The sequence below is a fragment of the Lycium ferocissimum genome, chromosome 12, assembly GCF_029784015.1.
Source record: "Lycium ferocissimum isolate CSIRO_LF1 chromosome 12, AGI_CSIRO_Lferr_CH_V1, whole genome shotgun sequence".
In the NCBI taxonomy this organism is placed as follows: Eukaryota; Viridiplantae; Streptophyta; class Magnoliopsida; order Solanales; family Solanaceae; genus Lycium; species Lycium ferocissimum.
This window is the reverse complement of record NC_081353.1, coordinates 38958409-39078719: the sequence shown is the minus strand read 5'-3', so window position 1 is coordinate 39078719 and position 120311 is coordinate 38958409. Positions and strand designations below refer to the sequence as shown.

At 34.2% G+C, this 120311-nt stretch overlaps 10 protein-coding genes, 3 non-coding genes and 1 pseudogene across 17 annotated transcripts; 7 read left to right on the top strand and 7 right to left on the bottom strand.

Moving 5' to 3' along the window:
- Positions 1-3938: 3938 nt before the first annotated feature.
- LOC132039299 (large ribosomal subunit protein uL18c-like) lies at positions 3939-10579 on the bottom strand. The gene is made up of 4 exons (XM_059429810.1): positions 10575-10579; positions 8618-8867; positions 5705-5866; positions 3939-4308 (listed from the first exon to the last, which is right to left on the bottom strand). Exons 1-4 carry the CDS (start codon positions 10577-10579, stop codon positions 4162-4164), a joined length of 564 nt encoding a protein of 187 aa, XP_059285793.1. The 3' UTR covers positions 3939-4161.
- Positions 10580-10769: 190 nt separating this feature from the next.
- LOC132039298 (uncharacterized) lies at positions 10770-15503 on the top strand (annotated as a pseudogene).
- An 8497-nt stretch (positions 15504-24000) lies between these two features.
- LOC132039713 (protein BREVIS RADIX-like) lies at positions 24001-35843 on the top strand. Of its 2 annotated transcripts, none has more exons than XM_059430229.1 (7): positions 24001-24252; positions 24833-24922; positions 28450-28606; positions 32757-33106; positions 33577-33706; positions 34234-34496; positions 35210-35843. In XM_059430229.1, the coding sequence occupies exons 3-7, from the start codon at positions 28511-28513 to the stop codon at positions 35286-35288; spliced, it is 918 nt and encodes a 305-aa protein (XP_059286212.1). In that variant the 5' UTR covers positions 24001-24252; positions 24833-24922; positions 28450-28510; the 3' UTR covers positions 35289-35843. The 2 variants fall into 2 exon arrangements, with proteins under 2 accessions (XP_059286212.1, XP_059286213.1); XM_059430230.1 differs by having other exon boundaries at positions 24830-24922.
- Positions 32028-32112, top strand: TRNAM-CAU (transfer RNA methionine (anticodon CAU)). Its single transcript is given in 2 exon segments — positions 32028-32065; positions 32077-32112. It is a non-coding gene; the product is annotated as a tRNA-Met (tRNA).
- Positions 35844-36355: 512 nt separating the features above from the next.
- Positions 36356-40572, bottom strand: LOC132039714 (ubiquitin-fold modifier 1-like). The gene is made up of 4 exons (XM_059430231.1): positions 40480-40572; positions 39635-39732; positions 38676-38708; positions 36356-36598 (listed from the first exon to the last, which is right to left on the bottom strand). The coding sequence occupies exons 1-4, from the start codon at positions 40548-40550 to the stop codon at positions 36519-36521; spliced, it is 282 nt and encodes a 93-aa protein (XP_059286214.1). The 5' UTR covers positions 40551-40572; the 3' UTR covers positions 36356-36518.
- Positions 40573-43071: 2499 nt separating this feature from the next.
- LOC132041311 (small nucleolar RNA snoR143) lies at positions 43072-43241 on the top strand. Its single transcript, XR_009411006.1, has one exon. It is a non-coding gene; the product is annotated as a small nucleolar RNA snoR143 (small nucleolar RNA).
- Positions 43242-44118: 877 nt separating this feature from the next.
- Positions 44119-44210, top strand: LOC132041277 (small nucleolar RNA SNORD96 family). The gene has a single exon (XR_009410975.1). It is a non-coding gene; the product is annotated as a small nucleolar RNA SNORD96 family (small nucleolar RNA).
- A 4259-nt stretch (positions 44211-48469) lies between these two features.
- On the bottom strand, positions 48470-52476 carry LOC132039698 (pentatricopeptide repeat-containing protein At4g38150). 4 transcript variants are annotated; one of them, XM_059430202.1, is made up of 2 exons: positions 52330-52476; positions 48470-49810 (listed from the first exon to the last, which is right to left on the bottom strand). In XM_059430202.1, the coding sequence occupies exon 2, from the start codon at positions 49713-49715 to the stop codon at positions 48687-48689; it is 1029 nt and encodes a 342-aa protein (XP_059286185.1). In that variant the 5' UTR covers positions 49716-49810; positions 52330-52476; the 3' UTR covers positions 48470-48686. The 4 variants fall into 4 exon arrangements, with proteins under 4 accessions (XP_059286185.1, XP_059286186.1, XP_059286188.1 ...); XM_059430203.1 differs by lacking the exon at positions 52330-52476 and adding an exon at positions 52215-52296; XM_059430205.1 differs by lacking the exon at positions 52330-52476 and adding an exon at positions 52211-52229.
- A 1736-nt stretch (positions 52477-54212) lies between these two features.
- Positions 54213-57495, top strand: LOC132040188 (large ribosomal subunit protein eL13y). The gene is made up of 5 exons (XM_059430810.1): positions 54213-54326; positions 55839-55951; positions 56055-56188; positions 56774-56932; positions 57054-57495. The coding sequence occupies exons 2-5, from the start codon at positions 55846-55848 to the stop codon at positions 57273-57275; spliced, it is 621 nt and encodes a 206-aa protein (XP_059286793.1). The 5' UTR covers positions 54213-54326; positions 55839-55845; the 3' UTR covers positions 57276-57495.
- An 8297-nt stretch (positions 57496-65792) lies between these two features.
- Positions 65793-69143, top strand: LOC132039297 (uncharacterized). The gene is given in 11 exon segments (XM_059429809.1): positions 65793-65797; positions 66145-66292; positions 66519-66623; positions 66969-67314; positions 67455-67585; positions 68033-68197; positions 68267-68376; positions 68506-68560; positions 68562-68599; positions 68810-68817; positions 68820-69143. Coding segments are annotated over 11 exon segments (1260 nt in total). The 3' UTR covers positions 68969-69143.
- Positions 69144-75914: 6771 nt separating this feature from the next.
- Positions 75915-82625, bottom strand: LOC132040382 (WAT1-related protein At4g19185). The gene is made up of 7 exons (XM_059431016.1): positions 82194-82625; positions 80034-80096; positions 79809-79925; positions 78732-79017; positions 78401-78556; positions 76791-76942; positions 75915-76220 (listed from the first exon to the last, which is right to left on the bottom strand). Exons 1-7 carry the CDS (start codon positions 82400-82402, stop codon positions 76037-76039), a joined length of 1167 nt encoding a protein of 388 aa, XP_059286999.1. The 5' UTR covers positions 82403-82625; the 3' UTR covers positions 75915-76036.
- A 2089-nt stretch (positions 82626-84714) lies between these two features.
- LOC132040454 (uncharacterized) lies at positions 84715-89784 on the bottom strand. Its single transcript, XM_059431093.1, has 8 exons — positions 89615-89784; positions 89420-89488; positions 89106-89135; positions 87906-87938; positions 86217-86287; positions 85477-85558; positions 85239-85337; positions 84715-85123 (listed from the first exon to the last, which is right to left on the bottom strand). Exons 1-8 carry the CDS (start codon positions 89702-89704, stop codon positions 85094-85096), a joined length of 504 nt encoding a protein of 167 aa, XP_059287076.1. The 5' UTR covers positions 89705-89784; the 3' UTR covers positions 84715-85093.
- Positions 89785-96861: 7077 nt separating this feature from the next.
- On the bottom strand, positions 96862-98731 carry LOC132040488 (protein MODIFYING WALL LIGNIN-1-like). The gene is made up of 3 exons (XM_059431135.1): positions 98437-98731; positions 97903-98126; positions 96862-97193 (listed from the first exon to the last, which is right to left on the bottom strand). The coding sequence occupies exons 1-3, from the start codon at positions 98542-98544 to the stop codon at positions 96962-96964; spliced, it is 564 nt and encodes a 187-aa protein (XP_059287118.1). The 5' UTR covers positions 98545-98731; the 3' UTR covers positions 96862-96961.
- An 808-nt stretch (positions 98732-99539) lies between these two features.
- Positions 99540-104235, bottom strand: LOC132040486 (uncharacterized). Its single transcript, XM_059431134.1, has 5 exons — positions 103914-104235; positions 102390-102467; positions 101562-101643; positions 100268-100410; positions 99540-99930 (listed from the first exon to the last, which is right to left on the bottom strand). Exons 1-5 carry the CDS (start codon positions 104166-104168, stop codon positions 99721-99723), a joined length of 768 nt encoding a protein of 255 aa, XP_059287117.1. The 5' UTR covers positions 104169-104235; the 3' UTR covers positions 99540-99720.
- Between the last annotated feature and the right edge of the window lie 16076 nt (positions 104236-120311).

The following is a 120311-nucleotide window of genomic DNA, read 5'->3' as shown; positions in this document are numbered from 1 at the left end:
TCATTTTCCATAATTTGACACTTATAAAACACTTTTAAAAGATATTGGTCAAACACAAACTACTAATAAAAACACTTCCCGAAAGATTTAGCCAAATATAGATTGCTACTCTCTCAAAATACTTTTTATATATACGAAGTACTTCTCAAAATAAATTGATTTCAACAACTTGGCCTAATAAGCATTTAACCTGTTATAACAAGTTATTTGTTATTTAATTTAAGTCACCAAATACTAATATTTTTTAATAAAATTGCCTATAAATCATCTTAGAAGTAATCTAACGGTTTAAAAATGTTTAAACCGTTCGTACATAAAACTTAGGACCCGTTTGGCCATAAGAATTATTCACTTTTTTTCACGTACTTTTTTCAAAAATTAGTGTTTGGCCATGAAAATTCCAAATACAACTTGAAGTTGTATTTGGAATTTGAAAAACAAGAAAAACTTCACAATCAAAACAAGTACATTTCAACAAAAAAAAATTATATTTGTAAAAACTATGACCAAACACAACTCTAACTCCAAACTTCCAAAAAAAATAAATTGAATTTTTGTTTGGTTTCTATGGCCAAGGCCTACTTAAACTTAAGAGATGATGGTTAGGAAAAAGAGTATGGCACCTGGTCTCTTCTTTTAACAGCAAGCATTCTTTATAAAACTGGAAGAAAAGCAACAGAGAAGCCAAGTATAAGATAAAAATAATCAAAGAAACATTGGGAAATGGGGAAAGATTGAGACTTGAGAGACCACAATAATTTCAAACACTTGCTACTTTTATGGAAATAACTCAAGGGCTTTTCAGCAAATCAGTACTTCCCCAAACTTTTGCATTATTATGTTGTGTTGTGTTGTGTTTAAGATTTTTTTTTTTTTTTTTTTTTTTTTGGCTTACAGAAGGAACATTCTTAACGTTAGAACAAAATCTAATCTCGACAGTTGCTTTTCATGCATGCTCCCTCCATCTTAACACCTTTATACATTTCTATTTAGATAGTATAATTTAAGTTAGATATAGTGACGGTATAGAAAGTTTTACCTTATTGATGATTAAAAAAAAAGGGGCGATTTTCAATTTTTATAAAAAAAAAAAAAAAAAAAAAAAAAAAAAAGGGTTCAACATATCCACGTTTTACAAAATATATTTGTATAAGGATAGTCTAAAATGCAAAACTTTAGTGTGCATATTTTGATCTCGTGTGTATTCATGTAGAGATACGGGGAAGGGATATAATATGTAAATACCTATGGTTGTGAAAGTATCAATTGCGTACTATAATGTATTGATCATTTCACCGCTTAAACTAGTGATCCATAGGGAACACATGAGAGGCAACTTTTATTATTCTTTCGAGATCAGGACAAAGAGGCAACTTTTCCCTTCTCAACATGTACTTTGTTGTTAAAATTATATGTACTGTTGATTTTCCAAAGAAAGGGCCGGGACCCCTCCGAACTCCCTAACTCCACCCTTGCCGACGATGGCATGTTAGTTATTTCCATTTATGCTATCAATAATATTTATCGTAAAAAGTTCTATATAATTACTTTATAAATGATTCAATTGTACAACCTTTTTTTTTACATCAACAATGCATATTAGATAAGATCATTTAGATTTGGCTTTGTTGGCTTGGATGTGGTGTCTTGAGAAAAAGACTTCAGCTGCTTCATAATCACGATTGTCCAAAAAAAAAAAAAAAAGATTTGCATTTTTTATGATGGATGGAGAATAAAGAGAAAAATGAGAGAGAGAATTGATGTAAAGCTAAATCAAAGTGTTGATTCAAAGCTCAAATATGATTATATTATTCATTTACTGTCTTATATATGAAGATTATTTGATAGGAAAAAGTGTTTTCCCTTTCTTTAATAGCATAAGGCAAGCTTTCCTAGCTCTTTATTTTCGGGTGGGGTGAAGGCCACAAGAGAAGATTTCCATATCGATAAGGACGAAGGAAAAAAGTGTTCTCGTTTATCTCGATATGTTTTTCGAGGTATTAGAAATTCAGACCAGCTCAGAGAGTCACTCTCGTTATTTGACCCTTCTTCCACCAACAAAGAAGCCATCCTTGACGATTTTCTCTGCGAGCAATTAATCCATAATATCATTCATTGTTCTTATTGTTGAAAATAAATTACTCAACTATTATTTAAAACCATTCATACACTTCAACTGCTTCCTCTTGAACTAGTCAAGCATGCGTCGAACACGAATTAAGACCTTTCCTCCACTTTTAGAGCAATTCCTTCAATTGATCCCCATCTTCTCGAGGAATTTATAGAAATTGACAAGATAAAAAACAGAAAAATGAGTAGAAAAAATTATACATTAATCACCAAAAAAACGTTATTTTAAATTACTAATACTAAAAGGAGAACTTCATCAACACAAATTTGTTGCGGAGTATTAGAAAAAGTTCACATCATTGCTTAATGATGGTGCTAAACTACAATTAGCCAAACCAAAGTTTGAAGTAAAAGACATTGCACATGTTGGCAAGGGCATATGACAGAATTTTGTTAGGTCCCTTTGCCACAAGGCAAAGACAACATTGTACGACTAATGCAGTGTGTTTTTGCTTTCGCTCACATTATTGGTCACACTTAATGTGGGCAAAGATCTGCATAAGGCAATAAAGAGAATATAGAGTTGACACAATTGAGAAGTTTTCCCGTACTTCGATTAATTTGGATTCGTGTCAGGAAGCTCATTAATACAGCAATGAAGAAACTTGTTCCGTGGACAAACAGTTTTGTTTAATGTCGTCTATCGAAATTAAATTTTGATTTTTATCTACCTGTTTTCTTAATCAGAGAATAAACTGGCGAAGTTTTTATATCTTCAAACCGAATAATCTCTAACACAAACAAATTTAATAAAATGGTGAAGTTTTTATCTTCTTCAAACCGAATAAACAACCAACGAAGATTTTATATTTCCAACTTCAAGCCAATTAAAAGTTACTAAATCGGTAAAGTTTTTATATTCTTTAAATTGAATAGTAACTTGGAGTAGAAAATCACATAGATTTTAATCTCCAAATTGGGGACTGAAAACCACAAAAGTTTTAGTCTCCAAAAAGAATACATTTTTATATTATGAAAATAGTACTTTTTTTAATCTCTGAAAAGTATTTTTTTTTCTTCTTAAAAGAGTATTTTTTTACTCTTTTGAAAAGAGTAATTTTCTTCTTCCTGAAAGGAGTAACTTTCTTCTCCAATCTTATCAAGGTTTAGTCTCTAAAAAGGGGTAGAAATCACTCAAAAAGTACTTTTATTTCTGAAAGAATACTTTTATAACTCAGAAAAGAGTACATTTATTTCTAAAAAAAAATACTTTCTTCTTTGTCAAAAGAGTAAGATTCTAGTAGATTAACTTAATACAGAATATATTATATAAAATTAGTAATTTCCTTAAGATTGTTATAAATCTATATTCGGAAAAATACTTAAACCAAAAATTGAAAAATAAACAAAGCAGAATCTGGAACTTAGAAGAACAATATTTTAAAATATATAAGGAATTAAATCGAGCCCACTGAATGCACAGTGTGTCCTTAAGGATATTATTCCTCTCAATGTATCCAAGATGTTGGAATATATCCTCCCATGATAGAACGATTTACTCACCGTTGTAGCGGTACAACAAACTCCGGTGACAGCGAACTCACTCGACGACTGTCAATCACACGAATATTTTATGAAGTGCAAGAAGAAGAAGAGAAGAGAAGATCAGAAAATTCATTCAACTGGAAAATCTGATGGAAATGAAGTATTTATAGCTAACAAAATAAAGGAATGAAAAGATGTGAAGCCTTTTCCATGAAAAGGTGCAAAGGACCATTCACCATTCACACCTATTCATAAAATCCCAATAATCTCCAAATAAATATAACTGAGGTATGTATTAACATATTAGCCATGATTACTTTAGTTAAGTTTCTCTAAATCAGACAGCAACAACTAAAGCCAAAGTTGAAGTACAAAGGAATCCAAGTTCTGATTCTAAGGAGCCATAAAGCCAAAAGAATTGCAGATCTCATACACTTAAAGCTCCAGATTATCTATTCTTAGACATGAGTTTTACAAACTGGAACAAATAGGAAGATTAAGAAAGGTCATTTGCACAGCAAAAAATAAGAACAAAGAAACCACTTTCTAAAAATGAAGGCCATTTTCTCGTGCAGCTTCAGCGAGAGCTTCAATCCGTCCATGGTAAGGATAACCTCCGCGATCAAAGGCTACTTTAGTATTCCCTTTCTCTAGACAGGCCTTAGCTATAACTTCTACTTTCTTTGCCACTTCCTGCTAACAAAAAAACTTGTTAAATAGAGCCTTCTGTTTACAAACAGCATAACAAGTATTCAAACAACTAAAGAGAAAGTTTAGGAATTTTCTCTTCTAAGGGGCAGGTTATCTAAAATTACACTTAAGGTCCTCTTCTGAAGGCAGGTTTTTGTAATTCCACCTCCACCACAAAAATATAAACTGAATAGTTTCCATGCAACCATATTGTAGAGAGAGCAACATTTCTGGATGGTATTTGTCGTACAATCTGACGCTTTCTATCACAACAGACAATTGAAGAACTTCAAATAATCATAGGTATATTCTTTCTTCTTCTATACTGCAAAACCAGGAATGAAGTGAAAAAACTTGGGTTGAACTTTTCTTGCCAAGTTGTGCCAGTTCTCTAATTTTTCTGCTCCAATCTCCAAAATAGCAAGTTATTTAGTTTTCTAGCTGAAGAAAGTATATTTTTTTCTCATCATATTAACAGTAAAGCATTCAACTGTTGCGACTCTATATTTCTTACCCATGTTCTTTAAGTTGCTATGATCAGTTAGTCATTCTACATTTTTTACAGTTATTTACTCTCATTCTGTAGCTTACTTCTATTTACATCAGGTTCTAATCAAATAGACAGAGAACTCGCGACTGCTGCCAATTACTAAAGATGTTGATTGTGTTCATTTTCCCACTTCATATTCTTTCTGCCCTTTTCACTTAAGAGAGGTTTGCTCATATGTCCTCCTCTTATTTCTAGTTTACATTTTCTAATTGTGATCATTATATTGATCCTGTACTTTTTGTTAAATAATTTGTATATCGTAATCTATGACCAATCCTAATTCCTTAAGTCTTCCTGTACTTACATCTATGCAAGTAAACTGCTCTCGCTTTCTCTTGCTGATGATAAACTTAGCTTGAGGACATTGAATTTCAACTCAACTCTCTACTTCTCTTTTGGATGATAAAAGTAGCTTGAGATCATTGAACTACAGGTCAAACTATTTTAGCATATTAAAGGAAATACTCAGTGTCAAACTATTTCAGAATCTATTTGCATATTTCGTTTCTCAGAACCTCGATCTAACAAAACATTTTTATGTATTTTTCAAATTTAATGCTAAATGAATCAGGAATTTAGGCACTTATCAGTTCTCAGTTCAAGAGATTTTACTCATTCAAGTTTTTGTATAGAACACAGAAGATCAAAAAATATGTACTCCAGAGCACAAAGGGAAAAGTTCCCTTGAATTCTAGGAACACAACTCAAATCCAACTGATTCAGGAGACCTCTCCATAGTTGTTTTTTTCCATAATTTCGTCTCTTGCTACGCCTCACTCTCTCAGATATACTTCCCTTAAAAGATAATGTTTTTTAACCGTTTTTAGAAAAATGTAATTGAGAACTTACTGCAGTGGGACCAGCAGAGTAGTCGAATTCCTCAGAGATTGGTTTCTGCATCGTTGAAGCTGAAGCCAGTGTGTGCATCTTGGAGTCATCAATGACTTGAACATAAATATGCTTGTTGGAACGGAAAACACATAATCTTGGTCTTTCGGGTGTCCCTTCAACCTGAAAGTCAAAAGACTTTTGATGAATAATGCACCTTTAAGATTCATGCGATGGAACTCATGAATTTACATAAACCAAAAATGAATCTGAACAAATAGGACCAAGAAAGGGAAACCGGATCATGACCACAAGTGGCATATCAATCACAAATCGATGTTTACAAGTAACATATTCTATTCAATACATTAATTTTAAGGAAATGGCCCCTGCCTACGACAGCAGGAGATTTGTCTTCTGGGTCGAGCTCGTCGCACGGGGCTTGCCTAGTGTGGGTTATCTCTCTTGTGTGATTTGCGAGCTATTGCACACCAGCAGGGTTTACCCTGTGCGCACCCGAAATCGGGTAAGGCTGCGGATTGCCATGTCATCAAAAAGAAGAAAAAAGTTCAAGAAATGGAAACAAAGAGAGGTGATAGAGGGTTCATAACTATATGAAGTATAAAAGCACGTGCAAAATAATCCTATGTAAGTGTGGATGCATCCACTACAAGAAAGTAGAGATATGATGACATTATATAAATGTCATATTAAGCTGTTTAAATGTCACAAATTCATTGACCGATATTTAATTTACATTTGCATCAAATGTCGTAAATTTCAGTGTTGGGAATTTCCTGACATTTAGGTAAATGCCGGTAAGAAATAAACGACATTTATTTACGACATATATAAAATGTCACTTAAATTTTCCGACATTTAGGTAAATGTTGGTAAAAAAAAAAACATTTATTTACCACATATATTAACAAAACAACTCCAATTGAAAAAGGTGTTTCTTTTTAATTTGCTCAGCTAGTTAAATAGCTCCATTATACCACTTAATTATTAAAGACTTCGAATTTGTACAACCTAGAGTGCTTAAAGCTCAAATTCAAGACCCCAAGAAGAGATTGCCTTGCCACATATTGATAAAAACAAGATAAACCTATGTTCTTTAGGACTTTCCAAAAATGTTCTTGCGCACCCGTGTCGGAGCCTTAAAAAATACACTACTTTTGGTGGATTCGATAGGCACCCATTAATATTTTTGAAGAGTATAAGCAACATAGAGATTAACCTTCCTCCCAAAAAGAACCAATTGACATAGCTACATTGTACCACAAATTCACAACCCATTATGCTCAAAGCTCAAATTCAAGACCCCCCTCCCCCCTGACAAGAGGGGTTGCACAGATAGTAAGCGCCCTTCATTTTCCACCCGAAAGTTGGGAGTTCGAGTCACCAGGGAGCAAAGGAGAGCTCTTGGGGAGAGGGGTTAAAAAAAAATAATCAAGACCCCACAAAGAGATTGCATTGCCACATATTGGTAAGAAAACAAGATTAACCTTTACCCAAAAAACGAAAGAAAAGAAAAACAACCCAATTGACATAAGCTACATTATACCACAAATTCACAACCCATAATGCTTAAGCTCAAATTCAAGACCCCAAGAAGAGATTGTAGTGCTACACAGAAGCGAATCTAGGATTTCTAAAAGATGAGTTCACTACTAAAAAAAGGAGAAAAAAATGCTTCAAGTGGGGATTGATCCTTGAACCTCAAGCTAAATAACTTATCTTTCAACCAAGTGCACCGCCAAGCCTTTTGTAGTTGTGTTCCAAAATGTAATATTAGATATATTTTAAGAATTATACACATAATATACCAAATTTAATTAAGTGACCATGTGTCCACGTGACCCATTTTTACCCCCTAAATTCACCACTGGTGCCACATATCAGTAAAAACAAGATTAACCTTTACCAAAAAAACAATTGACATAACTAAATTATACCACAAATTCAAAATTCTCAATGCATAGAGCACACATTCAAGAACCCAAAAGAGATTGCATTGCCCCATGTTGATTAAAAACCCAATTGAAAAAGGTGGCTAGTTAAATACCTCCATTATACCGCAAATTCATTATTTGAACTTGTGATTTGTACAACCCTTAATGCACAAAGCACACATTCAAGAACCCACGAAGAGATTGCATCACCCCATGTTGGTAAAAACAAGATTTAACCTTACAAAAGAAAAACTCAATTGGCAAAGTTGATTTTTTTTTTCTTTATTTGGGTCCTATGTACAACTTCTAATGCATAAGGGACAAATTCAAAACCCCAAGAAGAGATTGCATTGCCCCATATTGTAAAAACAAGCTAATTCTTTTTGGCACTCTTAGGACATGCAATCCAACAGCTTTACTTGTTGCTTTCTGATGCTCGATGTAAGCGCATGATTGACACTTGGGCAGTTACTGGTATCCAGAGTCAATGACAGCAGCCCGTAATAACTAAGATTTTACAACTCATTTCATTGATTATTATTACTCTCTTAGATGGAATATTTTCAAGATCACAAAATTCTAACATGTCTTATATTCACTTGTAGTTTAAGATCTCTAGATTTAGTTTTTTGAAAAAACAAATTGAACTTCTAATTTGGTGAACTTCTAATTGACATGAAGTTTAAGAAAAAAATGTTTAATTTTTAAAAATGTTGTCTAAGACATATAGTATAGTATTTGTGTGGGTATGGATCTTTTGAAATTTGCGACTTTTTCAATTATCTTATAATTTTGGTGTAGTTATAAAATCGAAATAATGTTGAATGTCTAAACTATTATGGAGTGATGGAAACATCTATCCCACAGTCTCACTTTTGGTACTTAACTGACATTTGTCTTTCACACTCTTCATGCCCCCTTTTTAGATAGTTGATTGAAAATCTTGAATTGCGTCTTTATCGGATAGTATACATATAACCACTGCCATCTTGAAACACGAAATTGCTTTTTCTGTGGGTTCTATGTGCTGGTAAGGATCTGGTGACAGAGCAGACTGCTCGTAGGATGATTGCTCTGTTGACGCAGTTTCAGCAAGGACTGCCACCAGCCACCCTGGCTTCAATATGGTCATCCATGCAGCCTCAACAGCAGTCAACACTGCAATTAACGCTATCATCATATACTGTGGAAGCTTACGGCTTTCCTCCAGTGCAATGAGCCTGCTGGACCTGTAGATATGTTGAATCAGATACTATTTGATACTCTCAGTAATGTCATTCATTTTGATTTTATGTCTATGTGCCGGCCTGCTGTTGGTTTTGGCAAAATATGCGAGCAAAGGTGGGAACCATTTTGTTTTGTCCGTAGAATGTGCATATCAAAAGTTTTGCGGTCGAGTCTTGCTTCAGTAAGGATAGGAGTACCGATGATCATGGTTTGCAAGAGGTTTTGTGGGTCAAATCTGTAAGGTTATGAAAGCCAACACGAATAACAAAACATTCTTTTTATTCCCCTCACGTTTAAAAAAAACCCACCACATATAATGATGCATCTCATTTGTCCAACAATTAAATAAAGGGGTAATTCAAATTCATAGAAATCACAAGGTACTGTATTGCTAACGTTACATTAAATTTTGTGTCCACCATAACGCCTTTGCCTTTGCTGAAACGAACATAAAGTTGCTACAAAATCATCTTCATCAAATTCAGGAAAATCACAAAGTAGAATTAACTATAAGCCAATTGCCACAACATGTAGTTGCTAATTCTCAGCTCCCCACTTGTTGTAATGAGTAAATCAGGATTAGGATATTCCTAACACTTTACTCCTATTCTTGGTCAATTAATTTGTCATCAAATATCCTCTAATTGAATAACTCCATCCTCTAATTGTTGGTCAATTGATTTTTAGTTGCTTGTGTATATGTCCTATCTTTCACCATAGTTAAGTGCTGCCATAAAGTGAAGTCCTGCTGTATTGTTCTTCGATGTTTCTTCAGAGAATTTAATCCTTACAATAATTTAAGACATATATCCCTGACCGTGATAAACTTAAATTAATAATGTATGACTAGTTGGACTCGGCATCGCAGACGCACACTAGTGGCAATTATTTTTTATTTTTGCATAATGTATATTTAGTATAATTTTTTACCAAGCCGTGTCACCGATAGCCTAATGAAGCCATGTTATGGTATTTTGGAGAGAGAAGCAAGCAGCAAGGTAAAAAACTGAATTTAATTAATCATAAATCTTTATATATACACATAAACAAAGTAGACTCCTCCCACAACTAAAGTATTAGACTCTCACGAAAACTAAAAAACTGAATATTCTACTAAATCAATTATTAAACTCCTTCTATTCATGAACTAATTATTAGAAAAGCTTTAGCGATTAACATATGCAACATCTAACAAGCTTCATCCCTGATAGAAAGACGCCAACAATGCTACAATATAAAATTCCGTTGCACCATGTACAAAGAACTAGCTTTAAGCCAGAAGCAAAGGGTGTGGGGCTTGACTGTTCATAAAGCATAAAGTTAAATACTATATAGTAACGGGTCCATCTTAAAAGACATATTTTGGATTACTCTTCTTCCCTTTCAACTTGAATTAATGTTCTGCTTCCTTTTTAACCTTCACCGAGAATCCTTGGTTTTGATCATGGAGGATGTGATGGTCTTCACGTAGACACCAATACTCTCAATGAAATTATTATAATCGGTGCCATGAAATCCACCAAATGTACGATCATCTCATATTTCAAAGTTGAAGTACTCATTTAAACTGGGATTAACAGAGGTCTTCATGCCATATAATGCCGTTACAGAAGACCTCCAAATTTCCTCTAGTCTTTATTATTCTTTATTGTCTTTTATTGCAACATTAATTTTGATAATTGTGGGGACACGATTCATGGAATCTGTACCCCATAGGTCTAGTATAAATAAAGGTACTCATTCTATTGTAAGACATTTGAAACATTATACAATAATACAAAGTATTCATATTATTCTTAGCATTTGCTCTTTTTAAGTCTTTGCAAGTTATTTTATAAATAATCAGTTACATATTTGCTTACACCATATGCACTTAGCTATTTCGACCCCTATGGCTTGAGGGAATGATCAAGTCTTCTCCACCTTATTCTAATCATTCACATGGGATTAGAGATAGGCCCATCCCAATTCTTGGTTTACCCGATGTTGGGGCCCTGTATTATACTATCCATGCTTCAGTTGTCAGGCCTCGACCCTCGTGGGGGGTGGGGGTTGAGTTCCATCATCGGCTATTTGTGGATGTGAAGGTCTTTTTATATTGTCTTATCAATACTCACCTCATGAGATAGCATTAGGCACTGAGTTAGGCCCAAGGTCAGTCGGTTATCGCCACGCTCCCGTATTTCTTTCATTGCTGGTCCGTAATAATGAAATTTGACAAATTCAATCTCGTTTAGTTACTGTGCTCACTGTCATTTTTTGGAATATTTTCTTTTGTTTCTAAAGCTAGATTTTGGCTGCTTAATTGCTAAAATTAATATAGTTTTCGAAAGTTTTAACCCCTATACTGTGCTTGTTGGGCTGCAGATTTACACTGCCTCTGGCGAGGCCAATATTCCAGCAGTTTTGGATTACCTAGGAACCATGGTTGAGGTATAATGACTTTTGTTTCTTCTCAGGGGCGGAGCTACACCCATCCAAGGGTGGTAAGATGAACACCCTTCATCGGATAAATTTTCCGGGTATATAGATTAAATATAGTTAGTTTTGGATATATACTAACTGCTGAACACCCTTGGCAAAGTAGAGGAAGATAGTTCAGCGGCCAAGGGTGTGCAAACTGTCCTTAAAGGCGCGGGTTCGAACCCGAGAACCTGCATTTTGCTTACTTTTTTTCTGTTTAGACTTTAATGTTTGACTTTGCCTGGCTGGCCTAAAAGTATTTTTCTGTTTAGACTTTAATGTTTGACTTTGCCTGGCTGGCCTAAAAGTGCGCATCTTCTCCGATAAACTTCTTGCTTGTTCATATAAGCTTCGATATTCTTGTTATGCTTCTACGTGGTTTTTTCCTAGATATTCAGAATACGAAGTACAAAGTGAAAGCATCTCCAACTGCTCTATGGGAATGTTCTTTCTTTACCTCTTTCATCATGTTAGATTAAAAGATTATAACATCTGTAAGGGAGAAAGAGTGCAAAAGGAAAGGCTAATATACTGTAAGGGAGAGAGAGTGCAAAAGGAAAGGCTAATATACTGTTCTCATGTTGAAGAGCAATAGAGGAAGATGACATCAGCAAATGTTGGCTTTAAAATTTCTTTGGTAATTAGAAAGATATTGCCATTGCATTAGATAGGAGAAAGGAAGCTACAGTATCAGATACATAACATACAGATAGATAAGGATATTGGGAGCATCATTGAAACTCCATGAGTTTACTCGAAGCAACCAAATCGCAACTTGAGTTCTAGGTGTCTGAGACCTGGGCTAATGCTAACATAGGTGAACTAAAACTTGTCTAACGTACAAATTTACTATTATAAACTACTTCTCAATTCAAGTGCTAGTTTCAAGTTGTTAAGTGATGCTTGGAAGGTCCTCATTCAGTTCCATGACTTCCATCATTTAATCAAAAAGTGCTATGTCATGCAAAATTTAACTGTCCTTTTATCTGACAATGATTTATGTTCTGTCTACGGAACAGTTGCGCATCTTCTCCGATATGCCAACTTCTTGGTTGTTCATATAAGCTTCGATATTCTTGTTATGCTTCTTGGTGTAGTAACTGTGGTTTTTTCAAACATGCGGGCAAACTGCAAGTTCCTGATATTTGTGCATCATCAATCAATGATTGATTCAATACATGAGTATTTACTTGTAAGATTTGCATATTTTAGTAGATTTCGAGAATTATAGACTACTTGAACATTCCCTTGTTTTGCAGAAGAAGAAGGTTGGTTGTATTAGGATTGATGGCAGCACTCCGTCAGCATTACGACAAGCTTTGGTAACAGATTTTCAGGAAAAAGAAACAATTAAAGCTGCAGTGGTAATGTCATGGATCTGTTAGAACTTATAATTGGTCAAACTAACAGTTGCAACATGAGATTATGTACAATGGAAAATAATATTGTTATAACTGTTGTATTCCAGCTTTCCATCAGAGCTGCGGGTGTAGGGTTAACATTAACAGCAGCAAGCACAGTGATATTTGCAGAATTATCATGGACACCAGGTGACCTTATTCAAGCCGAGGACAGAGCTCACAGAATTGGACAGGTGAGCAATAATGTTAGTTAAGGGTTTAAGGATGTTTTTGGTTCCTAAATTATTTTCCAGGGAAGACTATTTCGGTAAGTTTATCATCAAATTTGAATTATGTTCTTAGGGGTCATTTGGTAGTTGGTTAAGAGTAAGTTATTCATGTATTAAAATCATGCAAGTAATCCTGTGTTTGGAAGCTAGTTATGAGGTAAGTTGTTCACGTATAAAATAGTACGGTGTTTGGTTTGCAATTTAGAAACCCGCACAACTAATACATGTACTATAAGTTATGAGGGAATCTATGTATTATTTTATGTAGAGTAAAAGATGGAATAGCTAATACATCAATAACTAAACTTGTATAAAATAATGCACAGATTTCCTCAGAACTAATCCATGTAATACTAATACCTGCATAACATCTAACGAACTACGAAACGACCCCTTAACTGTTTGTTTGTTGTGAATCAACTTTGGCAATTTATCAATCTATCTGTGGATGCTCTGGTTCTAGCAAATATTCGTATTTGCACCAGGTCTAGACTAGTTTTGCACACATGTTACTCTGTATCAGAGTTTCATGTGTAATTGATAGCAACTTGTAGTTATAGAAATTGGCTATTGATGGAATTGAAGTGGGACATTGGATTATTGTGTAGTGCTTTGTCTATATTGTATAGAATAACAGAGGTGGAGCTGGGATATAAAGCTTATGAGTTCGGGATTCTAGTCTATTTAAGTAATAACTCGGTTCTAAATTAATAATTTTACACAGAGGTGAATCTAGGATTTTAGAACATGGGTTCACCAAAAAAAAAAAAAAAAGGGAAAAAAGTGTGTTTAGTGGGAATTGATCACTAGTCCTCTTGGTAAATAACTCAATTCAATCAATTGCACCATTTAGCCTTCTTGTAGTATGTGTTCCAGCTGGTAATATTATACCAATTTTAAAAAATATATACATAAAATACCTAGTTTTACCAACAGAGAGACCATGTGTTCACGTGTCCCAGATTTAGTTACTAAATTCGCCCCTGTTTGTACATATTCAATAGATTTCCAAAGACAAATAAAGGGATTAGATCAAAGCTATTGGTTTGTCCAAACCTGTAAGCTTATTCTAGGGACGCCCCAGATATAGATACTAGATAGGCGATAACTGTTACGGATGATTTTCTTGACCATAGTTCAATTCGATGTGTGCAACAGCATATTCTGGTTGATACCTGTTGCTTCGGGTTGAACTTATTGATTGGCTGTTAACCCTTTCCCATGTGATTGATCTGCTAAGTTTACTTGTCTAGTTGTTACAACTCGTCCAGTTGCCTTATTTGAATTGTTCGGAGAATGCAAAGTCTGATATATAAATAGAAGATGGACAATGTAATATATTCCCAATTCAGTCAGATAGGGGTTTTGGAGTCCCAAAAATGATATGTAGAAAGCAGGGCAAGAAATCCATGTGAATGCTTCAACGAAATACAATTCCATTCCGCGCAATCAATACCGTTGTAGTTTCATAATATTAGGTTCAAACTAGTTAATTGGCACAGACAATTGCATGCATGAGTTAGATGAAAGTGTGAATAGATAAGCCAGATGATTAACCACCTATTACTGCAAGTTCTTTCAATTGGCTGTTTTTTGTTGCTAGTAGGCTAGTTATAACTGTATTGGATATTGCTCTTCTGGTTTATTTATGTTGCGTTTCTCTCTATCCAGGAAGCAGCAGATCTATTGCTAGGACAACTTCAACAGCTAAAGGCAGAGGAGAAAGAGTTGAAGAGGAAAAGAAAACAAGAAAAAGCACTCATGAAGATGAAAGGAACAACTCAAGTTAACAACTCAAGTACAAGGCACAAGGAAATGTGAAATGTCATCATCTTCAACCTCTTTTTCCGAATTGAGTGAATCAAGTGACGACGAATGTCAAAATTTGGTCGACATGAAAAGCCTGAAAATCGAATCTCTTGCCCAAACAATTCCAGAAGCATGTGACCGAGCACTTGAGAATGCAACATTAAGTCCTGGCATTTCAACAATAGTCGAGCCACTAAATCCCAAAGTGGATACGTCTATAGAGTTCTCAACCACATCAACTTCAAGTTTTGAAGTTCCGGTCCCTGAGAAAAAAGGCGAATGCTGCTTGGAAGCTAGTGATTGTCACATTGGCAATGTAGGCAGCAGCAGCACTAATGCATCTGTATTAGCTACAACAACAGTGGGGACGAAGAAAATCGAAGTATGTATGGGTGGAAAATGCAAGAGATCAGGCGCTGGAGCGATATTAGAGAAATTTCAGCAGGTGGTTGGGATTGAAGCTGCGGTCTCAGGGTGCAAATGCATGGGGAAATGTAAAGTTGGTCCTAATGTTAAGGTTTCAGGGTGTAGTAGCAACAGCCCGGACCTGTTCCAAGCCGGTGATTCCGTCGCCGTTAGCTCTGCTCCTACTAGTAGTAATTCTCTTTGTATTGGGGTTGGTTTAGAGGATGAGAGTCTGGTTGCAGCAAATTTACTTGGTAGATATCAAGAAGTAGGGCTGGCCAATGCTGTGCCTTGGATGTTCATTTCTTTCATTATTTTGGTACCACTATAGAATAAGAAGTTGAGTTTTGGGATTTTGGCAATGTGTTTGAGTTGCTTTTTGTTAATGTAAATATCATCAATATAGACTATGTTTGCTATTTTAATTTGTAAATATTACTATCATTATATAGTGAGACTTTTGATGATGTTCTTTTCTTTCATTATTTTGGTACCACTACAGGATAAGAAGTTGAGTTTTGCGATTTTGGCAATGGGTTTGACTTGCTTTTTGTCAATGTAAATGTCATCAATATGGACTACGTTTGCTATTTTACTTTGTAAATATTACTATCACTATATAGTGAAACTGTTTTGATGATTGTTCTTTAATGAGCGCACATATGCACATGTGTTTTATTGAACTTCATCATAACATATTTATTTTGATTTTCAGTGACACTTTTATAAGAATTAACATGACTTGTTGAAATTATATTATGTAAGTTTAGTTTATATGACGAGGTCTTTCTTTTTTGGCCTAATAGACACTCGTACTTGTACCATTTTGATGTTAGGTCCCCCAACTTCACAGGTTTTCATCCAAATACCTCAACTTAATTAAAGCATATCTTTTAAACGCCACTGAACACTGTCACCTAAATTTATAAAAGGAATACATCGTGCTCTCCCTCACCTCTCTCTGTCTCTCTCCGGCCAAATACCTTTCTCTCTCTCCGGCCAAATCTAGTCAGATCTAGCTCCGCCTGTTCCTCCTCCACGGCGACACCACCGGATCTGAGAAACGCCACTGCCTCTGCCTCTTCCTCCGTCGCAGCGACACCACGGCTCACTGTTGCCAGTCAGAGCACCACCAGATCACCATAGCCGTCACTCCTAAAGAGCTTCAGCGCTTGTGTTCCTTCGTCGTCAGAAGACGAATTGGAATTTGTTGAAGTTGGAGAAAGAAATTTTTTGTAAAGAACACGAAAGAAAAAAGGAAGCCATTACGCTTCTCACATCTGACGGATACCATAATCCATGGTTTCTTCTCCTTGTTGTATCTTAGATCTGAGTATATTTGAGTATATTCATTATTTTTTTTAAGTGTAAATATAAGTTATGTGTATTTGGCTTATTGTATTTTGGGGGCAAACTAGATGTATTTGACTGTATGTGTTGTTTGAATGATCTATAAACATATTTTTGTATACAATTTTTCAACTTTGCGACGCTGGTGGTCACATTGTTGATCGGAGCTCGAATACATTCAAATACAACCAAAACAAGAGGATTTATCAATATATAAATACAATAAAATACACAGCTCCGTCGTGTATTTAAATGCACTGAAATACAATCATTTTGAATACACATGTATTCAGAGAAATTAAGGTTGCATGTATTCAAATACAGTCAAATACATGCAAAATCAGATTAGGTTGGATACAACTGAACAGTGTACTGAAATTCACTCAAATACAGCGAATTTGCTATAAACTAGCTACGAATTGTGAATTGATAAAAGATAGCTACTAATTGCTAACATCCCTTAAAAAGTAGTTATTCCGGTAAGCTGGCCAATAAACTATATAGAACAACCAAATCATGAATACTGGTGGCCAAATCCGCCAACAAATAGCACACATAATTGGACTGGGCCTAGCTCATTTTGAGTGGATAGTGTCCATCTATAATGTGCAGAATAAGCCCATTAGTTGACTTGGAGACAACAAAGAAAATAAAGGGGAAAAAACATAATTAAGCAAGTAACCTACCTTGTGGTTTAATTTGAGAGACCTTCTCCGATTCGTCACACTAACCACCCTTATGATTTGAGATATTATGTGTATCTTCTTTATTTTGATATTTCAGGACAAGATATCCGTATTAAAAATTTATCTTTACCAAAATTAATTAGTAGTAACCTCATTTTCCATAATTTGACACTTAGGGGTCGTTTGGTAGAATAGATGCAATTGGGTGGGATAAGATGGAATAACTTATCACACTCTCTATATGAGATAACTTATCCCACATTTTACCCCATATAGATGGAATTGGGTAGGATACCAAAGGAGTTATCCCACTAACCAAATTAAATATTGGATAATTCCAATCCCATGAGACTAATAATCTCATCACATCCCTCCTGCCAACCGACTCCTTATAAGAACTTTTAAAAGATATTGGTCAAACACAAACTACTAGCAAAAACACTTCTCAAAAGATTTAGCCAAATATAGACCGCTACTCTCTCAGGGGTCGTTTGGTTTGAAAAGAAGTTATCTTTGAGATTAGTTATGTTGGGATTAGTTATACTGGGATTATTTATGTTGGGATTAGTTATTCTGGTATTATTTCTTATTGATTGTTTGGTTTATTGTATTAAAAGTAACATGCATTGCAAAATTTCTAAGAAAAAATTATTTGTTTACAAAAATACCCTCCACCTTATTTAGTAAAAAAAGGGTTTGAGGGACCTTAGGGCTATTTTTGTCATTTTTATTCTTTTATCCCGGGATAACTAATCCTGGGATTGTTATTCCACCCTCTCCCAGGAATAACTTATCTTGATACTATTTTTAATCCTGAAATAACTTATCCCGGGATTAGTAACCAACCAAGGGATAAAACAATACTAAATTTTTATCCCATGACTATTTTCCTTTATCCATCATACCAAATGACCCCTCAAAATACTTTTTATATATACAAAGTACTTCTCAAAATAAATTGATTTCAACAACTTGGCATGTTATAACAAGTTATTTATTATTTAATTTAGGTTACCAAATACTAATAATTTTTAATAAAATTGCCTATAAATTATCTTAGAAGTGATCTAATGGTTTAAAAATGCTTAAACCGTTCGTACATAAAACTTAAGAGATGATGGTTAGGAAAAGAGTATGGCACCTGGTCTCTTCTTTTAACAGCAAGCATTCTTTATAAAACTGAAAGAAAAGCAACAGAGAAGCCAAGTATAAGATAAAAATAATCAAAGAAGCATTGGGAAATGGGGAAAGATTGAGACTTGAGAGACCATAATAATTTCAAACACTTGCTACTTTTATGAAAATAACTCATGGGCTTTAATTTTCAGCAAATCAGTACTTCCCCAAACTTTTGCATTATTATGTTGTGTTGTGTTTACGTCTTTTTTTTTTTGGCTTACAGAAGGAACATTCTTAACGTTAGAACAAAGTCTAATCTCGACAGTTGCTTTTCATGCATGTTCCCTCCATCTTAACACCTTTGTACATTTCTATTTAGATAGTATAATTTAAGTTAGATATAGTGACAGTAAAGAAAGTTTTATCTTATTGATGATTAGTGGAAGAGGCAGAATTTTTATCAATGGGCTTCAACATCTACTGTACTATATATAAGGATAGTCTAATGCACGAAGCATCTCGTATTCATGCCGAGTACAGGGAAGGGATCGATATAATATGTAGAAAGCCTATCCTAACGGAAGTATCCATTGCAGCTGATCATTTCACGGCTTAAACTCGTGATCCATAGGGAACACATGAGAGGCAACTTTTATTGTTGCTTCAAGACTCCCCTTCTCAACATGTACTTTGTTGTTAAAATTTAACCTTGTATGTACTGTTGATTTTTCCGAAGAAAGGGCTGGGACCCCTCCGAACTTCGTTTCCACTCTAACTCCGCCCTTGCCGATGATAGCATGTTAGTTATTTCTATTTATGCTATCAATAATATTTATCATAAAAAGTTATATATAATTACTTTATAAATCATTCAATTGTACAATTTTTTTTTTACATCAACAATGCATATTAGATGAGATCATTTAGATTTGGCTTTGTTGGCGTGGATGTGACCTCGTCTCTTGAGAAAAAAACTTCAGCTGCTTCATAATCACGATTGTCCTTTTTTTCTTTTTCTTTTTAAAAAAAAACTTGATTTGTTTGTTTGTGATGGATGGAGAATAAAGAGGAAAATGAAAGAGAGAATTGATGTAAAGCTAAATCAAAGTGTTGATTCAAAGCTCAAATATGATTATATTATTCATTTACTGTCTTATATATGAAGATTATTTGCTAGGAAAAAGTGTTTTCCCTTTCTTTAATAGTATAAGGCAAGCTTTCCTAACTCTTTATTTTCGGGCGGGGTGAAGGCCACGAGAGAAGATTTCCCTATTGATAAGGAAGAAAAAGTGCTCTGATTTATCTCGATCTGTTTTTTGAGGTATTAGAAATTCAGACCAGCTCAAAGAGTCACTCTATCTCATTATTTGACCCTTCGTTCCACCAACAAAGAAGTCATCTTTGACAATTTTCTCGACGAACAATTAATACATAATATCATTCATTGTTCTTATTGTTGAAAATAAATTACTCGACTATTATTTAAAACCATTCATACACTTCAACTGCTTCCTCTTGAACTAGTCAAGCATGCGTTGAACACGAATTAAGACCTTTCCTCCACTTTTAGAGCAATTCCTGCAATTGATCCCTACCTTCTCGAGGAATTTATAGAAATTGACAAGATAAAAAACAGTAAAATGAATAGAAAAAATTATACATTAATCACCAAAAAAAACGTTATTTTAAATTACTAAAAGGAGAACTTCATCAACACAAATTTTTTTATTAGAAAAAGTTCACATCATTGCTTAATGATGGTGCTAAACTACAATTAGCCAAACCAAAGTTTGAAGTGAAAGACACTGCACATGTTGGCAAGGGCACATGACAGTATTTTGTTAGGTCCCTTTGGCACAAGGCAAAGACAACATAGTAAGACTAACGCAGTGTGTTTTTGCTTTCGCTCACATTATTGGTCACACTTAATGTGGGCAAAGATCTGCATAAGTAAATAAAAGAAAGTATGAAGTTGACATAATTGAAAAGCTTTTTTTGTAGTTCGATTAATTTGATTCGTGTCAGGAAACTCATTAAGGAATAAAATGCTTCTTACCAAGAAATTATTTAATATTCTCAAGGTTCGAATTCAAAAATTTTAGTTTTTTTTTTTTAAGAGTGGGGTCGTCGTTACAGTTATGGGTACGACAAAATCTACTAATTTTGATCCAAATATGTGTTAAATTTTTTTTAATATGTATAAATAATTTAAAAATGAGCTAAAATGCGTAAATTGATATTTTAATATGCATCTCTCAGTGGTCCTCAATTCTTAGAGTGTTGGATTAGGAGCAAACAAAGAAACAAATGACAGTTTGCCACCCCCAAAATGGCATTGGACAACATGGGGTATTTGCCAGACAAGGAGTTAAGGAAGCATAGAAAGAAAACTTTGGAACCTTCATTATGCTTTTCTTGCCTAACAAGATCTAGCTCTCTTTAGACAATTTGCTCTCTCTTTTAGCTCCTTGCCACGAGTTTGGCAAATCTCATTTAGTAGATATAAATAATTTATTCAGAATTAAGAAAGTAAAATAAAATAAAGTTACAACACATAATCCATAAACAGAAAGTTCTAACTCCTCCTTTATATATACAATAACAATAAATCCAGTATAATTTCACAAGTGGGGTCTAGAGAGGATAATGTATAATATATAATCATAGAAAATTAATACAGGATTTAATATAAACACACGTTCTTTTATCATTAATAACTATTAGAGGCGTGTCTATGTGGAGCGGTGTGGTGCACTCATGATGCTTCTCTCTGTGTGCCATGCATGTATAGGCGATGCTATATTTTTTAAGACTACTTAAATATGAGTGTCAGCATTGAAACTCAAAGAATTCTATGGTACAGTGATTATTGAGTGTACATATACAAGTGAAGTTGGGGGATTCAAATCTCACGTTTATTTATTGGTTTTCCATTCTTCTTCGTTTTTTCTTGAAGTGAACCGGCTTTTAAATCTCATGTTGGCAGGCATGTCTAGTGCCCCTTCTTGTGTTTTAAAAATCGATGGGGTCTGACACACTAAAATCTCTATTCTTCTTTTTTTTTTTTTTTTTTTTTTTTTTTTTTTTTTGTTTCATTGCAATTTTTTGTATAATTGAACTTAATGTCTATATTAAAATTAGTAGGACTGAGGATGTAGCATATAGTCAACGGTTTCAACTGATCCCAACAATTTTGACACATAAATTAAAATTCACTGAAATTGCAAAAGAATATTAATTATAAATTTGTTTTTAAAAATATAACAAGTTCATGATAAAAACCTAAAAATTAAACCCGTCAAATATAAATCTTAGATCCACCCCTTCATCGTGTTCAGTGGCGCGGATCTAGAATTTATGAGTTGGTGCTTCACTAATTTTGGTATAAGTTTTACAATGATCATAAACCAAACATGGATGCTCATGGTCATTGACATTTTTAAATATATTTATGCATACATAATACAATTTGGCTAATTGATCACAATGGATGCTTGCTTCAGCACCCATAACTCCAAACATAGGTCCGCCAATTATGATAGTACACTAATCTTATTGAAATTTTGAATCGGTCTCTAACGTATATTACTACTCCTATCACATGAGAATAAAACAATAGCATGTTAATTAGCATATCTATATTATAAAGGATAGTTAACAAGATTACCTACGTTAAAATGAAAAGGATATAATTAGCTAAAACAATAAAATACGTTGCAGCAGACATGGGTAACAATAATCAATTTATGACAATAAAAAAAAAATTGTTATCAAATATATTTTTTATGTTATGTCATTCAAACTCTTAATGAAATACAATAAAGAATTTTAAAAATTGCGAAAAGGAAACATCATCTTGATACGTTGTGATTAGATACAACCAACCACCATCTCGATTTTTTTTATGACAAAGCACTAAGCAAAAGAAAACAAAGAGAAACATAATGATTTGATTATTATCTGATCTAGTACGGGATCATTTGCTTAAACAAACTCAGCATTTATCATACCTCCCCACCAAATATTTAATGAGTTTACGTAGTGTAAAGAATTTTTAATTATGTCAGTACAACTTAATTGGATATATTTTTATATTCTATGTTTACATATAAAACTTGCTATGAGTATAAAAACTTACTTGTTAATACAAATCAACTTATAATTTGTTTTGGTCAAGCTTCTAAAAAACTAAACAAAATTATTTTCTTAATTTTTATTTTTTATTTTTTTGTAAGGAGATTTGAGGTATTTGGTAGAAAATGAAATGTGCTTTTGAGGAGAAATTGCAAATTTTTTACGTTTCTAGCAGGAGTAAAAAATTATTTCTTCCAAAACAAAAATATCCTTATGTAAACATTACACTCACCACTATCTATCACTAAGTTAACCTATATATCTCTCAAATATAAATACTACCCCCACCTCCTCTTCCCTTAGTCTTTATTTGGTTAACTATATTTATATTGCTTAAAATTATTAATTTTTATGTTTTAAATTTAAGTTAAAGTCTTTTATAAATGATATTTTAATATCATTTCTCTATTAAATAGAGGTTTTCGTAACTTGACGGTCAAAAATAATTCTTGAAAAGATTCATCAAGCATAATTCATTCATTAAATATGAAAAAAAATTGGCCAAACACAACCGCTTATCTCCAACAAATGTTTTTAAAAAAAAAATCATTTTAATATATTTTTTAACATAAACAGTTTTTAGAAGTCTGAGCAAATAAGCTCTTAATTTGATGTTTGTAAAAAAACTCATGTAAGGCCGGTGCCCAATGCATAGCTCTCAAAATCAATATAATTAAGTTTGAATATCGTTTTCTAAATACGCCACATAAAAAGTGAAAGGGAGAAGTACTAAATCCTAAAATATTACTTCCTCCGTCCTAAAAAGATTATCTTATTTTTTCAAGTTTTAAAAAATAAAAATCAATCAAAAATATAATGTGAATCTCATAAAAGTTAAATCAATTATCAAGACTTTTTGAAATGTGTGATCCAAAATTCATTAGATTTGTGTTTGTAAATCATCTCATAAAGTTAAATCAATATAATTACTCTCTTCGTCTCAAAATAAGTGTCATCTTAGCAAAAATCACACTAAAAATCAATAAATATAATGTGAAATTTATCAAACTAGCCATATTCATTAGATGTTTTTTGACTACTTCTTTAATGCTAAGGACATAGTTAGAAACACTTACTAGCTTTTGTCTTGAATTCTTAATATGACACTTATTTCGCGATAATTTTTTTTTTTTGTTTTACTAAAGTACATAAATATCCAACCCTAATTAAAAAGGCAAAAAAGGTTGACCCCACCCTAATGGTTCTAATCCACTAAAATCTTGTCACATAATACTTTCCCAAACCACCCAAATTAGTACACCATTTATATAAAACTAATAAACTAGACAGCTGGGACCATCCATGTCTACCATGAACAAGACCACATATAACCCAATAGGTCCAACAATTAATCCCACAAAAAAGCCCAACCTGTAATGCAGAACGTACAACTCACCCAATGCAACACTTGCTCTTTTTGTTCACTGTTTATATACACGTTTTCCGTTGGAAAACGACACAATAAATGTCGACGGCGTCACATCCTTCTATAAATTCCTTCATCACTTCCCACGAGTTGTTTACTTGTTTTATCTTCCTTTTGTCTCTATTTTTTTTTTTGTTTCCTTCTTAAAATAAAATAAAAATATATTTTCAGGCCATTCATTGTCGGAAAATATTTAATTTGATTTGATTTAACATCTCAACGACTTGTTTAAGGATTTTCCTTTGCATTTTCTCTCGTTTCTGAATATGTGAGAAAAACAGAGCAAAAAAGATTATATTACTCTAAACGTCATTATTACCGGTGGATTTTAGATGATTAATAGCTCCGGTTAATAGTCATTTGAGGTATGGATTTTCCTACGCCGTTTATTTAATGTTGGGTTTTTAAAAGGTGTTAATGAGAAATGAATAAGTGTTTTTCCGAAAAGATAAGGAGAAATGATGCTATTTGAATGACACTTGTTCACCCTGTTAACATTACCTTTTGTTGGCTATAAATATATGTTCATTTCCTCGGATTTTACATACCGAAAGTCTGAAATACTCTTCTTCTTTCTGCAATAAATAGTAAGTTAAGTGTGATTCGGTCGATCTTTGAATTTCTTTGAAACTGGTGTTTGAAGTACTGCTACACCGTAATCAGTTTTATTATAGAAGGAAATAATTTTAAACCTCGGGTACTAGGAGTCTAGGAGGGGATTAAGTTTTTAAGGAAACACTGTGAATTCAGTGAACTCGAATTTATTCTGCTTCTTCTGCATTATGGTTTTGTTTGTTTAATTTTCAAAAAATTTAATTTATGAATATAGAAAGATTACATTTAACTCCACTTTATGTGATACTATTGCTATTTAGAGAGCGCCAACTTTTTTTTTTTTTTTTTTTTACCGCTGATTTTTTCTCTCGTTTCTGAATATGTAAGAAGAACAGAGCACAGCAGATTATAGCTCTGAACGCCATTTTTACCGGTGAGTTTTAGATGATTATTAACTCCGGCGAGTAGCGGCCATTTGAGGTATGAATTTTCGCACTCCATTTATTTCACTTTATGTCACTGTTGTATTGCTATTTAGAGAAACAGAGACTGCTTTATTCCTGCGCTTTTTTATTTTCCATGTGTAACTTAAGTACTTCTTACTTTAGTATTTAGTTTTTGAATATCTAAATTTATTTGAAAAAGTTTGAAGAATCTTATGTTTGAATTCACGTTAAAGGGCAAAAATTGCGTAGTTTGAATATCGTATTCTAAATACAGCCACATAAAAAGTGAAAGGGAGGAGTACTAAATCCTAAAATATTACTTCCTCCGTCCCAAAAAGATTATCTTAGTTTAGCTTGACACAAAATTTAAAAAATAAAAAAAGACTTTTGAAATGTGTGGTCCAAAATAAGCTTTAGATATTTATGTGGTTGTAAATCATCTCGTAAAGTTAAATTATTTTTAAATATAGAAAAGTGTCAATCTTTTTGAAACAGACTAAAAAGGAAAAGAAGACAATCTTTTTGGGATGAAGGGAGTACTGCTATTACGTACTCCTTCTATTTCAATTTATGTGGCATTTTTTGCTTTTTGAGATTTAAACTGCATGAATTTTGATCAATATTTTAAGATGTATTTTTTCACCAAATTGATATGCAAAAAGTTGCAACTTATAGTACTTTTCATGTAGTTTTTAAATATATAAATTTTTATCTTAAAAAATTGAGTTAATCTAATTCAATTTAGCTTCAAAATTTGGTCAAATTGACTCAAGAAAAATAAAAAGTGCCACATAAATTGAAACGGAGGGAGTAATTCTTTTTCACCATTTTATGAGATAATGGTCTCTCTTTTTCTTTTCTTTTTTGATTTTTCATTCGGTGTCCGGTACCTCTCATTGGAGCCTGACTATATCCGGATTTGATACGCATAGGGCCCCCTTTGGAAGGAAGCGCTCGCTATCAAGAATTTTTTTATACTCAGGGCTCGAACCCAAAACCTCTGGTTAAGGGAGAAACAGCCCATCCGCTGCACTACATCCTTTGGTGATGAGATAATGGTCTAAAACAGCTTACATGCATTAATCTATTGAGTTTTTACTACCTCAGGTTAGCGCAACACATATAAATTGCATCACGCAGAAGTCAGGATTATTTACTAAGAAAATTTAAAATATAAAAAAATAAGATAAATTATTCGATAAAGAAGGTTTGAATAAACCTCCTTATGCCCCTGGCTCCGTCCCTCTCGTATACTATCAATAGAAAAGTTCACCTGCTAGATTTGAGTATTACGAACTTTTAAAGTTCATCTTAGGCCTCGTTTGGACATGGTTTAAAATGAAGTTTGAAACCATGGGTTCAAATCATGGTTTTAAATCATGTTTGGACATGCAATTTGGATATTTTAAGTTGTATTTTCTCTTATAGACATAAAAATCCTACAAATTGTGAAAACTATCAAAACATTCTCAATTCTTATATGATCTTACCAAATGAAATGTGTCATAGTTCATAACAAAATTAAGACACTCTTAGAAGGCCTTTCTAAAAATACAACATCAATTAATCAAACTTTAATTCAATAAAAACGAAAATTTAACATGAATAGTCTTGTAACTACTCTTTAATATAATCCTCCCACATAAATTAAAGATTGGTAGATATAAATAAAGGTTGGTAAAAGTTAATAAAATTGGTAAATGATTGATTGGGATAATTGTTAAAAATATATATTCAACTTATAAAATTTTTTTTAATAAAATATAAATTTATAAGTTAAATTTTATATTTAAAAAAGTTAAAATCATGATTTTAAACCACGGTTTGAAAACACGTGGCCAATCGCCTACTAAATCTTTTGTGCTTGTTTTGGTTTGATGGTATTGTTACGTGTTAGTATTTAGTTTTGTGGTTAGGTTAGTCACTGTCGACAGAGTACGGAATTGTTAAATACAGAAGTTATTGTCTGTTTGTCTATTCAGTGGCCGCTTTCAATGGTCGACAATTACTGTTTATTCATTTGTAAAGCGATTGGTATTCTCCAAACCAGATTCCACGTCTCTTCTTCTACTTTGCTGTTAGTGCTGCTACTGCATGCCACTGCTACTTAATTCCTTTTTCCCTCTCTCTCTCTCTCTCTCTCTTGCCTCTACTTGCTTTAGTTTCTCTCTCGACAGTGCCATGTTGTAGCCTGTAGGTAGGGTAAAACGTGTGTAATCGTTAAAAGACGGTGTATGACTAAATTTATAAGTTGATAAAACTAGTTTATACAAATGTATTATAATCCTGGGATTATAGTCCCAAGGCTAATTTATTCCATCTCGAAAGTGAGATGAATTAATTTCATGTTTGATGGGATAAAGTGGGATGTTTTAGAATTAAGTTTGGACTTCATTTAATATTTTGTTTGGTAGAAGATATAAATTTATTTTGCCAAACTTGATTCTGAAATATCTACCTTATCCCGTGTACCAAATGACCTAGTGCTTATAAGTTAAGTATTTATATGCTATAATTGTGGATCGATTAGAAAAAAATTTGGGGATCACTTATAAGATAATTAAGAATAAATTTCTAGATTATGCATTAGGATTTAACTTGATAAACACAGTAACTACTAATTTGCTATCATCGAGATATTAAACTGGTTTGTTTACTTTGTTTTCGTTGAAACTTTTAAACGTTTTTAATTTTTTTAAACATGTGTGAATGAAAAAAATTCAGACTTTTCGATTTGGAAGATAATTTCAGGAAACTTTCCTTTTAATATATGTTGTCCAATATATGTTGTCCTTTTCTCTAGTTTCCTATTTTCTTGACCTGCTATCTTCTTGAACAAGTGAGCATAGTGGTCCGAACTATTACAAATGTCCTTGCACCCAATCATGGTAAAAACTTATTTACATGAAACCAATGATAGCATGATATATATCTATCTTCTGCATATGTTTTTATCACTTGATTATAATTAATTAATGTGCAATTTCACCTTACGTATTTTGTTAATTTTAAACGTTTTTAGATTTTTTTAAACATGTGTGAATGAAAAATTCAGTTTTTACCACCAATTATATTAAAGAGTGTAACTTAATTGTCAATGAAGTGAGATAGTACGTTAATAACTAACTTGTTGAATACTTGAATTATTTATTTTAGTTAATTTTTAAATACATTTTTTCACGGGATTAATTTAGATTTCATTCCTTTCAAATCCGTCCTTAAATGTCTAAGCGTGGACGGAGTTGCATAAAATCTGGATAGTTTTCACACACCTGAATTTACAAATCTAAAGTTTATCCAACGTTTCTGTTTTAAATAATATTTATTGCTATATAATGTTTTTACCTTAAAAGATTGTGAGTGGAAATAAATGCATATTCTCTCAATATCTCCTAATAAATATTCAGTCTCACAGCTCTACATTGTCATGAAAGGAAAGTTATATTTTTGTAATTTGAATTTGAAATGGAAGATCTAAATTGATCCTCTCAGCAAAACACACAAAATGAATATCATAGTTTTATATGATTTTTTATTGTTTATTTTATTTTTCATTTGCAGTTAGAAAGAAAGGAAAATATATACAGAGTAGAAAAGAGGAACAAAAGAGAAGGGAATTAAAATGTTGACATGTATCACATGTAAGCAAAAAGTAGAAGATGATGGTGGAGAAGGTACTCCCAATACTAAAGATTCTGTCAAACGCCTGACGGCACAGGTTCTCTGCTCCTACACCCTCCCCTACTCTATTCCTGCTAGCACTATTTATCTTCTGTTTTTTATTGTAATTGTCTAATGGGAAAAGCTTCAAATATACCCTTGTACTATCAGAAAACGATTAAATATACCTTTTATTATATTTTGGATCCAAATATATCCTTTTTCGTTATACTTTGAGTTCAAATATACTCTTCCTCCGTTAAAATTGTCAAAAATGAAATGAGATCTGACGTGACACTGACAACTCGGTGAGGTGGATACCACATGGCATGCCACCTCACCGCCCAACCCATTTACCCCACTCTTCCCCTTCCTCTTCCACCACTACCATCTCCAGCCCCTCCATAGCTTTCCCACCATTAGCACCACCATCTCCATTATCCAACAACCAAGATAATAATATGTTTGAATTGTCATAACCAGTACTATGTATGACATAGTAATGGACACATACCACACAATCTTCTGCCTTTATCAGTAGGAAAACAGGGGTCCTCTTTTCCTAATAAATTAATGTCAGATTTTACATGACATTAAAAAAAAAAAACATTAAAAAAAAAAAGTTTTACTTCGATATCGATATATTATTATTTATGACAGCTTACTTCGATATCGATCTAAGATTATTTATGATAGCCTAATACGAAGGCAAACAGTGAAATGTACATATATCTAGTTGGATTTTACAATTACTTGTCCTTTAGAAGTCACAGACAGAGCTATCTGATTAGAAATTTGAAAAAAGAATTATAGGTGTGGTAGACCCACTAGATCTCATCAATTAAAATCAGCAACTTTTAATTTGTTGCAGTAATGATTAAGTTTATCACATGAAATGATGGACATGGCCCCTTGAAATGATGGACATGGCCCCTCTAATTAAGTGAAGATTTTGGTATAGGGGGAGGTGATCTAGTCCCTTACATTTATGGTTATCAGCAAGTATGGTGGTGCTAATGGTTGTGTGGTGGTGATGGTGGGAAAGGTTGTAAAGGAGGAGGAGATGGTAGTGGTGGAAAAAGAAGAGGAAGAGAGGGGTAAATGAGTTAGGCGGTAAGGTGGGCATGTCATGTGGTGTCTACCTCATCGAGTTGTTAATGCCACGTCAGATCTCATGTCCACCTTGAATAATTTTAACGGAGAAATGATATATTTGGACTCAAAGTATCACAGAGTGGTACATTTGGACTCAAAGTATAACGGAAAGGGTATATTTGGACCCAAAGTATAACGAAGGGTATATTTAACACCTTTCTGATAGTACAGGGGTATAACTCTTTTCTGATAGTACAGGGGTATATTTGACCCTTTTCCGTTGTTTAATTATACATAGATAACCCTTAAACTTGTCAAGATATTACATTTAGGCATTCGAACTAAGCCCTGTTCCAATTGAATATCTCAACTCCTAATAAAGTGTTTCAGTTAGACACTTTCGATTCAAATTTTGAAAAAAAAAATTGCATGTGTTTTCATTCGTCAATTAGGTAGTTAAGTTATCAGATAAAATATGTCATCTCTTTTAATTGAACACATCAACCTTAAGTAGGAAATGCTTGGGGTTTTACGACTTATTGAGGTGAATTGTGTTTAATTAATTGAGATGACATTTTTTATTTAGTTAACTTAACTACCTAGCAAACAAATGAAAACACATTTCAAAATTTGAACCGAAAGTGTTTAATTGGAATACTTTATTTGAAGTTGAGGTGTTCAATAGAAGAGGTAAGGTCTATCGAAAATTCTTTACCTCATAAAGGTAGAGTTGGTCTGCATATATCCTATCCTCCCCAGACTCACTTGTGAGATTACACTGGGTATGTTGTTGTTATTGTATTCAATTGGAACAAATCTTAGTTCAGGTGTCTAAATGGAATATTTTGGCAAATTTAAAGAGCTACCTATGCATTAAACCTTGTTAATTGATGTCCGGTTAGCTTGGTACCTTGACTATTTTATTGGGCAAATTGTATTCGACAAGATTTAGACGAATGAATAGAATTTATATTTTTGTAAACCTTCACAGTAATTTAAACCATGGTCTCTATTGATTTCACCACCTTTAGTGACACTAGGTGGTAGAGTTTTTCTCGGCCTAAAATCTGGTACGAGTTTGATGTGTTCTCTCCCTTATTCTCTTGCCTAATAAGAAATCTGTTTTTATATCCAGTGGATCCGCATAAGTCATGTGAATAAAGGTAAAATGAGAATGCACAGATTAAGAGCCCGTTTGGCTTAGCTTATAAGTTCTTTGAAAACAAATTTATAAGCCATTTTGTCTTTAAAATAATGTTTCTAAAAAATAAGTTTGTTTGGCTTATTTTTTAAAAAAGAACTTATAAGCCCAAAAAAAATAGGTTGGAGCTGTTTTCTTTTTTTTTGCGCGGATTGCCCTTCATTTGGGGTGGTCTTTAATTTTTGCCCTTCAAATTGGTGGTCTTTAAGTATTGCCCTTCGCCTAACACCCTGAGGTTGTGGGTTCAAACCCCGTCTCGTTAAAAAAAAAAAAAAATCGTAAGCCAAAATTTCGCTAGGCGAGTAATTTTTGCAAAAATTACATGTAAATTCCCGCTTAAAAAAAAAGGCGAATTTGGGCTCGCGAGAATTTGCATGGGCACGGTGCACTTCTGCCTGAAGAGCAAATTTTAAAGACCACCATTTTGAGGGGTAAAAATTAAAGACCACCTCCAGCGAAGGGCAATCCTGCAAATTGCCCAGCTGTTTTCAGCTTATAAGCTATTTTTTTTAAGTCCATCCAAATAGGCTCTAAATAGATATTGAATATAAAAATGTCATTATTCCTTTTTAGATAGATTTAAAAGTTCAAAGTGTAGCATAAAATGAGTATGTTTGCAGGGATTAACTTAATTAGTTGTTGCAACTTGATGTATTATTTAAATGTAAAGTTCCGTTCTCACAAAAACTCTTATCTCCCCTAACTTAAGATTTGAAATCCTACTGAAGAAAATGTATAGTCCACTTCTGTTGGAATACAAATCAAAAAAAAAAATATAATAATAAGATGACGGTATGTGATACAATATGACTACATTGCTTCATTGGTATTCTCAGTTTGACAGGGAAATGCTGTTAGCTATTTCCTCCGTCCCAATTTATGTGATATAATTTGACTATGCACAAAGTTTAACAAAGAAAGGAAGAATTTTGAAACTTGTGATCTAAAACAAGCCATAGATATTTGTGGCTGTAAATCATTTCATTAAGGTAAAATGGAATGTTTTAAGTAAAATTATTTCTAAATATAGAAATGTATTCTTCTTTTTGGGACAGACAAAAAGGAAAGTTATCACATAAATTTAGACGGAGGGAGTATAAGCTTTTTGTTGGTTAATTTGATGGCATGTGCAGCAAGTGTCTATTGACATATAAATATTGATATACCTGAAAGTAAACAACAAGGGGTGGTGGCGCAGTTGGCTAGCGCGTAGGTCTCATAGCTTCTGAGTTATCCTGAGGTCGAGAGTTCGAGCCTCTCTCACCCCATAGAACATTGTCTTTTTCTTATTTTTAATACTGTTTATTTTTTTCTTCATTAGCCATTGTTATTGAATTCAGGATTACTTCTGTAATGTTGAAAATATATTCTACTTCGATCACAACATCTTTGTTTCTCATTCGAGTTCATGGCATAAGTATAAGGTACAATTTTCTTGTGACATTAGTGTAATCTAAGTTTAAGTAGATGCTTATAAGAGATATTGTTCAACTGTGTGATTCAAGTACCTTTTTCCTACATGGATTTGACCAAATTTTGGCCATGGGATTTGCTACCTGTCCCTTATTGTCACAAGAACCTTAGGATATGATATCTCTAGTTCATCATCTTATCAAGACCCATCTTCCTAATTATTTAATAATTGTAGTATCCTGATCAGCTTGAGCACAATTTGATTATTCCATCGAGTACGTTACTTATACTAGCATAAGGACCGAGAAAATCTGCACCAAGGTTTAAGTAGATGAAAAGAAATCATTTGTTTCTTATTTCTGTTAGAATTTGACCTTTGAACTTTCACTCACTTCATTCTGGCACACCCTTCTGGCACCCATTTTCCTCCTTTGACTGTTAGACCTACTGCTCAGTACTCTATATGTTATTATGAAACTTCTGTTTTAATCATTTGCAGATAAAGGACATAGCATTGAAGGTCTCTGGTGCTTCTAGGTGCAAGCCAAGTAATGCCAACAACAGTTACAAGAAAGGGCATGGACCATATCCATATCCAGATTTTGGTGCTATCTCAGGGGGAGTTTTATACAATTACCAAACAGGAAGTTCAAATTCTACTCCAGGTTGGGATTTTACGAGTACTGGTAATCTCCAAACACCAGCTACAACTGATTCTAGATTAAGTGATGTGATGCTGGAAGATGAAGAGGAGACAAAAGAATGGACAGCACAAGTGGAGCCTGGAATTCAGATTTCTTTTGGTTCTCTCCCTCATGGTGGAAATGATCTTAAAAGAATCAGATTTAGGTATCCATTCATCGTCTCTTACTCCCCCGCTTTCATTTTATATGGCAGTGTTTGACAAGGTGCGGAATTTAAGAAAAAACGGAGGATCTTAAGCACATATCTGAAGTAACCTTAGAACTTGTGGTCTTCAATAAGCTATGACATTTCTATAGCTATAAGAACACGTCCTTAAGAGTAAAATTGAAAGTTTAGAGTTGGACAACTTTCAAATACTGAAAAGCATAGATCAAAAATTAAATAGTGTCCTATAAGATGGAACAGACAGAATATCATTTTATATTAGTAAACTAAAGAACATGGGAAACATGATACGGAAGGAAACAATCTTCCCTGAATAATGTTGATAAATGGGTAACAGAGATTCATATTATCAAATCCCAACTAGCTTCGAATAGAAGTGTAGTTGTTGTTCTTTGTTGAAACAATACGTTATTGTTTGACATTAATTTGACTTGTATTTTAATTTGAAGTCGGGACGTGTTCAACAAATGGCAAGCTCAAAGATGGTGGGGTGAGAATTATGACAGAATTATGGAGCTTTACAATGTTCAGAGATTCAATAAGCAAGCTCTTCACACACCCTCACAGTCTGAGGATGGGGTATGGCTGCTTCACCTTCTTGTAATTTATCTGTTTTGCTAAAACTATACTCATGAACAGCCATAGTTTATCGGTGCATCTACTTTTCGTAGAAAGTAGGTGTTAGTTTTACTTAAGTCTTAGTTTAATTGTTAAAAGTGGACTGTTAAAGAAGAAGGTCATATTAAAAGCCATCAACTTACTAAGTGAATTTTATCATTGACTGCTGTGTTCCTTCTACCTTAAACCCACTTTAACTGAATACAACTCGAGTTGTTAAACTTGTAGTGAAGGTTCTTGGCACTGGACTCGTTGCTTAAAGTCTATTGGTTTTGTTGAGTATATATCTATGTTCTATATCGAAGATACTTGGTTCAATTGAGCTCCTTGAGTAATGACTACATTCGCCTCCGGCAGTACCTCCATCACTTTCTCAATTAGCTACTGAAACTTGGAATATTCAACAAAGATCCAATACACATAGTTATACTTGTAATATAACTTATCATAACGCGCAAGTAACTGAAATTTAAGGTATTTTTCTGCAGAGAGATTCAAATTATTCTTCAAGGCCTGGATCTGCAAGGGATTTCCAACAATATAATGCTGGCTTAGGTGCTCATGCACCTGGTTTCCCAAAGGGTAGTGAGGCATCAAGAACGACAACCTCCTCCAGAGACGAGACTTCAGTTTCTGTAAGTAATGCAAGTGACATGGAGTCAGAATGGATAGAGCAAGATGAACCTGGAGTGTGTATAACCATCAGACAATTAGCTGATGGCACTAGAGAGCTACGCCGCGTCAGATTCAGGTATTTCAAGTTCTGCTCTTTTTCATTCTAACGTGCCACATTAGTTCAACTGAACATGAGATTTAGCATAGGAAACCTGGAGTAAACATTTCTTTGCTCAGTCCTTTCTACTGCCAAATATTAAAAAAAAAAAAAAACAAGAATTATTTTTGTGATTCATCTCTATCATATCTATGTTAGTTTTTTGTAATCTGTTTCTAAGCTTTTCCTGAGTTTATTGCTTAAACGGATACTGGACTTTTGGAATAGGGGGTTACTGGACTTTTGGAATAGGTGAACAGAGTTAATTCTCTTTCCTTTTTATCAGAAAAGTTACTTATCTTTTGCTATTTCACTCATAAGGTCACTTTAGCCGGATGGTGATATATCCAGCCACCTTATACTGACGTCTTCTATAATCTGTTTCAAGTTTTCCCTATACTATGTTTTACTATGGACCAACTCGGTTAAGTCAGTTTCTGCCTGCTTTTCCTTTAACTTCCATTTTTTAAAGTGAATAATAGGATGCACAATTCACCTCTTTTTCATTTTTATGTGTGGTATGATGGAAGTCATTTTGGCCACTTTGTTTCAGAGAGTCTGGACAAGTTTACGTGTTAATAGTGCAAGTTTTGGGATTTCTTCAAAGATGCTTACTCAAATTTGTGTAGAAGCTTCATCTAAGCCATTGCAATTTCGACTGGTATTTCTCTAACTTTTCTTTGTTTATTCAGCCGTGAAAAATTTGGGGAGGCGAACGCGAAACAGTGGTGGGAGCAGAACTGGGAGAGAATACAAGAACAATATCTTTAGATCATGTATTCCATATTAAATTATCAGTATTTTCCACAACATATCAGGATATTTAAACTGGAATATTTTGCCATCCTCGAGGCAAAGTTAAAATCACCTTGGATGATATGACAGGCGATAGGCTGACAAAGGTGGACTTGAGATTTGAACTTTGTGAGTTCGGAATTTTAGAATAGCAACATCAGGTGTTAGTAATTGGGTTCGGAGCTAAATTTTGGTACACATTTAGTGGATTTACGTAACTTTCTAGCTCCGCCCATGCAAGGTGAGTTCAGTGGTAAAAGAGATGAACATGTTTAATGTACATAGTCTTCAGTGGGGAATGGTTCCATTCCACGGAAAAACCCAGTTTTTTCAAGGCATTTTTTGATCTCTAATTATGCGTCTTTGCCAAATCCTTTTGGGGCTTATCTCAGTTTCTTACTTTTATGCCTTCATGGATCTCATAATTTCAAATTTTCTAAGGTATTGATACGAAACGAATCTACATAGAATGAAATAAATGTTTGAGGATTCATGTAAAATTATAGATGACCTTAACTAATTTGGAATTAAGGCATAGTTGTTCCCTTTTTCCTAAGTGCCAAAGTATGCTGCACTTTGGATGATTTCAGTTACGATTCTTGCCACCCCAGAGCCAAATGTCTTAATGGAATGAAGCAACAACCCAATGTTGCACGTTGATACTTTGCAATTATGGTGAACAATACAATATATCGGTGTCGCAGTGCTAAAACTCGATGGATAATGGGCTCGTCCCTCTATCATTCTCCAAATAAATGCGAGGCTTTTGTCTGCAACCGGAAGCCTTGGAGGGGACATATTTTAGTATTAATCTTTTACTGGTTTAATATACTGTGAGTCTGCAACTTGCACCACTTTTCTTACTTGAACCAGCGGAGCTTCAAGCTAAAAAGTGCAATTACAAGCATGTAAACTCCATGCGCTAAGCATCAAAACTATCTAAACGATAGACTAACTACAACCAATACATCAAATTATTAGTGAAACTGTCGATGGCACATCATATTGCAGATTAACACCAATTAAAATTTTCAACAAAAATGTAATCCAAAATATATTTATTAGTCCATGGCGGAAAAGCAGTATTCATTTCGTTTGACATTCAACTATACTCGATATTACAACATCGAAAGTTGCAGCACATATCAACATAAAGTGCTACTCAACAGGGCAAAGAAGCCTATGTAAATACACGGGCATATATACTCAGTTTGACATCCAGCGAGCACCAACCCTATCGCGAGGAATCAGTCGCAGTTCAGAGCCATGTTTAAGAAAGACATTACCTGAAAAGCCATTTGAGTGGATATAAAATTAGAAAACCAGATACTCAAACTGGATAACAGAAAGGGTTAGCAGCATCTCAGCACCCGTCAGAATTAAAATCAATTTCCGGGTTAATGCAGTAAAGAGATGGAATTTAAGTTCTACTTCACAAGTGCATGCACTTGTAGTTATAGGTGACATGCACTGCACTGTTAGAAACATGTAAAGATAAAGTCACCCGAGTAAGCAAATGAGAACCTTGGTCTGAGAACGTAAGGTTCATAGGCCTTTTTAAGCAAGATTACTTGGTAACTAGGCAGGACGACTGTTGGAAGTAGAGTTTTTCTCTTCAATAGTCAATTAAACTTGTCTCCACTTACCAGTAACTCATAAGACTGGTGTGGTCCACGTTTTGACTTCACGGACAATCAAGATACTTTTTTTTTTTCTTTTTTTTTTTTGGAGGTAAGACAATCAAAATACATCATAGTAGAAATACGCAAAGGGGGGAAAGGAAAAGCAAAAACAGAACCTACCAAGTCTTAAAGTAAATGCAAACACAAAACATGACTAGACCTAAACAACTCAGGCATAGAACTCTTCCAAATGACTATTTGGACTTTTAAATTCAGATTCCCCTTGCACTCGTAATATTCCACAAAACTCCTATACAGAATATCTGCATGTTACACAAATCAACCTCAGAATTTATATGCATTTTTTGTGTACTTCTCAACCTCTGTAGGTGTGTCAAGTATGACTAGGCAACCTAAGAGTAAAGGTTGTTCAGTTGGCAAAGACTGGCAAATCGTCACCAATATTTCCAAAAAGTAAAACAACATTCTGGAGGTGTAGAGAGGCAAGATGTAGAGCCCGTAGATGGGAAAGGACTAGAAATAGAAAGATCTGATTTTGCCTTCTGAAAGTTTCTAAAAGAAGGCGGTTGATGTCAGATTCCTGACTTGGTGGAGAGAAAACTGGAGGACTGCACAACTGGAATGGACATCAATTGTTCTGCAAAGATTTGCATAACTTGAGGCTGTTAGATTGATGGAGAAAGAAGAATCTTTTCCACCAATTTATGCACTGTGGAAGTCAAAATGACAAACTTCCCCAAGTGGATCAAGGTGCTATCAATCGTCAATCAACAGGAAAAGTAATGTCGTTGCAATTTAATGATGGAGCCTCTTGATAAATATTACTATAAAGAGAAAACAGGCAAAAAGAATAGGTACCACACATATCCGTTCATAAGCTCAGATCCAGAAAGTAACTACAGAACTTGAAGAAACAAGAACTAAGATCTTGGGCAGATAAACACCAAACAGTGGCAAAGAGGGAGTAGTAGATTTTTATCTGGGAAACCTGGAACGTAATCTGGGTTCTCACACTAGCCTTAAAAAAGTCATGTCATGAATCAAAGCCACCCTTTTCTAGCTGTGAAGTGTTAAATTTAAGGTCTAGTATGCATCTGCATGCATCCTTCACAGATCAGAATCCTTTCTTTCTGATCTTATATATCTTAAGGTCACACTCATACCAGACATTGAATTAAGTATAAATTCAAGTCAGAAGGCACGAAGCTCACTTAGATAACTACCCATAGAACAGTTAAAGAGTGTGCAAAAAACTTGGGAAACAAACAGATCATAATCTAAGAAAGGGGTTCAAGAAGACAACTTCATAATGAGAAGCTTACTTTAGCACTTCACATTATAAACATAGATTATTCGAATTGACTATTGATTCTTGACTATTTTCTACTCTCTGTCACTTTCATCAACACTCTGAAAATTAACTCAGTAACGACTCATTGATTGTCTAAACTTCTTATATATATATATTTATTTTTTTTTTTATTTTTTTTTGAGGAAGAAATTAGCTAAACTTCTTATATATATTCGGTCAATAATATACTATAGAGCTCAATCCATGAGTATATGACATTATTTAATGCACTAAATTTCGCTCACACATAGGAGAATATATTAACTCCCAATTCACAGATTGTTTATCATCCATAAAACAAATAAACCATCACAGGCCAAGTGCATAAAGGAAGTAACTTTAAAAAGTTCATGTAAAGTGTAAAGTTACCAGCACTTTGTTGAGGATTAATCCCCACTCCATCTGCAAATAAGGTAAAAAGGAAAGAGAATTAGTGTCAAAACATGACATACATTTAGTAAAAGCCCATGCTTTTTTTTTTCTAATTATACTGGCAATAAGTAAGAAAATAAATTCCAAATTGCTTTTGAATCCTATTTCTCATTAGACTAATAAATAGAAAACCATAGTAAAAAATAAACCCCATATACTATTATCTTCACAGCACATAAGGAGGATATCTTTATTTTCCCAATCGAAATAATCAATCTTCTAAACATGAACTCTTTGCTTTCTCTGAGGTGATTAACAAACTCACAATAATCCTCTACAGGGTTATAGGTGAAACTACCAGGCGCCTGGATAAAAATACAAGTTTTACAAGTTTTGTTACTGTTCTTGATTTGATTCAAGCAACAACAACATCTACATATATATATTCGAAGTTAGTAGGTAGATGAGTGGTCTCCTTATTAGTAGTATTAGTTAGTAACCGCGTAGTTTCTTTTCTTCAAGGTGTATTACTATTTGTTGTCACATTTGCTTTTTATCTTTCTATTTCGTTGTCATATTTTTCGTGATACCATGCTTCACATCCTTGTCTTTTCTTTCGAGCTGAGGGTCTATCGGAAACAACCTCTTTACCCTACAAAGGCAGGGGTAAGGTCTATGTACATCCTACCTCCCCAGACCTCACTTGTGGGACTACACTGGGTATGTTGCTGTTGTTTGTATATATTTGAAGTTTTCTAACAAGTCTAAAACCTATCCTCAATTAGTAGCTATCACCTATATGGATTTGTTTTCGTATGTGTCGTATCTTTAGCTAAGTTTGCATTAATACAAGCAAATTCTTATCATTCTTTCTTAACCTAAACAAACAAAATAACTAATTCAATAGATAAAGAAGTTAACCACAAGTAATCAAGGGTTTAAAACTGTAAATATACCATTAGTGATAATGGCACTAGTTTGTGGAGGCACTTTGAATTCCTCTGCAGCAAATTTGAGAACAGCCGTAAACGGAGCAGCTTCCGGAACACTAAAACTGATTTAAAAAAACACACAAATAATAAGGTGTAAATACAAAGACAAACAAGAATTTAAGAAATCAAAATAACAGTTTCGATTTCGAGAGTCAAACTTCTTTATTTTGACCGTGAATTCAGACCTACGATCTTTTAAGTTTATCAAAAATATTACATACTGAGAAGCTACTATAAGTCACAATAATTAACAATTTAAAATATTTAAAGGACATACGAACAAATAAGGTCAAAGATTTTCCTGTTTGACTCTCTAAATCCAAGTTGTATCACATAAATTGGGACAGTAGAACTTAGGAGCTACATAAAAAATTACAAGAAATCACAATAATTAACAATTTAGAATATTTAAAGTGCATATAAATAAATCGCAATCAAAAATTTCTTTGTTTTGACTCTCGAAATCCAAATTGTATCACATAAATTGGAACAGAAGAAGCTACATAAAAATTACTATTAAGTCAAAATAATTAACAATTTAAAATATTCAAATGGTATACAAATAAATCACGATCAAAGATTTTCTTGTTGGACTCTCGAAATCCAAACTGTATCACATAAATTGGGCAATCCAAACTGTATCACATAAATTGAGACATTTGGCCAGAGAGAGCTACATTAAAAAATACTATCAGTCACAATAATTAACAATTTAAAATATTTAAAGGGCATATAAATAATCGGATCGAAAATATTAAATTCGTAGTTGTATCACATAAATTGAGATAAGTTGGATAAGTAATACATACACTTTGAATGGCAATTTTGGATCGGAAGTAAGAGTGACTTTGAACGAAACTTTTCCTCCACCGGTCGCCATTTTTTATTTGGATTTGGATTTATAGGCGTAAACAGTAAGCAAAGTACAGCACAGCGTACCACGTTGTTCTTATTGTGTTTTTAAATTCTAATCTAACTAGCAAAAGGATAATTTTTTTTTTTTTTTTAATCTCAGAGTTGGACCTGGTAAGGCAGGCCTAACAGATATTTATAAACTCTGTGCAATTTACGTGGGACTTTTCGGATTTTGAGAGTCAAATAATTTAATTTTGAGCGTAAAATCGAGTATGAAATTTTTAAGTTTTTGAAATTTAAATATTTGAAAACTATGTAAAAAGTTTTATATAATTGACAATTCAAAATATTTAAAGATATATGAAAATAAGGTCAAAGAAAGATTTGTTTGAATTTCGAAATCTAAAAGGTACCACATAATTGGGACGGAGGGAGTATATATTAGTATCTGGACACGTGTATCCTTTATTAATAATTACTGCATCTGTCTCAATTTATGTCATACTTTTCACTTCTTGGGATTCAAACTAATTGAACTTTGACAAACATTTTAAGATGTAGTTTTTTCACCAAATTGATACGAGAAAAGTTAGCAACCTATCACACTTTTCATGTAGTTTTTAAATTTATAAATTTTAATCGTAAAATATTGAATTAATCTAATTCAATTTAGCTTTAAAGTTTAATCAAATTGAATTTTGGAAAACGATAAAGGAATCACAAAAATTGGGATTTTGGAGGGAGTATAAATTGATAATATTTAAAAATAATATATTGTTAACCTTGTATATATTTTAATAATGTTTTCTTGAATTATGAATTAAATATTAATGTTTAGACAAAGTTAAAATCGCCTTATATTCCTAACACCTCTTAGAATAATATCTCGTTGCCTTATATATAGAGATAATTGTCAAAAACACATCTGAATTATCATTTTTTGTGAGGTTTCTATCTGAATTATCAGTTATGCGAGTTTTATATACCTGAACTATCATCAACTATATATCAAAGCACGCCTCAACTATTAGTTGTTAAGTTTTCTTGCCTGTACTATTATCAACTATTTATCAAACATATATTTTTCTCTTGAAGAGCTTGTTGAATTCTTGAAATATACGGTGAAATATCCTCAGGATAGTATTATAGACACACCTCAAGCTAGAAGAATATCCATAATTTCCAACAATTAGGCATTTGTATGCTTTTAGCTTATCACTCGTGATTTTCATTTTACACGACTCTCTGATGGTCTTTATGGATTTTATGGAATTTTCTAATTACAAAGATACGATCCTACACTCCAAATGATTTCCTCTCAACTTTGAAAACCATAATTTGTGTCAACATTCTGGCCATTACAAATACATAAAACAACTCTATATCTTAGTCTTTTTCCATCACTGTCGTTACTTATTGTGGTATACTAGCTAAAATATTCCTTCTTCCACCTATCAAATCCCAATTGCCTTCTTAGATTAAAATAATGTCTTTCGTTTTAAACAAATTATGAAATGCCCTATAACTGATCCATCTGAATTTATTTATCCGATAATTGTTGGGGCTAAATTTTAAGAATCCACCATTGTTAAAGGAAATAAGTTGACTTGAACCAAGATCTCGTATGATTTGTGAGCAATCCAATATGATAGTTAAGTTAAATATAGCATATCATCCTATTGATTTATCATAATTTGCATGCGACCAATATCAGCCGACTTTACATCCTCATAGCCAACTTTTTTTAGGAACTATATTTATACATTCGATATACAACATACGCTTATCATAGACAACGTATCTCTTGTGTGCAAATCACTCTCAAATCTTTGTGAATTTTTTTGAGCAAAAGATCAAAAATACCCCCTCTACTTTGGGAGAAGGGCTAAAAATATTCTCCGTTACTAATTTGGGTAAAAAATATCCCTCCCGCCATTAAAGTTTTCAAATATACCCATCTCTTAACGGAAATTCTCTAATCTCCCAAAATAACCCGATTTCATTTTTAAACCCGCTCCATTAGTTAACCCGACCCAACTAAATAATAACCCATACTATCCCCTTAATCCCCTCCAATTCTCTCAAAACAAATGAAATCGGGTTATTATTTAGTTGGATCGGGTTAAATAATGGAACGGATTTAAAAAATAAAATCGGCTTATTTTGGGAATTTGGAAATTTTCGTTAAGAGAGGGGTATATTTGAAAACCTCAATGGCGGAAGAAATATTTTTGACCCCAATTGATAACGGAAGATTTTTTTTATCCTTTTCCCAAAGTAGAAGGGTATTTTTGACTCTTTTCCCTATTTTTTCCGAGTTTCCTATGCTAAAATTGAAAAAACCCGGCCCACATTAAGTTCAGCAGAGAACAAAAAAGTAAGCCCAGTTTAAAGACCTAAATCACCGAACCCCATCTATAAAACCTCGTCTTCACTCTTCTCCATTTCGACCTAGGGTTTTTCTTCATAAGCTAATTCTGTTCCTGCTACTTCAATGGCCGCTCTTTTTATTATCTATAAAGCATCAATTTATTCACATTATTTCTTTGCACATGCATTTATTTAGGCTTCGCTAAATTATCAAAATAGTGCAGTCTTTTTAGTGATTAGTGCATAAATAAAAAGCTGAGTTAATCAGCGGCGGCCAGACAACCGTTGAGATGAATCCACAGATTGGTTCCAATTTGTTCCTGTCTACTAATTTCATCTCACACTAATCCTTTTTTCTTTATGTTTATATATTACATTAATCAGTTTTTCTTTCTGTTTATATATTACACTATTTTCTTTTTTTTAATACACCCTTTGTCTCAATTTGCTTGACACTTTTCGTTTTTCAAGAGTTGAATGAGTTGTTGTTTGACCGTAATTGTTTCATATGCCTTTCAAAATATTTTAAGTTATTAATTATAGTGACTTGTACTTTTTACCTAGTTTTTCAAGTATGTAAATTTTATTTTGAAAAAATTAAAAATTCTATGTTCAAACATATGGTCAAAATTAATAAGTTTAGCTTTGAAAAAATCAAAGTGTTAAATAAATTGGGACAAAGTACCTTTCTATATTTTGTACTCCTTCTGTCATAATTTTTGTGATATTTTTCTTTTTTAATTACTCTAAGGTAATTATTGTGATTTACACTACTCTTCATGTAGTGTTTAAATTCGAATTGTGTCACGTAAAATTGGGACAGGGAGAGTAACAAAACAATTTAGTCTTAAACTTTGTATTTTATACTTGTGAAATGATTTATAGCCTCAATGTTTTGTTTTATTTTGATGGTACACGTTAATTGGGGCGAGTTTATTCAGTATTCGCATAACCCAAAGTGTGTTAATATCATCATATAAAAAGCCCTTTTTGTTGAGATTTTAGCAGTTGATGATTCTTTTTTTTTTTCTTATGAAAAAAGGAAAAATCATGTTATTTAATCCGAAGAGTGTGTTCTCATATCCTATCGCCTTGTAGAGCAGAATCTCTGCAATTACTATTTGGGACAGACCATGAGAAATACATATACATTTAATCCATATTTATTTTTTTAGTTTAGTATTAATTGTTTGTTGATTTTAGTTGTATGTATATAATGTTTTTGGCCTATGATGAAATCTATTATAAAGAACACCATCTTTCGGGACTGAATGGCCCTCAAGGCCTTGTTGTCAATTCTGCAATTCTGAGGGCATTTATTAATTTGTTTCCCTTTTATTTTTAGCTAAGTGTTTGGACATACAAATTTGGTATTTGAAAAAAAGTAATACTATGTGATGCGCTTTTTTTTTTTTAGTCTCTTTCAAAAAAGAAAAATGCATTTCTATATAAAAATAATTTAACTTGAAACTTTCGCTTTTACTCATAAGGTGATGGTTTACAGCCACAAATAAAGTTTGTGTTTTAACATGCATTTAACTTGAAAATTTGAACTTTTCTGTGAGTGCAAAGGATTTATCACTTGAACTAATAAGATGTGAAAGTTGAAACATTTTGTGTGTTGAAAAGATTTTTCACTTGAACTAAGATGTAAACTTTTTAAATAATTTAGTGTCTTAGATTTTTCTTTTATGATTGTTGAAAACATAGTTATTAACTTATTATCACAAGAATGTGGTTTTTGTCACTTCATGTCCGTCAAGTATTTTCTTGATTTTTTTTGGTACTGCTTTGTAATACCATGTTGTGCCTGTTTATTTCAGTTTTGTGGACAATTTTTGATGATTTACATTGAATTGGGGCAAGTTATTGTTGTACTTGTATAACCCAAAGTGGAAAAATCATCACAAAGCAAGCTCCTTTTGTTGATTCTTAAGGCATTTGAGTCTTTTTTTCTCTTTATGAGAAGAAAGAATCTAAGTTTTAATTATCCGAAAGGGGCAGTCTCATATTCCATTGCCTTGGTTAGCAGAGTCTCTGCAATTACCACATTGGCTGGCCATGAGAATAACATTTTCTTCATATCTTTTTTTCACTTCATGGATCATGAAGAACTTACACAGGACTGGAAAATTGCATGGATCTTAAGTACTTATGGAGGACTGGAACAATACAAGATTACTTGAAATCCAAAACTAACTTTTTATATAAGCTAAGGGAACAAGGAACCTCTAAAATTGTGGGAATAAAAGGAAAAAACACAACTTTTAGTAAATATTTTTATTGGGTAAGCTATGAATTAGGCAATAGCAAAAACACAATCATTGGAATCTATCAAAATGCTTTTTAATTTTATAATTTTAAATATAACACGTGGAAAATTGGAATTAAGAAGTAAAAATGAAAAGATGTATTTTTTTTTCAACGGACTAAAAAGAAAAGTGTGATAAATAAATTGAAATGAAGAGAGTAACAATGGATCAAAAATGAAAGTTAGACAAACAAATTGAAAAAGTAACATTTATCAATTAAATTGAAATTTGTACACCCCTATTGCTGAATGGCGCTATCACTTGCCTATTCACATTCACTTCTCTAATATATTTCAACCATTGTAACTGTTAAGGAAAAAGATAGACAAAAGACATCAATTGGTCAACGAGAGTACCTAAAATTCACTTGAAAGATCAATGGTAATTAAACTTAAGTTGTATTTATATATCCCTTTAACAACTTTCATTTCAATTATTTTTCACCCTAAAAAAATAATATCACTCTCACAATGTGAGGTGTATTATACTCGCGCCACATCGTTGTCACGTCAAAAATTACCAACACTTCATTTTTTGTTTTTCTTTTATTATTTTTTCTCTTTCTTCTTCTTCTCCCTTTTCTCTTTCTTCTTCTTTCTCCTCATCCTCACCCTACTTTAGCAACCACTGGAAGATATTCTTCGCCGTTGCCGATCATTATCCGCATAACTTGCAAATTTAGGACCACCTTAGCCGCCACCGCCAAAAAAAGATATTATTATTATCAGTCCAAATTGAACAAACTGCCCTTTAAAAAAAAAAAATGATCACCATCATCTTTAACTCACACCCACCATCACCACCATCATCTCTCCACCAAATTTCATCCAATTCCTTCTCAAATTAGTCCACTTACGCTCAAATTCATCCAAATTAATTATTTTGGTTGTTATTGTTGGCCATTATTAGTTTGGACTAATTGCCCTTAAAAAGGATGCTAAAAAAAAATCACCACCACCATCTTTAACCCACACCCATAACCACCACCATTATCACCCCCAACAAATTTCATCCAACTCCTTCTCAAATTAGTTCCACTTACACTCAAATTCGTCCAAATTGGTTGTTTTGGTTGTTATTGTTGGCCATTATGATTATTATTAGCAACCCCATTTCTTCCATAACCATTATTCCATAACTTTATTTTTGAAAGAAAACAAAAATCAAAATCAAGAAATCAAAAAATGGTGAAAATGAAAAGAAAGAATGATGAGAATATAGAGAGAAAGAGGGATTCCAAGGATTAGGTGGTGGGCGTGGCCGAGGAGGGGGGGGCGGGGTGTAGGCGTGGCAATGGGGGGGAAGATTGGGGGGGGGCGGTGGTTGTGAAGAATGGGGAAAACGGAGAGGAGGGTGGGTTAGAAGAAAGGAGAAAAGCTGAAAAGGTTAGGATTATGGAGCCCATTTTTATTTTATTTTTTAATTGTATATTATTTTTATTTTATTTTTTAATTGTATATTATTTATATATATATATATATATATATATATATATATTAGCGGGTCCACTTTTTGTGTTGTTTACTCTCTTAATTTTTTTATTTTTTTATTTTGGCCACGAGATTTGGGGTGGAAAATAATTGAAATAAAAGTTGTTAAATGATATAAATACAACTTAAGTTTAGTTACTAAAGTGAGTTGTTAATGAATCTCTTCGGGGACAAAAGATGATGTCTTTTAAGATAATTTAACCAATGTAAACTCAATTGGTCAACGAGAGTTGTCGAAACTAGCACATTGAAAGATCAATGGTCAAAATAACCATGAACGAAAGTTTCTTCCTTTTTGACCGAATCTACTATAGTCATGCTTATGTTGTTTGAACTATCTCCATCTAATGATCTTATAATAAATGCACTAGTTGACAAAAGGTTGTGGAAATAAGGCAGATAGAGTAGTTATGTGCTACTAAAGCAAAGCAAATACAATACAATTAGTAATATAAAAGACTTTGCGTCCAACACGATAAATAGTGAAAATTGTTCAAGAGAGAACAAACAACAATTTTTCAAGAGAAGTACATTGAACTATTATTCAACCAATTCAACTTGTAAGTTGTAAGGAGTAAAATATTTAAGCAATGTAAACCCAATTTCGCAACTAGCGTGGAAGATATTCTTCGTGTTGCTCAAGATCATTATCCTCTTTAACTTGCAAATTTAGGACTCACCTTAGTACCATCATTTCGCCATTAACAATAATGTTGATTGGTAGTTTAAGGCCCATGAGATAAATATATTAGTTGAGGAAGAAGCTATGAAAATTCGACATGAAAGACCTGGGTCCAACACGACAAACTATTGTAAGAGAAATTGTTTAAGATGGAGCAAATAGAAAATCGTGAATATTGCAAGATAAGTACATTGAATTATCATTCAACCAATGTTACTTGTCAGGAGTAAGATATTTTAAGCAATGTAAACCCAATTTCTCAACCACAATTGCGCATGCTATATTTGTATAACTACCTCCATTCAATAATCATGGAATAAATCTTCCCCTTTACTTGACACCTAGTGCGGAAGAAATTCTCCATATTGCACAAGATCCATCATCATCCTTTACTTGCAATTTGCAAACTCAGGGGTACCCTTAGTACCATCACTTCACCATGACAATAACGTTGATAGGCAGTCGAAGGCGCATGAGTTAAATACACTATTTGAGTAAAAAGCTATGAAGATAAGGTAGATGCAAAAGTAATGCCGAACTAAAATAAGGTAGATACAAGCCATTTGACATGAAAAACTTGGGTCCAACAATTATTGGATGTGAGATTGTTGTCGATAGAGCAAACAGAAAATCGTGAATACTGCCCGAGAAGTACATTGAATGTGTATTAAAGCACTTCAATATGAAGATTGGTAAGCCAACACGAATGGTATTAAACAAGATGTGTCCTACAACAAAAGGGAGAAAGAAAGCTTGCCCACCTTAGGAGGCAAAATACCAAATTTATAATAATTTTTATCTGAAATGTAGAAACAAAAGCAAGATGTAAGATGTTGATAAAGAAAACTCCAAGTTTTATCTCTGCATACCTGACTTCACTCCCTTAATGATAATTTTATTTGTAAGTTCTCTGTTCGAAGGAACACAAGTATTAGACCATCTAATTAAATGATATACAGAAATGCTAACATTCTTTGACCCATTCACTCTCAGTAACTCTCTGTGCTTCCTGCATCTCTATAGAGGAACAAAAACTGCATCTCTCAAGCTCAACCTCTGAGTTTGATCATGTAGAAGACATCAAAGCCACTAATGCAAACCATGCGAACATGGCACAAACTTGAACCAATATTGAAAACCAAACAAGTTCTTGAAATGACCTGTTTTATACAAAGCTCTTAGACTTGGCAACAGTCTACATAGTCACTACAAAACTAAATATTTGAAAAACATGATAATAATTCATAGCTACTACATATGTTGATTAGCCTGTAGAAAATTTCAAATGGAAAAAAGAAAAACAAAACTTAGAAAATAGATTGCCTCTGTTGAGCTTTCCTTCCCAAGATTGCCTCCCAAACCAATGGCAAGAACGGCCCTTTCTTGTCCAAATATTCCCTAACAGCCTTATCATCAAGGATAAATCCCTTCTGCCTCACCATTTTAATCATGTTTTGGGCATCTTCAAGACTTTTCTCCTTGCAATATTCATCAACCAAACCCACAAAAGTCGCTAAGTTGGGGGAATGTCCAGCTTCCAACATTTCTAAGCAAAACTCAAGGGCATCATCTAATCTATTACCTTGACTGAGCCCACGGATTAAGACACCGTAACTAAAAGCATTAGGAATAATGCCATTGCCTTGCATTTTCCGGAAAATCCTCACAGCATCATCAAATTTCTGGGCTTTACAAAAGCCTTCTACTACAGCAGTGTAGATAACAACTTCAGGTATTGTACCCTTTTCACGCATCAGGCCAAAGAGCTTCATGGCCTCCTGGACCAACCCGTCCTTGCAAAGCCCATCAAGCATTGCTACAGCGTTCGGTATTAGGCCCGTTTCTTTCATTTTCTTGAATATCTCATCTGCATCTTCTGGTGGAGCTGGAGGTGCCTCAGAGGCAGGAGCATCACTCCTTTCACCTTTTGTGTTAGTGTTTGGATTTTCCTCTTTACGATCAAATCCAAGCTGAAACCTTTTAAGAAAATCTTCGCTATCCGCGGACTTCATTTGATTTTCATTGTTCTCACCAGGTCTTCTAAAAGTTGTAGAATGGGTGGGGTTGCTGCTGATGGGAGGCCGCTGTCTTTGGGATGGATTAAAGGGCCTTCTGGAATCAGCTCTTAAGGGCCTATTCGGTATAGGTTCAGGAGGAGGAGGATAGTTGGATTGAGTAGATTCATCAGAGTAATTGTTGAATTTGTTGGAGCTGCTAAACAGGCGTAATTTTGTTGAAGGAAGTGTCTCATTTACATCCAACTTAGGACAACAGAGACTGCTGTAATATTTCCAATAATTGCTAACACCCTTCTGCCTCACTAATGTTGTTCTCATAATGCTTATTTACGCGCTCCAAAATAACGCCCAGCGTTACCTAGATTTTCAAGGCAGCAAAAGATGGCTTTATCCTGCAATTCCGGACAAGACAGCTGTAAAGCAAAGAACGAACTTCAGTTGAAATAAACATTCATACCATGCAATCAAAGACATTAAACTATTAAAGCACTCTTATGCACTTTCTTTTACTCTTCACCTACAAAGGGCATTGTTTAAAAAATGGATAAAGGATTAACTACCTGTAATGATAGTATAAAAATGATGATGTTGAAGATAACAAGAAAGGAAAAATGAGCAAAATAGCATATCAAAAAAACATCAATCAACTATGTGCCAAGAGCATATAAGTCCAGCAAAATCATGGAAATACCAATATAATCTCTTGAAAACTGTTGGACAAAGCAATTTACTTCTATTTCCATTGTTTACGCTACAAGTGACTTGTCTCCACTTAAATTAATCAATCAACTACACTTCAATTCAAAACCAATAGCGGTCGGCTACACAAATTGTATGTTTCCATTCTACTCTATTTGGATTCATTCAATTCCAATACTAAAGAATTCGTCCTTTTAAGCCAAATTAAGATATATCTAAAAATAAATGTTTTGTCAATACCCCGCTTATATCCAGTGATAATGACAACATTAATCCAACAACTCAAAATAAACATCATCGAGATGTAACTTCAAAAAGGCCACAAAAAGATAACTTCAATCAACAAATCAGTTATAATAGTTTTACATTGGTGGGGAGAATATTACATTGTACTCACTGATAACTACACTCTTAGTCCCAATTTGTTCGGCACTTTTGCTTATCGAGAGTCAAAATTGACAAGTTTTCAGATTATATGACATATAAACTTGCTAGCATTCATGTTAACCATTGTGTAAAGCAACGGCAGAATAAGAGTATAATTCAAAATCGATTACACATTCATGAAGTGAAAAGAGGATCATGATTTCCACTTATACATATCTCGACTAAAATTGCATTTAATAGATTTGAACGGAAGAGGGATCTAGACCTTGGTTTATTGTTCTACAAATAAACCATAAAAAAGGATCTTGATTCCTTCTATTTTCTGGTATTTAGTTTGATAATAACACACTGTCGGAAAGACATACGTATCTATTTGGTCACACATTTGTTTTGTAATTCACATCATACTTTGCAGCACTGGAGAGTCATAATCTCTAGATTCGAGTGTTACATAAATTATTTGTAAAAGAGCCAAAAATACCCCTAATGTATGAAAAATGACTCACAAATACCCTCCAACACCTTTGGGTCTAAAAATACCCCAACGTTTGTTTTTTGGTCAAGACTACCCCTCAAACAAACGGCCTAAACCTGATGGCTTTTCGCAATTCACTTACCTCCTTACCAAAGGGGGAAAAGTCTCCTTTTTTCCTTTTTCTTTCTAAAACTTATTTGCCTATCTATCCAAACTTTTGTCTTTGTAAACTAAAGAGCCTATTTGGATGGGCTTTTGGCTTATGACTTTATAAGCCAAAAGACATAAGGTGCGAATCCTAACTTATGGCTTTTGGCTTAGTTTTGTTATTTTGGCTTAAAAACAAATGCTAAGAAAACCTTTTTTTAATCTTATCCAAACACTACAAAAGTGCCTAAAAGCTATTTTGGCTTAAAAACACCTAAAATAAATATGTCAGAATCGCCCAAGTATACAGAGGGACATATACCTCTATTCATTTCCTCTATTCAGAATCGCCCATGTATACACAAAGGGTTGTCATATACCTCTATTCATTTCCTCTAAAATAAACTCAAATTAGTGAAGAGCAAGAGCGTCAAACCCACAATACCCAAATGTAGAAAAATCACAACTTTAACTCCAATGAATCATCAAGAACTCAAAACACCATTTAAACTAAAAAAAAAAACAGATATAAGAATCCAACAGATACACATAAAATCGACCCAACAAAGGTAATATGAAGAGGAGATTTTACCTGATAGTTGATATAAAGTGTGTTAAAAGGGAGATCTGAAAGATTTGAGAATTAGGGTTTTGTAAACTATTAGAATTAGGAGAGGAAATGGCAAAAATAATCTCTTATCTTTGGTGACAGGTTTAAAATAGTCCCTTAAATATTACTTGATCAGTTTTGATATTTTTAAATTTGTCAAAAAAGTGAACATCTCTAATGTCCATTAAGGATCGCCTCTGTGTTATTTCAAAATCGTCCATATATACAAAGGGTCATATACGGATATACCTCTATTCATTTTTATAACTAATTTCCTCCTAAAATAAGCCAATCCAAACAGGCTCTAATTTGTAACAAAGAGACAAACAGAAGCTTGAGTTGCAATTATACACAATATCCAACAACAAATTCAAGTAGGTCAAATAATTTAAACTCATCTGCAGAATTTTATGCTTAGTAATCTGTGATAAAATACAAAACACAAAACTAAATAATCAGAAACTGCAATTCGTTGTTGGATTTGGCAAAAATGACCTACTAATTCTATCTTTCTTCCAAAAAAGACGAGAAATTTATCATTGCCATAAAATAATATCTCTTCACAAATTACTGTTTTTTTGCAAAGAAAGCATAAAATAAAGAAGTGAACTTACAGTTTCAGATGAAATTTGCAGAAAGAGGTTACGAGGAGTTAGCACATTACGAAAAGTTCTAGTAGTGTTGGATTTGGGCTAGCATGTGTTAGTTAGTCCAATTAGTTATGGGCCTTTACTGAATCATAGCCCAGATTCTCTTAATTCCGGGTTAAACTAGAAAAATAGCCAGGTTCCAACAGGAAATGACGTGTGGTGTCCCAAAGTGTGCGGTCTTGAATTTTTGTTGCATAAGTTTTAACTTTTGCCGCCTATAAACATAACTTGAAGTAAATTCGTAAATTAGCAAAGAATGCCCTTCTTTTGGGGTGGTCTTTAAATTTTGCCCTCATCAAATTTGAAATCTTTAAAATTTGCTCTTCGCCTAACAACCATGTTCGTGTTCGAACCCACGCGTAAGTCAAAATTTTAAAAAAAAAAATTCGCAAGGCAAGTTTAAATTTGCTAATCTAGATAACAAGATATTTTTGTTAAAATTATCAAATTATCAGAAACTGCAAGATATCACGCCTTGCAAATGGCGACTCCTAAAAGTGTTTAAATTACTTTCGGTCGAAGAACCTTTATAATTAAGCAAAGTTATTGCTTCGGAAAAATAAAAGTCAACCAGGTAAAATATATCTTCTCACTTTTAATTATCACTATTGAATAAGACAAGGCTTTTTTCCTATTCCCTGTCAAGCACTTTCAGTAGAAAAAAATTGTCTCTTAATCAAAAGAAGAAGACTCCGCATACACGCCACTCAAACCTTGTCTTGCAGATTTTTTTTTTTAATTTTTGACTAAAAATTGGGGTTCGAATTCAATTTGAGCGCGCAAAAAGCTCAAAGTTTCAAATGCGAAGGGCAAAAATAAATTTATAAGCGAAGGACAAAATTTAAAAAACCTACAAATATGAAACAAAATTTAAAGACTAGTGCAATTTGAAGGACTCTCCGCACAAAAAAAAGAGAAATTTTTCCTTTCTTGAAATATTTTATAAATATTTTCAAAGCAAAAGTCACATTACTATTTTTTTGGGCAACAAAAGTAGCAGCTTCATATATATTCCATTAGCTATAAGTTCTAATTATTGCTTATAAGGCATAAATCAAGGGATTTGTTTCAATGTTCATTAAATTAATTTATGTCCACAAGTCACAATTTATGTTGGATGAGAATAAAAACTTTGTCTAGAGAATTTTCTGAACTATTTTTAAAAAAAAGGGTTAAGCGGGATCAAAAAATCAAGATGTACATGAAAATTATTTGTGGACTTAACCCATTTTTCAAACTTGCAATTAATTAAGAAAATAATCATAGATTCAAAAGTCATTGAAGTAGCTACTTTTCATGACAGTGTTATTGTTTTCACACATTAAATATTGAAACTCTATCTTGATATCCTGGGTGAAATCCTAGACAATATCATAGAGTTTCACATTTTTAAAGTTGAAATTCATGACAGGGACATGGGTTTAAAAACCATAATAATATCTTACATGAAAAAGCCTCTTAAATTTGTGAAAATATTCTATTTAGTACATTTTGAACAACATCTATTTCTTGTGAAAATATCATATATATTATTGGGCAGTTTTATTTTATTAGATATATACACAAATTTTTTTATTCTTTTCGCTTGTATATGAAAAATACATCATAGTTAATTCAATCACAAAAATATATATCATCTGTTTTAATTATACACATTCACCAAAAAAAAGGAACAGTTTCTTTTGGGACTAGTCCTCACACATAATAAAGTTTTTCGATCCTGTCATGATTTTTCGCATAAAAAATGGCTCTTTTTAACAAAATTTTCAAATTCTGACTATTTCTCTGGCTAGCCCATCAATTATTTACCTTAAGTCATCCTAACAAATACTGGGCCTGGGCCTATAGAAGCCCAAAAAATGTCTCTAATCTAGGGTTTCTCAAATAAAAAGCAAACCTTTACTCTCACCTTATTGTTCCAAATCCCGAAAGAAGAATTTTAGCAGTTTTTTTCCTTCTAAGTACGTAAGATTTACTGATTTATTATTTCTTTGTTATCTTTAAGGTTATGTAAATTTTGTTCGTTCAATATGAATTTATATTGCATCAACTTGCTTTAATAAACTTTGTTACATGACTCCATGTTACTTCGAGTAGATATTTCTATTGTTTCTGTCTGATTTGGAAATAAAATGTAAACTGAAATAATGGAATATATTGATATGTGATTTTTATTTCTGTTTGTTATTAATGAGCTACATATTTTTTTTTGAGATGTTATTTTAGTTAAATTAGACTCCCTTTGTTCACTTTTATTTGTCACGTTTCACTTCTCGAACAGTTTCACTAATCATCGGAGCTAAATTGAATTAGAACTTAGATATTCAGAAACTATACGAAAAAATACTATAAGTTGTAATTCTTTCTCATGTTAATATGATGAAAAAAAATGCATCTTCATGTGGTTTGATGACTCTCAGGAAGCGAAACTTGAGAAGTAAAAGTGAGTGGTGGGAGTATAAGATTTGTTAGCAAATTAATGTGCTTGTAAGTAATGGTGGATGTTTAAACTAGGCTATTTATGAAACTTGAGTTCAGTTGGATGGAGGAAAAGAGACCGGGGGGGGGGGGGGGGGGGGGGATCTAGGATATTTTCTAAGGGGGTTCGAAAAATAAAAATGTAGTGCCTGAGGCTTGAACTTGGGACCTCACGGTGAATTTTGACCCCCCTAAACCATTGAACCAACCCAACTCTTGTGTTCAGGGTGTTCGAAATATATATATGTGCTTAAAACATATAGAAATACCATATATATACAGTGTAATTTTTTGCCGAGGGTGTTTGGGTGAACACCATCGATGCGCTTTAAATCTGCCCCTGCCTATAGCATAAGTCTTTTAGATCCGCTCTTTCGGATCCTCTCAATAAATCTACCATAGTTCTATGCTATCTTGGTTCATTTTGCTCCAGGAAATGCCATCTTTTTATTGATATAGTTTCTTTTGTATGGTGAGGGATGATGTCATATTGGTGTGTGGATAGAGATAAAGGAAAATGTTTTTTACTGTCACGGTGCAATTTTTGTTTTGCTTGTGCTTTTTGTTCTATAAAATAAAATGGCCTGGTATTCAGCGTCTTTGAAGCCTGCTGTAAGTGCGTCTTGTTCTGTATGGATAGAATGTAGGACAAGAAATGCTCAGGATTCAATGTCTTGAAATCACACAGCTCTCAAACTAAAAAAGATATTTCTTGTTTGAATCATAACTATTGCTAATGCTTCTTGTTGTTTCTTTTAAATAATGTTAAACTAGTCTGCTAAGCTTTTACCTTTTCAATATTAGCTTCTTAAAATGTTTATCCTATTATAGCTGAGTAGTTTCTTGTTGTTTGAATCATAATGTTTTCATATCGCCTCCTAAGGCAGCCTCTAATCACATAGACCTACTTCTTGCATTGGTGCTTCTTTGGACTCATTATAAATTTGTCAAGTTTTTTTTTCCTTCCATTATTTACCCGTCTCTCGTGTATACAGGTAAACCATGAAGCATAATAATGTTATCCCCAACGGTCACTATAAGAAGCACTGGCAAAACTATGTAAAGACTTGGTTTAACCAACCTGCTCGCAAAACAAGGAGACGCAATGGTGAGTTTTCCATTTTTTTGCTGGCTTCAAGTCTCAAATTCAACTTTGGCTTAAGAATAGAATACCTACACTTCCTGACCTCTCTTGCTTTTGCTAATTCCAGCTAGGCAGAATAAAGCTGCAACAATCTTCCCTAGGCCAACAGCGGGATCCCTCCGACCTATTGTTCATGGACAAACACTAAAATACAACATGAAAGTCAGAGCTGGCAGGGGATTTTCTCTAGAAGAGCTGAAAGTAAGATTCATTCTATCTAATCTTAGAGCCTGTTTGGATGGGCTTAAAAAAAGCAGCTTATAAGCTGCTTTAGATAAGCTAAGCCAAACGGACCCAATTAATTTTTTGGGCTTATTTTAAGCACAAAATGGCTTTAAGCTGGCCATCCAAACACTCAAAAAAGCTGAAAACAGCTTATAGGCAACTTATAAGCCAATCCAAATGGGCTCTTACTCTAGATTGTTGCTCCCCCCCCCCCCCCCCCCCCCAAAAAAAAAAAAAAAAAAAAGAACCTGCCTGCCTGAAATGGGAAAAATGTATGTGTGCCTGGTACAATTGAACTTGTTTCCTTGTTGGGATCTATGTTTCATGCTGAGCTTATATTAGAGTTTGGCATGTCGAGCTTACATAGAATTTGGTTCTCGTGCAATCAAGTTCATGGGTCAATAAGCTTTTTTACTTATCTATCCTTTTGAGTGGGGCAGGTTCCATTTTATACCTCTCTTCTTAAGTTGCAACTATGACTTTTGAAGTCGTTCCGTATTCATATCCTTCATTTTTTATCTAAAGATTTTTATCATATATTAAGCACATTGTTGTTTTCAGGCTGCTGGTATTCCCAAGAAACTTGCTCCAACTATAGGCATTGCTGTGGATCACAGGCGCAGGAACAGATCCCTAGAAGGTCTTCAGACCAATGTCCAGAGGCTCAAGACATACAAAGCTAAGCTTGTCATCTTCCCAAGGCACTCTAAGAAAGTCAAGGTAAACCTGAAACTATTGTAATCCTACCAGTCTGCTATTGACAATGAAAAACTTATTGTTTGCTTATTGTTATTTTCTTGGATTATCTTTGAACTTACATCTTTTCAACACGATTGCACAGGCTGGTGATTCTAGTGCTGAGGAACTTGCCAATGCCACTCAAGTCCAGGGTCCTTACTTGCCTATTGTTAGAGAGCAGCCAGCTGTTGAGCTTGTTAAGGTCACAGATGAAATGAAATCATTCAATGCTTATGGCAAGCTGCGTATTGAGCGTACTAATGCTCGTCATGTCGGCGTGAGGTTGAAGAGAGCGGCTGAAGCACAGAAGGAAGAGAAGAAATAAGACATTATAGTCTTATAGCATTTGCTATTTTTTGGTTGAGTCTATTGTTTCAAGAATTTACTTTTTTTGTACTTGTTGGAAGTCTGTTATGCTCTAGTCAGGCTATAACTCCCATAGTAGTATCCTTAAAGCGTAAGTTGTGGTTATTTTATTGCTCTTGATGTTTTTTGTTCTAGCTCTGCACTGATAATTATCCAAATAGAGGTATGTTTTATACGTTGGATGGCCATCTTGGATGATTTGTGTTTGATTAAACATTCAGCTTCATGTTTTTTTACTCTAGTTAGTACTGCTTCATACAGATCAAGGCTCTTTTTAGTTTTGTGGCATATATTGATGGTTGTGTGGTTGTACATTGGAGTTTATCTACATTTGTGGTTAAAATATTGACAGTCGAATTGTCATAAGGTGAACATTTTATGAATTCGAATCGATTAAATACTTGACCAGAAGTCATAAGACTAAGTACATTTACCTCTTGCTGATTGCTCTAAGAGGCTGAAATAAATCAGATGTAGATCAACTGTATTCTTGTTGTAATTTGATTCACATATTGGGCAACTTTAGGGAAACATAAGAAAAACAAAGGACAAGAAACTGTGGGATCTCAATGCTGAACAGAAAATGTATCGCACTCTATGTTTATATAGAACTAAATAATTTGATCTGAAGAGTTACACAAGCTAAAATGAAAATGAAGTGAAATATAACTGTACTGTCCTGGTTTCAACTACTAACATTTTAAACCTCATAAACCTTGTAAAAATCCCAATTATGAATACAATTCGGGTTTCTATATCAATCATTCTCTTAGTTGACAAATGACAGTAATATGAAAATTGCTCAAATTTTCCAATGCCTTTAATATTGAGCATAAACTCAAAAACTTGTACAGTCAAACTTCTTTTAATTGTCATTCGTTATTATAGCATTTTACTATAACGACAAACCTCTCTATAATTGCCATTCGTTATAACAACATTTCACTATAACAGCCTGATTTTTTCTGAAACCGATTTTTCATCTTATATTTTACTTCTATATAATAGCATTCTACCTATAACAATAATGACACTCATTATATCGGTACACTCTTTGTAAAATTACCTCTCTATAATAGTCATACTCAAATATTGTGTAATAATATTTTGTAGGAAATAATATAAATTATCAAGGGCGTCTCTAGCATAATAAATGAGGGTTCAATTGAACCTCTAACTTTAGATGAGGAGTATAAATTTATGTATAAGAAATTATGAAAATCCTAATAAATAGTGGATATGAACCCATAACTTTAAAGATATAATGGGTTCAATACTAAAAATCTTAAGGTTGAACCCCTAAAATTTAAATCCTGGATCCGCCTCTGCAAAATATTAAAATATTTATATTAATCATTATTAATGTCATGCACATGGTAAATTTTAAGTACAAATATCTAAATTAAAAAAAAAAAAATTATAGCACAAATCCCATCTCATAACACCAATCAAGCATAGGATGTTGTCTTTTGCCAAAAAAGAAAAAAAAGCACAGGATGCTACCACTTATATGGAGCTGGATACAACACGTCTAATCCTTGAAACTTATACTGATGAAGAGATTATTGCATAAGTCATTGGAGTAAAAGAATAAGAGATATCGAATGCAGAAGGTGACAACAAAATTGCTGATGAAGAGCCTCCACCTAATGCTACTTGGGGTGAAATAGAAGAGCCGTCTGTTAAGCTCTTAGACAGGAACTGACGCTATATATATATATATATATTCTTTTCAATTTGTCTCTTTAAAGAGCTGATTGAATTAGATTTGGAGATATTTTAGTAATAGTATTGCTTGATTTTAAAAAAAGCTCTTAGACAGTTTGCCTTTAAGGGAAAGCTATTGAATTCTCTTTTACTGAAAGTTTGGAAAAAAATCTTCGTCAATTCAAGCGCTATATTATCACTAAAAGACTAAAACTTACGAAACAACCTACAAGAGAAACACGGTAAAGGGAAATGAAATGAAAAGAATGAGAAATAATGAGAATTTTTTATAATGTTAGAAAATTGAGCAATAAATATAAATATGTTGATGGAAAATTGCAAATTCAGTGATACCACAATGGCATGTCTGCTAGGTAGATCAACGATGGGTTAACTAAGTTAAGTTCGGGATAACATTTTGGAGATTGAGTAAGACAATTCAGGCAAGGACGATTCAGTTGTAAAATTGTATAATTTTTACGTCAAACTTGAAATATTAATTAATTAATTTTAAATGCATATGTTCCTTAAATTTTAATTTTCTATCGGTACAATAGAACTAGTTATGGATTTATGAGTAATTTATTAGTCTTTTCAATTTTTATTAATGAAATATGAAAATCAATTGAGATTTTAAAGTTAACAAGTATTTGTTTTCGTTTATAACATAAAAATCTTGAAAAATACTTTTGCATACTTTTGTTTATTTTAAATGAGATCTAAATTGAAATAACAGTAAAGACTTATAAGTGTAGAAATTTTTGGACAAATGCTGCCACTATAGAGATGTTTGACTGTATCATTATTAATTAACGTAATTAATTGAATATTTCCTCTCCGAAGTCCAAATTGTCAAAATACTCCACAAGAATTGTGGAATACACTATTAAAACCTTAATCTTTATATTAACAAATCACTTTTCTATCAAGCAATTAGCTGATTAACGACATTGGCCGGCAACTAGCATTATTTCATAGCCTCGTAGTCACATTTAATCTGGTGGCTTTGAAAATCTCTGTTTTGTTCCTTTTCTAACTTTTAGGACACTTTTTTTTTTTTGGCTCTTCTATGTCATTACTGTTAGAACAAGAATGATAATAATAAAAATCCAAAATAAACTTGTTTGGCTAAGGCGTTTGAAGAGGCGTTAAGACGTTTCTTGAAGATAGTCGAGTCTCTCGGAAGAATAATTAAGCCACAACAAGTAGCATTGAAAGTTGCTCTTGTATTCTTGAATTGGTGATTTCACCTTTTGATCAATGTCTCTCTAAAGTTTTAAGGGGAAATTGTTTTCTTCAAGTGAAAAGAATGAAACACTATTTATAGGATAAAAATTACATAACATAAAAGTTTTCATTAAATAGATTTAAAATAGGTTCATGAATTTTCTTAAAATACATGCAACTTTCATGTAACTTTCAAGAACCTTAAAATACTAAATGAAGAATATATCTTCAAATTCACATTCATTTAGTTTGGAAAACTTTTATCGATGAAATGTTTCAAAATTAATTAAAACATTAACTTAACAATTCCCCACTTGTTTCAAGAAATTTTGAAAATATTTTTTTGAGACATTAATCTAGTAATATGCATCAATAATGGTGTCTTTTGGACTTGAACCATTAGCTAGTGAATACATTCTAAATCATTGACTACTTAGTGAACAAATCTTGAACTGGTAGATCATTAAATGAAGTAGAAAAATTTCCACGCACGTTACTATGTTCGGTGAAAATCGTATCCTTTGACACCTTACGGCCATGTGTCTGAATCCTTTAAACTAAGTGCTTTAAGCTGTTAAAAATCTTATTGAAGCAGCCTTCACTTCGCATTAGCACGGTGAATTCATCAAGAGTAACTTTGCATACTCCGACCAAATAGTCTACGAATTCATTAAGAGAATTTAATCTATCCCCTTTACAAAGAAGTGTCGGTAAATCTATCAAGAGGTTCCTATACACTCCAACCGATACCGGTTTATAGACTTATTAAGAGAATATAATCTCATCCTCCTCTACAAGTAGGGAATATTGGTAAATCTATCAAGAGTCGTCATACTAACTAGATCGGTCTTATAGATTTATTAAGAGAATAGAATCTCAACCTATGCACATTTACTCACTCTTTGAAGAAATGGAAATTTTATTGATCTCCACAATTGTAACTTTACTTGTTTTTCCCTTTGAACCTAAGATTACATCATTAGGTAGGGTTACCATAAAGTACAATTAATTTACAACGAGCTTTATTCCCATCCCTTTACAAGTTTCCATTACTAATTCTTTTTAACCCTTTAGACAAAGGATTAATCGGACTTCACATATTGAAGCGATATTATGCCATCCTCCAAAAGTCTTCTCACATGATTGTGTTTGAGACGAACTTGCCTCGATTTTCGATTGTAACAATCACTAAGCCCGAAAAATAGCAATTTTATTATCCAATAGATAGTCAAAGGTGGCATTGACTTACTCCACATAGGAATATCTATTAGCATACTTCACCTTCTTCTCCGGCGGAAGACATAGCTATAAATTCCGAAAAGTAATACATGCCTCTTTGATAGCCCGCCAAAGTTAATAGATTTAGAGTCATTTGGATCGTAATTCCAAGTAGCATCACTAAGCCTTCAATAACCGGCCGGAAAGGTAGAATAATGTAGGCCATTATTAATCGTGCCTTTAGATACTTTAAAACACGAATTAAGGCATTCCAATGTTCAACTCACGGGTTACTAGTAAACTTGCTCAAAGTTCCCTACCGCATAGCCAATATACGGCTGCTCTGTACAATGCATGGCATACATAAGACTCTCTCAACAATCCGAGAATACGTCAATTGATCAAGAACGTCACTAGAGTTTCGCACAGTTTGATCTAGGATCAAAGCTTGTCATCAAAATGACCAAACCTCTTTAGAACTTTCTCAATATAACTTGCTTGAGTAAGAGTCAAACCATTAGCTGATCTCAATTTTAATGCCCAAAATATCTCCAAGATCCTTCATTTCAAATCGAGAAGCAAGAAATGATTTTGTTTCTTTAACTCTTTCAATATCAGTTCCAAAGATCAACATGTCATCCACAGAGACAAGATTATAACTCAATTTTCTTGAAATTTGCGAATATGCATATATCATTGATTGAGTAGCCATTAGAAATTATGGCCTTTCTAAATTTCTTATGCCATTGCTTTGGAGCTTGTTTTATCCAAAGAGATTTAAGAAGCTTACAAACTTTATGTTTACGACTGTGAATGATAAACCCCTCTCGGTTGTTTCATGTAAACTTCTTCATCTAGATCTCCATTCAAAACGCAGTCTTATATCCATTTGATGAATTATCATATTATGAATCGCTAAAGCAATCAAGAGCCGAATAGATGTCATCCGAGCTACAAAAAGTGCAAAGGTATCAAAATAATCAATATCTTTCATTTGAGTAAAACTTTTTGCTAGCTTTGTACTTATCTATAGTACCATCGTATTTTAATTTCTTCCTAAAAATCCATCTATTACCAATAGGTTTACACCCAGGAGGAAGATTTGATAAAATCCATGTATTATTTGACATGATAGAATGCATTTCATCATCAATAGCTTCACGCCAAAAAGGAGCATCATGGGGAAGATACGCTTGCGGCGTAACTTTCGGGGGATTTTTTTCAACCAAATAAACTTGAAAATCAGGTCCAAAGTTCTTTGGTTGGGCTGATCTTATCCGCGCCTCGTATGGCTTTCTTTAACCTTTTCCTTTTAAGAGGAGATTGCATCTTGTTTAAAGATTCCTTTTTCTTAGGAAATATATGCTCAAAAAAGTTAGCATGTAAGGATTCAATAATTGTGAGAGGACTTGGAGTCTCAAGATTTAAGAATCATTTGTCCGAGAATAACCAATAAACACACAATCTACTCCTCTATAGCCAACCTTAGCCAAATGTTGATACAGTAATCTAACATGAGCCAAACAACCCATACTTTAAAATAATTTATATTTGGCTTTCGGTTCTTCCAAAGTGGATGCCTCAAGTTTCTTGGAAGGTATTCGATTCAAAAAGACGAAAATAAAATAAGGTCCACAAATTTCCGCAGGCATACCATATCCATAAAGCATAGAATTAACCATTTCTATGAAAGTCCTATACACCATTTTGTTGTGGTGTATAAGATGTAGTCAATTGCTTTTCAATGCCTTCTTTTTCACAAAAATCAATAAAATCTGATTTTAAATATTCTCCACACGTATGATCTAATTGATTTAATCTTCAAACTCAATTTATTTTCAACAGCTTTATATGTTTTGAAAGACTCAAATGCCTCATCTTTTGTTCTTAATGGAAAGACATATGTATATCTTGAGTAATCGTCAATGAAAGTGATAAAATATCTCTTACCATGACGTGACAAGCAATCCATCTCACAGATATCGGTGTGAATTAATTCCAAAAGTGTGGATGTCCTTTCAACCGTCTTAAAAGGTTTCTTTGTTATCTTGCATTTACTACAAGTAAGACACTTAGTAGTATGATCTTTTCCACAGTCCTTAATTAATCCATTTTTCACCATAAGTTGTATGGATCTAAAATTCACATGACCAAGACGTTCATGCCATAAATCTAGAGACTCCACAATATAAGCGAAATATTTTCATTATCAATATTGAGTTTGAACATTCCATTTGTAGCATAGCCTTTTCCAACAAATATGCCATTTTTAGAAAGTATAAATTTATGCCTCAAAAATCATTCTAAACCATGTTCGAAAGAAGCGTACCTGACACCAAGTTCTTCCGAATTTCAGGAACATGCAATACGTCTATCAGCGTGACTATCTTTCCGGAAGTAAACTTCAATTCAACAGTTCCTTTTCCCACAACCTTAGCAGAGGACGAGTTTCCCATATACAAAACTTTATCGTCCCCCACTAATTCATAGGTCTTGAAAGCATTTCAATCACCTGATATATGACGAGTTCGGTGTCTATCCACCATTCCACTTGATTTCACTTTCTACAAATGCTTCGGTAACAATTGCTACAAATTCATCTTTTCCATGATTATTTGCCTTTTCTTTCTTCTTTTAAAACTTTAAGAATTTTACAATCACGCGCATAGTGACCAAATTTGTGACGGTGGTAACATTCAACCGACTTAGAATTGGTACTGTACTTAAAATTCGTACTTCTCTTTGCCTTCGAAATTTTCTTATTGATTCTTCTTGGTTGATTTTTCTTCAACCACATGAGCTTTCATGACGGGTTCCTTCAAAATATTATTGTCACGATATCGAGTCTCTTGTTCAATTTGCAAATCGCAACAATTGCTCAAGAGTCAAATCTTCTTTCTTATGTAAGAGTTTGCCGTATTCTTTCGAAGAGGAAGGAAGTTTCGAGACAATAGCACAACATGAAAATTTTCATCAAGAGCAATTCCGAGAGATAGCAATTTTATTAGCTATAACTTGGAATTCTTGCACTTGTTCAGTGATTGACTTATCATCAACCAGTTTGAACTCCATATAATTTGAAACAAGAAATTTCTTTAAACTCGCCTCTTCCGCCAAATAGATATTTTGGAGAGCGTCCCAAATATCCTTAGCAAATTTGCACTTGGTATAATATTGATCATAAAATTTGTTGGACATTCCTCCAAGAATATAATTCTTACATAAATAATCATCATCTTTCCACTTGGCAATTTGTTCTTTAATCAAAGTAGCCTCGTCAGTTGCTACCTCAGAACCAGGAGCATTAGGACAAGGTTGTTCAAGAACATATGCCAACTTCAATCGTCTTAAAAAAATTCCATCTTTCCACGCCATCTAGGAAAGTCTTTGCCATCGAATATTTCAAAATTAGGATTAGGTAGAGATGGAACACCATTCAATGGTGATGTAGTAGCCATAGAGACAACTATCTTCAAATTGTTAGAACAAGAATGATAATAATAAAAGAAATCCAAAATAAACTTGCTTGGCAGAGGCACGTTAAGACGTTTCTTGAAGATAGTTGGAGGACAAACGGAAGAATAAATAACAACTCTATCTTCGGGATTCAATAAGCCACAAAGTAGCATTCAAGAAAGTTGCTCAGTATTCTTGAATTGGTGATTTCACCTTTTGATCAATGTCTCTCTAAAGTTTTAAGGGGAAATTGTTTTCTTGGTCTTCCTTTTTCAAAAGAATGAAACACTATTTATAGGATAAAAATTACATAACATAAAAGTTTTCATTAAATAGGTTCATGAATTTTTCTTAAAATACATGCAACTTTCATGTAACTTTCAAGAACCTAAAACGTAAAATACTAAATGAAAAATGTATCTTCAAATTCACATTCATTTAGTTTGGAAAACTTTTATCAGATGAAATGTTTCAAAATTAATTAAAACATTAACTTAACAATCACATCGTTATCATCATCTTTTACTAACTCAAATAACAAAAAAATATAGCTCTATAATGCTGATGCTTTTATAGTAATAATTTTAGTTATTTGTATTAATCATCATTATCTGCTGTCTTGTCTCTGTGTCTTTTTCCAAATCCAGTTTCAGTGCCTATATATGGCCTTACATCATTATCTATGACGAACCCCTTCGTTAGTTAATTACAAAATTATTGTTTATGTATATATAATAAATAGTTGACTCTTCTTGGCTTTTTCGAGCGTTTACTTCTTTATATTTTAGATCTCTTAGTGAAAATTGTGGCTCCGCCATTATCATTAACCTTTTGTTTTGGAGTCTTGAGAATCTTTGAATCTTGGAAAATGCTGTATGCATCATTGCAAACGGTGTGTCATCAACCCATGATGGTGGGTAGTGTTGTTAAAGCATCTATGGCTTCATTATATATTTGCAGCAGGTTATCTTACTTTTCAATACAAGAATTCAATTGGATAATGTTGAGTTTTGGTTCTTGTTTGGTTTCACTGTGTACTTTTGCTAGTATTAGGTAATTCCCATTTATTCTTTTTTTCACAGCCAAACATGCGAAAACTTTCTTTTTTATAATGAGTGGCGGTGAGACTTGAATTGAGGACCTTGAGTGGATCATCTTATCTAAAAGTTTAACCTATTAGAGAGGACACATTTTTATTTACTTAATTATGTCTTCGACAGTTGGACCACGAATGAGAAAAGAAGGTGCAGGAACTTGGCTACTGCAAGTGCAAATGCACCCAAGAGAAAAACGTTAAGAAATTTTCCTCTGGATTTTTCTGCTCTTGCAGAAACTGGACATTCATCTAGAGCCAAAAAATATCAGGAGGTTGGCACTATTTTTTATTCTGATATGTTCTACTTAATTGTTTAATCATTTCTTGCTGTTAAAATAGTGATCTGATACCTTGCTATATATAAATCCAATCATTATATATGGAAATGGTCCTATCCCTTCTGAGAATTCGAGTATTTTACGTTTTATGTATTTAGTGCATTGTTTTAATTTATTTATTTATTTATTTTTTTTATTATTTTTTTTTACAATTTGGCAGGTCCAAAAAGATGCTAGGGAGAAGTTCACTCAAGAGGTATCTTTCCAGTCAAAGGACAAAGACACTTCTTTGGCAAAGGTTTTTCAACACGAATTGGTGGATATTTGAAAAAAAGTACTAGTATTTGAAGTTACGTTAAAAAGGGTATTTGGAAGTTGAGCTGTATTGAACATGAAAATACAGTAAAATCAAATTCTATGGACAAACGGGACCTAAGCTTCTTTTCCAATTTCGGATATTCTGTTCATGAATGTTCTGGGATTGTATACCACATCGTCTATCTTCTTTATTCTTGTATTTACTCTGTTGTTGCTATGTTTGGCATTTTTATCAAGTTGCTAATTACTATAATAATTTTCATAAAGAGTTACCTTGTAAGTGATCCCTGATTGATAAAACATCTGTTTTTTATGTGTGCATAGAACTTAAACCGTCTGTTATTGGATATAGGCTTTGCTTTACGTTGCCACTGAGGATGAGGCATTTATGGTTTTTAACCGCGAGATGGATGGTTATTCAATTCAAAATGAAATGAAATCTACTTCAATGCCACCCAAATCACTAGAGTCGACATGTATGGAGGCTATGCTTCTAGCTGGAAAGACTATGAATGAATGGATGACTGAATTGGATGCTATTGCAAAGGAATTTGAAGCAGAGTTAATTTCAAGAGAAATAAGGCGCAATTTGGTTAAAGTTTTGGATGCAGTTAACACAGTTCTTTTTAAGTCAAGGGGTTTCAAAAGGACTTCTGTTCTAATGGATTCGAAGTGTTCTTACCTGCATTCAGCATTAAGCTCTGGATATTGTAGTGGACTAGTGGTAGTATATCTTCATCTCCGGTCCACTATCATCGTCATTTTTTCGTACTTCTGCAAGCCCGAAATTTCAAACATTTTTTATTTACTTGATGTTTTATGTCATAATCTGACATAGTGCTCATCTTTCATACAGCAATTTTGCTTAGTGTAATTTACATTGAAGTTTATAGAAGACTTAATGTGACCATTGTGGGATCGCCTGTTGGAGAAGATTTTCTGATATGGCCTCAAACTAGAAGCCCTGAGGTATATTGATCTAAACACATGGACAATGTCTTATATTTCGTACTGAAATGTGCATCCACTACCATTTCAGTTATGTTGTTGTCACGACCCAAGCCCATGACACGTATTATCCGCTTTGGCTCAACAAACCTTAGGGATTTGTCTTTGGGCTATGCATCATTGAGTTCAAAAGTGGGTGCACCATGTGAACTTGAGCTATGCTTTATAAATCTCTTTATTTTCCACTCCCATTCCTATGTGTGATTCGCTTATGGTGTCATGCACACCTCATCTTCGGAAGCTTGCCAGCCTACAAGTCTGCTAGTCTGCTTGACCGGCCCTCATCACCCTGCCCTCGGTCAGAGACATTACAATTTCTATATTCCTTCAAGAATCCATAAAGTACAGTAGATTGATATTATATATCGCACTGTGCGTTGAAATGTCTACATTTTGGTACTGTTGTAGGAGCTATTTAAGATTACTTCTGGTCACAGCTTGTTTGGTATTGTTAACGGCGAGTGTGTGAATGACCCCAGAACAAAGGCTTCAGATATCGATAGCAGTTCACTGTCAGGGCTTGAGATTGCAACGAACAGAGATATTATTGGAATTGCTTTGGCAAATCTTATGGTAAGATCAATGAAGCTTGTGTATAAATATCAGCGTATATAAGTTCAACTTTTTTACTTTCTTTTTCAGAGGCTTCACTGGAAATGTGCTTCAAGAGCAAATCACGGTTTAATGCTGACTTCTCCTCTTAGGTCTATTGATAGTTCAAATGTACATTTGTTGACGCCTCAAGATTTGATGTAACAATCTTGTACTCTTTTATGTCTTTGTTACTACTACTTTTATTAGTTTAACAACATTAATTCTGTGCATAATATGTGTCCCTTACAATAACATAATGTAACATGGGATGGTACTATATCTTTTAGGCTGTCTATTATGGCTTCAGAAAGATTGCTGATTCTGCAGCCTCACAATTGGTCCTTTGAGGAGAGACCATGGCATGATGTTGTACTATAGTAGGTAACAGCACATATCATATTGTGCAAAATTTTCTTTGCTTTTCCCTTATTTTTGTTCGAGTTTAACTTCCAGTGTATATAGCGGACAATATGTTATAACAGACTAAATTACATTGATGGAGTGACTAATTTTTTGCAATATCAGTGTATATAAGTTGAATTCTTTTATGCTATGCTATAACAGTCTTTGACAATGAAGCTATTATAACAGGGAATATGGGAATCAGTCAAGGAGCTAAGCATTTGCATGGCCTTTGCACCAGAAGAAGAGTCAGAAATATTAGAGCCATTTGTTGAGAAATTACACTTGTTGTGTTTGGAATCATCATGGAAGAAGTCTCTTGGACATAAAGGTCACTTAGTTCCTTGACTTGTTTGGGAAAACCATGAGCTCTTATTGATGACTTGGTTGGACCATTATAGAGTTGTATAAAGAACACAACCAATAAAATTTTAGCTGTAGTTTTCTTTTTGACTTTTGTAAATATTTTCCCTTGGACCAAGCTTCTCTGCATTGTTTCAAAGAATGGTCTAACTTGAATAGATCCCAGCAGTTTATTCTCAGCAGCAACGAGACCAGGAATTTCGCTAAGAGCGTCCAAAGTTTATATATGTACATATTTTTATTTATATACACATTATATTTTTCGATGAAGGATGTTCAGTTGACCACCATTCACTGTTACGCCACTGCTTATTCATGTGGTCATCAAGCTGCACAAGACATGCCTAAATGCGCTACAAGAAATGACACCATTTTGGAGACTAAAATCACCACATAAAGTGGAAAAATCGCCACGAAAAACTCATATTTTATTTCAAAAGTTTCTTACGATTTAATTTCTAACAAGTTTTGCACTGAGCCCACAAATGCTACCAACACGACCTAATTCAAGATTAGTCCACCAACTTCCTGGCGAAATAACTAAGGTTAAGAGCCACGGACATGTCAAGATCCAAACCTTGGTTTGGTTCCTTGTAGCAAAAATATGAAGCATATGGTTTACTATTGTGATGAGTGGTTATTTGTAGGAGTTATTTTTTGCACTTAACCTATCTTATGCAGCTTAAACGTGGGCTAATTAAGTAAAATAAAAATGTTTCTTGTAACTTGTTGCATAGCTAAGCTTATTCTGGTTTATTACAAGGTACCAAACTTCTTAACTACTCCTACGTAATACCAGAAATTCGAAGATTTATAATATTTTGACAATAACATCAATAGGATTGTTACTAAATTTACAGGAATACACAGTAATTCGAGTAAATCTACAGTTAAAACAGGAGTTCAATGGAAGAACTTGAGTGACTTAGCACAATTTTGATGGAAAAGATAGAAATGACAAAGAAAGTAGAACTCTTGTATTAAGAATCAATGTATATGAAATTGAATGAATACAATGCATATAGGAATCAACTACTTATAGGAAAAGCTGAATTATTGAAGCCTAACTACTTGTAACTACCAAGCTGATTCTAACTAACTTTCAAATCATGCTTGTTTTATGAATTTTCCAGCTGTGATTTGATTTTCCAGCTGCCATTTCTGATTTCTCCTTTCTTATATCAGTACTCCCTCCATTGAAAGATCCTTGACCTCAAGGATCAAAACCACGAAATCTGGTTTGCAACACATTAACAAGTTCCCAAGTAGCGACATCGGTGGAAAATCCTTCCATTTGGTGGGAACAGCCTTGTGTCCTTTCTTGATCATCCTCCTCTGCAAAATAGACTCAGGATCTGGGCAAGGGCTAGCAAGGTCAATAACAGGAGGGTAGGCAATCTGAGTAGGAACATCATGACACTTCTTTAAAAAGGACACATGAACAGTGGGGTGAATCTTCGCTGAATCAGGAAATAAGAGAGCATAAGCAACATTTCCAACCCTGTTGATGATCTGAAATGGCCCATAGTACTTGCTAGTTTGTGAAAGGGATGTTGAGACACTGATAGCTTGCTTGTGCACCTTGAAGTAAGAGTCCCAACACCGAAAACTTTGTCACTTTGCACTTGTTGTTTCATCCCAACTGAGCCCTAAGCATATGATGCCTCAATAATTGCAATTTCAACTCTCTATTGAGCAATGTGTTATCCACTTCAGCAGAACTAGATTCACCAGGTAGATAGGGTAGATGTAGGGGTGGTGACCTTCCATAGACAGCTTCATAAGGTGTCATATCAATAGAAGAGTGATGGCAAGTATTATACCAATACTCATCCATAGGTAGACATGAAAACCATCCAGCAGCATCATCAGCACAAAAGCACCTTAGGTAAGTCTCTAAACACCTATTCAAGACCTCAGTTTGTCCATCTGTTTGAGGATGGTAGGCTGAGGACATATTCAAGTGCACACCCTGAATAGAAAACAACTCTTGCCAGAAGGTGCTAAAAAAACTGCATCCCTATCACTGACTATAGAATCACCCAACCCATGTAACCTAACAACAACATCTAAGAAGTTTTAAGCAACTGATTGAGCTGTGTAGGAGTGTTTGAGAGGTATGAAATGACCATATTTGCTAAGTCTGTCTACCACAGCCAAGATAACTTCATAACCATGGGATTTGGGTAGGCCATCTATAAAATCCATACTGATTTGAAACCATATGACATGAGGGATTGGAAGGGGTTGCAATAAACCAGGAGAAGCAGCCAGATCAGCTTTGCTTTTCTGGCACACATCACATATTTGGACAAAAGATTTAACATCATTTCTCAATCCCTTCCAATAGAATAAAGTCATTACCCTTTTTAAAGTAGCATCCACACCAGAATGACCACCCAGGGCAGTAGAATGCCAAAGTGTCATGATGGTTTTCTTGAGTTGCTCATCCTTGCCAATCACCAATTTGCCTTTCCTTTTCAACTGGTTGTTTGACCAAGTAAACTGAGAATTTGCTGTAGGACTAGCTTGCAGCTGAGTAATGAGATTTTGTAACTCCTGATCAGTGGTCCAACAAGCTTCAATAGCTTGGAATAGCTCAGAACTTGTGGTAGTAATAACCAAAGCAAGTAACTTTGATCCTGTCACTCTTAATAGTGCATCAACAGCTTTATTTTCAGACCCTTTTTGTATTCAATGGTGAAATCAAATGGCATTAACTTAGTTAACCACATTACGAGAATTAGTGTGTAACTTTTGCTCAATTAGGAACTTTAGAGCTTTTTGATCAGTTCTGATTATAAATTTCTGCCCAAGTAGGTATTGAGACCACTTAGTGATTGCATGTACCATAGCCAACAACTCTCTATCATAGACAGATAATGCAGCATGCCTATTTAATAGAGTTTTACTCAAAAAAGCAATAGAATGCCCTTGTTGCATTAGGACAACACCTATCCCATATCCACTAGCATCAGTCTCCACAACAAATGTCTTATTGGCATTAGGAAGTGCCAATCTTTGGAGGGTGAATCATAGCATTCTTCAACTGATTAAAAGCTGCATCTGCAGAAGAAGACCATTTGAAGTTGTCTTTCTTCAGCAAATCTGTTAAGGGCTCGCTGATGATGCCAAAACTTTGAACAAACCTCCTGTAGTACCGTGCTAATCCTAAGAATCCCCTCAACTGCTTAATAGTGGTAGGAGTGGGCCAATTCTGTACTGCTAGGATCTTCTGAGGGTCTGTAGATACTCCCTCCTCAGTGATAAAATGCCCAAAATACTCAATCCTTTGAACTCCAAAGAAACATTTGCTCTCCTTAGCAATCAGATGGTGTTTCCTCATTGTTATAAATACATATCTAAGATGCTCTACATGCTCTTGGGCTGATTTGCTATAGATCAAAATGTCATCAAAGAAGACATACAAACTTTCTGAGAAATTCCTGAAACACAACATTCATCAATCCTTGAAATGTTGCTAGTGAATTTGATAAGCCAAATGGCATTGCTAGATACTCAAAATGACCAGAGTGGGTCCTGAAAGCAGTCTTTGGTATGTCTTCCTTAGCCATTCTTAATCGATGGTAACCGACTCTAAGATCAATCTTAGAAAAAATTGTTGAGCCTCCCAAAACATCCAACAAGTCTTCTACAATAGGAATAGGAAACTTATTCTTAACAGTGTGTTTGTTAAGATCTCTGTAGTCTACACATAGTCTCCAAGATCCGTCTTTCTTACCAACTAGCACAACTGGTGATGCAAATGGACTACAGCTTGGCTGCACAATCCCTTAGTCTAGCATTTGCTTCACTAACTCTTCAATAATGTCCTTCTTGACTGAGGGATATCTATATGGTCTTTTGTTTATAGGTTCAGTCCCTTGTTGCAGCACAATCCTATGATCAAAGACCCCTCTAGAAGGTGGTAGTGTGGTTGGGTCAGCAAACTCTTTTAAAGATGTACTAGTTTAGGATCCTTTTCTGCTTCTTTATCCTTCTTAGTTTCTAATGCATGCCATTGTAGTTTATGACACATAAAAGGAACTACTTGTATCATACAAACTTCAGACTGATTAACTGAGAGTTTCTCAAGCTTTTCAGATCCAGAAGTGGTAATTTGCTTCCCAGCTCCTCTGAGAAGGTGTTTCTCGCCTCTGTACCAGAATTCCATGGTTAGTTTGCTAAATTTCATCTTGATGTCACCCAAAGTGAGTAACCATTGTACCCCTAAAACAATTCCACATGATCCTAATGGAAGCAATAAAAATTCTACTGAAAACTCAGCACCTTAGAGCAACCAAGTGATCCTGCATACTTGATCCACTCTCATGTCATTTCCATTGACAACCATTTGTGGTGTAGTAGGTCCCGTACCACAAGATCTTGGGGTAGGATCTATGAAGTTATGAGAGATGCCTATATCAATCAAGATGTGTAAAGGCTTTCTTGAACTATAGCCTGTCACTCTCAAAGTTCTGAACCCCAAGGATCCATTCAAAGCATGAACAGAAATTTCCATCTGTTCTAAAGGTTGGTTCAATTCTATCATCTCCAAACCTGCATCCTCCCTCTTATCCTCAGGAATATGCAAGTTGTCATCTACTGCTTCTTCCACTTCTAACAAGTAAAGTTGCTTCAAATTCTTGCACTTATGCCCCATTACATACTTTTCTGGCCAAAAGTAACATAATCCTTGAGCCATTTTTTCATTCATCTCCTCTATGCTTAACCTTCTCCTAACAACTCCTTTATTGCCCATTGAGTTATCACCCATAGGAGTAGGTAATAAGGGTTTGTTTTGGACCCTTTGCTCATTCATCTTTTTAAATCCATAGCCAAAACTACTGTTTACTGCAGTTTCTCTGTAAGATTTAGCTTGAGCCTCTAGGAAGGATTCTTGCATCCTAGCAGTTCTAAACAGTTGAGAGAGTGTGGTATGGCTTGTCAACTTGACTGCACTATTCAACTCATCTTTAAGTCCACCCACAAAGCAAATCATTGCATTTTCTTGTGACAGATTGACTCTAGTTAGCTTGTTTTCAAAAGCAGCTTGATAATCCTTCACAGAACCAGTTTGTTTGATTTTCTTAATTTCTTCCATAGGATCATCATAGTCAGCCCCAAATCTTTCTACTAATGCCATTATATATTCATTCCAAGTAGGGGGATAAGTATATTGCCTATACCTCATGAAGGATTGGTGCCATTGGATTGCTTCTCCTTTAAAATGCATTGCAGCTAACCCCACTCTCTTGTCTATGGCAATATTATCAAAATCAAAGAACTGCTCCACTTTGAATAACCAAGACTTCAAATCATCCCCAGAAAACCTTGGAAAATCCAGTTTTGAGTACTTGGAAATCCCTGAGTAATTGTGGAAATTTGCAGTGTTCTTGTCTCTCAGTTCCTTCTCAGCATTTATTCTCTCTTTTGACCTTCTTTCTCTTGAAGATCCGGCAACATGTTCCACATGAGATCCTTCAATATGTTCCTTCAATTCAATTTGTTTGATCCGATTTCTTCTCGGCCCTTCGTTGATGAGAATTCCAAGTTCAGAATTACCTTGCATGAATTCACGCAGATCAATACCTTCTGTCGTATTTTCATTGCTAGGATCACCATTGGATCGTGTTCCTTTCGCCATTGATGCCGAGAATCAATCAGCTTTGATACCAATGTTACTAAATTTACAGGAATACACAGTAATTCGAGTAAATCTACAGCTAAAACAGGAGTTCAATGGAAGAACTCGAGTGACTTAGCACAATTTTGATGGAAAAGATAAAAATGACAAAGAAAGTAGAACTCTTGTATTAAGAATCAATGTATATGAAATTGAATGAATACAATGCATATAGGAATCAACTACTTATAGGAAAACTGAATTATTGAAGCCTAACTACTTGTAACTATTTTTCCCGCCAAAAGCTGATTCTAACTCACTTTCAAATCTGTAACTATTTTATGAATTTTCCAGCTGTGATTTGATTTTTCAGCTGTCATTTCTGATTTCTCCTTTCTTATATCAAGGATATAGATAAATTATTATTATTATTATTATATAATGATCAATTTGACGTAGATATGTCATACGCTGATTTAAGTAATATGCCTGTCATTGAGAACATCTATCTCCAGAAAGCAGTGCACATATCATTTTGTTTATAGTGTTTGGCCAATATCCTTAATTCATATAGTACCTGCATTCTGGAATATGCTTGAACTAAAGCTTGTTTCTTTGAGTTCTCTAGCTTAGACAAGATTAAGACAGGCCCACGCACCTAGAGGCGGACCCAAGATTTTAAGATGGTAGGGGCACTATTATCTTAACATAAACGCCAACAAAAAATTTAATGACGACTGAGGGACAATAATGTGTCGGACCGGTCACTAATAGCGTAGCAGTGACAAAAATACAAATATATAGGTCAAATATGTGTAATAAATAAAATTTAATCAAAGTGAAGCAAATGAAAGAGCTAGCTCAATGGCTAAAATTTGGGCAACACGTGGTGACGGTGCAGGTTTGAATCGACGAGCCCATTTAACGCTTATTATTTTCCTAAAAATAGGCTAAAAAAATAATTAAAAGCGACATTCGGGTTCGATCGGAGGTGACATGTAAGGGGCGTAGTTGCAACCCTAACGTGCCCCAAAAACACTTTCATTTGTTAAAGTGCATAATTAAATATATATTAATTTTTCAAGGTATATACACATATATATACATAATTTTTTCCGAAGGGTGGGAGTGCACGTGCACTCCAACCCTTCCACGTTGGTACGCCTCTGCACGCACCACCTCTCTAATGGAAATTCTTGTAGTTTGAGGCGTGTTAAGGACATTGTCCTTAAGGATATTTCACCAGCATAGGCGTATCCCAGAATTCAACAAGCTCTTCTAGTATAAGTTAGGAGCAGAAACAACTAAGATTAAAGAGTTTCTGTATGCTTTCTGACTAGTGCAGGAAAAAAGTTTGATAAATTGTACATACAAATCATGAAGGTGATCAAGTGAAGGAACTTTAATATGAATATCCACAGCACTAACTAATCAATAATCTTTGGTATTGAGGAAGGAGGAACTGAAAAAAGGTGTCCTAGCTGATATGTTATTGGAGGATCCGACGACCGAGAAGCATGAGGATCAATTCCAATGGCTGCTTGCCTCTGTCTGTAAGATGCCCAAGTTACCAAATAAAGCCCTGCTATAATGAGAAGTCCTCCCAATATGCTGCATTGACAAAATTACGAGATCTTAAGAGTTAAGGGTTCACATAAGTGTAAGTAGACTACTGGAAGTAAAGTAGGAAAAAAAAGACTATATGAGATAGCCAAATGTGGCAAATATAAAAGAATATGCTCATTTTCCGGTGAAAAGCTTTTAAAATTCTTTCGCCTTTGTAGCAGTGTTGTCAAAGGCGAAAAGATCAAAAAGCGCTCCAGCTTTAAGCGAAAAGCACAATCTAAGTACTAAAAAAAAGGCGCAATGAAGGGAAAAATAAAAATATATATGTAATTAAAAAAAAATAAAAAATTCATTCATAATGTTTTCATTAACTTATTACACTTAGTTGCCGATTGTATTTGTTTGCTAATGCTCGATTCAAGATAAAACTCATGGGCAACGAGGCGCATGCCTTAGTGCCCTGCAACCCTGCAACTTATGCGACGCGAAGCGCCCTCTTCATTGTGCCCAAAATTTCGAAGCATAACAAAGAGGAAAATGATTTAGGCATTGATATACACATTGTTTCATTTTTTGGGGCAGGATGTTGACTCAAAAAAAAATTAGAGCACTAACCTTCCTAGATAAATAGGGCTCCCAAGGAAAACTCTTGATAGAAATGCTGATGCAGCAGGTTGAAGTGGATTGTATAGCGCAACCATAGAAGGGCCAAGAATCTTATTGCACCATGTCAACATTCCATAGTTCAGGGCAGATGCAACAATTCCCTGAAAATAAAAATTATGGTAACTTAACTAATTTGTTTTCGCCGCTAACTGGAAAATTGTCCCTTGTTTTCCAAAACGAATGCACATGCTGACCATAACTACAAGGGGTGAGATATACAGATGGAGAAGAGAATCCACAATGAAACATTTCAAGTAAAGCTTAAGTAGATATTTTGGCATTCATAGCAGACATGGTTTGGCTGCAATCCCCCAACACTAATTGGCATGGCTAAGTAGTCAATGATGATGGGGATTATGGGAATGATGAGACATGGTTTGGCTTTAATATCCATTTTTGCTCCATCTGGACCGGCTTCACTCCAATATTCAATAATTTGGGATTCTCCAATACTAGAGGTTTTCTATATTTTCTAATGACATACGCTCTATAAAGAGGCTAAAGGACCCTTAGCAAACACTGATTTAATGCAAGCATACAAACACGACTACGTCTTGATCCCAACTAGTTGGTATTAGCCTGTATAAACTTTTGCTTCTATTTTGTTCTTTTTTTCATAATGTCCACATGGATTTTGAGAGATTATAGGTCTTCAAAAACAACTTCCTTTGATGTGATTTTAGGTCTACCTTATTTGTGAAGTGGTAAAAGAATTTTTTTGAAGTGGGATTTTAGATCTATCTTATTAACAATCATCATGGTTTCCCACCTGTTAGACCAGTACATTTGGAGATTTACATCAGATACGATCAAACCATCTCAAGCTATCTTCTTTCATTTTATCCTCTATGTGTGCTACTCATAATCATACTAATCACACAATTTTGTCCCATCTGGAGATGAGCCAGGTCTGCTTAAGTGGAACCAAAAGTTTCAAGGCAGTTATGAGCGAAACATTATTGGGGAAAGGTTAGAGGAAAAAGATGAACTCATACACTGATAGGAAGACTCGTTGCATAGGTTGACACGAACATTAGTATGTCACGAGGAAAGTTATATATCTACACCAAAACTGTTAATTCACAAGAAATCTTAATTGAAGATCAGACTCATGAGCTATCATAAATTGGTAAATTGATACTCCCCCTGTTTCAATTTGTTTTACTTTCCTTTTTAGTCCATTTAAAGAAGAATGCCTCTTTCCTAATTTGGCAACTCCTTAATTTCAACATTCCACATGGATCTTGACCACAAGATTAAAGGGCATTTTAGTACTTTTTTCTTATCTTTAGTTAACAACCACAATATTCAAAAGGTCTTTACTTTCTTAAACTCCGTGCCTAGTCAAACTAAGACAAAACAGATTGAAACAGAAGAAGTAATACATTAAAATTATACAGTGATCAGGCATGCTGTTCTTGAAAGTGCTGCAGGTTAATAGCTCAATATCTTTCCTAGTTGACAAGTCATTATAATTTGAAACTAGGAATAAAGGTAGTAATAATTCGAACCCGCTTCAGAACAGGAACTATATAGACAGAGAATGAAGAGAATCTTACAGCATAGCACACAGCAAAAAGTTCAGATTGTGTCAAGCTCCAGTCTGTTGACTCATTGGTCATAAAGAAGGCCGTTGCTACCATCAAAAGACAACCAAAAAGGTACGAATACGCTGTCACTGATATACTTGCAGGGTATTTTGCCAAAACTGGAGCCTGAAAATTTCTTAAAAATTTCAGTCAAGTCAGCATATTCCAAAACAATACAAACAGAAATGGTTTATCTGGACAAAGTCAAGGGTTTTCTTTTTCTTTTTTTTTTTTTTTTTTTGAACAGGTAAAAGTCAAGGGTTTTCTTCAAGACATGCCATGATCTAAACTGTAGAATTACCTGAATGGCTAAGTATGCTGCCATGCACATACAGTTTCCTATTAAGCATAAAACACCAAGGTGCCAATCATCGAAACCTAACTCCAGAAAACTTGACATTAACCATCCAGTAGGCTCTGGTTGACCCCTAGCACTTATATCACTATGTGCTATGAATTCTGAGCCTCTGTCTCCAAACACCACAGGTCCACGGAAAACAGCCATTAAAATTGCCCCAGAAACACAAACAATTGTACCTCCAACCTTTGCTTGACCTTCCACAGTAAAAAGCTTCACTGTTTCTGTACTGCATAAATAACATTTAAGAGTAAGTTGAACAGATCATCAACTACAACAGACAGCTGGATGTGCATTTGAAATACATAAAAATTACACAAAATAGAAGGTAGGTCGGTAGTTTGAGGACAACAGCAACTGTGTGGCAACGCAAAACCAAGCAGAGAAAAAAGAAAAATGAAGCTATCGTATAAGTATCAAGGGCGTCAATCTTGTCTGGCTTTTATTACTAAAAGTAAACGGTACAACAGAAAAATGTCACGAGTAAATAGACCAATAGCAATAACGAATGGGTACCTTGATTAGCACTCTCCTTTTCTAAATGAAATTCTTTAAGACAAATATTTAGCAGGCCTTTCTCTTATGTCTTCAAACGGTACCCGCAAATAATTTCCACAATTTTTCTGTGGAAAATGTAGGTAGCTATCCAATGTGCATAGCTTCCTTTCTTTTCAAGAAACAGTCGACAGCTACAAAGTTTAGCATCCCTTTCAACAATTACACTCATATTTTTCTGCAAAGTCTCCCTATATCTAAATGTTATGTTGATATCCACCATCTTTAGAAACTACTGAACTTGCTCGCTTATGTTACTTAGACTATAATACATCTCTATGATAGTTGAACTTATCCAAACACCAAAAATATTATCTTACAATGATATGACTGCACTTCAAGTTCCCTTTCTCCAAGTTCTGATGCAAAATAATCCCCCAGTTGAGTACAGAAATATACATGAATACATCTTGCAAGATAAACAGATACAGAATCCAAGACAGAGAGGGTTGATTTCTTACTTACCCCATCAATACTGCAAATATGAATGTAAAGACTGGTATTGCAGGTTGCACGGCTGCAGCATAAGTTGGATTTGTATAACCAAGACCAATAAGAAACAAAAGTTGGTTTCCAAAAATACTGTTGCAATTGCCAAGAAAAGAGAATAAAACATCAGGTTTTAGTTCGATGTAAGAACTATGCATATTAATCACACAAATTCGGAAATAGCAGGCGCAACAAACTTACCCAGTTAATCCTAGAATGAAGAATGATAGTAGAAGCCGTTTATTCAAGGGAATCCTCGACCTCCTAGACATAGAAGGGAAGGAAACATTATTAGTGCTGCACCATGTACTTTCAGATAACAACAACAACATACCAAGTGTAATCCCACAAGTGGGGTCTGGGGACGGTGGAGTGTACGTAGACCTTACCCCTACCATGTACTCAGATATTGCTCAAAAGAACTCTAGAAGGTAAGAAAACAATTTAAATGCAAACATTTAATCAAGAACCTTTCAAGTAGTGCAAAGAGGACTAGAGGTTTAAAGAAATACGTACGAACCGGGATATGAGGTACCAGTATAGAGAGCAAAAGCTAGAGACATGAGCGACAATTTCAAGCTACTAGTCAGGATATCAACTAAGAACTCTTATGTGAAGTTTGAGAATGTATATGTATTTGTGTCTGAAGAAAATTGCTGCACTACTGGAGCAACAAAACAAAAGGATGGAACATTCTTCAAGCTTGCCCCTAAATCGGTATTCCTGTTCCATTTTATTGAATCCAAAAACTATTTCCCTGGATCCAACTCACACAACAAGATAAACAAGCCAGCTATCTGTTTTAAGTTCCAACTGAATTCAATTTTATCAACCCATCAAAATGGTTGAAAGAAGCACATGAAGGATAGAGAAAAATAATAACATAATAATTTTATGCAAGATTGATTAATTAAACTTTTAAAACGTATTTTTTTCTAAACAGGTACGGTAATGTATTATAGCACTAAATATAAACCTGGCACTAAGATGGTGTCAGGAAGATTACAAGCATTGAAACCCTTCTATACAAAACGAAAAGAAAGGATTCCTCCTCTAGAACCTCCTATTCCCATAATGAGTCTATGGAATCTAACATGTTGTCTTCATCTTTAACCTTTCTGTAATTTACACCAAAAGGCCAAAAATCCATAAACACTTGAATTTAATATTCTGAATAGTCCCTGGTTTCCCTTCAGAACATCTTGCATTTCTTTCCTTCCATAACGTAAACAAGCTCAAGCAACTCATGATGCCATTTTTAATGTAAATTAGCAATACACATTGTAGCAAACAAGTTTCAGTAAATCTAGATTTAAAATTTAGGAAGGACTCGATATTGGTTAACCATAATAACATCTATTTTTCAGAATGCATCTCCCAATCCATGCCCATTTCCCAACTTTTGACATTCTTTTTACATATAAATCAATGCAAACGTTTTTAACAATTATAATCGCGAAAATTGGCTCAATCCAAGAAATACATCTATAGGCCCAAGAGGAGGGCTGAGCATTGGAGGCATAGGAGTAAAAATTTTGGGATCCCAGTTCCAAATCCTAGCTACAACACTTAGGGTGTGTTCAGTATGAGGGAAATATTTTTCAATTTTCCCATGTCCGGTTGGTCAAATTTTTTGAAAAATATTTTCTCGAGGAAAACAAGTTCCTTAGAAATGATGAAAATGACTTCCCTAGTGGAATATGGAAGACAAGTCCTACGAGTGGCATTCCACATTGATTGTGTCCTCCCCACCTTGTGATACACCTCATCTCCACCCCCACCCCTATAATCCCCATCTCACCACCCCTACCACCCACCCCCACCTCCCATAGTATTTATCTAGATAATACACAAATGCTTTTAGGATAATATTTTTTTGCTTACATACCGAACATAAGAAAATAAATAAAAAACACACTTATTTTCCAGGAAAAACATTTTCCTTCGTACCGAACACACCCTTAGTGTAAGTTCATCTGCTCTAAACCTTGATAGACAGGTTTACCCAAACAGAAGACAAATTTATCTATACATGTCTTGTGAAATATGTTGCTCAGACTTTTTAAAAAAAAAAAAAAAAAATGCACAGTTGCGTGTCGGATCCTCCAAAAATACTCCAAAAGTAGTGCATTTTCTGAGGATGCAACACGGGCACGACAACATGTGCATTTTCTGAGGATCCAACACGGGCACGACAACATTTTTGAAGAGTCCTTGCAACATAGCTTGTGCCTATTAGCAGACTCAGTAGATCAGTCAAAGGTCTCAATCTTGATCCAAACACCACAGAATAAAAACTAAATCTATATGTATATTCATAAATAAGATTCAAGAGCAACATAGAGAGAAAAAGGGACTAACTTTTCGCGAACATAAGCAACTGGAGCAAGAATAGACAGAGCAAGAAGATCTCTATACAAACAGAAAACAATTTGATTCATTCCCACATTGAGTGCCACTTTGGTAATAACATGATATCCACCATACAAAAGCTGTATAATTGCCATTGTTCCATGAGCTCTCCATACTTCATTTCCATTTCCAACTGATACAGCTGCCATTTTTATCATTTCATAACAACCCACACAACCCCACTTCAATATATATATGTATAGAAAAAAAAAAGTTATAAAATTAGTGAAAAGAATGATGTTTGGTGTGATGGGGTTTTGCAGTTCTTGAATATGTTTATAGAAGAAAAAAAAAGTTATAAAATTGGTGAAAAGAATGATGTTTGGTGTGATGGGGTTTTGCAATTCTTGAATATGTTTATAGAAAAAAAAAAAAAAAGTTAAGGGATTGCCGGGATTGGTGGAAAATAGTGATGTTTGGTGTGATGGGGTTTCTTGGTTGTTGAAAATAAAGGTATAGAAATGAACAGAAAGTGTGAATTTTTACATTGATTTTTCAGTTACAATGTTGTTTTCATGAATTTGGGGTTTTTGGGTTTGGTTAAAATCAAGATTTAAGTTTTAAGCTGATATTTTAACAAATTGGAGTGACCTATTACGAATCTGGATCAATCACTGCTTAACACTTTGTTTGGATGATTGTTGTTTTGACAACAACGTCTGCATAGATTGTATCGTTTTTCGTTATTACATACATAAATAATTTGAAGGATAAATCTCCAAGTTTAGTAAGTACGGTGTAGGATAAAGATAAATATGATTATTAAATAATAATAGTAAAAAAAAATGAAAAAAAAAGATAATGACGTAATAACATCAAATTATCATTACATAAAATAAATTTTTTTATCGTTAAGTAATGATAAAATTTAATAATAAAATTAAAATAACAATCAAAATAAATATGTATTTAAACTTACAATACAATACATAGGTATCCAAACAAGCTGTAAAGCTCGAGTCTTTACCCTTTTTTTCAAATCCAACTAACATGTCAATCATGGAGTGGTGCTAAAATGTACTTGGTCATAGGATAATAAATAATGAACTTGTTTTTCTTTATTGGACTTTAATTAGATTCTACAAAAAGGAGAGAGAAATAAACTTCTATTTGTCTTGATATGTGGAGAGAGAAATATACATTTGTTTAAATACAATATAAATTGCAATAATTTTTTTAGACCGTCATAAGTATAATAATCTGTTATAATCCATTTATGTTAGTTACTCATTTATTCTAAGTGACCAATTAATACTATTAGATAGAGTTATCGATAACTAGGACTTTTACATTTTATTTAAACTTAAGTTGATTTAAAATTTGAGTTTTGAATTATTAAGGGGCATACCTGTTATGAAATAAGACTGCCTTTTTGGAAACTGCATCTATACTGAAAGTGGCTATTCCTTCTGACATATTTACTCACGCTTTAAAGCTCTCTCTTTTATGTTATTGTTCCAACACTTCTCACTTATTATGGTGCTTAAAATTACGTATATTACGTCGTTGCAATTATTTATTCAGCCATGGAATGATTAATAGGCTTTTTCTCGAGCTTACTTCAGTGCATAGATTTTAAATTGTTCGACTTGTTTTCAGTTAAAGTGTACTTGACTACTTGTCCAAAATTCTAATAGAGCATGACTTTGATGTCATTGATTTGACCTTTGATTTTTCACATTCATCATACTCAGTTAATTTTCGTGAACTTTGAAAAATATTCATCATACTCAGTTTAAGGTAACTGAAAATAATACGGATAATTTTTCCAAAAAAAAATATAAAAATAATTCCGTATTTTTTTCAAAAAAAAATTCGGATAGTTATTTTTGAAAAAAAATATTTGAGGGTAAATAACATTCCATTTCGTGATTGAGTTATTTTTATAATTGAACCCATGAAAAAAAAATAAAAGGCATTTAATGAACTATTTTTGGACTTTGGGCTTGTAATAAAAAATTACATTTTTTTAAACTTCCAATGTTTCTATTTAATTTTCCTCTGACATTGTAGATTCCGTTAGTGATACATAATAATTGACGACAATTACTAACCCAAAGTAAGCCTCCTATTTTAGTCAACTATATTTAAATAAGCATTAAACATCATGCTGGTAATTGAAAGACAACTTAGCCAAATATGTACATAGGGCAATGTAGAGCTAAGTGAAATACAAGAAAGAGTTAAAAGGGCAACACTACTTGCTTCGCCCCGCACCATTGTCATCCCTTTACTTCGTAAGCATTATCACAAGATACCAAGCAAGAATAGTATATTGTGAATAACGCACAGGCATATCCGCTAAAAGATAAGTTATCATATTAACTGACATGAGACTTTTACTGAACAAGAAATATCCAAAGAAGAAACCATCCTCATTTACTTGCTTGAAATTGAAAAGCAATGCTAATAGTCTCTTTCAGCTTTCACAGGCACCCTGAAATGATAGGGCAGTTATTTTGTTTTTGCTTTTGGTAGAAAAGATACTTCATATTAAACAGACTAGCTATACATAGCTAGGAGTTCAACCCAACAGAGTGCATACATATTGGTACGATAGTAGGAGCAGATGTAGTAGCAATAGCCATATTTACATGAGAAACAAAAGAAGTTGTATGCTGACTATTACAAAACAATGGGGCACCATTACTTTTAAGCTTTCGCTGGAAACATGTTCCTATTTTATCAGCTTCAAGGTTGTCCACTACAAGAGTTGAAGGTTGTGCAAAAAGTTGTAATGAAGTTGCATCCATGCCGGCTCATTCCATTCCTATTTTTACTAGTTTGTCAGCCAAAAAGTTCTGCTTCCCAGTAAACGGGGTGAACAGGTGGATTATTCAGCAACATGATCAACTGAACTTCTGATTCCCTGTTCGTATCTGAAAAATGTGCAAAATAATGAACTGTTTTCAGCAGGGATCCACGGAGGAAAATGAAGTGAGGGATCTATGATCAGCATTACTTGAAAGAAATAGTTAGGAAGCAGCTTAATACCTTATTAACCATGTCTACAGCAGCAGCACCAGATAAATCTTCTTGTTCTTTCTTCAGGACTTCAAGACGTGAAGTGATGGCACGTTTCTGTTCTTCCGCCTAAACACAAACATCAACTAATCAGTCTAAGAAATTTTAGTTTTCGATACGGAAAAAGACGATATGCACATTGTGAGAAAATGATGCATAAGCTCTTCATTAATGAAAGGACTGCAAGAAATAACAAGAGACCACCCACCGTCTCCAACATATCCATCAAGTAGCTGATCTCGCTCTTTTTTGCTTCTGATAGGTAGTGCCTGACTTCTTCAACATTGCTCCTGCAAAATTACTTGCTATTACTTAATAGAGCAGGATACTGAAAGTTTTAAAACATGAGTCGTAGCTTTATCTTTCACGAAATTGCTTTCTAACTTTGAGGTTATGAAATACATCATACCTGAGTAGAATGGAATATTTTAAAATTAAGATGATATTCGGACAAGGTACTTCTCATAGACTAGGCAATGACATTTCATTATACACAGGCATAAAATGACGCTTACGCCTCAAATCCCAAACAAATTGGGTCGGCTATGTGAATCATTACCAACCATGTCGCTCCATTTAAGCTCATTTTGGACCAATATTATTCAAAATAAAAGTAAAACAAGAAGTACTAGAACTTCTCTGTATTTTCTACTAGCATATACGACTTATAGAAAGCACAGGACCTAAAGTAAACATTAATGAAAGTATTGACCAATAGGATCAAGAGCCTCATAACCACCATCAACATTCTTTCAGTTAAAGAATAACCATGAAGAAGTTTGCAAAAATAGACAGAGACAAACTGAAAAGCATCAATCTCATTATATGCTCTATGCCATATTTCTTGTACTCTGACTATTAATTGATGTGCGCAAACCTCCCTCACAAAGGAAAGCGAATGTATGTTTTTGTTTTAACTAATTAAGAGTTGCATGAGAGTCAGCATACTTCTCTGGAAACAAGGGGTCCAAGCTTTGTTCTTCCACAAGCTGCTCCACCATGTTGAGAGTTGGTCCTGCCTACAAGAAGTAGGAAATACAATCCCAAGGAAAACCATATCACACACATTGTTTCAACTAAACAGCCAGAACTCACATAAAATTTCCAGGTTAACATCATATCAAAAGAAATGGTATTACAAGATGCACTTTTGCTAATAAAAGAAGGGTAAAGGTGCAAATATACCCCTCAACTTTGCGATTTAGAGCAGATATACCCCTCGCTATAAAAGTGGTGCAAATATACCCCTGCCATTACAAAATGGTGCAAATATACCCCTGCCGTTACAAAATGGTGCAAATATACCCCTGCCGTTACAAAATGGTGCAAATATACCCTTTTTTGCTAACAGGGTTTTTTTTTCAAAAATTTGGTAATTTTTTAATTAAAAATATGTCACGTGACTTTTAAAAAAAAAGTCTACCCATTTTTTTAGTAGACATATTTTTCTAAAGCCACATGGTAATTTTTTTCTGGTGTGTCGGGTCTGGTTCGTTTAAAAAAATATCTCCGTGACTTTAAAAAAATAAGTCTACCCATTTTTTTAAACGAACCAAACCCGACCCACCCGAAAAAAAAAATTACCACGTGGCTTTAGAATAATATGTCTACTAAAAAATAGGTGGCCTTTTTTTAAAGTCACGTGGCATATTTTTAATTAAAAAATAACTAAAATGATTTTTTTTTTAAAAAACCCAGTTAGCAAAAAAGGGCATATTTACACCATTTTGTAACGGCAGGGGTATATTTGCACCATTTTGTAACAATAGGGATATATATACACCACTTTTATAACGAGGGGTATATCTGCTCTAAATCGCAAAGTTGAGGGGTATATTTGCACCTTTGCCAATAAAAGAATTCAAATCAAACGAACACAGAGGGGAACCAAAGAAATTAAATGGAAATTTATGGTCCTATCATAAGCTTAATTTCCTTCTCTTATGAATCTCTTCTCCAATAGATTAACTAGGTTTTCAAGCTAGAGCTTCCCAAACAATTTCCAATACATGGAACCTTTGTTCTAAATAATCACAGTAAATGAACTTCTAACTGGAGGTCAGCCTACACTTAATCCATACGAAAGCAACATTTATCTGAAATTCTTAATCTTACGAGAGAGACTTCTATGAAGCACATTTGACAACCTAGATCTAAAATGGTAGATATTTTCCAAGAATTTCTCTTTTCCACAACATACGATCCTCAGCAATGCTCTACTATCTTCAGATTTTTTCCAGAAGAAGAACAAGTGCAAGAAGAACTTATATTTTGGTAAAAGAAGTAGACATGCTGAAAAGTTTCTAGTGCAGTGGTCAACTGAAGACCAGTTAGGGCAGTCCTCATAGACTGAATGTGTAAAAATTGCAAATCTTTCTTCTTCTACTGACCTTACAGTATGGACACGAGGACATCTAATTTAGTTGTCAGCTAAAGCTAATACATAGGCTCTCATTAGAAGTTGAGAGATGTTTCTGTAGAAGTGAGATGGTTGAGTAGATCTTGCAGAGTGCCAAGTTTTGAAGCAGCAAAGAGAATATTTATTATGTAAGGTTTATTCAATTTCTACTTCTCTAGAAATAGGATGCTTCTTCTCTCAGAATAACTTTAATAAAGTAAGAAGCATATGATATGTACCTGTGTCTCCACGCATAACGACTCAAATTCATCCTGCAATATTTGAAACAGACAACACTTTCAACATTGGCCTTAAAAGAGAGAATAACAAAATCTAACAACTAATACATCTGATCATTTTTTTTTTTTTCATAATGGTAACATAATACATCTGATCAATTTAAAATGAGAAGCTCATTAAAATTCTATAAAGTCACTAGTAAACATGGAATGATACTCCGAAATAGCACTATAGCTACAGCAAAAATAAAGTCAATAACAAGGTCAACAAACAAAATAAATTGGACACTCTATCCCGATTATCTTTCCACAAATGGGAACTATTATCCAGATGACATCTGGTCATGTTGAGAAGAAATGAAGACTTAATAAGAAGTTTCAGAGAAACACAGACACATTAACTATAGTAGTTAAATCCAAGTAAAGATTCATTTCATGTATCAATTTTCCTTTCTTTTCTTTTTCCTTTTATTGGATGGAGCCATGGAGGGCAGAGAAGAGGTTAACATGCCATTTGCGGATATGAAGTAAAGTAGAATTCTTCCAATTTCTCTGAATGGAGAGGAGAAAACACATGAAACAAAAAGAAAACAAGAGTAAGCAAGATTGGCCTTGGTTATTTGCGTAACATTCCGAGTTTCAACTGATAATGAAGCATGCTATTCTAGAAGCAGAACATCTAAACACTAGCAATTCTTAAAACACTATCTAAGCAAGAAGCATCATGCATGATCCACTGTTTATTCAGGAATAAAATCCGAACAGCAGTTGAGCTTTTTCTGAAATAGAAACACCTGATATAGGATAGACACCACCTATGCAAACAATATATTTGACAGGCTATTAACCAATAATTGTTAGCAAGAGAATCAATTGAAAAAGTATTCCTTCACCAGTAAAGATTATGCATGTAATGTTTTAATTCTGTCAAGGTACGCATACATCAAACAGACCAAAGCCCTAACACTAGTGGGATAAAAGCAAATGGGACAAAAGCAAAGATGCTCGAGGTTAGGAGGATGCATCAAAACTGCTGATTAAACAAACTCAAGAATTATCGGAAATGAACTGATGATTGATAGCAATAAGTCGTACACATCTTCAGATTCTTCTTCTTTTTTATTTTATAACTTCTTCACCATAACCTTCATAACAATAACATGCTTCCGTTCATTAAGTAATAACCGACTAACAGCATACCTCTATATCCTCGTGCAGAGAAGTAATCACCTGAAAAAATACATTAATAGGAGAAGGAAAAAAATTAAGCTAGCAAAAAATGTACATTTATGGAACTATTTATGGAACTCAGCTAAATAAACAAATCGCAATTTCTCCAAACTCCAGTTTCCAATTAAATGTTTCCGATTTTCTCAAATTCTAAAGCCCTCAGAAAATCTTTAAAAGCGCAATTACTCCAAAATCCAATTTGCAATTAAATGGTCTGAATTTCTCAACTCCTGAAGCCTTTTGAAAATTTAGAACAAACAGATAGAATAAGAACAGCGGCTGACCTGAATGAACAGCCGATGAAGCCGTTCATGTTCTGCCGGAGAAAATTTTGGGAAAGCCTTACAAAATACCTTCAATTGATTCATGGACCAAAAAAAAGTAATTAAGTTACTGCTTTTTAGGGTTATATAAGCTATGGTTCTGTATTTCTCAAAGAAGTGCAATATTGACGCAAAAGGAAAGAAAAATAATTGTACCTCTTTAGGACAAGAGGTTAACAAGCTGCGTATTCCAAGCTCAAAGGCGGTCTTCAAATTTGTCTGCCTTGTTTGACTTGTTTTCTCCATTTTCAGCAATGGCGGGATTGGAAATGATGCCCTTTCAAATGTAATTTAAGCATTGAATCCGAATTAGTAACACTATAGCGTTTTATGCTGGAAGTCAAATTATGTAGAAATAATTTTTTTTCATTCTAATTTATATAACATAGTTTGAATGAGTATGAAATTGAAAAAAGAAATGAAATTTTTTAACTTGTGATTTTAAGTTTTCCACAAACTTATGTGGCTAAAAGGTTTTCAAAACCAAACTTTTGCACGGATTGCTTTTGTTACGATCCACTTTTAAGGATAAACAAGAACATGATTTTCCGCATGTAGAAGAGCACATTGTCCAGTTTCACATGTTGAAACTTTACCGGTGCACTAAATCCAAGCGATAAACATATACAACAACAACAACATACCCAGTGTAATCCCACAAGTGGGGTCTGGGGAGGGTAGGATGTACTCAGACCTTACCTCTACCTTTGTGGGGTAGACAGGTTGTTTCTGATGTTTCTGATAGACCCTCGGCAAGCCATAAACATATATCATTCTTATTATTTAAACAAAATATCCTCGAGGGCATATTGTTAGAAGACACCAAAAGGAAAAGTACGACCAAACTAATATTTCTACTACTATATCAAACACAAACTTGTTGAAATGAAACTAACAGCTTCGTGTAATGACCTTAAGCTGTAATATGTTACTGGAAAAATCAGATAGAAGCTTAGTTGCTCAACTATAAATAGGTGCAACCTTACTGCGATAGTTTAAAAAATGACCCAATAAATACTTATCAGTTAGCAAACTTATTAGGCACTCCAAAAGAAAAGAAAAGAAACTGAAGCAAAGATGAGAAGGAGGTGCCGGTATGGAATTAGATAGCCTTCAGATTAGTCAAAGAAAAAGGTCTGTTAAACAGATCCAAGAGCTGCTATTGTTTCTTATCCTTCATTTTATCAGTAGAAAGGTTAACTTTCAATATAAACATGATAATAACAGTTTGTTCAAACATAGAAGATGAGGATTTCTAAACACGTAGCATACTCTTAAATGGGACCATCTCAATTCAAGGTAGCCATACAACAGCATACAAGAACAAAATAGGAAAAGAGCATGTAGCTATATTTGGATTCACTCATAGCTCCATAAAACCACAAACAGAATAAGCTTTTAGTAGATCCCTAAGCAAAGACCATCTTATTTTCAGAAGGTTTCAATGGGCATGGTATTTACAAACCAGAAAAAAAGGTTGTGGTCTTAATCTTATTATTTCAAAAGGAGAAAAGGCAGAGATACACATAATACATTCTTCCCATTATTTAGGATGTGCAAGTGAGAAGTCAAATCTGAAGCATATCTCAACTATATTATTACTCACTCTAGATTGAGAAGACAGCCGCGAAAGTAAAACATGAAGTTATGTTCAATAAACTCATACTTGATCTCACAGCCTTAAGACAACATATTTAAAACTAAGACCAAACTTTGGGAGGACAGAGACTGGAGGGTTAATGCATTACTGAATGCCTACCCTGTGTAGCCTAAAACTCAAATGTGTGATCTTTCTTCAATCAATATCACTCTAAAGTGGCTAGATCCACCATTTCAGTGAGCAAGCAAACAGCCCAGACTGATGCTCAGTGGAACAACAACAACATACCCAGTGAAATCCCACAGTATGGGGTCTGGGGAGGGTAAAATGTACGCAGACCTTACCCCCATCTCGGAAGATAGAAAGGCTGTTTCCGAAAGACCCCCGGCTCAAGAGAAAACATGATGAGAAAAGGTCAGATAAGCACAAACAGTTCAAAGCAATACGAAAATGAAACTAACGAAAGCGAAAAAGCCATGATAAAGCAGTCTGAGAAAAAAGAAGCGCCCAGTGGAACAAGAACTTAAACACAAAAAGGAATGCTAGATCACACAGATTCAAGAAAGCTCTTTTGGTAAAACTGAAAAAAGCAGCTATGTTTTGGATATATGAGTAACAAATTTAGAGCCAGAAATTAAAGGCTTAATACATAGGTAGCCCCTTCAACTTGCTAGGATATTCCATTTAGACACTCGAAGTATGCCCTGTTCCAATTGAACACCTCAACACCTAATTAAGCGTTCTAATAAGACACTTTTGGTTCAAATTTTGGAAAGAAAATTCTGTGTGCTTTCATTCGTCTATTAGGTAGTTAAGTTAATCACATAGAATATGTCACCTCCATTAATCATACGCATTCACCTGAATAAGCAGTAGAACCCCAGACATTTTCTACTTGAGTTTGATGCGTACAATTAAAGGAGAAGACATATTTTATGTGGTTAACTTAACTACCTCATAGACCAATAAAAATACACATTTTTTTTTTTTTCAAAATTTGAACCGAAAGTGTCTAATTAGAGCACTTTATTAGGAGTTGCGGTGTTCAATTAGAACAAGGCTTAGTTCGAGTGTCTAAATGGAATATCCTGGCAAGTTTAAGGGGCTGGCTATGTATTAAGCCGAAATTAAATGAATCAAGCTTTTAATCATACTAAACTAAACTCATATTTTTACCTCTCTATCACAACTTAAGTAGGAAATGAAAATAAGCCGAAAAGCTAAACACAAGATGATCTAAATCTAATTTCTATAAAGCTAAAACAGAACCAAAAAATACTTCAGTATAACATATGAGTAAAAACAAAACTAATTACTATTAACTTAAACAAGATTAAAAAACTAAACTAATCTACACAAATTTAGAATTAACAGAACTGAAAAATGGTTGAAAATTACCTTTTTGGGAGCTGCTAGGTTTGAGTGTATGAAGGAAATGAGCGGGAAAAAGGGCTTTTGTGATTTAAGAGCTAATCGGGTCGAGTCAGGTTTATGGAGCTGGGTTGTCGGGTATGATCCGAAAAAGAGAGAATACATTTTTTTGCACGGATTGCCCTTCGTTTGGGGTGGTCTTTAAATTTTGCCCCTGATTTAACAACTCTTGGAAAGATGGCGAATACATGAGTTTCGGGTTCGAAGCATAAAATAAAAAAATAATTTCGTAAGGAAGGTCGGAGTGTATCGGGTCGGGTTATTGGCCCTTTAAGACTTTTAGTTAAACATAACTAAAAGTCGGGAGGGGGGCTACTACAAAATTTAAACTTTGCCTTATAAGGCGAAAGAGAATATAGGAGTTTTTGGACAAAAAAAAAGTTCGTAGTTTATAAAGATGCTTTAAGGATTAATTGGAGATATGGACTTGAAGTGATCTGCTTTGTTTAGAGTACATATTTGAAGGTATCGGGAAGATATTACGTGGGAATTGAAAAAGAAATTAAGTACATCACCGATTCAATATTTACATAGGTTTGTACGGATGTTTGTAACTTCGGCTCGTTCTAACACGGTTGAAGTGGTTAAAAAAAAAAATGCATATATAAAGACAAAGTTTGCCGTAAGGCATAAGATTCGGTGAAATAAGTTTGGTAATTCTAAACAAGTTTAAATGGGGGCAATAATGGACAAACTTTTTGCATAAACTTGTGAAGGAATTATCAAAGTTATGCGGGCAAGCTGACATACTTATTGCATAAGATAATATAACTTTGCTAATTATAAGTGGGGCATAGCGAAATTTAAATTAAATTTTTTTTTAAAAGCTTGTAGGGGTTGACTAGGATTTGAAGGGTAAAATTTAAAGATTTCAAATATGAGGGCGAAAATTTAAACCTACCCCAAAAGAAGGGCAATTCGCAGAATATAGGAGTTGATTTAAGAGATTGGATAAGAGGGGCTATAATTGATTTTGACAAATGGCCTCTTTGTACTTCAATTGTAATAAAAAAAACGTTAATGAAATAGAAAAAATCAATTGACTTTGAAATCAAACCACTCTTTTAAAATCTAATCATTTTTCAAACGAGATTGAGATGAATTAATTAACCAATTAAGCTTCTTGACTTTAATAAAGTAAAATATTTATTTGTAAAAATGGACTAATTGTAGTGATTAAGCTGTGAATTACTTCAAATTGTCACTTAAAGTACCTATGCATACATACATGGCAAATATTGTACTCTTTCATTTTTGGCTTAATGCATATGATTGCCCCCTGAACTTATCCCTTTTTTTCATTTTGACACATTAACTAAGTATTGTTCCTTTTTTTCATTTTGACACCTTAACTAAGTATTGTTCCTTTTTTTTCATTTTGACACCTTAACTAAGTGTTATTCCTATCGAACGCGTGCATATGTCATCAAACACAATATGACTTACATAGTATTCTATCTTCAATGTAACAACATGCTAATATGTATTCTAATTTAATTATTCATCTTTTAGCTCAGAATTGAGAGAGAAAAAAGTTAGCTCAGTGGACTCTAGAAATATGAACGTTTACCAAGTCTAAAATATTACTTCACCTTCATTAAGACAATTTAATTTTTTTGCTTCAAAATCAGATTGAGTGTTTGATAGCTATCTCTAATACACACTTAAGACAGATTTATAGATCAATACTTAAGTTGATGATAGAAATGGAAAAAGAACAAGTTTTGAAGCTACATATGCATTAAGCCTTCATTTTCTAGGAATATCATGCTCATAAATATGACGCTTCAGAGTTATTATTTCGTTAGACAGTAAGCGATCTTCTTTAGCTTTGGACCGAGATTCGCCGATTGAATTAACTCTAGAAATTCTTTGGACTGACCAAACCCGACTTGGGAGCCCATTGCGAGCTCAATTTTACAGTCGAAAAATTTAACGATTTGATTTGAATATTGAGTTGATTAGTAATAATTGGATTAAAAAAATTGGAGGGATTTCTGGATTTAGGGCTTGAAATTTGACTATTGGTGGATCGATGAGCAGAGTGGAAGAAATTTAAGCTGAGTAGGTGGAAAATGGAGTACACAAGAACGTGGAAAAGGGTGTTCTTTTCTCAAACGTGTTTCATGAGCAATTTAAGATTCTATCATGTTATAGTATAGTGGTTATATTCAGGTATGTAATTATTAACAAGGAAAATATGAGAATTGAAAAGGGGACAAAAGGCAAAGTTAAATTAATTTGTGAAATAATTTGGTGGTTTTGTGATTTAATTAGGCTCAGGAAAGGTAAGATAAGAATCAGAGCGATTTGCACAAAAGGTTATTTTGGGGTTGATATTTGAATTTTGTCCGTGTTTTGTTATTTGTGAGTAATCAATTTGTAAGTTTAATGAAAAAAATCTAAATTAAAATATTCAAGTTGACGAATAGAAATGGTAAAGAGGGTAAGAGACATCTGCAACCGAAACCAAAATGGGTGAACTATAGCATGCAAGTAGTGTCAGAACAGTTTGATTTCGTATATGTTCAACCAAACTATCCTATTGAATTACTCACAAATCATAGCGGATAATCATGAATCTAAAGTTACAAGCAAAGAAGAGGGGAAAAATATATTTATGAACTGCGGTATGCAAGTCATGACAGACCGGTATGACTTCATGTTATATTAAACTAAATAGACATGTTGAATTACTCACAAATCATCTTTTGGATTGTCAAGATTTCAAAACTATAAATCAAAAAGAGCAAAAAAATACATTTTTGAGCTATGGCATGAAGTTATAACAATCCGGTATAACTTCAATTGTATTAACCTAGTTGTCATGGTAGATTATTTACAAATCAATCAACATGGTCATGATTACAAAGATATACAAAAAAGAGGAAAAATATACTTATAAATCACGACAGATGAATAATATAACCTTATGTATATTCAACCAAATGTCATATTGAATTGCTTAAGGTCGCGGCCTTGCGGTGTTAGCCTGAATAACAAAGTTACAAAGAGCGTTTCCATCTCATGTCGTGTTCCACAAATAAAGATAGGTAAAATCTGAGGACAAACATGTTTTTTTCCCCTACTATATAGAAGCATGAAGAGTTGAACGACCAAGGGCATCTATCATTTATAAGTGCAAATTTGTCATGCAGGTTGGTATAAGCTTTCTTCTTCATGCTATCTGTACTTTCTTTAATCCATACCTCTTTTATCAACCTCTCGCTCTTCAATCTTTTCAGTTTTTTTCAATTTTGGTTTCGATATTGCTCTAGCGACTATCTCATGACTGTTCTGTGAGATAATCATCCACTTCACTCTTTTCATTTGCTGTAAATAGACCAAGTTGCTTACTTTGTGTTATAACCATAGGTCTCTTTTGTTCTGATCGTGCTTTGGGTTAGTTACTTCTCCATCATTGCTTCTATTGCTTTGTCATTTTAAGGTAAGTTCCATTTGTTAATTTTTTTTCTCCTCTTGCTTGGTGTATTTGGCATATAACCCATGCAAGCATAGGTAGTTGAGAGAACTTCTCAATGTGACTTACAAGTTCTCTGTTGTGTGCTATATTTAGTCTTGTGATGTATGACTTTTTTAATGTCTCAGTTATTGCTAATGAGATTTTATGGGTTATGTGTTAGCTTCTCTGTTTTTCCTGGATAGTTCCTTACGGGACTTGCATGCATAACATCCAGAAAGTTGCTTCCTTGAACACCCCACCCCCACCCCTCCCCGGCCCCCGCACCCGCTCTTATTGAGTTTTCTGTATGTCGCAAGTGTCCTTGGTTATGCTTTTGGCACTTGCTTATTACCAGTAAATAACTATGAGAAATCAATATGCTTCATAGTCATGTTTAAAGTTTCATTCAAGTCACCTTCAGGTTATGCACTTGTGTTTCAATTTATCATATAACGAAACCAGGAAGAAGGGAAGTGTGCCCTGTTTTGATAAAGCAGCAAAACAAAAGAGTGTTCTGTCTTTTAAGGAATATAATGTACTTCAATTGGAAAAGCAAACTATTCCTTCTTCTGGATTCTAATTGTCAACGACAATTCGCTACATCAATTAAGAGTAATGTTTCTGTATTTTTGAGCTAGGTTTTCCTAGAAAAGAAAATTTGATGAGTACAGTTAGTTTGTAGTTTAATTAATAAAGTCCAGTAGCAAAAGTTGTCTAGTTTTGCCTAAATAAATAAGTTATATGGTTTCTCTACATGTTATCCATAAGTTTTTTCCTCATTACTTTTGATGATGTTTCAGCTTTGTATCAAATTGGAATAACATGTAAAAAGAATCATATGAGCGCGGTGTAACTTTGCTAAATCATATCATAATTACTACTTATAATCAGTTTGCTAAATCCAACCAGTTCACGCTGGAGCTTCATTAAAATTAAAAATAAATACAAGACAATTTGCTAACATCTACAAATAATTTCAATTATGATCTTCTATATTTCTATAGAAGTACTACTTGTCATGCACATTTGTATCTTGTTCAACTTGATTTCTCTTCCTTATTTTCATAATTGCTAAACCAAGGGTGGAACCCAAAGTGATCAATCCCAAAATTGCTGAGGCAGTGTAGACTCCATCTTTGACTATGTAACATTCTCCATTTAACCAACCTTCACCATAATGCTGACTTCTGCTCATACTTGTTGCTGCCCCTAGCAAAATCACAGCAATTCCAAAACAGATCCTGCACTAATTAATTAATCAGTACGTTAATTAACTACCAAAATTTTCAGAATTCAATACATTTAATTTTAAAAAATTGGAATGCACAGCTGTCCACGTTCCAAAATATCCTCAATTTTTGACTAGTGGGTGATTATATAAGTCACATGCATGCAGTATTTTATTTCTTGTAGGAAAATAAAATAAGAGTTTAAACTTTATGTACGGTTAGTGTAAAAAAGAATTATATTGTCATAATTAATGAAAGATAAGCAATATCTTATATATATAGTAGGTTAAATTACACTGATGATAATGAAAAATTTATTTAAACTATCAATGTACCTTTAAAATGAATTTGAAACATTGGAGAGGAATAGTATTTTTCTTGGAAACGATATACTAGGCGGATTTTCAGGGCAGTGATATCTTCAGAACAAAGAAAATCTATTAATTAGTAGTATTCATTTTCCAATAGTAGCACTTCTCAATGAAATAAATAAGGACAATTTAGTAAGATATCATTTGTATTAATGTTTGTCTAGTGAACCTACTAAAGTCTTTAAAGAGTACGTAAAATGGGACAGAAGGAATATTAGAAATGAAGCCACCTTAGATATTTGTGGTTTACACCAAATTTAACAATTTAATTTAGGAGTTAAAGTGAGAACACACTAATAAGTTTAATGTAAATATCGAGTGTGAATAAATTTTTAATTACGGGCACCTACCATGAAAGTGCCAAAAAGAGGCCAACAAGGATGTGCTTCTTCTTCTCAGCTTTATTGCAACTCAAGTTTCCAATTTTATCCCTTGAGAAGAACTTTGTGCATATTAACAAGCTGTTTCCAATGAATTGAGCAATGAATAAACATGTTAATGCTGCAATTCCCAGTCCAAATGCTGAACTACCAGGGAAGTAACAATACTTTCCATCTAGCCTCAGATCTTTCTCCTGCAATAATATCAGGACGAAGTTTATGTTGGAAGTGTGTGACCACCTCAGTTAAAACTTAACCTCATAGAGATAAACCAGCACACACCACCAGAAATCAGTCAATTTCCAACAGACATGTTTGTTGGAAATCCGTCGAAAACTGTTCCAACGAGTGCTTCTCTGATGGAATGTTCGTCGAAAATTGACTGATTTCTAGTAGTGATAGTACTTTTATCGGCTTAATTATGTCTTCGAAATTTGATGATATAAACATTGAAATTCTCTTTGAGAAATGAACCAAGAGAAGTGAATTACTAATTAAACATACCTTTGATTTCTTGAATTCAGCAGCTATGCAAAGAGAGAAGGAGATAAAGCCAAGGGCAATAACAATGGAGACAAGCAATGGGAGTATAATGACTTGGTGTTTTTCCATATTTGCTTTTGTGGTTTTCTTTCAATTAGGAGAGAGAGAGAGAGAGGAGAATAAAGAAAGTTGAAAGAAGAAAGAAAGAATCAGCTTGAAGATTAATCAAAATAGTACTTATGAAGCCAGTCTCCTAATTGGTTGGTGTTTTTTTTTAATTGCCTTATGGTGGATGTGACGGGGTTGCAACATTTTACTCCAAAGAAAGAATCAGCTTGAAGATTAATCAAAATAGAACTTATGAAGCCAGTCTCCTAATTGGTTGGGGTTATTTTTTTATTGCCTTATGGTGGATGTGACGGGGTTGCAACATTTTACTCCAATTTAGCCTTGGGATTGTGTTTTCTTGAAAACAGAGGTATCATTTTTCGAAAAAAAAAATAAAAAAAAAAAACTTTTGATCAGTCAGTTCATGACATGTCAATCTGGTCAACTCTTGCCTGTTACTCTAGTGTGGGTTGTTGAGGGGGGAAGGGGTTGGTGGGAAGTGAGTGGCATGGGTTTATATATGTGACTTGGGGAGTTTGTAGAAGAGGGCGAGTGTTTGGTGGTAAAGGATGTTGATACCAAATTATATCAATTTATTTGGTTAACAGGTTAAGCGATATAGTGATGTGAACATATACAGTCAAATGTTTCTATAACGGCGTCGTTTATACGGATATTGTTTGAGTATTATAATGAAATATTGTTATAGAGAATATATAACAACAAAACTTCAATCTTTTCCCAATAAAGTTCATGTCCAAACACAATTAGGCACGTTTGTATGGTTAAGGATAAAAAGTCCGCCAAAGAAGAAAGCATACAAATCTTTTACTACAATAATATATGGGCTCTTAATATCTATATTGCTCGGACTCTTCAAAAATCTCACAGGATGTGTCAGATCCTCATTCCCCCAAAAGCTTTGGGAGGAATCCGACATTTATCAGCGTCAACATTTTTTGAAAGTCCGAGCAACATAGTTGAATATAAGAACATAATTCAGATTGGGAATAAAGTGAACAGGAACGCCAAAAAGAGAAAATTAAGCAGGAGATTGTTATTTTACATCACTCCCATCACAAACTATACATATACGTATGGACATCTTAAAAAAGACATGTTAAGCTCAGGCAAAGCTTCCACAAAACAATCTATTAAAATTGTTTGGACTGTACAAAATACAAAACAGAAAAATTATCATTTCTCCTCAGTGAGTCTTGAAAGCAAATATAGGCAGCCAGAACAAAGCAACACTGAAGCTGAGAAGCAAAGCAGATCCAATGGTGTGTGTATAACAGCCTTCTTACTCTTTTCAAACAGACCGATGAGAAGAAGCATCACGATTACATGACCAACTTTAGTCTTCATCCCGCTCACAGTTTTTATTTCCAACCAACTTGGCCGTTCCTAACAATTGTGTCGACAAGAAGAAAAAATGAATGAGATGTTCTGTACAAGAACTATGAATATCTCATATGTGCAATGGATTCTTGCATTCACAAAATTGGCACCAATATACAACTGTTAGCTAAGGGAACAAAAAATATATAGAAGTAAACATATGAAGAATCCAAAGGAATTGAACATATAGTAGATATACTTCAAAAAAAAATACTTATCTATCCAGTGAAGGGGTGTCAATTGACACCTCTTGGACAAGGGTGGCTCCGCCACTAGTTAACTCAAGGGTGGCTCCGCCACTAGTTAACTCCAAAAGAGACGTTTTTAAGATATGCAGACTAACCTTTAGAGTGAATATGCCGAATAGATTTGATTGATACGGAGTTTTTTCCTCTGACATTGATTTTGACTTGTCAAGATTGCTGATGAAGAGCTCATAGAGACCCATGCCAAAGACTAACATCACTGTCCCTAAGAGATATATATCTAGAGGAAAATGTATAGTGAATATTCTTTGAGACGAAGTATTATATTAAGTGAAGGAAAGGGGAATTTAGGAACTCATAAGGCACAGAGACGGAAGAATGACAAATAGTTATATCAGTACTGCATAAAAACCAAACATTGAATTAGAGATAAAGGGGTGATATTCGGTGAAGTTTGAACAAAAATATATGTTATTTCCATAGTGCCTAAAAGCAGCTATTAAATTAGAACAGCAGTATTCACTCTCGAATCATGCAGCATACATTTTTCCAAGCACACTTGATAATTTATGTTGCTCGGACTCTTCAAAAATGTCAATTGGCGCGTCTCGGATCCTCCAAAAGTAGTGCATTTTTGGAGGATTCGACATGGGTGAAACAATATTTTTGGAGAGTCCGAGCGACATATGCACAACCGCATATCTGAACTTTTCCGCACATTTGGTCCAATTTTAACTCGAGGCAACTTTATGCCATAAGATAAAAATGATACTCGATTCTTCATGCCATAGAGGATCCAAGCTCCTAGCTCTTCAAATTTGTTCTGCCAAGTCATGATCTTATGATACTGCAACTTTTCAATCAGTTTGTGCAGATATTGAGTGAGACCATTTTATGTACAAATTATTAATTTAGAACTCACTAACTTAAAAGAGCTAGAATGCCGAACCCCTAAGCTTCAAATCCTGGCTCCGCCTCTGTGTAAGAGCCAAGAACTAAGTTCCACTTTCCTAGACATCCATGTATATTTTGCATTATATAACATCATTTTAATTTTTAACAGAATAACGACTAGCTTTTAACTTTTAGCAATACAAACAACTCCTGAAAGAACAAGTTTAAAACAAAACCCACAGCCAGATGAAACAGAGATAGATATATATTATGTAGTAGATTTTTGTGCTTATTGCCCTGTGTAACAGGGAAACTCTGATTTTGACTCTCGTGATACACAAATACTCATCTAATTTCTTGCACAAATGAAGTGAAAACTCGTTGATTATGCTCCTAAGAGACCATCGTTGTGATAAAAAATGAGCAACGTTAGGAGGTACCATTTGGCTTTCTGTGCATCGTAATGAAATCAACACGCACACGACAAACAAAGGATCATTGCATGAGCGGAAATGCAAATAGTAATTTCAAGATTACCTATGGCCTCAACAAGCAAGAGTACGACTTTTGCTCGGTTTGCGAGATATTCCTGGAATGATGCTGTTATATAAGTGCAACCCTACATAATGGAACAAGTTAGCTCAGTCATTTGGCAAAAACTTCTAAATGTTTATTGCATCAAACTATACTTGTATTTTGCAACAAAAACATAACAGAGCTTGCGAGAGCTCGGAAATGGATGATCGATAGTGGTCTTTCCTACAACAACATATTGCATTGTATAATGTATATAATTCGCTTGTCAAAACCGATCAATTGTTCAAGTTGAAAAAAAGAATTGTTCGTGCTGGGTAAGCCTTACAGAGTTTTCATATTGAAAAAAAATTGTTTATCAAAACCAATCAATCGATCAGTCAATCAACCAACTATTCTTTCATAATGGGAAGAAGTTACGGGAAAATAACAGAATGTCCTGCCAAGACAATTAAATATTTTATTGAAATTTATAAATAATATATTCGGAACTCAATAATCAAAAAAGTTATGGTCCATAACCCACAAACTATAAATCCTAGCTCCGCCTCTTCGGTCATGTATCATGCTGCTAATTGAATTTGCATGTTATGGAAACACATGCAGTCAAAGAAACACTTAAAGAAGCTGAAGTTAGGAATTTGAGTTTGAAAATTAAAGGTCTAGCATAACAAGAACACAATCCTGGTATTAGTTCTAAGACATGTTTTTAGTTTCTCTATATTCAAAGACGACTCACTATGTTTAAAGGTGAACGGATACTAACTGAGCAGCATCAAGAATTATTTTTCCAATCATTTGTCCTTAAACAATGAAACACAAAAAGAGTACCTTGATGAAACAAAGAAATGATCCAATTAACGAACCCCAGACTGCAAGAATAGCAAAAAACCGACAGCTGTAAATGACCTGCAGGAAATAAAAACCAACATTCAAACAGAGGCGCATTCAGAATTTGAACCCAACGAATACCTTTAAGATTTCTCAGATGAAACACATTTTATTTCTGAAATCATGGGTTCCAAATTTAATATTTATTGAAATTCTAATGATTTTTGTAGGGGTGACAAAATTAGCCTATTAAAGCATAAGTCGCCCCATCAGTCCAAGTTTGAGCGGATTAATGACCACCACATTTATTAATTTATTTAATTTGGGCAATTTGCAGGAATGACCTTCACTGGGGGTGGTCTTTAATTTTTGCTCCTCAAATTGGTGGTCTTTAATTTTTGCCCTTTGCTTAATACCCGAGGTCCCGCGTTCGAACCCAAAAAAAAAATCACAAGGCATAATTTGGAATTCGCAAACTTTTACCCAAAATTAGGCCTTAAGGCAAACCTCTGCCCAAAGTTAGGCCTTAAGGCAGAGGTTTGCAAAATTCCAGCAAAGTAATTTTTTTTTTTTTTTTTGCCGTAAGGCAGAGTTTGAAACCCAAATTATGTCTTGCGATTTTTTTATTTTTTTTTATTTTTGACTGAGCAGGGGTTCGAACCCAGAACCAATGAGCTTTTAGCGAAGGATAAAAATTAAAGACCACCAATTTGAAGGGCAAAAATTAAAGACCAATCCTTTTGAAGGGCATTCCGCACAAAAATAATGATTTAATTTTGACGTGCCCAAATTTTGCCAAATTTAACCTAACCACGAGAAAAATCTAGTCAAAAGATTTTGAATTATATTTTTTTGTTTGATGTGTTATATATAGCCAGAGTAAAGGAAAAAAAGTTTTATTAACTAATTAAACAAATTACAAAAACAAACAAGGAAATCAAAACTATGTAAAAGTTGGATGGATTGGACATCGACCCATTGTTTAGCTCATCTTGAATTAATCTATCGCGGCCTAAGCAATCTTAGGGCGGGCCGTTGGCTCATCATATTTTGACCCGCCGAAAATCAGTCTAACCCGCCCGTTTGGCACATCATATTTTGACCCGCCGAAAATCAGTCTAACCCGCCCGTTTGGCACCTCAACTTTTTAATACATATTCCATTTAGAAAACACAATTCAAGAAACTATAAAATAAAATTAAAATGTAACAAAAATTTATTAACTAATTACACAAATTATAAAAAACAAACAACGAAATCAAAACTATGTAAGAGTTGGACGGATTGGACATCAACCCATTATTTAGCCCATCTTGATCCAATCTATTTCAGCCTAAGTAGTCTTTGGACGGGCCATTGACTCATCATATTTTAACCCGCCGAAATTCAGTTTAACCCACCCAGTTGGCACCCCAATTTTTTAATACATATTCCACATATTGGAAAAAAATACAATTCAAGAAAATATAAAATAAAATAAAAATAATATAATGTCTCATTCAAAAGGTGTAAAACATATTTCACCTTCTCTATAGTCTCCTCTACAAGTTGTAACTTTGCATTTGGAATTATATGAAGTGTGCTTGAATCAAGGTCTGACTGAATAGCAGGCAAGGAAGCATGAACTGATGAATGAGTCGAACGGGCTGACCCATTTGACATGGCGACCCGAAAATTGACCCGACAAGGATGATATTGAGGAACCCATTTCAGTACTGATGAAGCTGTGTTTGAGCTTCTATACAGGAATGGAGATATGTAGTTTGTAGAGAGTGTCATGGTAAAGCTTTAAGTTTTGTGCATGAAATTAAAAGAATGCAAGGTTTATCTCTCTCTTTTTTTTTTGCCACAAATTTATAAGTGGAATAATATTGGCCTCACATTAAGGTAGCTTCGTTTCAAACTTCAAGAAAATTGACTTTGGACTTTCCCTTTTTTTTTTTAATAAGTGGTTACTCTCTTAGTTCATTTTTACTTGTTCGGTATAGTAATAATTAGGGGCTATATATATATATATATATATATATATATATATATATGTATTATTATATAGATGGCAAGATACAGCTTGACACATGGCAGGATGGTAATGGAACACGTGATAGTAGGAGGTGGAATGTTGCAAGTTGTCTCATTTAATTCGAGTGAGAAGCCTTGGAGGCATTCAGAGTAAATCCACAAAGGCAATTGTACCGGATCATTAATAGGAGAATAACGTTATATGACCGGTCCAGATACGGAGCAAGCGATACAATCCAGAATTAAAACTGCATTTATTATTCATTATTAGAATTTAATCACAGCTTAAGAACTGATGTATTTGTACTACAAAAGGAGCCTAACAATCCTTGAAAAAGCATCAAATAACAATTACTTATACTCATTCTCTCAAACTCAGTCTTTACAATTAGCTATTTTAATTATTCTTTTGCACTGGAATAGTTCTCATGTTCTAAGAGCCAAAGCATATATTTGTTCCACCGGAGGAAACCCATCAAAGGATTTGCTCCAAGGATCAACAGAGCCCAGGCCTAATTATTCTATTATTGCTTATTGCTTGTTTGCATTTCATATATTTCTTATTAGATTGATTTTAATAATTATAATTGACTTTGTTTCACTATTTATAACAAATCAAGTCGCGTATCCTTTAAACCACAAACAAATTCAACTGTTCTCTTTTTTAGGATAAACAATATTAAACTTGTCATTGTATCTATTGCTCCTTAAGGGGTGTGCCATGTTAAACATAGACAAGTAAAAATGGACGGAAGGAGTAATATATATAATTTTGTAAAAAATTGTATTCCTGCCTTCTCAATTTACGTGATAGTATTTGATTGAACACATAATTTAACAAAGGAAAAAAATTTAAAAAATTATGATCTAATATATAGTATGATAGTTTTGTTAATAACATATACAGCAATTTAAAATGCTGAAACTAATTTTTTTTTTTTTTTTAAACTTGTCCTCTAATTTGCAAGATCTTGTTTTTGTTAAAATCTTCCTGAGTTGTACGTAATTGATGGCAATTCCTAATGAAGATTACGTAAATGCAACTGTTCTGAAAGATTGGTCGGACATGTCATGATATTTATGTGAATAAAATTTCGTCATTAAAAATAAAATTAGAAGTTTAGAGTTAAAACTATTCTTAAATTTAGAAACATATATTTTTTTTAACAAATAAAAAAAAATGGATCAAATAAAATAGGATAAAGAAAGTGTATGCTTAGTCACGTTTTGCCACTATATATAGTTGTAACACCTCGTGCATTCGGGCTAAGATTTGACTCGTAAGATGGGGGTATAATGAACCCAATTTGAGTAGTGTATAAATGGTGTTTGAAACCAATCAAGACATGGGAAGAGTCCTTGAGCAAAGTAAAGTCGGAAGCTACCCTACGGAGCGTGTTTTCAAGTGAGTTTGCACCATATCTCAATTAAAATGAGTATACGGAAAAATCTATAAGGAATTTGGGAAAATTTCCTTCTTGAAAGTTGTAGATCTTTGAAATACCTTTCCAACAGTATATTATGGAGGTCAAACAGATATACATGTACAAAAAGTTATGCCCATTTTACTAAAATAGTGTTCCGTCGATTTACGGTGGAATCTACTGGCCGTAGATTTGGGACCGTAGAAACTGGTCCGTAAAGGCCAAATCACCGTAATTGATTTACGACGGTGGGATCTAAGGTCCGTAAAACTTTTACTTGACGTAAAATAAGCTGGTAAATGGTCCGACGAAAATTTTAAAACTTCGTTTTAAGGCTTTTTCACTTCATTCTTCACACCCCAAGCCCTAGAACGACCTTCTATTCTCTCCCATCATCAAGAACACCAAGGTAAGCCTATTCTAATCATTCCAAGTCAATTCTAATACATATCCTTGTAATCTAAACAAGAAATCATCATTCCTAAACTAGGGTTTTTAAGAAAACCCATCTCAAGGTTCAAGAACTTAAGATTTTGGAAATCTTCTTCAAAGTTAAAGTATTTAATTCAAGTTTGGAGCATTACCAGGTATGTAGAGTTACTATCTACGTGTGGGAATATCATTGTTCTTCCCTACGCCTCATAATCCATAAATTATTATTCTTTACGAAAACTAGGGTTTCTATACCATGCTCATGATAACCCTAGGTCCATGTCCACGATTATATTATGTATGAATTGTTATAATTCCATCATTGAGTTCTTAATATTTCTTTATGATTATTAAGAATCTATCCGTAATCTATGAAAAACGCATATATCTCATTCCATGGGTTCATGCATGCTAGTTTATGATATACTATGCTATTTTCAAGAAAATACTATACATGTTTTACAAGTTCATGCAAGCAAGCTATAATTCATGATATCCATGTACAAGCAAGTTATATTCATGAAAACCATGGGCAACAAGTGCCCTTATTTTACATGTCAATGTTTTTTGGGAGTTGCTTTAATTGCGAGGAGGGCTTGAGATAGCTGCTTTGAAACTACGTAGCCACAAGTAGGATGAGGATCGCTCCACCCATGTCCCGGAAGATCTCTCGTAATGATTGGATCCTTTCATAATATTATTAAATCTCATGTCCCGGCAAGGTATGAGTGTTACGTTGGTAGGACGCAAGTACCGGACCATGTTATCGGTTATATTTACTACTCTCCTGAGACGATACTTTATGCATGATATATATGTATATGTACTCATGTTCAATTTGCGCTGACGTCCTTTTATGTTGCCGGGGCTGCGTTTCACGATGCGGTGCGGTTACGGGACGACACATACGCTCGGTAGAACAACATTCGTATCGGCTTATTGGTGTGTCACGACCCGGCCCGTAGGCCGTGACTAGCGCCCGACCTGGGCACACCGAACGTGCAAAAGCCCAAAAATAACAACTCAAATATACGGGATAATTTGGGCGGAGTTTCCTCTTTTTCTTGCTAACCAAAATTAACACCGCACGCGAGAAAATACCAACAAGGCCATACAAAGCCAACATATCCACATACACATATATAGGCGGCGGCAAGGCCGCATGGCGTGGGAACTCCCGGAACATATTGTATACACATACAACTGTAAGACATAGCCATAACCCACATACATGTCTACGGGCCTCTAACACACATAACGGAATCGAGACGGGACGGGGCCCCGCCATACCCAAATAAGTACATGTACGAGATATGTATGACGCGCGAAGATATACCAAAAGTACAAGCTCCTGATCAAGGGGAGCGACTTCAACAGCAGACAGGTATCCTACGCTGGTGGCGTATCACGCGGTGCGTGTCTCTACGGGCATGTCGCGCGACCCCAGAAGAACGAGGGGTCGGTACGGTAAGTGCGAGTATGTAAGCGGAAAGGCAACAAATATAATCATAATCAAAGACGGGGATACGAGAAGCATAACGGACGGAGCTATGGTTAGAATCGAAGTACAAAAGGTAATACCTTGTCGAGACCTCGAGAAAACATAGTGCCAAAAGATAAGTAATGCATATCGGATCATGTAATATCATATGAACATATGTCGTGTCGACCCTACGATAAGGGACTCGGTAGGTGAAATCATGCATAACAAAATCATATTTTGTATATATAGACAACGTGTCCGGCCCCTTTATTAAGGGACTCGGTAATATGGAATCATGCGTATTGAATCATATATCATGCATACATAACGTGTCCGTACCTGCTGCGGGTCTCGGTGAATAATAATCATGAGCCATCCGCCACCATCCCGTATCATCACGGCCATAATCATGAGACGGATAACGTGTCCCGGCCCGCAAGTACGAGGGACTCGGTGCATAATACAAAGAAGTGCGCACGAGAACATGTCCTGGCCGGGCTCGGTGAAAAGGCATATCATAACTTGCACGAACGAGTAATGCGAAACACGTACATATAAGTCCGGACTCAATAGACGGATCAAACAATAAGTCATAGTACATACCTTTCAGATGACGTGACGGATTATGACAAAACAAAAGTTTTGATATTGTTCGTACGTGGCAAATATATCAGGGCTCACGGAATATTCAGATTAATCATTTTTTTCACAAAGGGGACATTTCAAATGACATATCACTTCAAGGAAGTCGGATGATAATTATAGTATACGTATGCCCTTTTGGGATGGCCACGACAACTTGCATCGAATTATATTTCCAGGATCATAACACATATCATAATATCTTTTAAACGGCGTATTTATCATTTGACAACGGTACAATGATCACAAGATTACTTTAAGCATTTTATGTAGACATAAATCAATTAAAACTATAGTTAGAGGTCTCGGATTACTGTGGGCCCACCTCGGGTGAATCGAGGTGGTGAACTCAAATTATGGATCATAAGTCTTATGGAGTCATTCGTGAGAGTTTTGGGACAATCAGTCCATTTCCACAAAGTTACATATAAGTTGCTTAAACTACGATTTGTAAGAAACTAGTTCAATTGTCTTTGAAAGAAATGGGGCCAATTTCAATCTCGGATTTCGAAGACGAGAGTCATATCTAAGGCCGCGTCCCTAACACGTTTAGAACATGCCGGAGAATAGAAGGGAAGACTTTACATACCTTGGTCCAACCTTTTTCGCTTGCCAACTCTCCAATCCGTTTCGTCGAAAAATGAAAATGGTCTTTTACCAATTACTATTCATGAGACTTAGAAATTCTATTCACGACCAATACTTGTCTACGAGGATTTGGGCGAATCTCCTATACATACATCATCCCCGAGTTGACTCGGCTTATATATACAATCACAACCCAACAACAACATCATCAATCGCAACAAACACAATATAACACGATTACTCTATTTTCTTCATAAGGCAACAACTTCCAAACTAATTTTACATTTTCAAACTAATATCAATATTTTCATACTCATTTACTCATTCAAGACCATTCAAATACAATTCGGGAGCATTTCGCATTATTTCACAATTTATACAAAAATTCCACCGAAACCATAATTCATTCAAAACTTCCAACTTCCAACATAACTTTCATAACATATTTTTACCTTTCAATTCCATTAACACCTATCATAATTTGTATCTTACAACTTCATTTCCATAATTACATAAACTAAAATGACGCTACCTATTTTTCTCTTCATGAACAACCTTATCCCATTTCTTCCATTCCAACCAAACCTTTAATCTTCTATTCATTTCCACTGAAAACCATAACAACATAATTAACAAGCTAAATAAAGTCAACCAATTCTCCTACACATGAAGCACTACACGGCCACAACACAACACACACACTACACGGCTACACACTCCATGTCAAACACCATTCCATAATTTCCATTCAATCCTACATACCATAATATTTATACATAGCCTTCCATAACACAATAAAACATGAAATTCTTGCCTTTTTCTCAACACCATGGCTCACGGCCATGCACCACTTCACACATGCACAATTTCCACACTTCTCATTCCATTCTAATCATTATAACATTCATGCATCTTCCATAACATAAAGGAACAAGATTCTTACCTTTTCTTGAAATTTCAACTCATAGCGAAAACGTGGTTCTCCCGCCAAACCAATTATACCACGTCGAAGAGCGTCTTGAGCTTGTTAAGAATTCAAGAAGAACAAGATTTTTAGATGGAACACAAGAGCTTGGAAATTTTCTTCTTTTCTTTTCTCCTCTTTCTTTCTCTATGGCCGACGGCCTTGCTCTTTTTTCTCTTCTTTGCTCTATTTTTCTTGAAACTTCTATGGATAAACATGTATATATAATAAGCTCTCTTTAGTAATTTGTCACATGGAATTAATTTTCCATGGACTTGGGCTAGCTAGCCTTGGCCGGCCACCCTTAAGGAATTGGGCCATGTTTTATTATTTTTTTTTTGGCCCAACAACAACTTGGCTACTTTGCGAAATTCCCGAAACAAATTTCCAAAATTCCAATCTTACCCTTAACCTTACTCAATATCTCCGCATCCATACTTTCATAACCGGCATACACACATTAAGAAAAATCCAAACATGACCTTATTCCTTACAAGTCAGGGTTAGTTCCAAGTTTTCCAAATTTTTCGAATATGCTAAAACACGGGATATAACATGGTGAGCCCCATCTCATTCGGGGTTTAGTCAACTCTTTATTTAATGATTAGCTATGCATTTAAGGTATCTTTGGGGGCCTTGTCCTAGCGAGTATGTTTTTCATGTTCAGACTTATGTTAGAGGTTTCATAGACTAGACAAGTCAGTTATGTCATGTCACACTTTCGGAGTCGTATAGACATTTTGGCTCATTCATGTTATTTCTGCACTTATGTTTAAACAAGTATTTTGATTAAGTATTACGACTTATTGCATTTTGTAAAGGCTCATCATGCATTCACATTATATTCCGCTCATGTTATGCCTCATGATGATGATTGACAAGCCATGTGGTTCGCTTGGTCACGTACGATAAGCACCGAGTGCCGTGTTTTGCCCAGGCCATGGTTCAGGGCGTGACAATAGTTGTTTTTCAAGCACTAATTATGAGCAATCTGCTGTAGTTATATACTGATCATTGGTCTTCTCATAGTGGTGGACTGGGGGTCATTTAAAATGTATCTAGAATTATTTCATGCAATACTAAATATAACACGTAGAGAATGTGAAAACTGGTGGGAATCAAAGTTTGTCTCTCAGTCTTGTGTTATACCTCGTATCTTAGAACTAAGGTTAGACTCGTATCGTTAGAGTTTTAGCGTAAAATTTAAAGATTTGAACGTTTCACGAAAGTGGCCGAGGGGCCTACTTGGGGTAATCATTACCCCTTGATTAGTTGAGAATTTGGAAAAGGTTCCTAATGAAAGTTGTGGTACGTGGAAATACCTTTCCATCCATATAAATATCAGGCCAAACGGAGATCAGAAAAAGAAGTTATGAGTGTCACGAAAACGCGCAGAGTAGCAGGCCATGCACGTCGGCCACGCGTCAATGTAACACCCCTAAAATCCGAATTAGGTGTGAAGGTGTTAATGAGCGTTAACATGACATTTTAGACTCGTGAAGTACTATCGGGATGAGTTTGGATGGAAATAGTTGCTCTGGAATCAAGACGGATAGTGAGATGCATAAGATTCGATAGAATCGGCTAAGTTTATGACAGGTCTGCTTTCTAGCCTAATTTCGTGAAAATCCTTTGAGAATTTGAGAAAATTTATAACATTAAAGTTGTAGATCTTTGAAATAGATTTTCAACAGTATGTGACCCAGCTCAAACGGAGCTCTACACTAGGAGTTATGCCCATTTTATCGAACGCTGTCAAAAAAAGCCTAGCGCCTCGCGCCAGGGAAAATTTGCTAAAAATTGTAAATTTCATTGGTTCCAGTAATATATGCCTAGCGCATCGTGCCCCGCAATGCCCTGGGCGACACGCTAGGCCATTTTATGCCTGAAACGACTTTTTTTTGAATTTTATATATACCCAACTCTGGAAAAAAATTCCCACTTCGTTCTAAACCATCTTTTGGAGAGAAAACACCCTAGGGCTTCCCAAAGCATCCAAGCTGAGTTCTTACTCAAACCCTTTTGATTATTACATCAATTTAACAAAGATTAAAGCTAGAATCCTCATCTATTACATAGATTATCGATTGAATCTTCGTCTTGGACAAAAGAACCCTAGAATCCGAATTCAAGAGACTTGGACGTCAAAAAGGTAAGACTCTCCTACTTCAATTGATTATAACTTCGTATTGGTGATTATAGGCTATGAGTTCATGAGATATGAGTTGATGGGTTTAATACAAAAGCATGAACAATTATAGGATTGTTAGTTGTTGATTGTTGGTTAAGGGTATTGTTTACCAATTGGGTGATGAAAAATGATGTTAGTTATATCTATTTTGGATTGTAGAATCACCTAGAAGTAAGAGAATGGGAATTGGGGTGAAGAAAACGCCATTAGTAAGGGCTATGAAGCTTTATGCCCACCAAGTGTTTGATAAAATGCTTAGATGACCAAAGCATGGATATTATTGCTAACATGGAATCCCCCTGACTTGTATTGCTATAGATTAAAGTTGAAAGGATTGATGAACGTTATACTAAACTCAAAAGCAGGAAGTTAAGGTATGCGAGGCTAACTATCCGCGTTTGGGAATGTTAATGATTCTCCCTACGCTACGTTTCTTTTACCATGTTGAAAATTGCCTCAGAAATATAGTTCAGCTTAATCTCCTTAAATAGTTGCAGAACTTCTATTCCCTAGTTTCATAGTTTGTTCATGACTTTCATTCCGAACGTTGTGAACTCAAAACATAATCTAATTAGACTTGTGTTTTATACCATGAGTCTTAGTCTAGAAACTCAGCATTTTTATAAACTACTGAATGTTTCAATTCTCATACTCAGTTCATAAATTCATGTCTCAGCTAGAATAGTAATAGTCAGTATGGCATATCAACACCTTGGTATGCTTTTATGTCTCAGTATGAATTCATGTTCAGTATCTCATATATGTATTTCAATATGACTCTCAAAGCCATGTTAGTATGATTTCATGTCTCAGGATTCGGTTGCTTACGAATAGTTAATGGTTTAAACTCCATAATCCGTTCATGAATACATGTCTCAGTCTAGTTCTCTTCAGCATTCTAGTATTATGTAGTCTAGCATAATTCAGTGTTTCAGTATTATGCATTACAGTATGACTTTCAGCTCCTTGATATTCCATGCGTCTCAACCATGAAAAATCAGTATGTTTACACTCCATAATCAGTTCGGAAATACATGTCTCGGTCCGGTCTTTGGCTAGTAGTTGCATCATGTATTACGGTATGATTCTCACTTCGATTTTAAGTTCCGAATGTTGAACACGTATTTGGGCACGTGGTACACGGTTTATGCTTTATGCATCTTTCTCTCTCGGAGCGCGATTATGTATACGTATACTTGGGCTCGAGGCTGCAGTTTGCTGAAAATTATAAAATTTCATCGGTTTTTGTAATATCCTCCTAGCGCGTCGCACCCCGCGACGCCCTGGGAGACGCGCCAGGCCATTTTACATCTGAATGACATTTTTCTGAATTTTATATATACCCAACTCCAAAAAAAAAATTCACTTCATTCTAAACCGTCTTTTAGAAAGAAAACATTTTAGGGCTTTCCCAAAGCAACCTAGGTGAGTTCCTACTCAAACCCCATTGATTATTACACCAATGTAACAAAGATTAACTCTAGAATCCTCATTTATTCCATCGATTATCGATTGAATCTTCGTCTTGGACAAAAGAACCCTAGAATCTGAATTCAAAAGACTTGGACGTCAAAAAGATAAGACTCTCCTATTTTAATTGATTATAACTTCATATTTGTGATTATAGGCTATAAGTTCATGAGATATGAGTTGATGGGTTTGATACAAAAGCATGGACAATTATAGAATTGGGTTGTTAGTTGTTGATTGTTGGTTAAGGGTGTTGTTTACCTGTTTGATGATGAAAAATGATGTTAGTTATATCTATTTTGGATTGTAGAATTACCTGGAAGCAAAAGAATGGGAATTGGGTAAAGAAAACACCATTAGTAAGGGCTATAAAGCTTTATTCCCACCAAGTGTTTGATAAAATGCTTAGATGACCAAAGCATATGGATGTTATTGCTAATATGGAATCCCTTTGACTTGCATTGCTATAAATTAAAGTTGAAAGGGTTGACGAACGTTGTACTACACTCAAAAGCAGGAAGTTAAGGTATGTGAGGCTAACTCTTCAAGTTTGGTAATGTTAATAGTTCTCCTTACGCTACGTTTCTTTTACAACGTTACGAATTGCCTCAGAAATATAGTTCAGCTTAGTCTCATTGAATAGTTACAGAACTTCTATTCCCTAGTTTCGTAGTTCGTTTATGACTTTCATTTTGAATGTTGTGAACCCAGAACATAATCTAATTAGACTCGTGTTTTTTACCCATGAGTCTCAGTCTAGAAACTCAGCATATTTATAAACTAGTTAAAGTTTCAGTTCTTATAATCAGTTCATAAATTCATGTCTTAGCTAGTATAGTAATAGTCGATCTATTGCATATCAGCACCTCGGTATGCTTTCATGTCTCAGTATGAATTCATGTTCAGTATCTCATATCTGTATTTCAATGACTCTCAAAGCCATGATAGTATGATTTCATATCTCAGGATTCGATTGCTTATGACCAGTTAATGGTTTAAACTCCATAATCCATTCATGAATACATGTCTCAGTCTAGTCCTATTCAACATTCTAGTATTATGTAGTATAGCATGATTCTGTATTTCAGTATTATGTGTCGACACCCAATTTTGTCCCTCCTTTATTCCAATTCATTTTTTTGAGCTTCTAAGTTATTAATAAATTAAATATCTTATTTTTCGCCCTTACTTTATTATAATTTCTACTACTATATTAATATTGTTAAGTATTAATATGTCGTACATCGCTACTTACTTATTATGTATTGATCATAAGATATAACTTAGGTAATATTTTTACTCTATTATTACCTTGCTTATATTTTATATACTAATGATAAGATTATTATATTAATGCTAATTATGAAATTTATTATTATTATTATTATTATTATTATTATTATTATTATTATTATTATTATTATTATTATTATTATTATTACTACATAATATATTAGATCTAATTTAGAAACCAAAAGAAATATGAGAAGAATGGATTTTCAAAACAAGAGTGGGACATTTTATTTACAATTTGGCAAGGCTTTGTAGTTAACCATTTGGCCATTTTTATCAGCCCATTTTCCTTTTGATCAGCTCAAATAAGTAGCCCATCTACATGAACAGCCCAACCAAGGAATATCAATTAGCTGAAACCCAATAACACACACCTCTTAGCCTCTTTCCAACCATTTTCTTAAACCTAATTCCAAGTAACATCGGTAGTTGCACGTCCCTCTCACCCCTTTCCTCTTGGACATAAATCAAACGCCTCATATCATAGCCGGTCCGTCACTCCATTTTTTTCACAAGAACCTTAGTCTCTCTCTAATCTTCAAGATTCGGTCAACATATGCATATCACAAGGAGCCAAAATACTTTTTCAGAGAAATTGATATTGCAAATGGCTACATTTCAAATCCGACCTTGAAATCCCGCTCAAAATCATTAACCCTAGCACTCTTCTTCCACCTATAAATACATCTCTAACTCCTAAACTGAAAGGAGAAGTGTTTTTTTTTTTTTTTTACATCTGGAAATACCACCACGCTAAATACAATCTTCTCATTTTAACTCTAAGAATCTTTAATTTCTAGAGTTCCCTTTTCTATCTCGGTTAAACTTTAGGCTGAGAAGCGATTTAGAACTCATTTGTGTCGAGTTTCAAATCTATCCATAACGAGAGAATAGATTCGAGAACCGACGTCCTAGTTCTTTGCAAGAGGTAAATCCGATCCTACTCTCTTTCTTTTTCTCGTTTAAAATTGTTTATGCTTTGAATGATCATGTTTCGGGGTCCTATTGTATTCAAATCTATTCTGGATTAAATCATGTGGTTATCTCTTGTTTTTAACCTCTAAATCAGATGGTGTTCGGATGTAAATAGCGATCGTGCCCTCAGCGAAGATTAAGTATAGACAACGTGCTAGAAACCATGTTTTTAGGTCGTTACATTAAGTTTGTATGGAAATGTCTTTGTTTTGCCTTGATGATATCCGACGTCTTTTGTTTATTCTAAAACTCATAATCATTTGGAGATGTCTAGTTTGTGTTGAGTAAATCTGATTCAATGATGTTGTATTAAGATACAATATTAGCATATCAACTCTTTGTTTAGGAATCTGTGTGAGTTAGTCTAAAATAATGTGACATGGAACATTGGTTTTGACATAAATTTTTTTTTTTAAAGTTTTGTTTACATGTTTGCTTAAAGTCAGATTCCCTTCTAATCCGATTATGTTATTTTTATTTTTTTCTCTTTGTTTGCATAACACGTTTTAAGATGTTGCTTTGAGGTATTAGTTAAGAATATGGACAGAAAGGACTGTTATGTTTAGGTATCCTTCATGTTAAATCTTTAGTATAAAGGAAACTATTTGCTTGTATGCATAAGGATTAACTCCATTCAAGTTAATATATTTTCCCTGTTCTACACTATGATTTTATTTTTCCACAATCAAATTGTTTTTCTCCTTGAAACATGTTTTCAGCCCCCCGGAAACCAAAATCTAATTTTGCTTCTTTGATCTAAACATCTTTTGTATATTTTTTATGGAAGTCCTGTTGCTATTACAACTCAATCTTGTTTAAAGTTCAGTAGCATTTTCTATTTTTCTCTTCATTGTCTTATTCAAGAAAATAATGTGATGACATATCATGCTCCTTTAAGGTTGACGTTATCATTTAAACGATATTTTTCTGGTATTTGTGGGCTAATTAGTTTAAGATAGAATTACCCCTTTCCTTTATAATTGAAGTATTAGTTTGGAATTGTTTGGGATCGCAACTAGATATTAATGGTGTCTTGATAAGAACTGATTTAGGGGGTTAAAAATCCAAAATTTTTAAACATTAAGCTAACCAAAGTTTCAACCTAGACCATGAACATTTTAAATGGTATTAGTAGTAACAGTCTTAAAACTCTGTCCCATTTCTAGGTATGAGTATAGACTTTAGTTCATTACGTGTTTGATTGAGGTTTAACTTGTGAAAAAAAAAAACTCTTTCAGTTAGCAAATGGTTGTCTTTGTTGTTTTGATTAGCGTCATATGTATAAGTACTGATTCTTTATCATAAGTCCACGATATGTGTAGCTTTAACTGTCTTCTTTACCCTCCATAATTGTTTTAGTCCGATTTCCCTTTCTAATCCTTTTCTTTCTCTTCATTTTGCATGACATACCGGCCGAGGAGTTTCACTCGAGACTCAACGACGCCATTATGGAGTCCACGCATCCAAAATGTCTACGCTACTTTGCTTGAGAGGAAAATCACAGGATATCTTTACCCTTTGTGAAAGTCGAAAATGGCTTTTTAGCATTTTATATCACTTTTGCTTACTCATTAGTGTGTTTAAAATCTCATGTTTGGCTAATCTTTATTTGTATTTTTGTGTGACCAACCTCTGTTTGTGACCACCTTTCGAGACCTAAGTTACTACAATTTACAGCCAAGTTTCATTTAAGGTTTTGCTTTAGATATCAAGAGATTACTTCCTATTTTACATAGAACATGATATTTAGATTAAAAAAAAGGGAAATTTAGCAGGCAATTAATCAACTACGTGTTCTGTAAATCTTATTCTTTAAGCTGAAGTTTGGTTAAATGTTTACGCCAAAAGAAAGTATTTTATAAATCAGTCTTCATTTTTACGAACAAAATCAGTCTTTCTTCAAATATAAATGGTTTTTTTAGGGCACCAATTTGAGGCTGCATTTGATTTAACATAGAAGAAGCTTTTGGGTTTATAAAGTCGTTTCAGTACTATCCGGTTTTACTAAAATGGATTTTCACAATAAAACATCAATTTGATATCTAGCATCTGTACATATTTATTTTATACTTAACACATAGCCTAATTAAATATAAGTTTGGTCGGTTAACTGTTGTTAATGGATCTTAAAGGATGCTTAATACATTCCCTTTAGATTAATTGAATTCTTACCTAGAATCTTTTGGTTTCGTAGATATTAAAATGGAGTTAACTTTAGATGATTACTTTAATCAATTTTAGGTGCCCTAATTCACCATAAATAATTAGGTGGCGACTCCTTAACTTTAATTAACCCCGGAATTACCGGAATGTTGTAAACCATTTTGACTTCGATTAAAATGGGGTATAACAGCTTGGCGACTCCGCTGGGGACTATACTTAGGTTCTAACCATAACGAACTTAGTTTAAATAGGCTTTGTGTGCTTGTTTAATTACTTTATTTGTTGTTAAGCTGTTTTTACATTCTATTAATTGTTTGTTTGATATAGCTGTTTAAGTGTTCTTGTTTTGATATAAGCGTCATCCGTATCACTTTTCTCCACATACGGAAATTCACGTACACGCGAGGTGTGTTTTGCGTACCCGCAAATTTCTTTCAAAATCTCAAATTTTAGGAGAGTTGGCATATGCGTGGGGTGTTCGGATTTTCTGTGTAACCGCGTAGCCTTCTCACTCGAGTTGTCCGCTCGGGAACCTTGCGTCTAGTGAACCCGCTCTTAGTCAACCTAGAGTAGAGCTAAACCAACACCCTTTATTAGGATCATACATTTCATGACCTATGAGGTTTAATACCTTTGGTGTATTAAGCCCATTAGATGACTTTACCCAAACGTCCAAGCGGGTCCGCGACCCCAAGTGACACTAATCATACTTTATGTGCATGTTTGAAGGATAATTGTGCCTAAATATTGATCATTTGCTCTAATTAATTAAACTTTAGGAGGGAGGGAATAACTAACGTTTCTATGACAGGTATGGATTTTACATTGGAGTACATCTGTGATTAATAATTGACGAGAACCAAGGACATCACAAAATGGAGATAGAAATTTAGACATGACAAATTGTATTTACTTTACTTAGGAAGTACTTTATGTTGTATTCATTTGATATGTAATAAATATTACATTACTTTTTTACTTTATTTTGGGAAAAGAAATTTGTTTAATTAGCCAAGAGCAATGGGATGACGTATTATGGCACATTTTACCCTTCAAACAAACGTTAGGCCTACCTCTGGCACAAAGAGGTCACATGCATATTAGGACGCGTTATTGTTGTTTGATATACTTGTTTACATTTTTCTTGACAATTTATTCGCCTTTACTTGATGAATTATTAGCTACATGACTTATTTAACTGTACGTGATCATGACTTTACTTAGATATTTTAATATGAGACTAATATCATTTGCATTTTATGTTTCTTCCGGTTTATCTTTTATTCATAAGAGAGTTGATTCGTGTTGACATTCGAGGTGACGACCATCCTTACTTCACAAGGTCAAAACGTCGACGTACCTCGACGTAGTTGGGTTGTTCGGGAAGGAAAACTACTATGTCGGCCAGTACTTTTCTATTTGGTTTGGAAAATATCGTGATCTCTAGTGATCCTCGAGACTTCCCGAACAAAGAACTACTATTGACAACATGATGAACATATGTATGACTCGAGATTGAGGATGCGTGGGCCAATCGGGTTAGGGACTTGACTAATTTGTCCATCACGCTCCAAGTCCACCTCACGAACCTAGAAATGTCGCACCAAACCCACCTCGTTTTCCATCGCTTGAATCTCGGTTCTGAACATTTCCCTCCCTCCATAAAATAATGCACCTACCAACAACGGTGTCACGCCGAGACCATGGCTGGGCGAAACACGGCCTTTCGGTGCCTTCTGCGTGGTGACCGAGCGAACCACATGGCGTAGCTTTTGAATCATCATGAGGCATAACATGAGCGGAATATAACGTGTCATGATGAGCCTTTATAAAACGTAGTAAGTCATAATACTTAATAAATACTTGTTTAAACATGAGTGCGGAAATAACATGAATGAGCCAAAATGGCTATACGACTCGAATGTCGACATAACATAACCGGCTTGTCCTAGTCTATGAAACCTCATCATGAGTCGACCGGAAAACTTCTGGCGGGACAAGGCCCCAGCATACCTTAGATGCATAACTAATTATAAAACAAAGAGTTGACTAAACCCGAATGAGATGGGCTCGCGAAATTTGCGTACGATCTTTGTCTATTGAGCGGATCATCGTCCGTAAATTAGTACAACGTCGTGAAATGCGAGGCCCCGGGCAATAGAAAGGGGACGTCGGCACATTGAATGTCTTGTTATGTAAAGCAGCGAATGAAATAACATGGGACATGAAGTAATAAAGATAAGAGCGGAACTTGAGCGAAACCTGGTTATGGGAGGGG

Bases quoted from the DNA above. Each gene is read 5' to 3' on its own strand.
- LOC132039299 (XM_059429810.1), bottom strand. The intron at 5,867-8,617 runs GTTATATGTATA...TTTGACTTTCAG, and splicing joins CGTGTTTCAAGATGGCAGTG to GTTGAAGGGACACCCGAAAG. The intron at 4,309-5,704 runs GTAAGTTCTCAA...TTTTGTTAGCAG, and splicing joins ACTCTGCTGGTCCCACTGCA to GAAGTGGCAAAGAAAGTAGA.
- LOC132039713 (XM_059430229.1), top strand. From the start codon at position 28,511: ATGTTGACATGTATCACATGTAAGCAAAAAGTAGAAGATGATGGTGGA. The intron at 28,607-32,756 runs GTTCTCTGCTCC...AATCATTTGCAG, and splicing joins TCAAACGCCTGACGGCACAG to ATAAAGGACATAGCATTGAA. The intron at 34,497-35,209 runs GTATTTCAAGTT...TTGTTTATTCAG, and splicing joins CTACGCCGCGTCAGATTCAG to CCGTGAAAAATTTGGGGAGG.
- LOC132039714 (XM_059430231.1), bottom strand. From the start codon at position 40,550: ATGGCGACCGGTGGAGGAAAAGTTTCGTTCAAAGTCACTCTTACTTCC. The intron at 39,733-40,479 runs GTATGTATTACT...TTTTTAAATCAG, and splicing joins CCAAAATTGCCATTCAAAGT to TTTTAGTGTTCCGGAAGCTG. The intron at 36,599-38,675 runs GTAACTTTACAC...ATGGCTTTTCAG, and splicing joins TAATCCTCAACAAAGTGCTG to GTAATGTCTTTCTTAAACAT.
- LOC132039698 (XM_059430202.1), bottom strand. From the start codon at position 49,715: ATGAGAACAACATTAGTGAGGCAGAAGGGTGTTAGCAATTATTGGAAA.
- LOC132040188 (XM_059430810.1), top strand. From the start codon at position 55,846: ATGAAGCATAATAATGTTATCCCCAACGGTCACTATAAGAAGCACTGG. The intron at 56,189-56,773 runs GTAAGATTCATT...TGTTGTTTTCAG, and splicing joins TTTCTCTAGAAGAGCTGAAA to GCTGCTGGTATTCCCAAGAA. The intron at 56,933-57,053 runs GTAAACCTGAAA...ACGATTGCACAG, and splicing joins GGCACTCTAAGAAAGTCAAG to GCTGGTGATTCTAGTGCTGA.
- LOC132040382 (XM_059431016.1), bottom strand. From the start codon at position 82,402: ATGATAAAAATGGCAGCTGTATCAGTTGGAAATGGAAATGAAGTATGG. The intron at 78,557-78,731 runs GTAATTCTACAG...AGAAATTTTCAG, and splicing joins CAGCATACTTAGCCATTCAG to GCTCCAGTTTTGGCAAAATA. The intron at 76,943-78,400 runs GTAAGATTCTCT...TTTTATTTTCAG, and splicing joins TTTTTGCTGTGTGCTATGCT to GGAATTGTTGCATCTGCCCT.
- LOC132040454 (XM_059431093.1), bottom strand. From the start codon at position 89,704: ATGGAGAAAACAAGTCAAACAAGGCAGACAAATTTGAAGACCGCCTTT. The intron at 89,489-89,614 runs GTACAATTATTT...AATCAATTGAAG, and splicing joins TAACCTCTTGTCCTAAAGAG to GTATTTTGTAAGGCTTTCCC. The intron at 85,559-86,216 runs GTATGCTGACTC...GTAATTTTGCAG, and splicing joins GACCCCTTGTTTCCAGAGAA to GAGCAATGTTGAAGAAGTCA.
- LOC132040488 (XM_059431135.1), bottom strand. From the start codon at position 98,544: ATGGAAAAACACCAAGTCATTATACTCCCATTGCTTGTCTCCATTGTT. The intron at 98,127-98,436 runs GTATGTTTAATT...ATATTATTGCAG, and splicing joins CTGAATTCAAGAAATCAAAG to GAGAAAGATCTGAGGCTAGA. The intron at 97,194-97,902 runs GTAGGTGCCCGT...TAATTAGTGCAG, and splicing joins CTCTTTTTGGCACTTTCATG to GATCTGTTTTGGAATTGCTG.
- LOC132040486 (XM_059431134.1), bottom strand. From the start codon at position 104,168: ATGACACTCTCTACAAACTACATATCTCCATTCCTGTATAGAAGCTCA. The intron at 102,468-103,913 runs GTGAAATATGTT...TATTTCCTGCAG, and splicing joins TAGAGGAGACTATAGAGAAG to GTCATTTACAGCTGTCGGTT. The intron at 100,411-101,561 runs GTAATCTTGAAA...ATTTTCCTCTAG, and splicing joins CTTGCTTGTTGAGGCCATAG to ATATATATCTCTTAGGGACA.